The sequence below is a fragment of the Salmo salar genome, chromosome ssa09, assembly GCF_905237065.1.
Source record: "Salmo salar chromosome ssa09, Ssal_v3.1, whole genome shotgun sequence".
NCBI lineage: Eukaryota > Metazoa > Chordata > Actinopteri > Salmoniformes > Salmonidae > Salmo > Salmo salar.
In genome coordinates, this window is record NC_059450.1 from 74,788,399 (window position 1) to 74,932,577 (window position 144,179).

Here is a 144,179-nt window from a genome sequence, read left to right on the forward strand (position 1 = left end):
TGAGTGCTAAACTTGCTGGGTGTCTAAATAGCTAGCCCTGTGATGCCGGGCTATCTACTGAGAATATTGCAAAATGTGCTTTCACCGAAAAGCTATTTTAAAATCGGACATATCGAGTGCATAGAGGAGTTCTGTATCTATAATTCTTAAAATAATTGTTATGCTTTTTGTGAACGTTTATCGTGAGTAATTTAGTAAATTCACCGGCAGTGTTCGGTGGGAATGCTAGTCACATGCTAGTCACATGCTAATGTAAAAAGCTGGCTTTTGATATAAATATGAACTTGATTGAACAAAACATGCATGTATTGTATAATATAATGTCCTAGGGTTGTCATCTGATGAAGATCATCAAAGGTTAGTGCTGCATTTAGCTGTGGTTTGGGTTTATGTGACATTATATGCTAGCTTGAAAAATGGGTGTCTGATTATTTCTGGCTGGGTACTCTGCTGACATAATCTAATGTTTTGCTTTCGTTGTAAAGCCTTTTTGAAATCGGACAGTGTGGTTAGATTAATGAGAGTCTTGTCTTTAAAATGGTGTAAAATAGTCATATGTTTGAAAAATTGAAGTTTTAGCATTTTTGAGGTATTTGAATATCGCGCCACGGGATTACACTGGCTGTTGAGTAGGTGGGACGCTGTGTGTGGACGCAAGCGTACCACCTAGCCCATAGAAGTTAAGTTGTTGGTTTTCCCACTAGGTTTTGTGGGAGATTATTTTGAGTAAGTGTATGTTGCACCTCTTCGTCACAGTTTGTTGTTTTGTTCATTAGTTTATTTGTATGTCTTGCATAGTTTCACAGTTATATTAAAATGTGGAACGATACACACGCTGCGCTTTGGTCCGCTCCTTCATCATATGACAACCATGACAGAATCTCCCACCACCAACAGACCAAGCAGCATGGTCAGGAGGACTGGACCTGGGAGGAAATCCTGGATGTGGCAGGACCCTGGACAAGGCCTGAGGAGTGTCGCCGTCCGAAGGAGGAGATTGAAGCAGCGAGAGCAGAACGGCGATATTATGAGGCGTTATACCATCAAGGCAAGCAGGCGGAGACAGCGAGAGAGGAACGGCGACAATACGAGAAACTAACAGCAACAACGGAAGCCCGAGAGACAGCTCCAAAAAAAATGTTAGGGGGGGGCACACGGGGAGTTTGGTGGAGTCAGGTTTGGGACCTGAGCCAACTCCCCGTGCTTACCGTGGAGAGCTGAGGGGTGAACCAGAGCCAGTCAGGGAAACGAGTGAGGAACTCGACGCAAGATTCCGGAGAGAGGTGTTAGCATTGAGAGCACTGCAGAGCGGGCGTGCTGAGGAGCGTGACACCATTCCGGTGTCATATGCACCAGTTTCACGCATCTGGCCTTCAGTGCGCCTCCCCAGTCTGGTACGTCCTGTGTCTCCTCCACGCACTCGCTTGAGGGAGCGTGTGACCTGTCAGGCACCATGTTTTGCGGTGATACGCACGGTGTCACCAGTGCGCATTCACAGCCCAGTGCGTCCTGTGCCAGCGCCCCGCACTTGCCGGGCTAAAGTGAGCATCCAGCCAGGACGGATTGTGCCAGCCCTACGCTCCAGACCTCCAGTGTGCCTCCACAGCCCAGTACGCCCTGTGCCTGCTCCTTGTACTCGCCCTGAAGTGTGTGTCACCAGTCTTGCGCCACCTGTGCCAGCCCCACACATCAGGACTCCAGTGCGCCTGCCAAGTCCAGGGTGTCCTGTCCCTGCTCCCCGCACTCGCCCTGAGGTGCGTGTTACCAGTCTGGCTTCACCTGTGCCAGCCCCACGCATCAGGCCTCCAGTGCGCCTGCCCAGTCCGGGGTGTCCTGTTCCTGCTCCCCGCACTCGCCCTGAGGTGCGTGTTACCAGTCTGGCGCCACCTGTGCCAGCCCCACGCATCAGGCCTCTAATGCGCATTCCCAGTCCAGAGCTTCCGGCGACAGTTCCCAGTCCGGAGCTTCCGGCGACAGTTCCCAGTCCGGAGCTTCCGGCGATAGTTCCCAGTCCGGAGCTTCCGGCGACAGTTCCCAGTCCGGAGCCTCCTGAGACGGCCCCCAGTCCGGAGCCTCCTGAGACGGCCCCCAGTCCGGAGCCTCCTGAGACGGCCCCCAGTCCCTAGCCTCCTGAGACGGCCCCCAGTCCGGAGCCTCCTGAGACGGCCCCCAGTCCGGAGCCTCCTGAGACGGCCCCCAGTCCGGAGTCTCCGGCGGTGGTCCGCAGTCCAGAGTCTCCGGCGGCTGTCTGCAATCCAGAGCCTCCGGCGATGATCCGCGGTCCGGTGACACGAAAGCGGAGGGATCAGCTGGAGGAGCGGGGGCTACACCCCGAACCGGAGCCACCTCCTATGCTGGGGGATAAGCACAATGAGAGGGTTCTTCGTCGCACACCAGAACCGCCTCCGATGCAGGAGGATCCATGGGATGAGAAGGTTCTTCGTTCTGCACCAGAGCCGCCACCGACATTAGACACCCACCCTAACCCTCACGTTTTTTTGTTGTTGTTGTTTAGGGTTTTGCGTTTGGAGTCCGCACCTTTGGGGGGGGGGGGGGTACTGTCACGTTCTGACCATAGAAAGCTTTTATTTTCTATGGTAGAGTAGGTCAGGGCGTGACAGGGGGTTTTGTCTAGTTTATTTATTTCTATGTTGGTACTAGTTTCTGTATTTCTATGTTGTTGTTTTTTGGGATGATCTCCAATTAGAGGCAGCTGGTCATCGTTGTCTCTAATTGGGGATCATATTTAAGTTGTTGGTTTTCCACTAGGTTTTGTGGGAGATTATTTTGAGTAAGTATATGTTGCACCTCTTCGTCACGGTTTGATTTTTCAATAAGTTTATTTGTATGTCTTGCATAGTTTCACAGTTATAATAAAATGTGGAATGATACACACACTGCGCTTTGGTCCCATTCTTCAGACAGCCATGACACATGGATAGTGTTGAGTCATCCACATACATAGACACATTGGCTATTTGAGCCAGTAAAGGGGGGTTTTACTATTCTTGGGTAGCGGAATAACTTTTGCTTCCCTCCAGGCCTGAGGGCATACACTTTCTAGTAGGCTTAGATTGACAATATGGCAAATAGGAGTGGCAATATCGTCCGCTATTATCCTCAGTATTTTTCCATCCAAGTTGTCAGACCCCGGTGGCTTGTCATTGTTGATGGTAAAAAATAATTTTTTCACCTCTTCCACACTCACTTTACGGAATTCAAAATTACAATGCTTGTCTTTCATAATTTGGTCAGTTATGCTTGGATGTGTAGTGTTGGCATTTGTTGCTGGCATGTCATGCCTAAATTTGCTAATCTTGCTAATGAAGAAATCATTAAAGTATTTGGCAATGTCGGTGGGTTTTGTGATGAATGAGCCAACTGATTCAATGAATGATGGAGCTGAGTTTGCCTTTTTTGGCCAAAATTTCATTTAAGGTGTTCCAAAGGTTATTACTATCATTGTTTATGTCATATATCTTTGTTTCATGGTATAGATTCTTCTTCTTTTCAGTTTAGTCACATGATTTCTCAATTTGCAGTACGTTTGCCAGTCGTTTGTGCTGCCAGACTTATTTGCCATTCCTTTTGCCATATCCGTCTCAACCATACCATTTTTCAATTTCTCGCCAATCCAAGGGGATTTAACATTTTTTACAGTCATTTTCTTAATGTGTGCATGCTTATTCATAACTGGAATAAGCAATTTCATAAATGTGTCAAGTGCAGCGTCTGGTTGCTCCTCATTGCACCACAGAACAGCAAATATTTTTTACATCATCAACATTAGAATCATTACAAAACGTATCGTATGAACTCCTATACCCTATAATAGGCCCAGCATTTGGAACTTTGGTTTTCCCATATGTGGCTACTATATTGTGGTCACTACAGCCAATGGACTTGGATACTGCTTTAAAACAGTTACATTAGTAAAGGTGTGATACATGTTGATGATTTAATTCCTGTGCTGTTTGTAACTACCCTGGTAGGTTGACTGACAACCTGAAACAGGTTGCAGGCACTAGTTACAGTTTGAAGCTGTTTCTTGAGGTGGCAACTTGATGAAAGACAGTCAATATTGAAATCACCCAGAAAATATACCTCTCTGTTGATATCACATATATTATCAAGCAAGATGGTGCCGACAGACATGGCAGCTCTGCTTCTAGCTCTTAAGCAACTTTCCAGTACCGTAAATTCCGGACTATAAGCTGCAACTTTTTTCCCAGGCTTTGAACCTCGCGGCTTAAACAATGACGCGGCTAATATATGGATTTTTCCCGTTTTCAATGTTTTTTTCTCCAAAAAAACACATTCTGTGACGTGCTCAGTTTTTTTGGCGGCATGAAGCTTTCATTAGACCAATGAAATTGCCGAACGGGTTAAGGTCAAACAACTTTTTAGTTTACTGTTTAGATTAAATGGAGCGCTCTCAAACTTCCCATCATTCTGATTACGGTAGTCATTTTGTCACCCTCATCATGGCAAAGACACGGAGAAATGCATATGATGCAGCTTTCAAATTGAAGGTCTGGGCAGTCCACATTGTCCCAGAATAAAGCAAAATTAACACAGCCCCTGCACCATTGAAAACGTTCAATAATGACCTCTATCTGAGAAATACGGCCAGCTAGACTAGCTAGGCTTCTGTGTCTCTCTCCTTACAGGATGAAGAAATGAACAAAAATAGCTCACAAAAATGGCTATATCTGAAAAGCAGAAATATGTTTCCTCCTTTTAAATCCACACGAAAGCAGTGTCTTTGCACATACTGTTGTTCACAGCATCGGCTAACGTTGGCAGCCATACAACGCAGTTCCAGCCAGGTCAGGTAGCAGGGAAAAGGTAACAGGCAGCAGGGAATCCAGACACAATGTCACGGTTGTCGTAGTGAAGAGACCAAAACGCAGCAGGTATGTGTATGCTCATCTTGACGTTTTAATAAATTCAAAATGAACACCAAAATAACAAAAGAACGAACGATCAACAAAAACAGTCTGGTAAGGCACAAGGCTAAACACAGAACAATCTCCCACAAATGACAAACACAAACACACCCTAATATGTGGGACTCTCAATCAAAGGCAAATAGACAACACCTGCCTTCAACTGAGAGTCCCAACCCCAATTAACCAAACATAGAAACAGACACACTAGACTAAACATAGAATACATGAAAATCAAACAGTGCCCAAAAACCCCAGAATACTTCAATCAAATGCCCTTCTAGAAAAACACCACCCCGAACCACATAAAACAAATACCCTCTGCCAGGTCCTGACCAAACTACAATGACAATTAACCCTTATACTGGCCAGGACGTGACACACAATTAGTGTGGGAAACCTCTGAGGTCCCAGACACAAGGGTTGGGACACCTTGCTAGCTTGATACTGATAGCTACCAGCTAGGCTAATAGCTAGCTACGGTAAACAACTTCAGGCTTTTTGGTCTGGCAGGATCCAGGGACAGATAGTAGCTGTCACAGCAACTGAGCTGATTAGTTAATTTAGGGGTTATACCTTCTCCCTTCTCTCCCTCAGGACCAGGAGTCAGTGTGTTTGTTTATTTCCAACTTGCTGAAGTATTCATTCTTCTGGCAGTCTGTCTGGGATCATACTGTTTATACAAGACGAAAACTTGTCCTCAAGAAAAAGGTCAGTAATGCATCATTGTACCTTTGTTTAACGTATTTTGTTTGATAAGTAAAATTGTAATATTATTCTTAATTCACTTTCTCCCCCTCTCTCTCTCTCACTCACTCTCTCTCGCTCACTCTCTTTTTCTCTCTCTCCAGATGATGGTGAGTAAGCAGAGTGTTTGCAGTCTCTCAGGTGGATAACGGTGGGACTCAAAAGGGGTGTTGATATCATGAAAGTTGCCATGGGGACCATAACTAATGACTAATGATGATGTTATACTGCTTATTGTTGTTTTAATTTTACTCAAGCTCTAACTCAAAGCACAGTAATGTATTTAGTTCTTTTGACATACATTTTCATAGTTTCATAATGTTCCTTCAGACCTGCCCTTAACAGAGCAATAATGAATGATCTATGTGATCGTGCAAATTTTGTGGATTTTAACACTTGAATTGTAGTGTTCTAGTGGTTTTTCATTTGTACATACAGTTACATAAACTAATGAAAATGCTATTGTGTTTTTGAAAATACATTTTCTTGCGGATTCGAATGTGACCTAAGACCTTCATAAACAAATTTATTTTTTTGCGATAGCAAAAATTTAAAGTTCAAAAGGTACTTGCACTCAAAACCATGAAAGGGAATAACCCATGAACGACGACATGAATAACATACAGCTGGCGGGTTTTAAGCTTTTTCGACAGGATAGAACAGCGGCCTCTGGTAAGACAAGGGGTGGCAGTCTATGTAAATTTGTAAACAACAGCTGGTCCATGAAATCTAAGGAAGTCTGGAGGTCTAGCTCGCATGAGGTAGAGTATCTCAGCATAAGCTGTAGACCACACTATTTACCAAGAGATTTTTCATCGTATATTTCGTAGCTGTCAAAATACCACCGCAAACCGATGCTGGCACTAAAACCGCACTCAATGAGCTGTATACGACCATAAGCAAACAGGAAAACTGTCATCCAGAGGGTCGGCTTTCCTAGTGGCCGGGGGCTTTAATGCAGGGAAACTCAAATTTGTTTTACCTCATTTCTACCAGTATGTTAAAGGTGCAACCAGAGGAAAAAAACTCTAGACCACCATTACTCCACACACAGAGACGCGTACAAAGCTCTCCCTCCATTTGGCAAATCTGACCATAGTTCTAACCTCCTAATTCCTGCTTACAAGCAAAAACTATAGCAGGAAGCATCAGTGACTCGGTCAATAAGAAAGTGGTCAGATGAAGCAGATTCTAAGCTACAGGACTGTTTTGCTAGCACAGACTGGAATATGTTCCTGGATTCTTCCGATGGCATTGAGGAGTACACCACATCAGTCACTGGCTTCATCAATAAGTGCATCGATGACCTTGTCCCACAGTGACCGTACGTACATACCCCAACCAAAAACCATGGAACACAGGCAACATCCGCACTGATCTACAGGGTAGAGCTGCCGCTTTCAAGGAGCGGGACTCCAACCCGGAAGCTTATAAAAAATCCTGCTATGCCCTCCAACGAACCATTAAACAGGCAAAGTGTCAATACAGGACTAAGATTGGATCGTACTGCACTGGCTCTGATGCTCGCCGGATGTGGTAGGGCTTGCAAACTAACAGACTACAAAGGGAAGCACAGCCGTGAGCTGCCCAGTGACACGAGCGTACCAGACGAGCTAAAATACTTATATGCTTGCTTCGAGGAAAGTAACACTGAAGAATGCATGAGAGTATCAGCTGTTCCGGACGACTGGCTCAAACGCATTAAGAAAGAAAGAAATATATGTTACATTGTTTCTCTGAAACCAACTCAGTCAGTTCTCAAGTACTAGTTTAACTTAATGCACTCCTCCACGGAGGAACAACCATCCCTGGTGCAATAAAGGTTGAGAAACACTGTTACACCACACAGGTCATGTGTTCACTCCATGGTGGAAAAAGTACCAAATTGTCACACTTGAATAAATGTAAAATATCTTAAAGAACATGACTAAATAAAAGTGAAAGTCACCCAGTAAAATGCTACTCGAGTAAAAGTCAAAGTATTTGGCTTTAAATATGCTTACGTGTCAAAGTAAATGTAATTGCAAAAATATACTGAAGTATCAAAAGTATAAATCATTTCCTCTTCCTTATATTAAGCAAACCAGACAGCACCATTTTCTTTTCTTTCATTTTTTTAAGATTGCCAGGGGCACACTCCAACACTCAGATATAATTTCCAAATGAAGCATGTGAGTTTAGTGAGTCTGCCAGATCAGAGGCAGTAGGGATGACCAGGGATGTTATCTTGTTAAATGTGTGAATTGGACCATTTTCCTGTCCAGCTAAGCATTCAAAATGTGATGAGTACATTTGGGGAAAAGTATGGAGTAAAAAGTGTATTATTTTCTTGTTGTCAAAAATATAAGTAGTAAAGTAAAGTACAGATACTCCAAAACATTTCACCACTGTGATGACTGTGAGCATTCTAATTTTATATAACTAGGCAAGTCAGTTTAGAACAAATTCTTATTTACAATGACGGCCTAGGAACTGCCTTGTTCAGGGGCGGAACGATTTGGGGAATCAATCTAGCAACCTTTCGGTTACTGACCCAATGCTCTAACCACTAGGCCACCTGCAGCCCTGATGTGGAAATACATTTATTCCATTAAAAATCAAGTTGTGTTTTAATAGACCTTTAGTTTGTGAAATGAATTAACAATGAGGGCCACAGAAAATGTTGTGGCAGGTCAGATATGTTCCCCTGGTTGCTATTGTTAAAGATGGGATGAGGCCTCTATATGCTAGCCTGGTTCCATTCTTTATATGCTCTGTAGCCACCTCTTCTGTCATTGTACTGCTATCATTGTGGGGCCAGCGACCTTTCAGTTACTGGGCCAACGCTTTGACCTCAAGGCTACCTGGTGTCAGAGAAGGCTACTTTGTTTAATTCATACATATGACCTTTCTATCAGCCCACTGAAGAAATGTTATAACACTGTATTTTATTTATTTTACCAGATAAGTTGACTGAGAACACATTCTCATTTACAGCAACAACCTGGGGAATAGTTTCAGGGAAGAGGACGGGGATGAATGAGCCAATTGTAAGCTGGGGATGACTAGATGGCCATGATGGTAATTTAGCCAGGGCACCAAGGTTAACACCCCTACTCTTACAATAAGTGCAATGGGATCTTTAATGACCTCAGAGAGTCAGGACACCCGTTTAACATACCATCCAAAAGACAGCACCCTACCCTGGGGCATTTTTTAGACCAGAGGAAAGAGTGCCTCGTCCTGGCCCTGCAACACCACTTCCAGCAGCATCTGGTCTCCCATCCAGGGACTGACCAGGATCAACCCTGCTTAGTTTCAGAAGTAAGCCAGCAGTGGGATGCAGGGTGGCATGTTTTAATTAGATGTATTTGTGTGATTTTGAATGCATAGAAATAAAAGCAAGCTGCTTTTAGAATTTTTTTTAAACCTCTTTTCTCATTATCTACTACTTTTGAAACACTTTGGACATCCTTTCTCATTAACTACTACTATTGAAACATGTTTTACCTTATTTCCCATTGACTACTACTTTTGAAACATGTTTTACCTTATTTGTCATTATCTACTACTTTTGAAACATTCTGGACCTCATTTCTCATGATCTTTGTTTGTTTAAAGCAAGGTTCAAGCTGTTTTCTAAAGCACATCTTATTTTTCATCCAATAAGAAAATCAATTCAAAAAAGGTTTGAGCCCCCACAAAGTGCTATATGAACCCAGTCCATTATAAAGTCATGTTATTGTGTCTAGCCAACAGCTGTAACCCAAAAGGAATCAGTTTCAGCCGGTCAAAAACACCAGAGTCACAAACCACGTTTAGGGAAACACTGCTGTTCCTCTCTTTTTCACTTCCTATTTCTCTCACATCTCCTCCTCTCAAATTCCTGTCTTTCTATCTGTCTCTCTTACCTGTTCATTTCTTTTTCAAATGATCACAATCTAAAATGGAGTGAAAGAGCCTACTAATTGTGAAGAAGAAGGTAGTGTCTTCATGTCAGTGTTGGACAGCAGTGTGTGAGAGCTGACCACTGCCCTGACACAACGAATGAGGTGTTATTTTCTCAGGCGCCAACACAAAAGTAGCCTCACTTAACACTTTTTACTTGTTCTCTGATATCATCACACAGGAGACATGTAGCCAGCCTGACTGTTTAAATTAAGAAGTGAAACTCTGAGTCAGAACCTATGAATACAGTTAGGTCAAAATTACAGTGGTAGAAAAAAGAGGACTGATAAAAAATGGAGGATTTTGTTTAGGTACAGTAGGTTCATTTTCTAAGTTGCGCGCTGCGTTGTGAAGAGACATGAGGCTGTGTTTGGACTTTTTGTGACGTTAGCAGGAGTGTCACATGGCCATTTTATTCTTTGTTTGGGTTCCTATGTAGTTGTCCTTTTATTGCATTAAAAAAAGCTAGGCTAAGTCATTGTTTAATGTTTAGTGTCCCCCAATCAGAGCAGATATATTATTGGTGTATGGAAGAAATATTTATGACAAAAGCGATTCATACTAATGCCATACCAGGGAAGATCATGTTAATGTCCATTTCTCGTTTCTACTTTATTTCTCTCTTTATACATTTAGAGAATTGTAATGTTATATGTTTATATTATTAGCATGTTCACTCATTATTAGCCACAGAATCACGTAATTACATAGATACTCAAAATGAAAATCCACGTAGTGATAATCTAGGATTCCATTAAAGCCAGAGCATCCTTCCTAATCAACTATGGGACCCTTATGATTACTAACACACCAAGGAATGATTCCCCTGAATACCTCTTAGAAATATTTGTTTAATTGGATATGTGTAACGGCTGTCTTCTGTAGAAATGGACCAAGGCGCAGCAGGTATGTGAATACTCATCTTTAATTAAAATAAAGGAGTAGAGCATCCACTTAACAATTCAAACAAAGTGACAACAGCTACAGTTCTGCAGGCTAGAAACGCAGTGCAAAAACAACCACCCACAACCCCAAAGAAAAACACACACACCTATATAGGACTTCCAATCAAAGGCAACTATACACACCTGCCTTCAATTGGAAGTCCCAATCATCCACCCAACATTTAACCAATACAAACATGCCACGTCCTGACCCCAAAACTAAAACACTAGCTCCATCTGCTGGTCAGGACGTGACAATATGGGGCCAAAACTGTATCTCTCTCTCTCTCTCTCTCTCTCTCTCTCTCTCTCTCTCTCTCTCTCTCTCTCTCTCTCTCTCTCTCTCTCTCGTCCTAACCAGTAAAAGGGGTTATTTGTCATTGTAGTTTGGTCAGGGGGTGTTTGTTTTGTGTGTTTATGGTTTAGGATTTCTATGTTTAAATGTAGTTTTCTATGTTTGGGGTTTTGGTAGGACCTCCAATTAGAGGCCGCTGGTTGTCGTTGCCTCTAATTGGAGGCCATATTTAGTTGGGGTTTGTTTCACTTGTGTTTTGTGGGTGGTTGTTTTCCTGTATAGCCTATGTTGCCTTACGGAACTGTTTTGTCGTTTTGTTTATTTGTTTAAGTGTTTTCTTTAAATAAATTAAGAAGATGAGCACTTTACCCGCTGCGCCTTCGTCCAATCCTTACGATGCCCGTGACAGAACCACCCACCAAAAAAAGGACCAAGCAGCGGAAGAAGGAGCAGCAGGAGAAATATTTGGAGTCGTGGACATGGGAGGAGATCTTAGACGGAAAGGGACCCTGGAGGCAGGCTGGGGAGTACCGGCGACCGAGGGAGGAACTGGAGGCAGCAAAGGCAGAACGACGTTTCTGGGAGAGGGAATTAAGGGAGCTACATGAGGCCGAGAGGCATCCCCCCCAATTTTTTTTTTGGGGGGGGCACTCGGGGAGTTGCGCAGATTCAGGATGGAGACCTGAGCCAACTCCCCGTGCTTATTATGGGGAGCGACGGATCAAGCAAGCACCTTGTTATGCGGAGATACGCACTGTGTCGCCCATACGCGTGCACAGTCTGGTGCGGTCAATAAGGGCTCCGCAGCGTTGCCAGGCGAGAATTGGCCGGCAGCCAGGGAGAAGTGCGCCGGCGCAGCGCATCTGGCCACCAGTGCATCTCCTCGGTCCAGTTTACCCTGTTCCTGCTCCTTGCACTAGCCCTGAGGTGCGTGTTACTAGGCTGGCGCCTCCAAAGCCAGCCCCACGCATCAGGCCTCTAGTGCGCCTGCCCAGTCCAGTACGTCCTGTTCCTGCTCCCCGCACTCGCCCTGAGGTGCGTGTTACTAGTCTGGCGCCTCCCAAGCCAGCCCCACGCACCAGGCTTCCAGTGCGCCTGCCCAGTCCAGTACGTCCTGTTCCTGCTCCGCGCACTCACCCTCCAGTGTGCTTCCATAACCCGGTACAGCCAGTGCCTGCTGTGAGCACTCTGCCATTAGTACGTCCTGTTCCTGTTCCCCGCACTCATCCTCCAGTGCGCCTCCATAACCTGGTACAGCCAGTGCCTGCTGTGAGCACTCGGCCTCCAGCGACGCTCCTCAGCCCTGAGCCTCCAGCGACGCTCCCCAGCCCTGAGCCTCCAGCGACGCTCCCCAGCCCGGAGCCTCCAGCGACGCTCCCCAGCCCGGAGCCTCCAGCGACGCTCCCCAGCCCGGAGCCTCCAGCGACGCTCCTCAGCCAGGAGGCTCTAGTGACGCTCCCCAGCCTAGAGTCTTCTGAACGGGAGCTACGCCCAGAGCCAGAGCCACCTCCGTAGTGGGAGGATTGGGAAGGGGGGTTGTAGCACAGGGACCGTTGTTGAAGGTGGCCACCCTCCCTTCCCTCCCTTTAAGTTTGGGGTTGTTTTTGTGGGGTTTTTGTTTTGAGGTGCATTCGGGGTCTGCACCTTTGGGGGGGGGGGGGAAGGGGGTGGGGTACTGTCACATCCTGACCAGTAAAAGGGGTTATTTGTCATTGTAGTTTGGTCAGGGCGTGGCAGGAGGTGTTTGTTTTGTGTGTTTCGGTGTTTTTGGTTTAGGTTCTATGTTTTCTATTTCTATGTTTAAATCTAGATTTCTATTTCTATGTTGGGGTTTTGGTAAGACCTCCAATTAGAGGCAGCTGGTTGTCGTTGCCTCTAATTGGAGGCCATATTTAGTTGGGGTTTGTTTCACTTGTGTTTTGTGGGTGGTTGTTTTCCTGTATAGCCTATGTTGCCTTACGGAACTGTTTCGTCATTTTGTTTAAGTGTTTTTTTTCTTTAAATAAATTAAGAAGATGAGCACTTACCTGCTGCGCCTTGGTCCAATCCTTACGATGCCCGTGACACTCTCTATAATATTGGCAGTTGAAGATATAAATACCACTTTTCTATATAGTTGAAGTATGTACTACAACAGGCATACTCTGTTTTATATTGCTAAAAAATTGAGATTTCTGAAAGGGAAACACTTTAGCTAATTGTAATTATATATTGTCTAAATTTACAAAATATTTGTTTTTGTTGTGTTTTTTTAAAATATTTTCTGTGTGAATTTTTTAGAACCAGAATAGGCTACTTTATTGAAAATATGTTGAAAACAAACAAGCAATTTATTTTGGATTGCTTTTTATAATAATAATAGCTTTTTCACCCAAATTAATACATGTTCAGATCCCAAATACAGCTGACAGCACTATCTTGTTTCTGGCGGTATACATTCTCTTTATATGACACAGTATTTATGATAGTCATTATGGTATTTCCCTGTAGTGGCATACAGATGGTCCAGTATCTTTGTGCTGTGTAGCAAACTCCACTCTGTGTTTGTCGATTGCCATTCCAAATATCTAATGTAAAGTTAGAGTTAGACAAATGTATTAACCTCTCTAGGGTAGGTGGCACCAAATCGTCCCACCTACGTAACAGCCAGTGGCGCGTTATTCAAAACCTCAAAAATGCAAAAACTTCAATTTTTCAAACATATGACTATTTTACACCATTTTAAAGACAACACTCTCGTTAATCTAACCACACTGTCCAATTTCAAAAAGGCTTTACAACGAAAGCAAAACATTAGATTATGTCAGCAGAGTACCCAGCCAGAAATAATCAGACACCCATTTTTCAAGCTAGCATATAATGTCACATAAACCCAAACCACAGCTAAATGCAGCACTAACCTTTGATGATCTTCATCAGATGACAACCCTAGGACATTATGTTATACAATACATGCATGTTTTGTTCAATCAAGTTCATATTTATATCAAAAACCAGCTTTTTACATTAGCATGTGACTAGCATGTGACTAGCATTCCCACCGAACACTGCCGGTGAATTTACTAAATTACTCACGATAAACGTTCACAAAAAGCATAACAATTATTTTAAGAATTATAGATACAGAACTCCTCTATGCACTCGATATGTCCGATTTTAAAATAGCTTTTCGGTGAAAGCACATTTTGCAATATTCTCAGTAGATAGCCCGGCATCACAGGGCTAGCTATTTAGACACCCAGCAAGTTTAGCACTCACCAAAGTCAGATTTACTATAAGAAAAATGTTATTACCTTTGCTGTCTTCGTCAGAATGCACTCCCAGGACTTCTACTTCAATAACAAATGTTGGTTTGGTTCAAAATAATCCATAGTTATATCCAAACAGCGGCGTTTTGTTTGTGCGTTCAAGACACTATCCGACAGGGTAAATAAGGGTGACGAGCATGGCGCAATTCGTGCCAAAAAAATCAAAATATTCCATTACCGTACTTCGAAGCATGTCAACCGCTGTTTAAAATCAATTTTTATGCAATTTTTCTCATAAAAAAGCGATAATATTCCAACCGGGAATCTGCGTTTAGGTAAACAGACGAAAGAAAATAAAGCATTCGGTCGACTCGGGCACGCGCCTAAGCCCATAGTACTCTGATCGGCCACTTGCCAAAAGCGATAATGTGTTTCAGCCAGAGGCTGCCTCAATATCGTTCAGCTTTTTCCCGGGCTCTGAGAGCCTATGGGAGCCGTAGGAAGTGTCACGTTAGAGCAAAGATCCTCAGTCTTCAATAAAAAGAGCCAAGATGAAACACAACTTGTCAGACAGGCCACTTCCTGCATGGAATCTTCTCAGGTTTTGGCCTGCCATTTGAGTTCTGTTATACTCACAGATACCATTCAAACAGTTTTAGAAACTTTAGGGTGTTTTCTATCCAAAGCCAATAATTATATGCATATTCTAGTTACTGGGCAGTAGTAGTAACCAGATTAAATCGGGTACGTTTTTTATCCGGCCGTGTCAATACTGCCCCCTAGCCCTAACAGGTTAAAGTGTCAATCCACAATGATACGATAATTTGCAAAACAAAATACTGATTTAAAAAAACACATTGTGGACTAAATATAGTTTTTAGATACTGCAAAACAATCCCAATCAAACATGGTACAGTATTTTCTATTGGCGTCGTCTATAATTCATGACATCATCTACATGATTGGAATATGTTATTATACATTACGTCATATGTATGCATTAAAACAAAGTAGTCTTCTCTGACACCAGGTAGCCTTGAGGTCAGAGCATTGGGCCAGTAACTGAAAGGTCGATGGCACCACAATGATAGCAGTACAATGATAGAGGTGGCTACAGAGCATATAAAGAATGGAACCAGGCTAGCATATAGAGGCATCATCCCATCTTTAACAATAGCATCCAGGGGAACATATCTGACCTACCACAACATTTTCTGTGGCCCTCATTGTTAATTCAGTTCACAAACTAAAGGTCTATTAAAACACACTCTCACCTTCATTTTCAATGGAAAAACATTTCCCCACACGAGGTTTCTCAACCTTCCTTGCACCAGTGAAACTAGCACTTGAGACCAAGTTAGTAGAAGAGAAACACTAACATAAGGGCATAGAATTGACTAAATAACTTACAGTGTAGATTGACATGGACCTACCACAGGGCTCGGTCTGTGGTAGAGAAATACAAAGTTGTCACAGACCAAATGTAGTGTGACAATTTCTTCTGTATCACATTTCCTCTTTCAGCCCTCATGCAAATCTATTCTCAAGATCTCTTGTTCACTTGTGTGTGTGGTGTATCTTACTTCTTGTTGTATCTTATTTAATGCCTTATCGTATATAACATTTTCATGCATTGGTCTTTGAAAGGAAGAAGTGAGATCAAGACTGTGTTCAAACACTTCCTTTTTCATCCCTGAAGTGACATAATTTATCGCGTGTTTTGCTCAAACATCCTAGTCACACGGTGTGGCAGGTTTGGAATCTGAATTTGAGATTTGTATAGTGAATCTACAGTTTCCAACACTGTGGTTGGCCATTGTGAAGACAACATGCTTGTGGTGTTTGGACTCCTGGTGATGTTAACTGGACTCTCTAATGGTAAGAGGCTACAGTTGGTTGTCTATGGAGGTCATGCACGTTCTAACAATAAGGCAGTGTTATAAAGGGTAACTGAATAATTACAGCAGAGTTCAATCCTGTGTTATTATGAGGAGAAAAGATACAGACACAATTCAATGTAATAGGCCTATCGCAGAGCATATCATGTTTGATAGCTTTAATACTTCACAAGCAATCTTAAATTATTTACTTGTCAAATTAGATGTTTTTTTACCCCTTATTTTTCCATGTAAGTTGACTGAGAACACATTCTCATTTACAGCAACGACCTGGGTGTCACGATTGTAGCCGTGTTGAATAGACCAAAACGCAGCCGGGATATGTATGCTCATCTTTAATTATATTTGAATAAAGTGAACACGGGAAAACAATAAACAAGAACGACTAGTAACAGTTTTACAGGCTATACCGATACTTTAGCAGTGTAAAATAAACAACCCACAACCCCAGGAGAAAAACACACACCTAATATATGACTCCCAATCAGGAACAACGATATCCAGCTGTTCCTGATCGGGAGTCACACAGACTAACACGGAAACAGAACAACTAGAAACTACATACAACACACAACTTCTGCAACGTCCTGACCAAATACTAAACAACTACTCCCTCTGCTGGTCAGGACGTGACACTGGGGAATAGTTACAGGGGAGAGTAGGGGGGATGATTAGGTGGCCAGATTAGGAATTTAGCCAGGACACTGGGATTAGCACCCCTACTCTTACGATAAGGGCCATGGGATCTTTAGTGAACACAAAGAATCAGGACACTCGTTTAGTGTCCCATCCGAAAGACTGCTCCCTACACAGGGCAATGTCCCCAATCACTGCCCTGCTGCACTGGGATATGAATATAAAAAATTAGACTAGAGGACAAGGTACATCCTACAGACACTAACACCATTTCCAGCAGCATCTGGTGTCTCATCCAGGCACCAACCCTGCTTAGCTTCAGAGGCAAGCCAGCAGAGAGATGCAGGGTGATTTGCTGCTTGGCAATTCATAATGTCACAAAATGACATTTTATTAGAGTTTCAGATGAAGAATAACAGTAATCACTGTCAACAAAAGTGTCCTTTTCCTCTCCTTTCCTCAGGCATGGAGGAGAAATGCTGTGATGCTAGACAGAACATGTCACGTCACGGAGCTCTGGGAGAAACTGTCTATCTTCAGCTGATGAATAATGCCACAGGGTCTGAACTCATATTTAAAAAAGACCCCACTGGTGCTAGTATAAAGATATTCAGCATGAAAAACAACACAGTGAGCTTCCATGACTCCATTAAAGCAAGATCAGAGTTCTTTATCAACAACGGGACATTTAGGATATCTAACACAGAAAAGAGTGATTCTGGTGAATATCTCTTAGAAATCTATAATTCACATGGAACACGTTTGTGCACCGGAGGAGTACAACTGATAATTGGAGGTGAGGAGCTAAAAAGCTCATATCTCTTTGCCAAATAAGAATCTTCCAAAGAAGCTAAAAGCTTCTTGAGTGTTGACATGCATTTGTGAAGGACTGTGTCAAACATGGACTAATGATAAATATATGATCAAATGTTTTTTGGGGTGTAAAATGCTCCTTTGACGGCTTACATACATTAACCCTCATGCTTCTCCCCCATTTCTCTCCACCTTATCATGCAGGAGGATCTTATGGGACTGTCATAGGGTCACTAGTAGCTGTGGTCCTGGTCCTAACCGTGGTAGTGGGAGCTTACTGTATTCACAAGAGGAGGACACCTCCACAGGCTCCAGGTCAGTGGTGCGACAGATCTAACAAACAAAGAATACTATGTACAGTACACTGATTGTTACCACATTCAGTCAGCTCATGTGACTGTTGTTTCAGTGTTATTGCTCACTTTAGAACTTTTTATGTGGGCTTTTCTACTTCACATAGTGTCGGCATAGATACATTTCAATAGGGCTATTTCCAGATCTACAGATAGGCCAAGTGCATGTGAAGTAGGTGAATCTATGTGAATCAACATTAGTGCTTAATGCCCCAATGCAGCTGTTTTTATATCAATATCAAATCATTTCTGGGTAAGAATTAAGTACCTTACTCTAATAGATTGCCATTCAAATGGGCAAAAATAGCGTTTTAGCAAATCATTATTTCAAAAGCAAGAATTTTGCTAGGACTGCCTGGGACTGGTCTGAGTGGGAAGTGGACAACTGAAAACTAGCTGTTATTGGCAGAGTGTCATGACTTCGGCAGAAGTCTGCTCCTCTCCTTGTTTGGGCGTCGTTCGGTGGTCGACGTCACCGGTCTTCTAGCCATTGCCGCTCCACTTTTCATTGTTCCATTTGTTTTGTCTTGTTTCCCCGCACACCTGGTTTTCATTCCCTAATCACACTACATATATATTCCCTCTGTTCCCCCCATGTCTTTGTATGGAATTGTTTTGTTACGTGTTTTGTGTGACGCGCCAGGCTGGTTTTTCCCCCAGGTACCTTGTTTAACCCGAAGTATGTTTATTGTTAAACATTTGAATTATTGTGAATGTGGTCTCGCTTTTCACTTTTGCTATTTGGCTGGAGGTTTTGACGCAGTTGTGTCCGTCTGTTGTTGCTTCTGCCAAATAAAGTGTACGCCTGATCAACTCTGTGCTCTCCTGCTCATGACTTCTCTACCTGTAGCGCACAACCTGACAGAGAGGTTTGGAACTCTTTTGTTATTGGTCTATTAACCAATTTACCACATGGTGAGGTCACCATGGAAAGCCGAAACTCCTGCCCATGCAAACATGCTGAATCGAATGTCCTGTGTAGATTGTATTTTCAACCAGGAAATTACATTGATCAAATGTTTTCACAATTTTACAGTGTTATTTTCATCAGCTGTTGTAAAATATGATATAAAACACAGAAAAAACATGATTTGGACTGCACTGGGCCATTAAGTAGGCTTTTGACCCTCAAAGCGTAATTGTCTACAAATGATCTGTGCAGTAGTCAACCCCCCCTCCAAACACTCATGTCACATCTCCCCAGTCCCCACAGATGCTGATGAGAGTCCAGAACTGGAACATGCTGACATCAATATTCTAAAGAAGATGGAGAAACACAGGGAGGTTCCAGAGGATGTGGAGTATGGACAGGTAGTAGTATTGAAGGGTTCCAGACCAACCACAGAGAGAGACAGACCTGAGGGGCGGGAGGAGACTGTGTATGCTGGAATACAGCTTGGCCAATGAGAGAGGTTCTTCAATGTAGGCCGGGATATGAATGGTTGATGTTTAGACATAGTATTGATGCTCTGTTGCTTCTTTTTTTACTTTAAATAATTTTATCTAACTTTTCCATATTTCTGTACATATTTTCATGAAATGTATATAAACATCAAACAACTAAACTGTATACACTTGCCGTAGTGAGTCCTTCTGTTATTTCATTGAACGTGTTTAAAGTCTCAACATACACCCATACTGACCATTTCCATCTACAACATATTATTACACAGTAGTAACAACAGTAACAGTGGTACAAGTAGTAACAGTAGTAACAGTAGTATCAGTGGCAACAGTGGTAACAGTTTTAACAGTGGTACAAGAAGTAACAGTGGTAACAGTATTAACAGTAGTAACTGTAGAAAGAGTGGAAACAGTAGTATCAGTAGTAACAGTGATAACAGTTTTAACAGTGGTAACAGTAGTAACAGTGGTAACAGTAGTTTCAGTAGTAACAGTGGTAACAGTGGTAACAGTTGTAACAGTAGTAACAGTGGTAACAGTAGTAACAGTTGCAACAGTGGTAACAGTAGTGACAGTGGTAACAGTGGTAACAGTTGTAACAATAGTAACCATAGTAACAGTGGTAACATTGGTAACAGTAGTAACAGTGGTAACAGTGGTAACAGTGGTAACAGTAGTAACAGTGGTAACAGTAGTATTAGTAGTAACAGTGGTAACAGTTTTAACAGTGGTAACAGTAGTAACAGTTGCAACAGTGGTAACAGTAGTAACGGTGGTAACAGTGGTAACAGTGGTGACAGTGGTATCGGTGGTACCGGTGGTAGAAGTAGCAGCGGTGGTGACAGTGGTAACAGTAGTAACAATTATAACAGTGGTAAAAATGGTAACAGTAGTATTGGTGGTAACAGTGGTCACAGTGGTAACAGTAGTAATGGTGGTAGCAATGGTAGCGGTGGTAACAGTAGTAACATAGGTAACAGTGGTAACGGTAGTAACTGTAGTAACGGTGGTAACAGCTGTAATAGTGGTAACAGTAGTAACAGTTGTCATTCACTGCAGAAGTTTGTAATTAAGATGTCCCTGTGGTGTACAATTCTGTTAAACACAATCCTCACTATTATCGTCAATGGCAGAATGTGTCAAACAGTTTTCTAAAGGACATCTTATTTTGCATCCAATAAGAAACCCAATTCAACAAGGTTTGAGCCCCCACGAAGAGTTATATAAATCCAGTCCATTATTATTCTTGATTAAACTACACATATGTTTGTTTCATCACAAAACCGGAGAGCAATGTCTGTCCAGTCAAGTCCACAAAGCAAATATTACATGTAACAAACAGTTATATGACCTGCAGCATGGTGAAGCAAGGACATTTTTTAAATATTTTACTAAACAACTACATATTTAGAACCACAGAGGTACCGCACATCAGCATAAAGATAACAGGAGCTCTGCCTCCGCTATTCCAGCACCATTTCAATTTAAACATTTAAACATTTTCACAACGTGCCCTTTTGGGGTGAGGATCATAGCCCTCTCTCTCTTTCCCACCACAGGTTTATGACGGTCATAAATACCTAAAACTCTTTACCCCACTCAGCCAAAATGAAGGTTGAGAATCTCTTTGTTACCACAGAGAAATACTTTGCAGTACGGTGACGTCAAAAGGTTGAATAATGTAACAATATTTCTCTATTCCAACCAGTTGGAGTGGTCCGTGGACACTTAAAGAACAGTCATGTCGAGTTTAAGAAGTTAAGAAAAAAAATATGTGTTAAGTAAAAAGTAGCTCAGTAAAAAATGTAAAATAAAAGTAACAAATAATTAAACAGCAGCAGTAAAATAACAAGCGAGGCTATATACAGGGGGTACCGCTACAGAGTCAATGTGCGGTGACTCCGGTTAGTCAAGGTAATTGAGGTAATATGTACATGTAGGTAGAGTTACAGTGACTATGCACAGATTATAAACAGAGAGTAGCAGCAGTGTAAAAGAGGGGTCTGGGTATCCCTTTCATTAGCTGTTCAGGAGTCTTATGGCTTGGGGGTAGAAGCTGTTAAGAAGCCTTTTGGACCTCGACTTGGCGCTCTGGTACCGTGCGGTAGCAGAGAGAACAGTCTATGACTAGGATGGCTGGTGTCTTTGACAGTTTTTAGGGCCTTCCTTTGACACCGCCTGATATAGAGGTCCTGGATGGCAGGAAGCTTGGCCCCAGTGATGTACTGGGCCATACGCACTACCCTCTGTAGGGCCTTGCGGTCGGAGGCCGAGCAGTTGCCATACCAGGCAGTGATGCAAAGTCAGGATGCTCTCGATGGTGCAGCTGTAGAATCTTTTGAGGATCTGAGGACCCATGCCAGTCTCCTGAGGGGAAATAGGTTTTGTCGTGCCCTCTTCACAACTGTCTTGGTGTGTTTGGACCACGATAGTTTGTTGATGATGTGGACACCAAGGAACTCGAAGCTCTCAACCTGTTCCACTACAGCCCCGTCGATGAGAATGGGGGTGTGCGGCCTTCCGAGTGGCGCAGTGGTCAAAGGCACTGCATCGCAGTGCTAGCTGTGCCACTAGAGATTTTGGATTTGTGTCCAGGCTCTGTCGCAGCCAGCCGTGACCGGGAGACCAATGGGGAGGCGTGCAATTGGCCCAGCGTCTTCTGGGTTAGGGGAGGGTTTAGCTGGTAGGGATGTCCTTGTCCCATCACTCACTAGAGACCTCTGTGGCGGGCCGGCGCAGTGCATGCTGACACGGTCGCCAGGTGTACGGTGTTTCCTCCGACACATTGGTGCAGCTGGCTTCCAGGTGAAGTGGGCCTCGTGTCAAGAAGCAGGGCGGCTTGGTTGGGTTGTGTCTCGACCTTCGCCTCTCCCGAGTCCGTACGGGAGTTGCAGCTATGAGACAAGACTGTAACAATCAATTGGATACCACGAAATTGGGGAGAAAAAGGGCCAAAAAAACATATTATAATAATAAAAAGAATGGGGGCATGCTCGGTCCTCCTTTTCCTGTCATCCACAATCATCTCCTTTTTCTTGATCACGTTGAGGGAGAGGTTGTAGTCCTGGCACCACACAATCAGGTCTGTGACCTCCTCCCTATAGGCTGTCTCATCGTTGTCGGTGATCAGGCCTACCACTGTTGTGTCATCGGCAAACATGATGATGGTGTTGGAGTCGTGCCTGGCCATGCCGTCATGAGTGAACAGGGAGTACAGGACGGGGTGGCTGTCTATGGACCTGATTTCTGTGTGTGTGTGTGTGTGTGTGTGTGTGTGTGTGTGTGTGTGTGTGTGTGTGTGTGTGTGTGTGTGTGTGTGTGTGTGTGTGTGTGCGTGCGTGCGTGCGTGCACAAGTAAAACCATATTTTTTTTACTCACCACCTTTAGACTAGTTGAATTCCAATACCATCCTCCTCTTTTTCATGTTGGCAAAACAGTTTATGGCTCTATCATACAGTACACCTTTAGTTTTTGTTGTCATAGGCTACATAGCTAAAATGACTGCTAGCCTAACTTCCTCGTATGGGCAACAACGAACCAGCTAGGTTAGCTAGCCAGTTAACGTGAGCCTACTAAGCTACATCTAGGCTACATATTAATCTTAAATCATCACAGGCCAGTGGCATAACATATTAATTCATGGTTAGATCAGAATCACCTTCCAAATCATTGGCCTGTAGAGAGAATTTAGTAAAAACTGTAAGTCCAAATCCCCCTTTCCATCCATGGCTTAGGAAAGGGCTGATTTAGCAAGCTAGCTACTGCAGGACAGAAGCAGACCAGCAACAGACACCTTTTTCGGAAAATTATGTTTTGCTTAGGAAGTGATTTGATTGGTCTGAAGCCAAATCCAAACTGGACTCCGTGGGGGGGGGGGATTGGCAATGATTGGCTAATTATTTTATAATTGTTTTTATCAAGGGAGGCCAAATGCTTGCTGGCATCAATCAAATGCTATGGAGGCAACACCTCATACTCTTTTGTTCCAGACAGCATCAGATACATGGGCTAGACATAATGAGATAGAGGGGTGCTATTTCCCTCAGTCTGATGATTTCTCCAGTGAGGTTCAGCCACTTGCGAGTTGACGAAAAATTATGAAATCACAGAGAGAGACCAAAGAGAAATTATTTTATAATAAAAAAAATTGTATTGGTAAAATATTACCTTGGCATCCATGAACCCTAATGACCTCCAAACCCAGCAATCACACCCAGGGCTTGACTAACAGCACTACTAGTAACGCCCCTCAGATAATGATCATTATTATTAATAGTAATGAAGGATTTTATGGCCCTTTATGTAGTCTCTATGCTGACTCTGAGAAAGAAAGGGAGACAGATGTCAAATCATTTATTAGGATGTGTAATCATGTTTAGCTGGTTACTTTATTTAAGTGTTATATCTCTCTTCTGTCCCCCAGGACCAGGGTAAAATGTGTTTGTTTTATTCCCAACTTGCTGAAGTCCTCATTCTGCTGACAGTCTGTCTGTGATCATACATGAAGAAAACCTGTCATCTGAAGGTATTTTGTTTTATAAGTTTATAATTGTTGTCTGTCTGTAAACCTTTTGTTTACTATATCCTCTTAGTGATTTTTTTTTTAAACCACAGTTAAATAAACTCCGTATTTAGTCCCCATGAAATGACTGTCTCTACCCATTGTCTATTAACTTTTCAAATCAAACAAAATCTATTAACTTTTTACATCTCAGTTACTATTTGATTTCTGTTTGTCCTCAAATGTGTGCCATGCACCTTACCCAATGTTACATCAACATCAGATTGGGTGATCACCACGGAAGACCAAAACAGCAAGGCAACCATGCCAACAGCACAGCAATTTTCTTATGTATCTGTAAGTTTTAGATAGCTCACAATAGTTCATAAGAACAATTATTAAAATGTAGTGTTGACATCCGGCCATGTCACTACAAGATAAATATACTTGTAGGTTCATATTGATCACCTAACTACGGTGACCTACTGTATACGGTATATAAACTGTGCATACAAAAGTATGTGGACACCCCTTCAAATTAGTGGATTCGGCTATTTCAGCCACACCCGTTGCTGACAGGTGTATAAAATCAAGCACACAGCCATGCAATCTCCATAGACAAACATTGGCAGTAGAATGGCCAAACTGAAGAGCTCAGTGACTTTCAACATGGCACCGTTATAGGACGCCACCTTTCCAACAAGTAAGTTCGTAAAATTTCTGCCTTGCTAGAGCTGCCCAGGTCAACTTTTAATGCTGTTATTGTGAAGTGGAAATGTCAAGGAGCAACAATGGCTCAGCTGTGAAGTGGTAGGCCACACAAGCCCACAGAACAGCACCGCCGAGTGCAAGAATTGTTCGTCGGGAGCTTCATGAAATGGGTTTCCATGGCCGAGCAGCCTAAGATCACCATGCGCAATGCCAAGCGTCGACTGGGGTGCTGTAAAGCTCGCCGCCATTGGACTCTGGAGCAATGGAAACGCGTTCTTTGGAGTGATGAATCACGCTTCACCATCTGGCAGTCCAACGAATGAATCTGGGTTTGGCGGATGCCAGGAGCCCCAATACATGCCCCAATACATAGGTCCAACTGTAAAGTTTGGTGGAAGAGGAATAATGGTCTGGGGCTGTTTTTCATGGTTTGGGCTAGGCCCCTTAGTTCCAGTAAAGGGAATTCTTAACGCTACAGCATACAAGACAATTTTGTGCTTCCAACATTATGGCAACAGTTTGGGGATGACCCTTTCATGTTTCAGCATGACAATGACCCCGTGCACAAAGCGAGGTCCATACAGAAATGGTTTGTCAAGATTGGTGTGGAAGACTGGCCAGCACAGAGCCCTGACCTCAACTCCATCGAACACCTTTGGGATGAATTGGAACACTGACTGCGGGTCAGGCCTAATCTCCCGACATCAGTGCCCAACCTCACTAATGCTCTTGGGGCTGAATGGAAGCAAGTCCCCGCAGAAATGTTCCAACATCTAGTGGAAAGCCTTTCCAGATGAGTGGAGGTTGTTATAGCAGCAAAGGGGGGACCATCTCCATATTAATGCCCATGATTTTGGAATGAGATGTTGGACGAGCAGGTGTCCACATACTTTTGATCATGCAGTGTAGATGTAATCATTTAGTGGGGTGATTTGGTACGTCCTGCTCTTACTCAGCTAAATTTTACTTCAAAACAATGAAATGTTAAAAGTAGCTTTTTGTGAACTTAGCATCTCTCTCTTTCTATCTCTCTCATTTTGAGGCATCAAGTTCTCACAGACTAAATTTAGTGACAATTTCTTCTGTATCACATTTCCTCTTTCAGCCCTCATGTGAATCTAGTCTCAAGATCTCTTGTTCACTTGTGTGAGTGGTGTATCTTACTCCTGTGTTGTATCTTATTTAATGCCTTATCGTATACATTACAACATTTTCATGCATTGGTCTGTGAAATGAAGAAGTGAGATCAAGAAATGTGTTCAAACACTTCCTTTCCCCTCCCTGAAGTGACACAATCTATTGCGTGTTGTGGAAGGACCACCAGAGGGCAGGCTGGGCTCTCGGATAGTAGCCCAACAAGGCATGTGAGACAAGGTAACCAGAGGCAATTAAGCACAGCTGATGGTACTAATGACTTATTATCTTTTCCCTACAAGAGAGAGGAGGGAACCAGCAAGAATGGGGGAAAAAAAAAAAACCTATCTCTGGAAGATGACTACCAAGAGAGAGACGCTAACCACGAAGAACCATTAAGATGGTGACAAACCTGTGACATTTGTTATAGTGTAAAGATAATTGTATTGTGTTCTTGTTTGATCTGTAGAAGAAGATGTATGGTTTTCCTTGGGAGATTTTCATTGATTATGTTGGAGTGTTTGTATTGACCAAAATCCCTCAATAGAGAACTGTGTTCAATCAAGAAGCCAACTCCTGACTCGTTTATTCCACCTTTCCGCTTTAGAGTGACGCCAATTTACTTGGTCCGATCACAGTGTTTTGCTCAAACATTCTAGTCACACAATGTGGCAGGTTGATTTAGTTTTTAATCCGAGTTTGGAACTTCAATAGTGAATCCACTGATTGTGGTGTTTGGACTTTTAATGACGTCAGAAGAACTGTCTAATGGTAATATCCAATGTGTGCACTTGCTTGCACAATTTTTTTTAAATACTATAAACACAGGGCCTCGAGGGACCCCCTTCAAGCTAAGGAGCAGTCACTTTGACTGCAACGTTCTCAGTGTAATTAATACATTTCATATGCAGTTCATTCGGAAGTATTCAGAACCCTTTTTTTTTCTCCATTTTGTTACGTTACAGCCTTATTCTAAAATGGATAAAATTATTTTTTATTCTCATCAATTTACACACAATACCCATATTGACAAAGCGATAACAGTTTTTTTTGCTAATTTTATTTAAAAAAAACATACCTTATTTACATAAATATTCACACTCTTTGCTATGAGACTCGAAATTGAGCTCAGGTGCATCCTGTTTCCATTGATCATACCTGAGATGTTTCTACAACTTGATTATAGTCCACCTGTGGTAAATTAATTTGATTGGACATGATTTGGAAAGGCACACACCTGTCTATATAAGGTCCACACAGTTGACAGTGCATGTCAGAGAAAAAACCAAGCCGTGTGGTCGAAATAATTGTCCGTAGAGCTCTGAGACAGGATTATGTCGAGACACAGATCTGGGGAAGGGTACCAAAAAATGTCTGCAGCATTGAAGGTCCCCAAGAACACAGTGGCCTCCATTATTCTTCTATAGAATAAGTTTTGAACCACCAAGACTCTTCCTATAGCTGGCCATCCGGCCAAACTGAGCAATTGGGGGAGAAGGGCCTTGGTCAGGTAGGTGACCAAGAAACCGATGATCACTCTCACAGAGTTCCTCTGTAGAGATGGGAGAACCTTCCAGAAGGACAAACATCTCTGCAGCACTCCACCAATCAGGCCTTTATGGTAGAGAGGCCAGATGGAAGCCACTCAGTAAAAGGCACATGACAGCCAGCTTGGAGTTTACCAAAAGGCACCTAAAAGACTCTCAGACCATGAGACACAATATTCTCTTGTCTGGTGAAATCAACATTGAACTCTTATGCCTAAATGCCAAGCGCCACGTCTGGAGGAAACCAGGCACCACTCATCACCTGGCCAATACCATCCCTACGGTGCAGTACATGAACAACACAACATCTCAACTGTATACACTGGCCGTAGTGAGTCTTTCTGTTATTGATTGAACATGTTTTTTACCCTTTAAAGTTTCATCATACAGCCATAGTAACCATTTCCAGCTACAACATGTTATTGTGTCTAGCCAACAGCTTCAACCCAAAAGGAATCAGTTGTAGCTAGCCGAAGACACCACAGGGTCACAAACCACTATTGGGGAAACATTGGACTTTGATCTGCTGGTCCTCTGTTTCATTTCTTATTTCTCTCACCTCTCCTCCTCTCAAATCCCTGTCTTTCTATCTTTCTCTAACTTGTTCATTTATGGAGTGAAAGAGCCTACTAATTGTGAAGAAGGTAGTGTCTTCATGTCAGTGTTGGACAGCAGTGTGTGAGAGCTGACCACTGCCCTGACACAACCAATGAGGTGTTATTTTCTCAGGCGCCAACATATCTTCATCACACTCAAAAGTAGCATCACTTATCACATACTATATTTGACATCCTGTCTAAATCCATCACACAGCAGCCTGGCTGTTTTATATAATGAGGAAGTGAGACTTTGATGACGTGGCCCTTCCTCTTTCCTCTCAGTCAGAAGCTATGGTTAGGGTCAAAATTACACTTCTTCTTCTGCTTGTCACAAACTGGGTGAATTATTCTGAGTGGCAGGAACAACTCTCTCTCATACTGTCCTTGCATTGGTTTTGTTTGTACCGTAAAACATTGCCAGGTTATGGAAATTCAGCTCTGACTAGAAAATAGAGGACTTTGTTGAAGTACCGAAGTTATTTTGATAAACTGAGGCCCTGCGTTGTAAAGAGACATGGAGGCTGTTTTAGGACTGTTGGTGATCTCAGCAGGAGTGTCTCATGGTAAGAAACATCTTTATATGTGTTGGTTTCCCTCTTCTTTTATGCAGAACATAATATCAGGAGTCTTGTATATCACGAAGCAGAAATGACAGATGATGATAGACAATATTCAGAACACTGTGGAAGACAGTTGTCTCTTTACTCATTGTCCCATGATAATGATCACTGACTTAATGATCCCTATCAAGTTGATGCTGTTGGTTTGGTTATACTGTTAGTTACTTATATCCTCATCTGTAAAATGATACATGACTTGACATGGGTTAGAACAGTGATAGTCACTACAGTGTCTTTTCTTCTTGATCTTCAGGCTTGGAGACTTCCTGTGATGCTAGACAGAATGGATCTCAGTGTTATGGAGCTCTGGGAGGAACTGTCTATCTCCAGCTGGTGACTGATGCCACGGGATCTGATGTACTCTCATTTTATAAAGGCCCAACTGGTGTTAATACAGAGATACTCAAAATGAAGAAGGACATACTGGTAATAAGAGACACCCCCACTAAAGACAGAGTACACTTCTTTATAAACAATGGGACATTTAGGTTAAATAACACAAGAAGTACAGATTCTGGTGAATATCTGCTAGAAACATTTAATTCAGAAGGGAAATCATCAGGGATCAGAGGACTAAAACTGTTCATCGAAGGTAAATAACTAACTATCCAAATAATTATTACAAGTGGTAACTTTGACAAGCTCTACATATTGCTCTGGCTAAACTACACTTGTGACTGCTTAATAATCAAAAATAATGAGAAATGCATTTTATGTGTAACCATGGAGTCATTTTTATTTTCATAGTCTACTGTAGTTGGTACATAGAGTCATAACCACATCCATCAACATTAAATCATCTGTTGGTTATTTGAAATGCAGTCATTGTGTGTCATGAATCTGCTGCTCCTGTTGACTACAGTAGTTTCTGTGGCTTTCAAGAAGAATGGCTGGTGTTGTGTTCTAATGTGTTATGCCCTCTTACTACAGTTACATATCCTTCTTCCCCCACAGCTCCAGTGTCCAGTCCTCAGCTGTCCTCTGAGTGTCTGTCCCATGGAGAGATGAGGGTGTCCTGTTCCTCTGAGGGTGATGGTCCCCAGTACAGCTGGACTCTGGATGGACAGACACTGAGAGACACTGAGACCTCTCCTGGTGATGAGACAAACACCATCACTCTGAAGAAAGGCCTGTCAGGAGATCTCACCTGTACCGTCAGAAACCACATCAGCAGTGATACTGTCAGCAAGAGAATCTCACCTTGTCCAGGTAATCTACTGTTTAATTTACTTTGTTAAAAATACATTATGATCAACAATATCAATGATTAATGATAATAATGATGATGATTATAATGATGAATGATCAATTCTTATCAATAAAAATTGACCTGTTTCGAAACAGCACTATCCATTTGCCAGTATTTACATGTAATTCAGATATGCATGTGATTAATGTTGTTTGGATTGCCTACAGGGCTGATATATGTTACCTTCACCTTATCCAATGGAACAAAGATATCAGAGTGGGTGAATGCCATTGGTAATACCCTGTGTATTGAGTCTTCAACAGTGGTGACCTTGACTGAGGCTCCCATCAGTAAAACCTCCACTGGTAAGTGCCCGGGGCATGACATTTTCTGTGTCATTATGTTTAGTTTATATCATGCAAAATAATACCAAATTATGTTGATAATGATGATGATTATTATGAGGATGATTATGATTGACGTCATCGTCATCATCATCATCGTCATAATCATGACCTCTAGGGTCGTTCCACAAAATTACTAGCTATGTGATATTTTATTTAATATAGACCACATGGAGAATTCAATATCTCAGACTTTTAATATGAATAAAGAGTTGCTAACGTGCCAAAATGCAGCATTTTGACATGTCCCTTTGTCACCCTCTATGTAACGAATGTCGTACGGAGTAGACCAAGGCGCAGCGGGTTGAGTGCTCATCTTAACTTTCATTGAACACTTAACAAAAGAAAACGAATGACCGCACAGTATTGCAGGCTACACACACAGCTATGCAAAAACAACTTCCCACAAACGACAGGTGAAAAAGGGCTACCTAAGTATGACTCCCAATCAGCAACAACAATGTACCATAGAAATACAAAACATAGAACAAAACCCCAAAACCCCGACAACACAAAACAAACACACCCCTGCCACGCTCTGACCAAACTACAATGACAAATAACCCCTTATACTGGTCAGGACGTGACACTCTGTGATTTCTAGGATGATTTTAACCCACTTAATCCCAAAATGTGTCCAATTGTAAAGCCTTATTTTGTTGCTTTGCCAAAGTAATTTCTGAAGATTTCTCTTTATAATATGTGATTGTGTTTAAAATGATTTTATTTAACTTTTGTTTAACTAGGCAAGTCCATTAAGAACAAATTCTTATTTACAATGATGGCCTACTAAAAGGCAAAAGGCCTTCTGCGGGGACGGGGGCCTGGGATTAAACATTTAAAAAAATTACAATATAAATATAGGACAAAACACACATCACAAGAGAGACAACACTACATGAAGAGAGACCTAAGACAACAATATAGCAAGGCAGCAACCCATGACAACACAGCATGGTAACAACAACATGGTAGCAACACAACATGGTAGCAGCACAAAACATGGTACAAACATTATTGGGCACAGACAACAGCACAAAGGGCAAAAAGGTAGAGACAATAATACATCACACAAAGCAGCAACAACTGTCAGTAAGATTGTCCATGATTAAGTCTTTGAATGAAGAGATTGAGATATAACTGTTCAGTTTGAGTGTTTGTTGCAGCTCGTTCCAGTCGCTAGCTGCAGCGAACTGAAAAGAGGAGCGACCCAGGGATGTGTGTGCTTTGGGGACCGTTAACAGAATGTGACTGGCAGAACGGGTGTTGGATGTGGGCTGCAGTAGATATCTCAGATAAGGGGGAGTGAGGCCTAAGAGGGTTTTATAAATAAGCATCAACCATTAGGTCTTGAGAGATGATCAGTTTACAGAGGTGACCAGTTTACAGAGGAGTATAGAGTGCAGTGATGTGTCCTATAAGGAGCATTCATGGAAAATCTGATGGCCGAATGGTAAAGAACATCTAGCCGCGGGAGAGATTAGTGATTCATTTTCAGGTTACACTACCTAAAAGGGACTAATTTCACAGAACGACCCTCTCGAAGTAGCAGCATCATAGCATTTGTCACATCTCAACTCTATGTGATAGGATATGTGATTCCTTTAAATGTTTTATTGCCACCAGGGTTTCTATATGTTAACTATATGCATTTGTATATATTAGGGATCCCCATTAGCTGTTGCCAAGGCAGCAGCTAGTTTTCCTGGAGTCCAAACACATTAAGGAACAAAAGATAAACAGCACATCATATAACATTATTACACCACTACATATCTGCAATACAAAATGTAGAATACGACCATACAACAATATTACAATGTACGTGTGTGTAGAGTGCACGTGCTAGCGTTTGTGTGCGTATGTGTTTGTCTGTACCTGTGTGTGTGTCTCTTACAGTAGCCACTGTTCCATAAGGTGTATTTTCATTTAAAAAAAAAAATCTTATTCTACCACTTGCATCAGTTCCCTGATGATGTGGAATAGAGTTCCATGTAGTCATGGCTGTACGTAGTACTGTGCGCCTACCATAATCTGTTCTGGACTTGGGCTTTGTGAAGAGAGCTCTGCTGGCATGTCTTGTGGGGTATGTATGGGTGTCTGAGCTGTGTGCTATTAGTTTAAACAGCTTATCAACACTTCTTACAAAAACAGGTAGTGATGAAGTCAATCTCTCCTCCACTTTGAGCCATGAGAGATTGACATGCATATTATTAATGTTAGCTCTCCATTGACATTTAACTTCTTATGGGCAGGTGGTAGCGTCCCACCTGGCCAACATCCGGTGAAATTGCAGAGCGCGAAAATCAAACTACAGAATGATAAATATTTAACTTTCATAAAATCACAAGTGTAATACAGCCATTGAAAACAGTGGTAGGCTGAAATATTTTTTGGGGGGGATGGTTTGTCATCTGGGTTTCGCCTGCCATGTCAGTTCTGTTATACTCACAGACATAATTTTAACAGTTGTAGAAGCTTTAGAGTGAAACATCCAATGGATTTGGATACTGCTTTAAAGCAAATTTCTGCTGCATTAGTAAAGACGTGATACATGTTGATGACTTAATTCCTGTGCTGTTTGTAACTACCCTGGCAGGTTGACTGACAACCTGAAAATGGTTGCAGGCACTAGTTACAGTTTGAAGCTTTTTCTTGAGTGGGCAACTTGATGAAAGACAGTCAATATTGAAATCACCCAGAAAATATACCTCTCTGTTGATATCACATACATTATCAAGCCAGATGGCAAGATGGTGCTGACAGACATGGCAGCTCTGTTTCTAGCTCCTAAGCAACTCTGCAGTATTTTGTTTTTTTGTGTGCTATTTCTTACATTATTAGCCCAGAATGTTTTTTGTGTCATTTCATACAGCCGGAAAAAACTTTTGCATATCAGAGATGTGGTAAATCACCAGCATTATGATCAGGAATTTCCCAAATTGGATCCTTTATTCGTACCGCCAGGGCAATTGAACTTATCCCAGAGGCTGCTCCAAGATGACGCCGGCAGAAAAGAGGTATTCGGAGTGGACTTCTAGTCCAACTCAGGAGGCTTGCAAACCATCCCCTGCTTCTGAGTATTTTACCTGCTAATGTTATTTCTCTGGACAATAATGTAGACGAGCTCAGGGTGAGGATCTCTTTCCAGAGAGACATCAGGGAGCATAACATACTCTGTTTCACGGAATCATTGCTCTCTCTGAATAAGATATACTGTCCCCGTCCATACAGCCTGCTGGGTTCAGTACATTGCGCATACAGGAAAATAGAACTCTAGAAGAAGAAATGCGGTGGTGTATGTTTCATGATTTACTACTCATGGTGTGATTCTGATAACGTACAAAAAGTTGTTTTGTTCACCCGACCTAGTATACCTCACAATAAAATGCAGACCGTATTACCTTCCAAGAAAATTATCTTCGGTTATAGTCACAGCCGTGTATATTCCCCTTCAAGCCGATACTATGACGGCCCTCAAGGAACTATACTGGACTTTGTGCAAACTGGAAACCACATGTTCTGAGGCCGCATTTATTGTAGCTGGGGATTTTAATTATGCAAATTTGAGGAAAATGCAACCGAAGTTCTATCAACACATTGACTGTAGTACTGTCGCTGCGGCTGGCTCTGTTGGTAGAGCATGGTGTTTGCAACGCCAGGGTTGTGGGTTCGATTCCCACAGGGGACCAGTACGGGGGGAAAAAATTATGAAATGTATGCATTCACTACTGTAAGTCGCTCTGGATAAGAGCGTCTGCTAAATGACTAAAATGTAAATGTAAAATGCTCAACCACGATTATCCCCCCTTATGGGATGCCTACAAGGCCCTACCCACCCTCCCTTAAACAAATCAGATCACAACTCCGTTTTGCTCCTCCCTTCCTATAGGCAGAAAATCTAACAGGAAGTACCCGTGCTATAGTCTACTCAAGCTGGTCTGACCAATCGGAATCCATGCTTGTTTTGATCACGCGGACTGGAATATGTTCCGGATAGGCTCAGAATAATATTGACAAACTATTTAAGTCGGCAGTTTACATACACTTAGGTCGAAGTCATTAAAACTCGTTTTTCAACCAGTCCACAAATTTCTTGTTAACAAACTATAGTTTTGGCAAGTCGGTTAGGACATCTACTTTGTGCATGACACAAGTAATTTTTCCAACAATTGTTTACAGACAGATTATTTTACTTATAATTCACTGTATCACAATTCCAGTGAGTCAGAAGTTTACATACACTAAGTTGACTGTGCCTGTAAACAGCTTGGAAAATTCTGGAGTGGTACTGGAGTGGTTGTATATACAGGTCAGTGCCAGTACCTTATTCAATGTGCAGGGGTACTGGAGTGGTTGAGGTGGATTTATACATAAAAGGGACTGGTAGTAGGATATACATGTAAAAAGGGCTGAAAAGTGACTGTTAGTAGCAATTGCTTGCCCGGTCCACCCGAGGATCTGTCTTTTTCAGCCAACTATGTGTTTTAGGGTGCAAAATCACTTAAATATCACTGCATTGATTGCTTTCATTTTATTCCTCCAGAAAATGATGGCATGGCTTTAGAAGCTTCTGATAGGCTAATTGACATCATTTGAGTCAATTTGAGGTGTACCTGTGCATGTATTTCAAGGCCTACCTTCAAACTAAGTGCTTCTTTGCTTGACATCATGGGAAAATCAAAATAAATCAGCCAAGACCTCAGAAAAAAAATTGTAGACCTCCACAAGTCTGGTTCATCCTTGGGGGCAATTTCCAAAAGCCTGAAGGTACCACGTTCATCTGTACAAACAATAGTACGCAAGTATAAACACCATGGGACCAGGCAGCCGTCATACCGCTCAGGAAGGAGACATAACCTGAAAGGCCGCTCAGCAAGGAAGAAGCCACTGCTCCAAAACCGCCATAAATAAGCAAGACTATGGTTTGCAACTGCACATAGGGACAAAGATTGTACTTTTTGGAGAAATATCCTCTGGTCTGATGAAACAAAAATAGAACTGTTTGGCCATAATGACCATCGTTATGTTTGGAGAAAAAAGGGGGAGGCTTGCAAGCCAAAGAACACCATCCCAACCGTGAAGCACGGGGTTGGCAGCATCATGTTGTGGGGGTGCTTTGCTGCAGGAGGGACTGGTGCACTTCAGAAAACAGATGGCATCATGAGGGAGGAAAATTATGTAGATATATTGAAGGAACATCTCAAGATATCAGTCAGGAAGTTAAAGCTTGGTCGCAAATGGGTCTTCCAAATGGACAATGACCCCAAGCATACTTCCAAAGTTGTGGCAAAATTGCTTAAGAGCAAAATTGCTTAAGAACAAAAAAGTCAAGGTATTGGAGTGACCATCACAAAGCCCTGACCTCAATTCTATAGAAAATGTGTGGGCAGAACAGAAAAATAATGTGCAAGCAAGGAGGCCTACAAACCTGACTCAGTTACACCAGCTCTGTCAGGAGGATTGGGCCAAAATTCACCCAACAGTTTGTGGGAAGCTTTTGGAAGGCTACCCGAAACATTTGACCCATTAAAAAAACAAACAATTAAGGCAATGCTACCAATTACTAATTGAGAGTATGTCAACTTCTGACCACTGGGAATGTGATAAAAGAAATAAAAGCTGAAATAAATAATTCTCTCTACTATTATTCTGACATTTCACATTCTTAAAATAAAGTGGTGATCCTAACTGACCTAAGACAGGGAATTTTTACTAGGATTAAATGTTGGTAATTGTGAAAAACTGAGTTTAAATGTATTTGGCTAAGGTGTATGTAAACTTCCAATTTCAACTGTATACACGGACACGGTGACTGACTTCATCAGGAAGTTGTCACGATCCTCTTCGTCAGAAGATATGTTGAAATTGCTGTCGGGAAAAGTGGAGCGGATTGCGTGCTCTTCATAATTTATTATAATGTGAACACCACGAACAAAAACAAGAAAACAATGACCGACAGGACCAGTATAGCAGGCTACACACGTATAGCAGTGCTAAAACAACTACCCACAAACAACAAGACCAAACACACCCTAATATATAGGACTCCCAATCAAAGGCAACTAGAAAACACCTGCCTTCAATTGAGAGTCCATACCCCAAGTAACTAACATAGAAACAGAACCGATAGAAAACCCATAGAAACACAAACATAGAAAAGAAACCCAAAACTCCGGAATACATAAACTAACTACCCTCTGCCACGTCCTGACCAAACTACAATAACAAATAATCCTCTATACTGGTCAGGACGTGACAGAAGTGTATAGGTGATTTTGTTACAACAATGACTATTTAAACCTACCCAAACCAGAAACCTTGGATAGGTGGCAGCATCGGTTCAAAACTGAAAGCCCGAACCACTGCATTAACATTTCAAGGTGATTGGGAATATGGTTGAATGCCAGCAGTGTAGTTATTCCCTCCGTAAAGTAATCACACAGTACAGTAACATCAGTACAGGGGATGCCGGCTCCTCCTTGGAGCATGCGCAGACCAGCTGGCTGGAGTATTTACAGACATATTCATGCCCCTATTCACATCGACGGGACCACAGTGGGGAAGGTGAAAGGCTTCAAGTTCCTCGGCGTACACATCACTGACAATCTGAAATGGTCCACCCACACAGACAGTGTGGTTAAGAAGGGGCAACAGTAAAAAACAGCTGCATCAAGAGATTGAAAATCAGCTTCTATCTCAAGGCCATCAGACTGTTAAATAGCCATCACTAGCCGACTACCACCCCGTTGCTCAACTGAATATATATGTATATACTCTATTCTACTGTATTTTAGTCAATGCCACTCCGACATTGCTCATCCTAATATTTATATATTTCTTCATTCTTTTACTTTTAGATGTGTGTATTGTTAGATACTACAGCACTGTTGGCACTAGGAACACAAGCATTTCACTAAACCCGCAATAACATCTGCTAAATATGTGTATGTGACTAATAAAATTTGATTTGATTTGACACATTATCTAGATAGTGACTGTTAGGACTTGGTGGTCAATAGCCGCTTCCCATAAGAATGGAATTTAGGTTAGGCAGATGAACCTGTAGCCATATTACTTCCACAGTATTTAATATGAGATAGTCTCAATGCTTTAAAGGAATGTGGTTCTGAATATAGACTGTAACACCACCCCCATTGGTATTTCTGTCTATTCTGTAGAGTTTCTCCCATTCATTTCTGCAGATCCTCTCAAGCTCTGTCAGGTTGGATGGGGAGCATCGCTGCAGAACTATTTTGAGGTCTCTTTAGAGATGTTCGATCGGTTTCAAGTCTGGGCTCTGCCTGGGCCACTCCAAAGATTTTCGGAGACTTGTCCTGAAGCCACTCCTGCGTTGTCTTGGCTGTGTGCTTAGGGTTGTTGTCCTGTTAGAAGGTGAACCTTCGCCCCAGTCTGAGGACCTGAGCGCTCTGGAGCAGGTTTTCACCAAGGATCTCTCTGTACTTTCCTTCGATCCCAACTAGCCTCCCAGTCCCTGCCGCTGAAAAACATCCCCACAGCATGATGCTACCACCACCATGCTTCACCATAGGGATAGTGGCAGGTTTCTTCCAGACATGACACTTGGCATTCAGGCCAAAGAGTAGAATCTTTGTTTCATCAGACCAGAAAATCTTGTTTCTCGTGGTCTGAAAGTCTTTAAGTGCCTTTTGGCAAACTGCAAGCAGGCTGTCATGTGCCTTTTACTGAGGAGTGGCTTCCGTCTGGCCACTCTACCATAAAGGCCTTATTGGTGAAGTGCTGCAGAGATGGTTGTCCTTCTGTAAAGTTCTCCCATCTCCACAGAGAAACACTGGAGCTATTTCAGTGACAATTGGGTTCTTGGTCACCTCCCTGACCAAGGCTCTACTTCCCCCGATTGATCAGTTTGGCCGGGTTGCCAGGTCTAGGAAGACCTTCAATGCTGCAGAAATATTTTGGTACCCTTCCCCAGATCTGAGCCTCAACACAATACTGTCTCAGAGCTCTATGGACAATTCCTTGGACCTCATGGTTTGGTTTTTGCTCTGACATGCACTGTCAACTGTGGGACCTTACAGTGGGGGAAAAAAGTATTTGATCCCCTGCTGATTTTGTACGTTTGCCCACTGATAAAGAAAGGATCAGTCTATAATTTTAATGGTAGGTTTATTTGAACAGTGAGAGACAGAATATCATCAAAAATATCCAGAAAAACGCATGTCAGAAATGTTATAAATTGATTTGCATTTTAATAAGGGAAATACGTATTTGACCCCCTCTCAATCAGAAAGATTTCTGGCTCCCAGGTGTCTTTTATACAGGTAACAAGCTGAGATTAGGAGCACACTCTTAAAGGGAGTGTTCCTAACCGCAACTTGTTACCTGTAAAAAAGACACCTGTCCACAGAAGCAATCAATCAATCAGATTCCAAACTCTCCACCATAGCCAAGACCAAAGAGCTCTCCAAAGATGTCAGGGACAAGATTGTAGACCTACACAAGGCTGGAATGGGCTACAAGACCATCGCCAAGCAGCCTGGTGAGAAGGTGAAAACATTTGGTGTGATTATTCGCAAATGGAAGAAACTCAAAAGAACTGTCAATATCCCTCAGCCTGGGGCTCCATGCAAGATCTCACCTCGTGGAGTTGCAATGATCATGAGAACAGTGAGGAATCAGCCCAGAACTACACGGGAGGATCTTGTCAATGATCTCAAGGCAGCTGGGACCATAGTCACCAAGAAAACAATTGGTAACACACTACGCCATGAAGGACTGAAATCCTGCAGCGCCCGCAAGGTCCCACTACTCAAGAATACATATACATGCCCATCTGAAGTTTGCCAATGAACATCTGAATGACTCAGAGGACAACTGGTGAAAGTGTTGTGGTCAGATGAGACCAAAACGGAGCTCTTTGACATCAACTCAACTCGCCGTGATTGGAGGAGGAGGAATGCTGCCTATGACCCCCAAGAACACCATCTCCACCGTCAAACATGGAGGTGGAAACATTATGCTTTGGGGGTCTTTTTCTGCTAAGGGGACAGGACAACTTCACCGCATCAAAGGGACGATGGACGGGGCCATGTACCGTCAAATCTTGGGTGAGAACCTCCTTCCCTCAGCCAGGGCATTGAAAATGGGTCGTGGATGGGTATTCCAGCATGACAATGACCCAAAACACACGGCTAAGGCAAAAAAGGAGTGGCTCAAGAAGAAGCACATTAAGGTCCTGGAGTGGCCTAGCCAGTCTAGAGACCTTAATCCCATAGAAAATCTGTAGAGGGAGCTGATGGTTCGAGTTGCCAAACGTCAGCCTCGAAACCTTAATAACGTGGAGAAGATCTGCAAAGAGGAGTGGGACAAAATCCCTCCTGAGATGTGTGCAAACCTGGTGGACAACTACAAGAATCGTCTGACCTCTGTGATTGCCAACAAGGGTTTTGCCACCAAGTACTAAGTCATGTTTTGCAGAGGGTTCAAATACTTATTTCCCTCATTAAAATGCAAATCATTTTATAAAATTTTTGACATGTGTTTTTCTGGATTTTTTTGTTATTCTGTCTCTCACTGTTCAAATAAGCCTACAATTAAAATGATAGACTGATCATTTCTTTGTAAGTGTGCAAACGTACAAAATCAGCAGGGGATCAAATACTTTTCCCCCCCACTGTATATAGACTAGTGTGTGAATTTCCAAATCATGTCCAATCAATATAATTTACCATAGATGGACTCTAATCAAGTTGTGGAAACATCTCAAGGACGATCAATGGAAACAGGATACACCTGAGCCCAATTTCAAGTCTCATAGGGGTCTGAAAACTTATGTATTTTTGGTCTGCAGTCCTCTGCATGCAAACAGTTGCTACATTGAAAGTCTGGGCGGTCAACATTGTCCCAGAATAAAGCAAAATAAACACAGCTCCAGCACCATTGAAAATGTTCAATAATGACCTCCATCTGAGAAATACGGCCAGCTAGGCTAGCTTGGCTTCTGTGTCTCTCTCCTTACGGGATGAACAAATGAAAAAAGAGCTCACAAAAATGGCTAAATCTGAAAAGCAGAAATATGTTTCCTCCTTTAAATCCACACGAAATCAGTGTCTTTGCACATACTGTTGGTCACAGTATCGGCTAATGTTGGTCGCCATACAACGCAGTTTCAGCCAGGTCAGGTTGCAGGGAAAAGGCAACAGGCAGCAGGGAATCCAGCCACAATTAGCATGGGAAATCTCTGAGGTCCCAGACACAAGGGTTGGTAAACGTTGCTAGTTTGATACTGATAGCTACCAGCTAGGCTATTAGCTAGCTACGGTAAACAACTTCAGGCTTATTGGTCTGGCAGGATCCCGGGACAGATAGTAGCTGTCACAGCAACTGAGGCTAACCGCAATGCAGGATCCAAATTAAAAAGTATGTAAATAAAACTTTGCAAGGAAACACTGTCGCAACTTTCAAAGACAATAAATTGAGACAAAGATTTCAGGGTGGGTGATTGAGGCTAATAATACCCTACAACAGTGGCCCCCACAACTGTGATAGAGGCAACCACTGGTAAGAGGCATGAAACCTTAGTTTCATCAACACGTCCCAGCCACAATTAATTATTTTACTGCGGTCTCCCTTTATCAGAACATTCAGCAGAAATCTCCTCATGGGCTGGTAGGTTTTATGTTGAAAGCAGATCTTACTGCAGTTCATTTTTATGGATTTGATTAATTAGCTGATTAGTTAATGTAGGTGTTCTACCTCTCCCTTCTGTCCCCCAGGACCATGGTTCAATGTGTTTGTTTATTTCCAACTTGCTGAAGTCTTCATTCTGCTGACAATCTGTCTGGGATCATACTGGTTTTACAAGAAGAAAACAAGGTCAGTAACGCATCATTGTACCTTTTGTTTAAGGTATTTTGTTTGATAAGTAAAATTGTATTATTATTCTTAATTCTCTCTCTCGCTCACTCTCGCTCACTCTCTTTTTCTCTCTCTCCAGATGATGGTGAGTAAGCAGAGTGTTTGCAGTCTCTCAGGTGGATCACGGTGGGACTCCAAGAGGGGTGTTGATGTCATGAAAGTTGCCATGGGGACCACGACTAATGATGATGTTATACTGCTTATTGCTGTTTTAATTTTAATCAAGCTCAAACTCAAAGCACAGTCATGTATTTAGTTCTTTTGACATACATTTTCATAGTTTCATAATGTTTCTTAAGACCTGCCCTTAACAAAGTAATAATGAATGATCTCTGTGATGGTGTTTAGTTAATGGATTTTAACATTTGAATTGTAGTGTTTTGATGGTTTTTCATTTGTACATACAGTTATATAAACTAATGAAAATGCTATTGTGTTTTTGAAAATACATTTTCTTTCGTATTCGAATGTGACCTAAGACCTTCACAAACACATTTTTATTTTGCGATAGCGAATATGTAGAGTTCAAAAGGTACTTGCACTCAAAACCATGAAAAGGAATAACCAAAGGAGATACAGAAATAATGCACTTAATTTAATCAATGCTCAAAAGAATAGAAAAGGGTGCTAGAAAAGAAAAACAGAGGATATGTTTTGACCTCATGCTTTCATTAGTTAAAATAGACAAACTACGATCACGTATATCCACCAACCTGACTGTCATGTTGTTTAATGATAGGAGACAGGCGCAGGAATACGAAACCAACGGACATGGAACAATAATCAGCAAGGACAATGGGGAACAGAGGGCACATATATACACATACTAATCAGGGAGAAGGGGAACCTGGTGTGCGTAATGAGACAAGACAGTCCAGGGTTGTGGGTAATCGTCCAGTTCAGTGATGACCTAGACCTCCGGAGCTGGTGAACGGAATGAGCAGCAGTACCGGGGGAATCCGTGACAGGGACATTAAAAACTATAAAATCATATGTTTCATCAGGTCGTGGCTGAACGACGACATGAATAACATACAGCTGCCGGGTTTTAAGCTTTTTCGACAGGATAGAACAGCGGCCTCTGGTAAGACAAGGGGTGTCGGTCTATGTATATTTGTAAACAACAGCTGGTGCACGAAATCTAAGGAAGTCTGGAGGTCTAGCTCGCATGAGGTAGAGTATCTCAGCATAAGCTGTAGACCACACTATTTACCAAGAGATTTTTCATCGTATATTTCGTAGCTGTCAAAATACCACCACAAACCGATGCTGGCACTAAAACCGCACTCAATGAGCTGTATACGACCATAAGTAAACAGGAAAATGCTCATCCAGAGGCAGCGCTCCTATTGGCCGGTGACTTTAATGCTTGGAAACTCAAATCCGTTTTTTCTCATTTCTACCAGTATGTTAAATGTGCAACTAGAGGGAAAAAAACTCTGGACAACATTTACTCCACACACAGAGACGCGTACAAAGCTCGTCCTCCATTTGGCAAATATGACCTTAATTCTATCCTCCTGATTCCTGCTTACAAGCAAAAACTAAAGTAGGAAGCACCAGTGACTCGGTCAATAAGAAAGTGGTCAGATGAAGCAGAATCTAAGCTACAGGTCTGTTTTGCTAGCAAAGACTGGAATATGTTCCGGGATTCTTCCGATGGCATCAGTCACTGGCTTCATCAATAAGTGCATCGATGACGTTGTCCCATTGTGACCGTACGTACATACCCCAACCAGAAGCCATGGATTACAGGCAACATCTGCAAACTGAGCTAAAGGGTAGAGCTGCCACTTTCAAGGAGAGGGACTCCCGCTATGCCCTCCGACGAACCATCAAACAGGCAAAGCATCAATACAGGACTAAGATTGGATCATACTGCACTGGCTCTGATGCTCTCCGGATGTGGCAGGGCTTGCAAACTAATACAGACTACAAAGGGAAGCACAGCCGTGAGCTGCCCAGTGACATGAGCCTACCAGACGAGCTAAAATACTTATATGCTTGTTTCGAGGAAAGTAACATTGAAGAATGCATGAGAGCAGCAGCTGTACCGGACGACTGGCTCAAATGCATTAAGAAAGAAAGAAATTCCACAAATTAACTTTTAACAAGGCACAAGGCACACGGCTCGATGCTGGTTGATGAATTTAACAATGAACGTACAAGGAAAATAAGTTTCTCCACCAGAAGTTACTGAATTAGTGTTAAGGATGATTGATAATCGTTATTGAAATAGTAATCATGTGTAATTTTAAAATCTGATAATAAAAACAGGTTGTGTAAACATGAATCATCATTATATTTTCAGTCCTTCCTCTTGCATTAGCAGTGTGGAAAGGGACAGAAAATTGCATGCGCGGGAGTTTTCCTGTGAGGGGGATTGGTGGTGTATGCAGGGAGAAAACGAATGTTCTGACATTTAACTTGTGGTCTGATTGTCACGTCCTGACCAGTAAAGGGGTTATTTGTTCTTGTGGTTTGGTCAGTACGTGGCAGGGGGTATTTGTTTTATGTGGTTCAGGGTGTGTTTGTGTATGTGTTCATGTAGAGGGGGTATTTGGTTTATATGGTTTGGGCTATGTATTTAGGTAGAGGGGTATTTGATTTATTAGTCCAGGGTTTTGGTTATTGTTCTATGTTAGTTTTTCTATGTTCTGTCTAGGTGTTTGTATTTCTATGTTTTGGTAATGGTGATTGGGGCCTTCAATTGGAGGCAGCTGTCTATCGTTGCCTCTGATTGAAGGTCCTATATTTAGGAGTGTTTTTGTCATGGGATTTTGTGGGAGATTGTTGCTGTGTATAGCTTTGTGCCTTACCGGCCTGTTCTTTGTTGTCGTGTTTGTTCCTATACGTGTTTGTTTTGGTTATTCCTTCTTTGTCCTTAAATAAAAGAAGATGAGTATACATTTTCCCGCTGCGTCTTGGTCTAAACGCTATGACACCCGTGACACTGATGCTGCTATCTATTGGAATTATTTAGCAACTGCAGTAGTACTGAATAAAGTGTATATCCTTGCTAAAGTAGTCATTACTCAGAATTGCCATATTTTCAAGTTAATTTTATCACTTTAACAATTTATAACATAATAATAAACAATGAAACTGACAAAAACAAAAACAAAATACATTTAGTTGGTCAAGCGTCCCACCTACTCAACAGCCAGTTGAATCCTGTGGCGCGCGTTATACAAATCCTTAGATATGCTATTACTTCAATTTTTCAAAAATATGACTATTTTACACCATTTTAAAGATAAGACTCTCGTTAATCTAACCACACTGTCCGATTTCAAAAAGGCTTTACAACGAAAGCAAAACATTAGATTATGTCAGCAGAGTACCGAGCAAGAAATAATCAGACACCCATTTTTCAAGCTAGCATATAATGTCACATAAACCCAAACCACAGCTAAATGTAGCACTAACCTTTGATGATCTTCATCAGATGACAACCCTAGGACATTATGTTATACAATACATGCATGTTTTGTTCAATCAAGTTCATATTTATATCAAAAACCAGCTTTTTACATTAGCATGTGACTAGCATTCCCACCGAACACTGCCGGTGAATTTACTAAATTACTCACGATAAACGTTCACAAAAAGCATAACAATTATTTTAAGAATTATAGATACAGAACTTCTCTATGCACTCGATATGTCCGATTTTAAAATAGCTTTTCGGTGAAAGCACATTTTGCAATATTCTCAGTAGATAGCCCGGCATCACAGGGCTAGCTATTTAGACACCCAGCAGGTTTAGCACTCATCAAAGTCAGATTTACTATAAGAAAAATGTTCTTACCTTTGTTGTCTTCGTCAGAATGCACTCCCAGGACTTCTACTTCAATAACAAATGTTGGTTTGGTCCAAAATAATCCATCGTTATATCCAAACAGCGGCGTTTTGTTCGTGCGTTCTAGACACTATCCTAAAGGCTAAATAAGGGTGACGAGCATGGCGCAATTCGTGACAAAATAATTCTAAATATTCCATTACCGTACTTCGAAGCATGTCAACCGCTGTTTAAAATCAATTTTTATGCCATTTTTCTCATAAAAAAGCGATAATATTCCGACCGGGAATGTGCGTTTAGATAAACAGACAAAGGAAAACAAAGCATTCGGTCGAAGCGGGCACGCGCCTAAGCCCATAGTACTCTGAGTGGCCACTTGCCAAAAGCGATAAAGTGTTTCAGCCAGAGCCTGTCTCGATATCGTTCAATGTTTTCCCGGGCTCTGAGACCCTATGGAAGTGTCACGTTATTGCACAGATCCTGAGTCTTCAATAAAAAGAGCCAAGATGAAACACTACTTCTCAGACAGGCCACTTCCTGCTTGAAATCTTCTCAGGTTTTGGCCTGCCATAGGAGTTCTGTTATACTCACAGACACCATTCAAACAGTTTTAGAAACTTTAGGGTGTTTTCTATCCAAAGAAAATAATTATATGCATATTCTAGTTACTGGGCAGGAGTAGTAACCAGATTAAATCGGGTACGTTTTTTATCCAGCCGTGTCAATACTGCCCCCTATCCCCAACAGGTTATTTTTGGAATAATGATTTATTTAGATGGGTGATATTATCTGCTAAAGTAACACCCCTTAACATATAAACACAGACACTGGACACAAACACTGAAAATTGGCTTTTTTAAATAAATCTGGTAGCTCTCAAAAGAGTCTTTCCTTTACTGAGCAGTTCATTTTCAGTGTGCTGCCTGCCTGCGATCAGAGGAGTCTGCTTGTCTACCATCAGAGGAGTCTGCCTGTCTGCCATCAGAGGACTCTGTCTGCCTGCCTGCCTGCCTGCCTGCCATCTGTCTCCCTGCCTGCCTGCCTGCGCCTGCCATGTCACCAGAGGAGTAGATCTGTGAAAAATGAAGAGTTAAGTTATTGCCACGCTTTCACAGAGAGGCCTAGTTCTAAACACAAAAAGGCAAATGGTAGTATATAAATGGTACGATGGTTGACAGACTGCTCTTAGAACTTTCAGACTGCCATTGTTTTAGGAAATAGGGACTTGTCTGTCTATTTTGGCAAATATCACAAAATGTATTTTGATAGTTTGAAGTTCACACCATTTTAATCAGAATAATCTATTCTTTCTAATGATGTAAGTTTGGGCAGCGTACAATTCTGTTACCAATCGTTGGTAGTTAAAATGTTTAGAGAAAAATACTAATGGAACTCTGATGTAGCTGTTTCCTATTGGTGAAATAGTGTGGCAAAATGTGTAATGGACACAGGCTCCTGGGTGACAGTGGATATCTCTTCTGTCCCCAGGACCAGGGTTCAATGTGTTTGTTTATTTCCAACTTGCTAAAGTCTTCATTCTGCTGACAGTCTGTATGGGATCATACTGTTGCTACATGAAGAAAACCTGTCATCAAGAACAGGGTTGGTAATGCACCAATGTTCCTATATAGTCCATACATACCACTGATGCTGATGAATGTTTTCCTTAATCTATCCGATACAATTATTTATTCCACTCTCTTGGTCTGGTTCTTTCCCTTTCCCTGTGTATTCTATCTTTCTCTGTCTGCAAATCTCTCTCTCTCTCTCTCTTTCTCACTCTTCAAGTTTGTGTGAAAGAGATGGAAAAATGGTTGTTGTCCATCAATAATGATAAGCCACCAGGTATAGACAACCTAGATGGGAAACTATTGAGCATGGTAGCAGACTGCATTGCCACCCCTATTTTCCATGTCTTTAACCTCAGCCTAAATAAGTGTGTATGTCCACAGGCATGGAAAGAAGCTAAAGTAATACCACTAACTAAAAATAGTAAAGCACCCTTTGCTGGCTTGCGTACTATTGTTTGTCCAGATGAACGTGGTACCTTCAGGCATTTGGAAATTGCTCCCAAGGATAAACCAGACTTGTGGAGGTCTCCATTTTTTTCTGAGGTCTTGGCTGATTTCTTTTAATTTTCCCATGACGTCAGGCAAAGAGGCACTGAGTTTGAAGGTAGGCCTTGAAATACATCCACAGGTACCCCTCCAATTGACTCAAATTATGTCCATTAGCCTGTCAGAAGCTTCTAAAGCCATGACATCATTTTCTGGAATTTCCCAAGCTGTTTAAAGGCACAGTCAACTTAGTGTATGTACCAAAGTGCAGCGTGTGTGTCGTTCCACATTTTATTTTCAGCGTGAAACTATGTGATACATAAACAATAAACTGAACAAACAAAAACAACAAACCGTGACGTTTGAAACATACACTACTCAAAGACAATCTCCCACAAACCCAGGTGGGACAAACACCAACTTAAATATGACCTCCAATTAGAGACAACGTTGACCAGCTGCCTCTAATAGGAGATCATCCCAAACAAAGCCCAACATAGAAATACAATACTAGAACAACCCAACATAGAAATACAAAACTAGAACATGTAAACTTGGCTAAAGGGCATAAGGACAACAAAGTCAAGGTATTGGAGTGGCCATCACAAAGCCCTGACCCCAATCCTATAGAAAATGTGTGGGCAGAACTGAAAAAGTGTGTGCGAGCAAGGAGGCCTACAAACCTGACTCAGTTACACCAGCTCTGTCAGGAGGAATGGGCCAAAATTCACCCAACTTATTGTGGGAAGCTTGTGGAAGGCTACCCGAAATGTTTGACCCAAGTTAAACAATTTAAAGGCAATGCTACCAAATACTAATTGAGTGTATGTAAACTCCTGACCAACTGGGAATTTGATGAAAGAAATAAAAGCTGAAATAAATCATTCTCTCTACTATTATTCTGACATTTCACATTCTTAAAATAAAGTGGTGATCATAACTGACCTACGACAGAATTTTTACTAGGATTAAATGTCAGGAATTGTGAAAAACTGAGTTCAAATGTATTTGGCTAAGGTGTATGTAAACTGGATATCTACAAGGCCATGGATAGGCAGAGCTGTGGATTGGCATTTCCCTGATAACTGTATTGAAGACACATTTTAAATGAAGAAGTTAGACATTACATTTGTGTCATTGCTAATTATTTTCTCACAGGGAGTAGTTATTTTAGATTAGCTGAATGTTTACTGAGGTTTGTACTTAAATAGGACAACCCATATGTATGAGAGCTGTTTTGGTATCTTCCCTGTATAAAGACTGGCTCAACTCTTAGTTTCTCATGCATTGCTGGATCAATAGGTAAGAACAGTCTTCATCTGCATCAGGGTTCATTTGACACATTGTAGAGTGAAGAGACCTGGGGGATGTTTTTGGAAAGTGTTGGTGATGTTTAACAGGACTGTCTCATGGTAAGATGATACTTTATTTGTGTTCTGATTCAGCTTTATACTTTTTGCATTGCTTTCTATTTTGCTCAGAAAAAGTCTGAATTGTGATGGATAGATATTTTTCACTCTATCCTCAGGCATGGAGACCTACTGTACTGTAATGCTACACTGGATGGAGCCCAGTGTTACGGATTTGTGTGAGGAACTGTCCTTCCCTTAAAGACACGGTAAGATAAGAGGGAATTAATAAAAATATGAATTTTAAAAGACCCCACTTGTGATTCACGTACAGTATTTTGACTGAAATAATTTCTGAAAGACAGCCTGAATCACGTTTTTATGAATCTTTATGATCTCTTTGATCAGGATACTCTATAATAAATGGGACATTTGTTGAGTTTACAACCGCAGGGAGGGTGACCGCTTTATGATTGTTTCAATTAAGGATTCCAAATTGAAATACTGCATACAATGAAAGGTACCCTAGTGGTTAGAGCATTGGGCCCATAACCGAAAGGTTGCTAGATCGAATCCCCCAACTGACAAGGTAAAAATCTGTTGTTCTTCCCCTAAACAAGGCAGTTAACCCACTGTTCCTAGGCTGTCATTGTAAATACGAATTTGTTCTTAACTGACTTGCCTAGCTAAATAAAAAGAGCAAAGGAAATTGTTTGGGCTGTTTTGAAAAAGGAATGAGTATTTTGTCTCCATTCTAGTTGCTTATCAATAACTATTCTCTGGAAGCTTACTAATGAGTCCTAAACCTCTATCTCCCCTCTGTTAGCAAGTATCACAGGCTTGATCGCCTCATTCTGAAGGCTGTGGTCCTTTTAGTTCTGCATCTGAAATGTGAGATGGGGTAAATCAGTGGTGTGATGACACAGTAAGTAAGATCCTAAGTAGTGGTGACACACATCTGTGCTGTACTGTAGCCTCATTGATAGTAACGATGGTAACATTATGGTTGAGGTGCTTGCTGTGTTCTAACCTGTGGTGCTGGACTTCTCATTCTCTGAATACAGCAGGCAACCAGCATCACTGCTAGGAGGAGACCACCAGCTGACACTGACCCCAAGATGAGCGCAATGGTCCTAGTTGACATGGTGGAGACGGTAAATAGATGAGCATTAATAATGGCAATACACACATCATCAACATAATCATCATATTAATCAGCATCAAATATTACTGTGTGAAATAACATGATAGGAGGCTTAGATCTTTATAACTGTGAAATACAATGCTCTTTCAGTTATATATATATATATATATATATATATATATACACTGCTGAAAAAAATAAAGGGAACACTTAAACAACACAATGTAACTCCAAGTCAATCACACTTCTGTGAAATCAAACTGCCCACTTAGGAAGCAACACTGATTGACAATAAATTTCACATGCTGTTGTGCAAATGGAATAGACAACAGGTGGAAATTATAGGCAATTAGCAAGACACCCCCAATAAAGGAGTGGTTCTGCAGGTGGGGACCACAGACCACTTCTCAGTTCCTATGCTTCCTGGCTGATGTTTTGGTCACTTTTGAATGCTGGCGGTGCTTTCACTCTAGTGGTAGCATGAGACAGAGTCTACAACCCACACAAGTGGCTCAGGTAGTGCAGCTCATCCAGGATGGCACATCAATGCGAGCTGTGGCAAGAAGGTTTGCTGTGTCTGTCAGCGTAGTGTCCAGAGCATGGAGTCGCTACCAGGAGACAGGCCAGTACATCAGGAGACGTGGAGGAGGCCGTAGGAGGGCAACAACCCAGCAGCAGGACCGCTACCTCCACCTTTGTACAAGGAGGAGCAGGAGAAGCACTGCCAGAGCCCTGCAAAATGACCTCCAGCAGGCCGCAAATGTGCATGTGTCTGCTCAAACGGTCAGAAACAGACTCCATGAGGGTGGTATGAGGGCCTGAGGTCCACAGGTGGGGGTTGTGCTTACAGCCCAACACCGTGCAGGATGTTTGGCATTTGCCAGAGAACACCAAGATTGGCAAATTCGCCACTGGCGCCCTGTGCTATTCACAGATGAAAGCAGGTTCACACTGAGCACGTGACAGACGTGACAGAGTCTGGAGACGCCGTGGAGAACGTTCTGCTGCCTGCAACATCCTCCTGCATGAACGGTTTGGCGGTGGGTCAGTCATGGTGTGGGGTGGCATTTCTTTGGGGGGCCGCACAGCCCTCCAAGTGCTCGCCAGAGGTAGCCTGACTGCCATTAGGTACCGAGATGAGATCCTCAGACCCCTTGTGAGACCATATGCTGGTGCGGTTGGCCCTGGGTTCCTCCTAATGCAAGACAATGCTAGACCTCATGTGGCTGGAGCGTGTCAGCAGTTCCTGCAAGAGGAAGGCATTGATGCTATGGACTGGCCCGCCCGTTCCCCAGACCTGAATCCAATTGAGCACATCTGGGACATCATGTCTTGCTCCATCCACCAACGCCACGTTGCACCACAGACTGTCCAGGACTTGGCAGATTCTTTAGTCCAGGTCTGGGAGGAGATCCCTCAGGAGACCATCCGCCACCTCATCAGGACCATGCCCAGGCGTTGTAGGGAGGTCATACAGGCACGTGGAGGCCACACACACTACTGAGCCTCATTTTGACTTGTTTTAAGGACATTACATCAAAGTTGGATCAGCCTGTAGTGTGTTTTTCCACTTTAACTTTGAGTGTGACTCCAAATCCAGACCTCCATGGGTTGATAAATTGGATTTCCATTGATTATTTTTGTGTGATTTTGTTGTCAGCACATTCAACTATGTAAAGAAAAAAGTATTTAATAAGATTATTTCTTTCATTCAGATCTAGGATGTGTTGTTTAAGTGTTCCCTTTATTTTTTGAGCAGTTATATATATATATATATATATATATATATATATATATATATATATATATATATATATATATATATATATATATGAATATGTATGTTACGGTGTTTCCCTGACACCAACTCAGTCAGTTCTCAAGTACTAGTTTAACTTAATGCACTCCTCAAAGGAGGAACAACCATCTCTGGTGCAAGAAAGGTTGAGAAACACTGTTACACCACACAGGTCATGTGTTCACTCTATGGTGGAAAAAGTAACAAATTGTCACACTTGAGTAAATGTAAAATACCTTAATAGAAAATTACTCAATAAAAGTGAAAGTCACCCAGTAAAATACAACTTGAGTAAAAGTCCAAGTATTTGCCTTTAAATATACTTACGTGTCAAAGTAAATGTAATTGCAAAAATATACTGAAGTATAAAAAGTATGAATAATTTCCTATTCCTTATATTAAGCAAACCAGACAGCACCATTTTCTTTTCTTTCGTTTTTAAAAGATAGACTCCAACACTCAGACAGAATATCCAAATGAAGCATGTGTGTTTAGTGAGTCTGCCAGATCAGAGGCAGTAGGGATGACCAGGGATGTTATCTTGTTAAATGTGTGAATTGGACCATTTTCCTGTCCAGCTAAGCATTCAAAATATAATGAGTACATTTGGGGGAAAGTATGGAGTAAAAAGTATATTATTTTCTTGTTGTGAAAAATATAAATAGTAAAATAAAGTTGACTGTGAGCATTCAAATTTTAAATAACTAGGCAAGTCAGTTAAGAACAAATTCTTATTTACAACGACGGCCTAGGAACAGTGGGTTAACTGACTTGTTCAGAGGCAAAACGATTTGAGGAATCAATCTAGCAACCTTTCGGTTACTGACCCAATGCTCTAACCACTAGGCCACCTGCAGCCCTGATGTGGAAATACATTTATTCCATTAAAAATCAAGTTGTGTTTTAATAGACCTTTAGTTTTTGAACTGAATTAACAATGAGGACCACAGAAAATGTTGTGGCAGGTCAGATATGTTCCCCTGGATGCTATTGTTAAAGATGGGATGATGCTTCTATATGCTAGCCTGGTTCCATTCTTTATATGCTCTGTAGCCACCTCTTCTGTCACTACACTGCTATCATTGTGGGGCCAACGACCTTTCAGTTACTGGCCCAATGCTCTGACCTCAAGGCTACCTGGTGTCAGAGAAGGCTACTTTGTTTAATGCATATATATGCATACGTTTATTTGTTTATGCAACATATGATGTCATGTATAATAACTGATTCCAATAATGTCTAGATGATGTCATGAATTATAGATGACACTAATATAAAATGTTTGACTATGATTTTTTGGGGGGATTGGTTCACTGTGGAGTGACACTTTAATAACTGTTTCTAACTCTAACTTTAACTCTGAATGAGATATTTGGAATGGCAAAGGACAAACACAGAGAGGAGTTGGATACACAGCACAAACAGACTGGACCATCTGTATGCCACTATAGGGCAATACCATAATGACAATCATAAATACTGCGTCATATAAAGAGAATGTATACCGCCAGAAACACAATAGTACTGTCAGCTGCATTTGTGATCTGAACATGTATTAACCTGTTGGGGGTAGGGGGCAGTATTTACACGGCCGGATAAAAAACGTACCCGATTTAATCTGGTTATTACTACTGCCCAGAAACTAGAATATGCATATAATTATTGGCTTTGGATAGAAAACACCCTAAAGTTTCTAAAACGGTTTCAATGGTGTCTGTGAGTATAACAGAACTCATATGGCAGGCAAAAACCTGAGAAGATTCCTTACAGGAAGTGCCCTCTCTGACTATTCCTTGAGCTTCTTGACTCTGTTTATTGAAGACTGAGGATCTTTGCTGTAACGTGACACTTCCTACGGCTCCCATAGGCTCTCAGAAGGCGGGAAAAAGCTGAATGATGTAATTCCAGCCCCAGGCTGAAACACATTAGCGCTTTTGGTAAGTGCTCTATCAGAGGACAATGGGCTGAGGCGCGTGCACGAGTCGACCCCATGTTTTTATTTTCTATCGTCTTTGAAACTAAACACAGATTCCCGGTCGGAATATTATCGCTTTTTTACGAGAAAAATGGCATAAAAATGTATTTTAAACAGCGGTTGACATGCTTCGAAGTACGGTAATGGAATATTTAGATTTTTTTTGTCACGAAATGCGTCGTGCGCGTCACCCTTCTTTACCATTCGGATAGTGTCTTGAACGCACGAACAAAACGCCGCTATTTGGATATAACTATGGATTATTTTGAACCAAACCAACATTTGTTATTGAAGTAGACGTCCTGGGAGTGCATTCTGACGAAGACAGCAAAGGTAATAACATTTTTCTTATAGTAAATCTGATTTTGGTGAGTGCTAAACTTGGTGGGTGTCTAAATAGCTAGCCCTGTGATGCCGGGCTATCTACTGAGAATATTGCAAAATGTGCTTTCACCGAAAAGCTATTTTAAAATCGGACATAGCGAGTGCATAGAGGAGTTCTGTATCTATAATTCTTAAAATAATTGTTATGTTTTTTTGTGAACGTTTATCGTGAGTAATTTAGTAAATTCACCTGAAGTTTGCGGGGGGTATGCTAGTTCTGAACGTCACATGCTAATGTAAAAAGCTGGTTTTTGATATAAATATGAACTTGATTGAGCAAAACATGCATGTATTGTATAACATAATGTCCTACGGTTGTCATCTGATGAAGATCATCAAAGGTTAGTGCTGCATTTAGCTGTGGTTTGGGTTTATGTGACATTATATGCTAGCTTGAAAAATGGGTGTCTGATTATTTCTGGCTGGGTACTCTGCTGACATAATCTAATGTTTTGCTTTCGTTGTAAAGCCTTTTTGAAATCGGACAGTGTGGTTAGATTAACGAGAGTCTTGTCTTTAAAATGCTGTAAAATAGTCATATGTTTGAGAAATTGAAGTAATAGCATTTCTAAGGTATTTGAATATCGCGCCACGGGATATTCAAAAAAGGCTTTACAACGAAAGCAAAACATTAGATTATGTCAGCAGAGTACCCAGCCAGAAATAATCAGACACCCATTTTTCTCGTAAAAAAGCGATAATATTCCGACCGGGAGTCGTTGTTTTCGTTCAAAGTGAGAGAAAGTAAACATGGTGTTGGCTCGTGCACGCGCCTCCAGTCTCATTGTCCTCTGATCGACCATTATCCAAATGCGCTAATGTTTTTCAGCCATGGCCTGCAAAGCCACCATTCATCGTTCTGGCGCCTTCTGAGAGCCTATGGGAGCGTTAGAAAATGTCACGTTATGCCAGAGATCCCCTGTTTTGGTTAGAGATGATCAAGAAGGCCAAGATATAATATAGTCAGAGAGAGCGCTTCCTGTTTGGAATCTTCTCAGGTTTTTGCCTGCCAAATGAGTTCTGTTATACTCACAGACACCATTCAAACAGTTTTAGAAACTTTAGGGTGTTTTCTATCCAAATCAAACAATTATATGCATATTCTAGTTACTGGGCAGGAGTAGTAACCAGATTAAATCGGGTACGTTTTTTATCCAGCCGTGCAAATACTGCCCCCTATCCCCAACAGGTTAAAGCACAATAAACTAAGTGAATATGTGCAGGGTTTCTGACTTTTCTATCGGCCACTGAAATAAATGTTATCACACAGACTGTAGCACTTCCCTTCATGAAGAACCAATGTTGAGGTGTATGTAGTCAGTCAAACATCACAACATCACAGACCACATCTCAACATCATAGACCACATCTCATGTCACCAGTTCTGAGGTCTCCTACTTCCTAGAATGATGGCCTAAGTGATCTTGAGACGTGTAGACAACCCTGGTTTAATATGTTATATATAACATCTTTCAGTACACCCTGTCTCTATTGTATCTTTCTAAATGGACACATTACAGATGCTCAATGAAATATAAGCAGAACAGTTTGACTAATATTCTGACTCCATTATTTTTGTCATTCAAAGTGGGGACCCCCATTGTGAGTCAATGGTTGCAGGAAATACTAAGACATAGGCCCTTGTTGTGACAGATTAATCAATTGTCACGTCCTGACCAGTAGAGGGTGTATTTGGGTCAGGACGTGGCAGAAGAGAAGTGTGTAGGTTGATTTGTTTCGTTTATTTTTGTCGTGTGGCTTCCAATCAGGCACAGCTGTAGAGGGTTGTTGCTGATTCGGAGTCACACATAAGTAGCCTACTTTTCCTTTGGGGTTTGTGGGTAATTGTTCTTGTTACTGTGTTAAACGTGACAGGACTGTTTTGGTTGTCTGTTTATTGTTTTGTATTGTATTGTATAGTGTCCGTTTGATCATTAAATATATGATGAACACTAACTCCGCTGCATTTTGGTCCATTCTCTCTAAAGACAGCCATTACAGAATTACCCACCAAACCAGGACCAAGCAGCGGAGGAGGAAGGAGCAACAGGAGAACAGCTTGATGGACTCATGGACATGGGAACAGATACTGGACGGAGGGGACCATGGACTCAGGCTGGGGAGTATCGCCTCCCGCAGTGGGAGATTGAAGCGGCGAGAGCGGAGAGGCGATATTATGAGGAGAGAGAGCGCAACAAGCACGAGAGGCAGCCCCAATCATTTTTTTGGGGGGGGGGCACACAGGACAGTCGGCGGAGCCGAGGTCGGAACCAGAGCCAGTCGGGTTGACATTGGAGGTGAGCGAGGGGAACGAGGCAGAGACTGTGAAGGAGTTAATGGGGAGATTAAAGGAGAGAGAGATGAGAGAGCTGCTAGTTTGGTGCATAAGGCACGGTATCCGCCCTACGGAGCGTGTCGTTGAAATGATGTCACCTGAGGCAGCTCTCCATACTCGTCCTGAGGTGCGTGCTGGTTGTCTGGTGAGGACTGTGCCTGCGCCCAGAAACAGGCCTCCTGCATGTCTTCCCAGCCCTGCACGTCCTGTGCCTACGCCCAGAACCAGGCCTCCTGCATGTCTTCCCATCCTGGTCAAGCCCGTGCCTCCTCCACGGACCAGTCCTCCAGTGGGTCTCCCTATCCTGGTCAAGCCCGTGCCTCCTCCACGGACCAGTCCTCCAGTGGGTGTCCCCATCCTGGTCAAGTCCGTGCCTCCTCCTCGGACCAGTCCTCCAGTGGGTCTCCCCATCCTGGTTCGTCCTGTGCCTCCTCCAAGGACCAGTCCTCCGGTGGATCCCTCCACCCTGGTCTCTCCTGTGCCGCCTCCTCAGACCGGGCCTCCAGCTGGTCTCCCCAGCCTGATGAGTCCAGGGCCTGCGCACAGAGCCAGGCCTCCATGTCTCCCCAGCCTGGCCGGAGTGGCCGGCCGTGCCGGATCTGCCGGAGTGGCCCGCCGTGCCGAATCGACGCCAAGGGTGCAGCAAAGGCCACGTCCCGCACCTGATCCACCTCCAGGTTAGGTGGGTTGGGGAGGGGGGGTGTAGCACAGTGCCGTCGTTGACGGCAGCCACCCTCCCTTCCCTCCCTTATTGTTTAAGGGGGGAGACATTTTTTGGGGGGGATTTTTTGTTGTTTCGGTGTAGGTGCATTCGGGGTATGCACCTTTGAGGGGGGGTACTGTCACGTCCTGACCAGTAGAGGGTGTAGTTGGGTCAGGACGTGGCAGAAGAGAAGTGTGTAGGTTGATTTGTTTCGTTTATTTTGGCCGTGTGGCTTCCAATCAGGCACAGCTGTAGAGGGTTGTTGCTGATTGGGAGTCACACATAAGTAGCCTACTTTTCCTTTGGGGTTTGTGGGTAATTGTTCTTGTTACTGTGTTAATCGTGACAGGACTGTTTTGGTTGTCTGTTTATTGTATTGTATAGTGTCCGTTTGATCATTAAATATATGATGAACACTAACTCCGCTGCATTTTGGTCCACTCTCTCTAAAGACAGCCATTACATCAACATGCATGCTGTGTATGGTCTTCTAATGATGGTAGTGGGACTTGGGTAGTGGTTCTTATTGTAAGCAAAATAATTTATACAGTATCTTACAGATATTAGTATTGTATCTCCATCTTATGACTAAAGTGATAAACAATCATTCCTTCCAAAACAAGTTTGTTAATGATTTTACTTGTAAAATGATCATATTGGTCACAAAGTCCATAAGTGAAATTGTGAAAGAGGTTCAGTTGAGAACGTTATCATTTTCACTCTATCCTCAATGGCAGAATGGTTCAAACAGTTTTCTAAAGCACATCTTATTTTTCATCCAATAAGAAACTCAATTCAACAAGGTTTGAGCCCCCACAAAGTGCTATATGAACCCAGTCCATTATAAAGTCATGTTATTGTGTCTAGCCAACAGCTGTAACCCAAAAGGAATCAGTTGCAGCCGGTTGAAGACACCAGAGAGTCACAAACCACTAATAGGGAACATTGGACTTTGATCTGCTGGTCTTCTCTGTTTCACTTCCAATATCTCTCACATCTCCTCCTCTCAAATTCCTGTCTTTCTATCTCTCTCTCTCTTACTGGTTCATTTCTTTTTCAAATGATCACAATCTAAAATGGAGTGAAAGAGCCTACTAATTGTGAAGAAGGTAGTGTCTTCATGTCAGTGTTGGACAGCGGTGTGTGAGAGCTGACCACTGCCCTGACACAACCAATGAGTTGTTATATTCTTAGGTGCCAACATATCTTCTTCACACTCAAAAGTAGCCTCAGCTAACATGTTTTCCTTCTTCTCTGATATAATCAGACAAGAGACATGTCGCCAGCCTGGCTGTTTAAATTAAGAAGTGAAACTCTGATGAGGCTCTTCCTCTTTTCTCTGAGTCATGACCTATGAATAGGTTTAGGTCAAAATTAAACTGGTAGAAAATAGAGGACTGATAAAAAATGTAGGATTTTGTTTAAGTACAGTAGGTTCATTTTCTAAGTTGCGCGCTGCGTTGTGAAGAGACATGAGGCTGTGTTTGGACTTTTTGTGATGTTAGCAGGAGTGTCACATGGCCATTTTATTCTTTGTTTGGGTTCCTATGTAGTTGTCCTTTTATTGCATTAAAAAAATCTAGGCTAAGTCATTGTTTAATGTTTAGTGTCCCCCAATCAGAGCAGATATATTATTGGTGTATGGAAGACATATTTATGACAAAAGCGATTCATACTAATGCAATACCAGGGAAGATCATGTTAATGGAATCATAGATTACCACTATGTGGTTTTTCATTTTGAGTATCTCTGTAGATACACCAGTGGGGTCTTTCTTAATATGAGGTCAGATCCCATGGCATCAGTCATCATCTGGAGAGAGACAGTTCCTTCCAGAGCTTCATAATACTGAGATCCATACTCTCTACCAAGATCACAGTGGGTTTCGATGCCTGAGGATAGAGTGACAATGTTGTCACAATTCTGACACAACTGGTATAATTCTTTATAATCTAATTATCTGATTCTGTGGCTAATAATGAGTGAACAAGCTAATAATATAAAAGTATAACATTACAATTCTCTAAATGTATAAAGAGAGAAATAAAGTAGAAACAAGAAATGGACATTAAAGCCAGAGCATCCTTCCTAATCAACTATGGGACCCTTATGATTACTAACACACCAAGAAATGATTCTCCTGAATACCTCTTAGAAATATTTGTTTAATTGGATATGGGAGCCAAAACAGTACAGCTGTTTATTAAGTGTGACTGTTCATTCATAATGTTTTTTATAACAAAAACATTTACATTTCATCTCAAGTAATTATTAACCTAATCAATTATATTTACAACAATTTAGGTACTTAATTTTGTACTGTAACTACTCTCATTAGTCCACAGCGCCAGTGTCCTCTCCTCAGCTGTCCTCTGAGTGTCTGTCCCACGTAGAGATGAGGGTGTCCTGCTCCTCTGAGGGAGACAGTCCCCAGTACAGCTGGACTCTGGACAGACAGACACTGAATGGAACGATGGCTTTTCTCAGGGAGATGACAGACACCATCATACTGAAGTAGGAAATCGTGGGGACTCTCGACTGTAGCGTGCCAAACCATATCAGCAATGTTACCATCACTCAAGAGATCTCTGCATGTAGTATGTCTATTGGTAAGTAGATGTTAAATAAAAGGTTTACTACCCATTGGGCAAACCACATCATTTTAACGTGGATAATTGGGTAATATTTGGTTGAGACGTTGATCAATAAGATTACAACCTATATACCAGAGAGCAACATCTGTCCGGTGGAGTCCACAAAGCATGTAACAAACAGTTACATGACATACAGGATGGTCAAGCAAGTTAATGTTTCAGACATTTTTGGACTATTGATTTAGAACCATGGAGAGTTACCGCATGTCGAAAAGAAAACAGGAGCAGCCTCCACTATTGCAGTACCATTTCAACATCAACATTTCAACATCATCAAATCACCTATGCTTAGTTAGACAACTAAAATTTACAAAAACATCTTAGTCCAATCAACGTAAGCTAAATATGATGTGGCTGTCCATGGTGATTTGTGTGTGCATGCAAGTAGAAAAATCATGTTGGCTCACCCTACTTGTAGCAAAACGTCAATTATGTTTTTAGTTTTTGTTTTCCTAGGCTTCATGGCTAAAATGCTTGCTCACTAGCCTAACTTCCTTTCATGAGCAATAATGCGCCAGGCCAGCTAGTTAACATTAGCCTTCTACATCTAGCTACATATTGAACTTCCATCCTCTCAGGCCATTGGCAAAATGTATGAATCGTTGGATCAGAATTACATTTATAATCAATGGCTAGAGCGGAGAATTAAGTAAAACCTCAAGTCCAAATCCCTATCTCCACCCATGGCTAATTTATAAATGGGTTGACTTTAGCTAGCTAGCCAGCCAACGGAGGACAACGACAAAACAAGATGCAACAATTCAAATATTTTCTGTAAATTATGTTCTGCTTTTAATGTGATGGTATTGTGTGAAGCCAAATCCGAACTGGCTTCCCTTGATACTTTTTTTTGTGGGCCAGGACCATTTAAAGTTGAGCTCACTTAGTTTAGCTCAATGCTGATTGGCTATTATTTTATAATTTGTTTTATCAAGGGAGGCCAGATGCTTGCTGGCTTCGCTTGCATTCAATGCTACAATGTCATACTATTTATATTCAGCCAGCATCAGATAGATGGGCTACACATACTGAGAAAGAGGGCCGCTGTTTCGCTCGGTCGGATGCTTTCTCCGAAGAGATACATTCAGCCTCTTGTGAATTGAAGGAAAATTATGAAACATAGAGAGACGAAAGATCCATCATTTTATATGTTTTTGTCATTTTTTTCTTGGTCAGTTTTTGGAGAAGCCTGGCTTCCCTTGGCATACATGAATACACGCCACTGGACGTGAATCCAGCATATCAATTATTAATTTGTTGACAAATGATTGTTAAAATCCAGACTAAGTCAGTGGCACAGATGGAACTTTCCAAGCAGAGGATACATATCCTTCAAAAGTTGATATTTGCTTGCGTTGACAACCAAACACAATTATCCTCACGGGATTGGTGTCCCCGCCGCGGGACGATTGAGCTAACATAGGCTAATGTGATTAGCATGAGGTTGTAAGTAACAAGAACATTTCCCAGGCAAAGACATATCTGATGTGGGCAGAAAGCTTAAATTCTTGTTATTCTAACTATACTTTCCAATTTACAGTAACTATCACAGTGAAATAATACCATGCCATTGTTTGAGGAGAGTGCACAGATTTGAACCTGAAAATGTATTAAATATCACTAAATATCATTACATTTGAAATCATCCAGGTCTATTGTTTTGTCTATTTTTTGTTGAATTCTGTGTTGAATTGAAACAATAGCTGTTGATTATTTGCAAATGTTACATAGACCTAAATAGCCTCATTGATGATATATGATTGATAAACTATGGTGATATTTCATTTGCTCTGTTGAACCTACCCTTTGGAATGACTTCGATAGCAACAGTTAATCTATTTCATTTTTAAATGGAGATTGCTCATCAATAGTTCTGATGATAGCACATTGGTGATAGTCAGTGACAAATACCATAGCCAAGCAGGGCCAGGCTTGGATGAATCCCTGGATCGGAGACCAAAGGATAGCTGTAGATAGATCAATTATTTTCTGATAGTGGATTTAACATAAAAAACCTGCCATTATTTGTCCTCTAGAACAGTGGTTCCCAAACTTTTTATAGTTCCGTACCCCTTCAAACATTCAAAACTCCAGCTGCGTACCCCCTCTAGCACCAGGGTCAGCGCACTCTCAAATGTATTTTTTTTGCCATCATTGTAAGCCTGCCACACTAACACTATACAATACATTTATTAAACACAAGAATGAGTGTGAGTTTTTGTCACATCCCGGCTCGTGGGAAGTGACAAAGAGCTCTTATAGAACCAGGGCACAAATAATAATAATCAATAATTTTGCTCTTCATTTCGCTATCTTACATATAAAACCTTATTTGTTCATCGAAAATTGTGAATAACTCCCCACAGTTTAATGAGAAGGGTGTGCTTGAAAGGATGCACATAACTCTGCAATGTTGGGTTGTATTGGAGAGTCTCACTTAAATCATTTTCCAGTGGCTTCTGATTAAATTCAATTTTCACAGAATCGCTTGTTGCAATTTCTATGAGGCTCTCTTGTTCAGATATCGGTAAGTGGACTGGGGGCAGGGCATGAAAGGGATAGCGAATTCAGTTGTTTGTGTCATCCATTTCGAGAAACTACCTGCGTAATTGCGCACCCAACTCACTCCGGTGCTTCGCTATATCACATTTGACATTGTCCGTAATCTTGAGTTCATTTGCACACAAAAAATCATACAATGATGGAAAGACCTGTGTGTTGTCCCTGTTAATGCCTACAGAGAAGAGCTCCAACTTCTTAATCATAGCCTCGATTTTGTCCCGCACATTGAATATAGTTGCGGAGAGTCCCTGTAATCCTAGATTCAGATCATTCAGGTGAGAAAAAACATCACCCAGATAGGCCAGGCGTGTGAGAAACTCGTCATCATGCAAGCGGTCAGACAAGTGAAAAGTATGGACAGTAAAGAAAACTTTAAGAAAGTCTCTCAATTTAAAAAAAATGTGTCAATACTTTGCCCCTTGATAACCAGCGCACTTCTGTATGTTGTGAAAGCGTTACCCATATCATTGCATAGTGCAGAAAATTCAAGAGAGTTCAGGGGCCTTGCTTTAACAAAGTTAACCATTTTCACTGTAGTGTCCAAAACGTCTTTCAAGCTGTCAGGCATTCCCTTGGCAGCAAGAGCCTCTCGGTGGATGCTGCAGTGTACCCAAGTGGCGTCTGGAGCAACTGCTTGCATGTGCGTTACCACTCCACTATGTCTCCCTGTCATGGCTTTTGCGCCATCCGTACAGATACCAACACATCTTGACCACCAAAGTCCATTTGATGTCAAAAGCTGTCCAGTATTTTAAAAATATCCTTTCCTGGTTTCCAGTGGTTTGCAGAAGAGGATGTCTTCCTTAATTGACCCCCCATAAATGTAACAGGCATATACCAGGAGCTGTGCCAGGTCCGCCACATCTGTTGACTCATCCAGCTGTATAATTCACTGGCTTGTATGCGAATCAGTAATTGTTTCAAAACATCTCCTGCTGTGTCACTGATCCGTCGTGAAACAGTGTTGTTTGATGAAGATAATTGTCTGTATAGTTTTTTTGGGCCTTTTCCCCCAGCATTGTCCCAGCCATATCCACAGCAGCAGGAAGACTTAAGTCCTCCACAATAGTATGGGGCTTGCCTGTCCTAGCCACTCGGTAGCTCAACATATAAGACGCTTCTAGACCCTTCTTATTAATGGTATCTGTTGCTTTTAAACATGTCTTACTACTTGAAAGTCGTCTTAATTCTCGCGCAAAAAAACTCCTGTGGCTTATTTTTTAAATTGCCATATTTTGTTTCTAAATATCTGCGCAAGAGTGAAGGTTTCATAGAGTTGTGAGATAGTACTTTTGCATATATAACACACTGTGGCTGAGAAAAGGCACCACTCCCAATATAAGTGAACCCTAAGTTCTCATATTTGCACCTCTTCGATGGTCCAACGTCTCTGTCTGTTGTTCGGTGCCCTCCCGAGTAAGGGGGCAGTATCTCTTCGGCTGCATCAGATTCACAACTGTCAGTGTCCATGCTAGCTGGGCTAACAACAAATGTAGAATTACTGATGCATGAATTACTGTATTTATTAAGGATCCCCATCAGCTGCTGCCTCTTCCTGGGGTCCAGCAAAATTAAGGCAGTTTATACAATTTTTAAATCATTACAATACATTCACAGACTGTGTGCCCTCAGGCCCCATGTATCCATTGGATGTGCTCGTGGAAGCAGAACAACTTGTGTCGTTGACAGGTGCAGGTGTAGTACTGCTGGTAGTAGCAGTACTACCAGTAGAGCTGGTATGTGTCTCTATGGACGCGGGCCTTACTTTTCTTAACCATTTATCAATTTTCGAGCAAACGGAATGAGCAGCAGCTACGTTTGGCTACATGCAGACTGTTAGTGGAATTCCCGCTAGAGAGTAACGGTTAATGTGATTGGATGTTAATTATTTGACTTGGCTACCTGTAATTGACATTGTCTCGTTATTTCGCTGAACACTAAATGGTTTAATTACATTTTTTTGCAGTGAAACGAGGATACTCAGGCGAGAAAAAAACCTCACCCAAATGTATAGCCCCGTTGGAAAATAGAAATGGACTGTTTGAAAACGTAAAACAAAAACATTATATGTTTTATTTAAATGTAAATCACGTTTTTATTTGGCGTACCCCAGACGGCATTACCCCAGTTTGGGAATACCTGCTCTAGAACAAGGTCAGTAATGCACCATTGATCCAATATATATACTCTCTCTCTCTCTCTCTCTCTCTCTCTCTCGTGCAGAAATACAAAGTTCTCACAGACTAAATGTAGTGTGACAATTTCTTCTGTATCACATTTCCTCTTTCAGCCCTCATGCAAATCTAGTCTCAAGATCTCTTGTTCACTTGTGTGTGTGGTGTATCTTACTTCTTGTTGTATCTTATTTAATGCCTTATCGTATATAACATTTTCATGCATTGGTCTTTGAAATAAAGAAGTGAGATCAAGACTGTGTTCAAACACTTCCTTTTTCATCCCTGAAGTGACACAATCTATCGCGTGTTTTTCTCAAACATCCTAGTCACACGGTGTGGCAGGTTTGGAATCTGAATTTGGGATTTGTATAGTGAATCTACAGTTGCCCACACATATCAGTGGTTGACCATTGTGAAGACAACATGCTTTTGGTGTTTGGGCTCCTGGTGATGTTACAGTTTTTCTCGATTGTTTACACACATTTTCTCAGAACTCTACACACAAATCAAAAAACACACACATAATGGGCAAAACCCCTCAATTCTCCAGCAAAATGAAACTTTACATTCAAAACAATGTTATTTCTTATCAAAATGGTATTTTGTTTTCAAATGACACACACAAACCGTCATATGAATTGACATTTATAAGAACCAGTTGAACACTGATGTGCTCAATGTAAGACACTATGATGAATGGAAAACACTTCTTCTCCATTCATCATAATGACTTAGGCCTTTTTTTGGTTCAGTGTTGCCATTACTACAGACAGTACATGCATAAGTGTGTTGTAAAATATTAGAGAATATTATTTTTATACTCAGAACACACAAATACACAGTAACAAATATACACTGCTCAAAAAAATAAAGGGAACACTTAAACAACACAATGTAACTCCAAGTCAATCACACTTCTGAAGCAACACTGATTGACAATAAATGTCACATGCTGTTGTGCAAATGGAATAGACAACAGGTGGAAATTATAGGCAATTAGCAAGACACCCCCAATAAAGGAGTGGTTCTGCAGGTGGGGACCACAGACCACTTCTCAGTTCCTATGCTTCCTGGCTGATGTTTTGGTGACTTTTGAATGCTGGCGGTGCTTTCACTGTAGTGGTAGCATGAGACAGAGTCTACAACCCACACAAGTGGCTCAGGTAGTGCAGCTCATCCAGGATGGCACATCAATGCGAGCTGTGGCAAGAAGGTTTGCTGTGTCTGTCAGCGTAGTGTCCAGAGCATGGAGGCGCTACCAGGAGACAGGCCAGTATATCAGGAGACGTGGAGGAGGCCGTAGGAGGGCAACAACCCAGCAGCAGGACCGCTACCTCCGCCTTTGTGCAAGGAGGAGCAGGAGAAGTACTGCCAGAGCCCTGCAAAATGACCTCCAGCAGGCCACAAATGTGCATGTGTCTGCTCAAATGGTCAGAAACAGACTCCATGAGGGTGGTATGAGGGCCCGACGTCCACAGGTGGGGGTTGTGCTTACAGCCCAACACCGTGCAGGACGTTTGGCATTTGCCAGAGAACACCAAGATTGGCAAATTCGCCACTGGCGCCCTGTGCTCTTCACAGATGAAAGCAGGTTCACACTGAGCATGTGACAGATGTGACAGAGTCTGGAGACGCCGTGGAGAACGTTCTGCTGCCTGTAACATCCTCCAGCATGACCGGTTTGGCGGTGGGTCAGTCATGGTGTGGGGTGGCATTTCTTTGGGGGGCCGCACAGCCCTCCATGTGCTCGCCAGAGGTAGCCTGACTGCCATTAGGTACCGAGATGAGATCCTCAGACCCCTTGTGAGACCATATGCTGGTGCGGTTGGCCCTGGGTTCCTCCTAATGCAAGACAATGCTAGACCTCATGTGGCTGGAGTGTGTCAGCAGTTCCTGCAAGAGGAAGGCATTGATGCTATGGACTGGCCCGCCCGTTCCCCAGACCCGAATCCAATTGAGCACATCTGGGACATCATGTCTCGCTCCATCCACCAACGCCATGTTGCACCACAGACTGTCCAGGAGTTGGCGGATGCTTTAGTCCAGGTCTGGGAGGAGATCCCTCAGGAGACCATCCGCCACCTCATCAGGAGCATGCCCAGGTGTTGTAGGGAGGTCATACAGGCACGTGGAGGCCACACACACTACTGAGCCTCATTTTGACTTGTTTTAAGGACATTACATCAAAGTTGGATCAGCCTGTAGTGTGGTTTTCCACTTTAATTTTGAGTGTGACTCCAAATCCAAACCTCCATGGGTTGATAAATTGGATTTCCATTGATTATTTTTGTGTGATTTTGTTGTCAGCACATTCAACTATGTAAAGAAAAAAGTATTTAATAAGATTATTTCTTTCATTCAGATCTAGGATGTGTTGTTTTTAAGTGTTCCCTTTATTTTTTTGAGCAGTATATTTAATTTTTCCCACAAAAACAATGTACACAGTGTACATCCCATTCCCGACCAACACAAAGTTGCACATACAGTGGTCTACATACAAAACAGAAGAATTTAATGTATACAGTTACAGTAACAAAAAAAATATATGCTGCATCCTCTCTTCTTTTGCGGTCTGGCCACAGCACCTCATCCACATCACAAGCAATGTTCTCCCTGGCCAAGCAGCGGGGGAAATGTCGCCTAGCATGGCGATTCCAGCCATGAAAAGCATCAGCTGCTATATCTCCACATGCGTCTTCCATAGCTTGGAGAAAAGGTATAGGCGTTTGTGGATTTCGGTCATACACTTTCCATCTCCAGGCAGAAGAAAATTCCTCAATAGGATTGAGGACTGGAGAATATGGAGGGAGATCAACAACTAAAAAGCGTGGGTGGGCAGTGAACCAGTTACGAACCAGAGCAGCCCTGTGGAAACTTACCTTGTCCCAAATGACAACGTACCTGAGCTGCTCTGGGCCATCTACCTGATCTGGTGGAATGAGTGTGTTGTGTAGGGTGTCCAGGTATGTGATCAGATGGGCGGTGTTGTAGGGGTCAAGGGTAGCATGGTCATGGATGACGCCGTGGTGGGTAATCGCTGCACACATTGTGATGTTCCCTCCGCGCTGGCCAGGGACTTGAACAATGGCACGCTTCCCCTCTTTCGTCTTTTTGTGAGGTTGAATCCAACCTCATCAATGAAGATGAACTGGTGCTCCACTGCAGCCACCTCTAGCTCAAGGACTCTCTGAAACACACATGACAATATCAGAAATAGACATGGAGTGGTCACTATTGTGAAGCACAATCATTATGATTACAATACTGAAATATGTATAATTTACACAGTGTTGAGAGTATGCATCAATTGTGGGATTGTATAGGACTCACTTGCACATAGTTATATCGCAATTCTTTGACTCTTTCTGAATTGTATTCAAATGGCACCCTGTAGACCTGCTTCATCCTGAGATTATTTCTGCGCAAGACACGGTCCAGTGTTAATAAGCTTACCCTATCAATATTTTGAACTATCTCATTGTTTTCTATTATTTTTCTTTGTATTTGCCATAATGTTATGGCGTTATTTTCTAGGACCATGTTCATGATTTCAATTTCCTGTTCAGGAGACAGAACACGTTCCCGACCACCTTGTGTTGGTAATCTTTCAGTTCTGCCAAACAAATAGTAAAATACTGTAAATACAAAGTAGGAATACATTTCCCAAATACTTGAAACACTTTATTTTTACAGTCCTACAGAACAGTCCACAGGCAATACTGTACTACTGTACTCATTGAGTACTGTATTGATATGCAGTACTGCAATTTTCTAGTGAGAGTAGATTTCTTACCTATTCTCATTTCGGAATGTCCGGACGATGGATGCTACAGTGTACCTGCTCAAATTTGACTGTACTCTTTGCCCAGCCTCCCTCATTGTTAGACCATGGTTGACCACATGATCAACCAAAGTGGCTCGGATCTCATCAGCGATTACGGTCCTTGTCCTCCCCGTCCTCCTCCTCTTACTCTCACTCCTCTGGCTCTGCCTCTGTTTCCAATGTTGGCATCCGTTGCTCCAAAACAGGAGAGCTCAACTGTTGCCCTTTTATGCTAAAGCTCTGATTGCTAATTGTAAAACTGTGTGACGGGTGTTTGCCCATGTGATGAGTCAGTGTGCATATTTGAATGGCAGTGTGTTCATTGTGAAAACAAGAGTTTCTGCATGAAAATTGTGCCAAATGCAAAGAATTGTGTGTAGTGTTTTGAAAAAAGTGTGTTTTAGAACTGCAATTTGAGTGTAAAGCAGGAATTGTGCTTGTAGTTTAGCAGAATTGGTTCAGGGGGTTGGTGCATGAGTTACATGTTGTGGTCATTGTGTCTCAAGTACCAGTATTTGTGTGTAAACAATTGAGAAAAACTGTAACTGGACTCTCTAATGGTAAGAGGTACAGTTGTTTGTCTATGGAGGTCATGCATGTTCTAACAATAAGGCAGTGTTATAAAGGGTAAATTAATAATTACAGCAGAGTACAGTACTGTGCTATAATGAGGAGAAAAGAAACAGACACAAAGCAAGGTTAAATTATTTACTTGTCAAATTAGATATTTTTTTACCCCTTATCTTACCAGGTAAGTTGACTGAGAACACATTCTCATTTACAGCAACAGCCTGGGGAATAGTTACAGGGAAGAGGAGGGGGGGATGAATGAGCCAATTGGAAGCTGTGGATGATTTGGTGGCCATGATGGAATAAGGGCTAGATTGGGAAGTTAGCCAGGACACCGGGGTTAACACCCCTACTCTTACGATAAGGGCCATGGGATCTTTAGTGACCACAAAGAGTCAGGACACTCGTTTAATGTCCCATCCAAAAGACAGCACCCTACACAGGGCAGTGTCCCCAATCACTGCCCTGGTGCACTGGGATATATAAAAACTTAGACCAGAGGAAAAGGTGCCTCCTACTACCCCTCCAACACCATTTCCAGCAGCATCTGGTCTTCCATCCAGGACAAACCCTGCTTAGCTTCAGAGGCAAGCCAGCAGTGGGTTTCAGGGTGATATGCTGCTGGGACATTCATAAAGTGACAAAATGAAAATATATTAGAGTTTCAGATGAAGAATAACAATAATCACTAACAACAAATGTGTCATTTTTCCCTCCTTTCCTCAGGCCTGGAGGAGAAATCCTGTGATGCTAGACAGAACATGTCATGTCACGGAGCTCTGGGAGAAACTGTCTATCTTCAGCTGATGAATAATGCCACAGGGTCTGAACTCAAATAAATAAAAAAACACTGGTGCTAGTATAAAGATATTCACAATGAAAAACAACACAGTGAGATTCCATGACTCCATTAAAGCAAGATCAGAGTTCTTTATCAACAACGGGACATTTAGGATATCTAACACAGAAAATAGTGATTCTGGTGAATATGTCTTAGGAATCTATGATTCACATGGAACACGTTTGAGCACCAGAGGAGTACAACTGATCATTGGAGGTGAGGAGCTAAAAAGCTCATATCTCTTTGCCAATTAAGAATCTTCCAAAGAAGCTAAAAGCATCTTGAATGTTGACATTCACTTGTGAGGGAATGTGTCAAACATGGACAAATAAATACTATATATGATCAAATGTTTTTTTGGGTGTAAATTCCTCCTTTAACTGCTTACATACCTTAATCTTAGGGATAGGCGTCCCGCTAGCGAGACAACTTCCGGTGAAACTGGAGGGCGCGCAATTAAAATAAATAATCATAAATATTATGGATATTAAACATTTAGGTACATATAAGTATCTTATATCGGCTGAAAGCTTTAATTGTTGTTAATCTAACTGCACTGTCCGATTTACAGTAGCTATTACAGCGAAAAACATGCCATGCGATTGTTTGAGGACTGCGGCCCACATCAAAATGTTTTTCTACTGGCACAGGTTTCATACATTCACAAATAAAGATTACATTTTCACTTACTTTTTGAAAATCTTCCTCTGATTTGTCATCCAAAGGGTCCCAGCTATAACATGTAGTGGTGTTTTAATAGATAAAATCCTTCTTTATATCCCAAAAAGTCAGTTTAGTTGTCGCCCTTGATTTGAGTAATCCACTCGTTCAACATGCAGAGAAAGGAATCTGAAAATCTACCCCTAAACTTTGTTTCAACAAGTCAAAATACGTTTCTATTTACTCCTCAGATACCCTAAAATGTAATCAAACTAATATTTCTTATGGAAAGAAGTATGTTCAATAGGAAACCGATTTTAGCAGGTGCGTCCTGTCTTCATGGCGTGCGCAAACATGAATTTCCAAGACTGTGTCCCTGTACTAAAACGGATATTTCTTATTCGCTTTTGAAGTTACAAGCCTGAAACCTTGTACATAGACTGCTGCCACCATATTGAAACCATAGGATTTGCATCCAGGGAGTATTTCTAAGAGGATGGTTTCTCAACAAAAAAAAATCTGTTTGGTTTTTCTTTGGATTTTTTCATACCGTATCTATTGTGTTATATTCTCCTACATTATTTTAACATTTCTACAAATGTCAATGTGTTTTCTTTCCAATGGTACAAATTATATGCATATCCTGGCTTCAGGGCCTGAGCTACAGGTAGTTTACTTTGGGCATGTCATTCAGGCGGAAATGGAGAAAAAAGGGGCCTAGCCCCCTCATGCTTCTCCCCCATTTCTCTCCACCTTATCATGCAGGAGGATCTTATGGGACTGTCATAGGGTCACTAGTAGCTGTGGTCCTGGTCCTAACCGTGGTGGTGGGAGCTTACTGTATTCACAAGAGGAGGACACCTCCACAGGCTCCAGGTCAGTGGTGCGACAGATCTAACAAACAAAGATTACTATGTACAGTACACCGATGGTTACCACATTCAGTCACATTCAGGAGGTTCCAGAGGATGTGGAGTATGGACAGGTAGTAGTATTGAAGGGTTCCAGACCAACCACAGAGAGAGACAGACCTGAGGGGTGGGAGGAGACTGTGTATGGTGGAATACAGCTTGGCCAATGAGAGAAGGTTCTTCAATGTAGGCCGGGTTGTGAAGGGTTGGTCTTTAGACATTGTATTAAACCTTTGTTGGTTCATTTGTTACTGTAATTAATTGTATCTAACTTTCCCATATTTCTGTACACATTTTCATGAAATGTACATGAACAACCCAACAACTAAACTGTATACACTGGCTGTAGTGAGTCCTTCTGCTTTTGATTGAACGTGTTGTTTACCGTTTAAAGTCTAAACATACAGCCATACTAAACTTTTCCATCTACAACATGTTATTACACAGTAGTAACAACAGTAACAGTAGTAACAACAGTAACAGTAGTAACAGTAGTAACAGTAGTAACAGTAGTAACAGTGGTAACAGTGGTAACAGTATTAACAGTAATAACAGTGGTAACAGTGGTAAAAATGGTAACAGTAGTATTGGTGGTCACAGTGATAACAGTAGTAACGTTTGTAGCGGTGTTAATAGTGGTGACAGTAGTAACAGTGGTAACAGTAGTAACGGTGGTAACAGTGGTAAAAATGGTAACAGTAGTATTGGTGGTAACAGTGGTCACAGTGGTAACAGTAGTAGCGGTGGTAATAGTGGTAACAGTAGTAACAGTTGTCATTCACTGCAGAAGTTTGTAATTAAGATGTCCCTGTGTGTACAGTTCTGTGAAACACAATCCTTACTATTATAGTCAATGGCAGAATGGTTCAAACTGTTTTCTAAAGCACATCTTATTTTGCATCCAGTGCTATATTAATCCAGTCCATTATAAAGTCATGTTATTGTGTCTAGCCAACAGCTGTAACCCAAAAGGAATCAGTTGCAGCTGGTTGAAGACACCAGAGAGTCACAAACCACTATTAGGGAACATTGGACTTTGATCTGCTGGTCTTCTCTGTTTCACTTCTTATTTCTCTCACCTCTGTCTATGCCCACACATATTGTATTTTTTTTTTTTAAATAAACAGCGGAAAGAGGGGATTGAGCTGCAGCCTCTACAAGAAACGGTAAGTCTCTAGCACAAACATGGGGGGCTATTCAAGATTCAAAACGGCACATTTGACTTTGTACAGTAGAGTGTCAATGTAGTTTAGGGGGATTTATTAAAGTCCTTAAAGTCCTTTGAGGTCATTTGGACCCCATCCAAAAACACCTAATTCCACCTACAGTAATTTGATAAATAGCTCCTTTATTTGTATCTAGGTTTCTCTGGAGATATAATAACAAGTTATCCATACCACCAGAGGGTGGAGGGAGACCTGCATCAGTTATCTTGACCAGATTGAGAGATCACTTGCAGAGATATAGCTCCCCATGTACTCTCCTAAGATTGTACTTTTCTGTACCACATATCGTATAACTGTACAATACCAAAACTGCCACCACCATTCTTCATTTTAGGGATGGTGCCATGTGTCCTCCAGATGTGACGCTTGGCCTTCTGGCCAAATAGTTCATTCTTGGTTTCATCAGGTGGCTTTTGGCAAACTCCAAGCGGGCTGTCATGTGCCTTTTACTGAAGAGTGGCTTCCGTCTGGCCACTCTACCATAAAGATCTCCACAGAGGAACTCTAGAGCTGTCAGAGTGACCATCGGCTTTCTTGGTCACCTCTCTGACCAAGGCCCTTCTCCCCCGATTGCTCAGTTTGGCTGGGTGGCCAGCTCTAGGAAGTCTTGGTGGTTACAAACTTCTTCCATTTAAGAATGATGGAGGCCACTGTGTTCTTGGGGACCTTCAATGCTGCAGACATTTTTTGGTACCCTTAACCAGATCTGTGCCTCGACATAATCCTGTCTCGGAGTTCTATGGACAATTCCTTCGACCTCATGGCTTGGTTTTTTCTCTGACATGCACTGTCAACTATGGAACCTTATATAGAGAGGTATGTGTCTTTCCAAATCATGTCCAATCAATTGAATTTACCACAGGAAGATTCCAATCAAGTATACAAACATCTCAAGGATGATCAATGGAAACAGGATGCACCTGAGCTCAGTTTCGAGTCTCATAGCAAATGGTCTGGATACTTATGTAAATAAAGTATTTCAGTTTTTTATGTTTAATAAATCTTTAAACAATTCTAACAATCTGTTTTTGCTTTGTCATTATAGGAATTGTTTGTAGATTAGTGAGACATTTTTGTTATTTAATCCATTTTAGAATAAGGCTGCAACAAAATGTGGAAAAAGTAAAGTGTTCTGAATACTTTCCCAAGGCATTGTATATGTTAGTTGCAGTCAAAACAGCTCATAAAAGTCTGTCAGTTTTTTTGAGGACTGTAGATCTGTAATCCAGAAACCAGCTACCCTCTGATTGTACAGATTGCTGTGTTGGTATATTTTATGATTCTTTGAAATTATACTATGGGAAGTGTTCTATGAGTGCAACTTGTTAAGGTATTTGGGTTGCTATAACATTTGGTTTGAAGTGCCTTTGAGGGTTTGTTCATGCTTTATGAAGAGTTGCCTGTCTCAGGCTCTGCACACTCCTGGATTGCATCCTATGTGGCAGGTCGCTCCTACCAGGTGGTGTGGAGAGGATCTGTGTCTGCACTACGTGCTCTCACTGCTGGTGGCCCCCGTGGCTCGGTTCTAGGCCCTCTCCTCTTTTCTATATACACCAAGTCACTCAGCTCTGTCATATCCTCACATGGTCTCTCTCATCACTGCTGTGCGGATGACACTCAACTACTCTTCTCCACCTCCCCTTCTGACATCTAGGTGGCGACACTTATCTCTGCGTGCCTGGAAGACATCTTAGCTTGGATGTCAGCCCACCAATTTAAGCTCAACCTCGTCAAAACAGAGCTGCTCTTCCCACTCCAAGGCCTCTCCATCACGGTTGACAACTCCACGGTGTCCCCCTCCCAGAGTGCAAAGAACCTCTCAGGATCAATGGATGAAGTCAAGGGGTGTGCTTACTTTCTGAAGGCACTGTATGTTAACTGCACCTCATCCAACAGGACAAAGATATCAGAGTGGGTGAATGAGGCTAATAACACCCTGTGTGTTCAGTAGCGGTGAGTGGGTAAAATCACTGAGGAAGCCAAGCCAGTGAAAAAGCCGTATTACAACCTACAGTATGTTGTGACCATTGTGTTGTTTGCTCTATAACCCATTCGCTCATACTCCACTGTGATACATAAAAAGGCTGTGACAACAAAAAGACAACAGTCACACAGTTGCTGAAGAAATTCAACTACACATACGTTTGCTTCATCACAAAACCGGAGAGCAACATCTGTCCAGGGAAGTCCACAAAGCAAATATTGCATTTCACAAACAGTTATACAGTGAGGGAAAAAAGTATTTCTTCCCCTGCTGATTTTTTACATTTGCCCACTGACAAAGAAATGATCAGTCTATAATTTTAAAGGTAGGTTTATTTGAACAGTGAGAGACAGAATAACAAACAAAAAAATCCAGAAAAACGCATGTAAAAAATGTTATAAATTGATTTGCATTTTAATGAGGGAAATAAGTATTTGACCCCCTCTCAATCAGAAAGATTTCTTGCTCCCAGGTGTCTTTTATACAGGTAACGAGCTGAGATTAGGAGCAGACTCTTAAAGGGTGTGCTCCTAATCTCAGCTTGTTACCTGTATAAAGACACCTGTTCACAGAAGCAATCAATCAATCAGATTCCAAACTCTCCACCATGGCCAAGACCAAAGAGCTCTCCAAGGATGTCAGGGACAAGATTGTAGACCTACACAAGGCTGGAATGGGCTACAAGACCATCGCCAAGCAGCTTGGTGAGAAGGTGACAACAGTTGGTGCGATTATTAGCAAATGGAAGAAACACAAAAGAACTGTCAATCTCCCTCGGCCTGGGGCTCCATGCAAGATCTCACCTCGTGGAGTTGCAATGATCATGAGAACGGTGAGGAATCAGCCCAGAACTACACGGGAGGATCTTGTCAATGATCTCAAGGCAGCTGGGATCATAGTCACCAAGAAAACAATTGGTAACACACTACGCCATGAAGGACTGAAATCCTGCAGCGCCTGCAAGGTCCCCCTGCTCAAGAAAGCACATATACATGCACGTCTGAAGTTTGCCAATGAACATCTGAATGATTCAGAGGACAACTGGGTGAAAGTGTTGTGGTCAGATGAGACCAAAATGGAGCTCTTTGGCATCAACTCAACTCGCCGTGTTTGGAGGAGGAGGAATGCTGCCTATGACCCCAAGAACACCATCTCCACCGTCAAACATGGAGGTGGAAACATTTTGCTTTGGGGGTGTTTTTCTGCTAAGGGGACAGGACAACTTCACCGCATCAAAGGGACGATGGATGGGGCCATGTACCGTCAGTGAGGGAACAAAATATTTGATCCCCAGCTGACAAAGAAATAATCAGTCTATAATTTTAATGGTAGGTTTATTTGAACAGTGAGAGACAGAATAACAACAAAAAAATCCAGAAAAACAGATGTCAAGAATGTTATATGACCTGCAGCATGGTGAAGCAAGGACATTTTTTTAACAGTTTACTAAACAACTACAGATTTAGAACCACAGAGGTACATCAGCATAAAGATAACAGGAGCACTGCCTCCGCTATTCCAGCACCATTTCAATTTAAACATTTAAACATTTTCACAACGTGCCATTTTTGGGTGAGGATCATAGCCCTCTCTCTCTTTCCCACCACAGGTTTATGACGGTCATAAATACCTAAAACTCTTTACCCCACTCGGCCAAAATGAAGGTTGAGAATCCCTTTATTACCACAGAGAAAGACTTTGCAGTACGGTAATGTCAAAAGGTTGAATAATGTAGCAATATTTCTCTATTCCAACCAGTTGGAGTGGTCCGTGGACACATAAGGAACAGTCATGTCAAGATTACTTCATTTGGTCATCTCATGAAGGACAGGAAACACACATTACTGTGTCTTTGGTTGTATACACTTCTCAATTATGGGGTTTGCATCTGAATGTTGCATAAAATATATGATTAAATATGAAGCTATTTGTGAGAAGATGTGATGTTAGCCTTCTAAACGAGATAATTGTTTTCATATGAAGTCTGAACCAAGTCAGTGGCCACGCCCCCATGAGCACAGAAATGACACGGCGTCATGGAACGCCCCCTTTTCTACTTCAGTATAAAACCCACTTCCGACAAACTACAACTCTACCAAAGGACAAGACCAGAGAACGTAGAGATCATTCCCATGTTTAAATGGCTAAGAAATCTACAAACTAAAGAACAATTATTCAGGCTGCAGCTGTTTAAGTACTTTCGTCTAGTAAACGCATCCGATCTAAGAACATTTCTGAATGGTACTCTGACGTATCCATTATAACAACCAACAACTACAGAAGACTTTGCTCTCTGGTGGACACAACCAGAGACTTTCTGTCGACAATCTATCCAGCAGATGGAACGGCGATCGCAGACTGGGACAACAAAGGCATACACTCGTGAATTTGTAAATTGCAATTTATTTTCGAATGAGCGGTTGTTCATGATCAAAGTATAAGCATTTCCATGAGTGTAGTGTATGTACCTGGGATCCACTCTGAGTTTCCTACTGGCCCCACCCTTTTCCTTTGTCGTCATATCGGCTTAGCCCACTAGAGACTTTTCAGTGTATCCTGTCAGTAACCAACTATTGTGTGTTTGTTTATGGAATTCTGTGATTGATTAGTTAGTTAGTAAATAAATAATGAAGACAATTTGTATATCACTGATTCATGATTTATGATGCTAGGGTTTGTGCAGATATCCAAGGGTTTGCGACATTCAGGACTGAGATTGATGAGGTAATAATACATTAATAGAAGACTGTAATCAATAGACTATGAAAATATCTGAAGAGTTAATTCGGTAAATAGAGACTCTATAAACATTTTCCCGTGGTGCCCCGACTTCCTAGTTAATTAAAGTTACATGATTAGTTGAATCCCAGACCTGCTGTTTTCAACTCTCTAGCGACAGCAGGAGCGGTAGAGATACTCTCAATGATCGGCTATGAAAAGCCAACTGACATTTACTCCTGAGGTGCTGACCTGTTGCACCCTCGACAACCACTGTGATTATTATTATTTGACCATGCTGGTCATTTATGAACATTTGAACATCTTGGCCATGTTCTGTTATAATCTCCACCCGGCACAGCCAGAAGAGGACTGGCCACCCCTCATAGCCTGGATCCTCTCTAGGTTTCTTCCTAGGTTTTGGCCTTTCTAGGGAGTTTTTCCTAGCCACCGTGCTTCTACACCTGCATTGCTTGCTGTTTGGGGGTTTAGGCTGGGTTTCTGTACAGCACTTTGAGATATCAGCTGATGTAAGAAGGGCTATATAAATAAATTTGATTTGATTTGAATCAACTAAGGAATAATTACACATAGAGAATTGATTTGATAATATAACAGTCTTCACATTAAATGATAGCCAACGCTACATCAAATCAACAAGGCTATATATGCTTAGTTTAATACACTGAAAACAAACTTGAAGATACCAAAAACAATTTAATCCAATCAATGTTGCAAAATATCAAATCAAATTGTATTTGTCACATGTGCCGAATACAGCAGGTGTAGACCTTACAGTGAAATGCTTACTTAGAAGTCCTTAACCAACAATAACTTAAGAAGTTAAGAAAAAAAATTAAGTGTAAAGTAAAAAATAAATAAGTAAAAAATTGAAAATAGAAAATAAAAGTAACAAATAATTAAACAGCAGCAGTAAAATAATATACAGGGGGTAGCGGTAGAGTCAATGTGCGGGGACACCGGTTTGTTGAGGTAATTGAAGTAATATGTACATGTAGGTACAGTTAAAGTGACTATGCATAGATAATTAACAGAGAGTAGCGGCAGCGTAAAAGAGGGGTCTGGGTAGTCTTATGATTAGATGTTCAGGAGTCTTATGGTTTTGGGGTAGAAGCTGTTAAGAAGCCTTTTGGACCTCGACTTGACGCTCCGGTACCGCTTGCCCTACGGTAGCAGAGAGAAATGTCCATGACTAGGGTGGCTGGAGTCTTTGACAATTTTTAGGGCCTTCCTCTGACACCGCCTGGTATAAAGGTCCTGGATGGCAGGAAGCTTGGCCCCAGTGATGTACTGGGCCGTACATACTACCATCTGTAGTGCCTTGCGGTCGGAGGCCGAGCAGTTGCCAAACCAGGCAGTGATGCAACCAGTCAGGATGCTCTTGGTGGTGCAAATGTAGCACCTTTTGAGGATCTGAGAACCATGCCAAATCTTTTTAGTCTCCTGAGGGGGAATAGGTTTTGTCGTGCCCTCTTCACAACTGTCTTGGTGTGTTTGGACCATGATAATTTGTTGGTGATGTGGACAGCAAGGAACTTGAAGCTCTCAACCTGTTCCACTACAGCCCCGTCGATGAGAATGGGGGCGTGCTCGGTCCTCATTCTCCTGTAGTCCACAATCATCTCCTTCGTCTTGTTCACGTTGAGGGAGAGATTGTTGTCATGGCACCACCCGATCAGGTCTCTGACCTCCTCCCTATAGGTTGTCTCGTCGTTGTCGGTGATCAGGCCTACCACTGTTCTGTCAAACTTAATGATGGTGTTAGAGTCGTGCCTGGCCGTGCAGTCATGAGTGAACACGGAGTACAGGAGGGGGTGGCTGTCCATGGGACTGATTTCTGTGTCTGTGTGTGTGTGTGTGTGTGTGTGTGTGTGTGTGTGTGTGTGTGTGTGTGTGTGTGTGTGTGTGTGTGCGCGCACATTTGTGGAGTGTGTGTGGTGCATGGGGGTGTGTGCATGTGTGCTTGTGAGTGTCTTTGTGAGTGTGTGTGTGCATGCTTTCCAGTAAGTGTGCCTGTATGTGTGTGCGCGCAAGTAAAACATTTTTTTTTACCTCACTACTTGTAGACTAGTTGATTGCCAATGCCATCCTCCTCTCGTTCATGTTGGCAAAACAGTTTATGGCTCTGTCATACAGTACACCTTTAGTTTTTGTTGTCATAAGCTACCTAGCTAAAATGCTTGCTAGCCTACCTTCCTCGCATGGGCAACAATGAACCAGTTAAGTTAGCTAGCTAGTTAACGTGTGCCTACTAGACTAAAAGTAGAGTCGCAATTCAACGGCTCAGACACGAGACGTATGTGGCAGTGTCTACAGTCAATCACGGATTACAAAAAGAAAACCAGCGCCATCATGGACACCGACGTCTTGCTCCCAGACAAACTAAACAACTTATTTTCTCACTTTGAGGACAATACAGTGCCACTGACATGGCCCGCTACCAAAACCTGCGGGCTCTCCTTCACCGCAGCCAACGTGAGTAAAACATTTAAACATGTTAACCCTTCTCAAGGCTGCTGGCCCAGACGGCATCCCTAGCCGCGTCCTCAGAGCATGCACAGACCAGCTGGCTGGTGTGTTTAGACATATTCAATCAATCCCTATCCCAGTCTGCTGTTCCCACATGCTTCAAGAGACCCACCATTGTTCCTGTTCCCAAGAAAGGAAAGGTAACTGAGCTAAATGACTATCGCCCCGTAGCACTCACTTCCGTCCTCATGAAGTGCTTTGAGAGACTAGTCAAGGATCATATCACCTCCACCCAACCTGACACCCTAGACCCACTCCAATTTGTTTACCACCCCAATAGGTCCACAGACGACGCAATCGCAGTCACACTGCAAACTGCCCAAACCCATCTGGACAAGAGGAATACCTATGTAAGAATGCTGTTCATCGATTTCAGCTCAGCATTTAACACCATTGTACCCTCCAAACTCATCACTAAGCTTGAGACCCTGGGTTTCGACCCCGCCCTGTGCAACTGGGTCCTGGACTTTTTGACGGGGCACCCCCAGGTGGTGAGTGTAGGAAACAACTTCTCCACCCCGCTGATCCTCAACTCTGGGGCCCCACATGGATGCGTTCTCAGCCCTCTCCTGTACTCCCTGTTCATCCATGACTGCGTGGCCATGCACGCCTCCAACTCAATCATCAAGGTTGAAGACGACACTACAGTGGTAGGCTTGATTACCAACAACAACAAGATGGTCTACAGGGAGGAGGTGAGGGCCCTCGGAGTGTGGTGTCAGGAAAATAACCTCACACTCAACGTCAGCAAAACAAAGGAGATGATCGTGGACTTGAGGAAACAGCAGAGGGAGCACCCCCCTATCCACATCGACTGGACAGTAGTGGAGAAGATGGAAAGTTTTAAGTTCCTCTGCGTACACATCAACGACAAACTGAAATGGTCCACCCATACAGACAGCGTGGTGAAGAAGGCGCAACAGCGCCTCTTCAACCTCAGGAGGCTGAAGAAATTTGGCTTGTCACCAAAAACACTCACAAACTTTTACAGATGCACAATCGATAGCATCCTGTCGGGCTGTATCACTGCCTGGTACGGCAACTGCTCCGCCCACAACCGTAAGGCTTTCCAGAGGGTAGTGAGGTCTGCACAACGCATCACCGGGGGAAAACTACCTGGCCTCCAGGATACCTACGCCACCCGATGTCACAGGAAGGCCAAAAAGATCATCAAGGACAACAACCACCCGAGCCACTGCCTGTTCACCCCGCTATCATCCAGAAAGCGAGGTCAGTACAGTTGCATCAAAGCTGGGACCGAGAGACTGAAAAACAGCTTCTATCTCAAGGCCATCAGACTGTTAAACAGCCATCACTAACATTGAATGGCTGCTGCCAACATACTGACTCAAATCTCTAGCCATTTTAATACAAAAAAATTGGATGTAATAAATGTATCACTAGTCACTTTAAACAATGGCACTTTATATAATGTTTACATACCCTACGTTACTCATCTCATATGTATATACTGTACTCTATACCATCTACAGCATCTTGCCTATGCCGTTCGGCCATCGATCATCCATATATTTATATGTACATATTCTTGTTCATTCCTTTACACTTGTGTGTATAAGGTAGTTGTTGTGAAATTGTTAGATTACATGTTAGATATTACTGCACGGTTGGAACTAGAAGCACAAGCATTTCGCTACACTCGCATTAACATCTGCTAACCATGTGCATGTGACCAATTAGATTTTATTTTATTTGATCTAGGCTACATATTAAACTTCAATCATCTCAGGCCAGTGGCATAACATATTAATTCATGCTTAGATCAGAATCGCCGTCAAAATCATTGGTCTGTACAGAGAATTAAGTCAAAACCACAAGTCCTCTCTGTCCATGTCTTAGGAAAGGGCTGATTTAGCAAGCTAGCTACTGCAGGACAGAAGCAGACCAGAAACAGACACATTTTTCTAAGATAGAGGGGTGCTATTTCCCTCTCTCGGGGGATTTCTGCTGTGAGGTTCAGCCACTTGTGAGTTGACGAAAAATATGAAAACACAGAGAGAGACCAAAGAGAAATTATTTTATCATTTTAAAAATGTATTGGTCAAATATTCCTTTGGCATCCATGAATGCACGCCACTGTGTATGTTGAGTCTACTACAGTCGTGGCCAAAAGTTTTGAGAATGACACAAATATTAATTTTCACAAAGTCTGCTGCCTCAGTTTGTATGATGGCAATTTGCATATACTCCAGAATGTTATGAAGAGTGATCAGATGAATTGCAATGACTTGCAAAGTCCCTATTTGCCATGCAAATGAACTGAATCCCCCAAAAACATTTCCTCTGCATTTCAACCCTGCCACAAAAGGACCAGCTGACATCATGTCAGTGATTCTCTCGTTAACACAGGTATGAGTGTTGACGAGGACAAGGCTGGAGATCACTCTGTTATGCTGATTGAGTTCGAATAACAGACTGGAAGCTTCAAAAGGAGGGTGGTGCTTGGAATCATTGTTCTTCCTCTGTCAACCGTGGTTAATTGCAAGGAAACAAGTGCCGTCATCATTGCTTTGCACAAAAAGGGCTTTACAGGCAAGGATATTGCTGCCAGTAAGAAATCAACCATTTATCGGGTCATCAAGAACTTCAAGGAGAGCGGTTCAATTGTTGTGAAGAATGCTTCAGGGCACCCAAGAAAGTCCAGCAAGCGCCAGCACCATCTCCTAAAGTTGATTCAGCTGCGGGATCTGGGCACCACCAGTACAGAGCTTGCTCAGGAATGGCAGCAGGCAGGTGTGAGTGCATCTGCACGCACAGTGAGGCAAAGACTTTTAGAGGATGGCCTGGTGTCAAGAAGGGCAGTAAAGAAGCCACTTCTCTCCAGGAAAAACATCAGGGACAGACTGATATTCTGCAAAAGGTACAGGGATTAGACTGCTGAGGACTGGGGTAAAGTCATTTTCTCTGATTTATCCCCTTTCTGATTGTTTGGGGCATCCGGAAAAAAGCTTGTGAGACCATTCATGTGTGGGGTTGCTTCTCAACCAAGGGAGTGGGCTCACTCACAATTTTGCCTACCTAAGACCACAGCCATGAATAAAGAATGGTACCAACACATCCTCCGAGAGCAACTTCTCCCAACCATCCAGGAACAGTTTGGTGACGAACAATGCCTTTTTCCAGCATGATGGAGCACCTTGCCATAAGTCAAAAGTGATCACTAAGTGGCTCGGGGAACAAAACATCTATATTTTGGGTCCATGGCCAGGAAACTCCCCACACCTTAATCCCATTGAGAACTTGTGGTCAATCCTCAAGAGGCGGGTGGACAAACAAAACCCCACAAATTCTGACAAACTCCAAGCATTGATTATGCAAGAATGGGCTGCCATCAGTCAGGATGTGGCCCAGAAGTTAATTGACAGCATGCCAGGGCAGATTGCAGAGGACTTGAAAAAGAAGGGTCAACACTGCAAATATTGACTCTTTGCATCAACTTCATGTTATTGTCAATAAAAGCCTTTGACACTTATTAAATGCTTGTAATTATACTTCAGTATTCCATAGTAACATCTGACAAAAATATCTAAAGACACTGAAGCAGCAAACTTTGTGGAAATTAATATTTGTGTCATTCTCAAAACTTTTGGCCATGACTGTACAGTGGCCCCCACGACTGTGACAGAGGCCCCCATCAGTAAGAACTTGACTGGCCTGCACAGAGCCCTGACCTTAACTCCATCGAACACCTTTGGAATGAATTGGAACGCTGACTGCGAGTCAGGTCTAATCGCCGAACATCCGTGCTCAACCTCACTAATGGTCTTGTGGCTGAATACAAGCAAGTCCCTGCTGAAATTTTCCAACATCTAGTGGAAAGCCTTCCCAGAAGAGTGGAGGCTGTTATAGTAGCAAAGGGGGACCAACTCCATTTTAATGCCCATGGTTTTGGAATGAGATGTTGGACGAGCAGGTGTCCACATACTTTTAATCATGTAGTGTAGATTTAATCTTTAAGTGGGGTGATTTGGAACGTCCTGCTCTTATTAAGCATAATTTTTAATCAAACAATGAAATGAGAACGTTGCAGTATGTTTTTGGGAACTTAGCATCTCTCTCTCTCTTTCTGTTTCTCTCTTTTTTAGGCATCAAGTTCTCGCAAAATAAATTTAGTGCGACTTTCTTCTGTATCACAGTTGATCAAACAGCCCTGAAGCAAATCTATTCTCAAGATCTCTTGTTCACTTGTGTGTGTGTGGTGTATCTTATTTAATTATGCCTTACCGTATACATTACAACATTTTAATGTATTGGTCTGTGAAATGAAGAAGTGAGATCAAGAGAGTGTTCATACACTTCCTTTCCCCTCCCGGAAGTGACACAATCTATTGCGTGTTTTGCTCAAACATTCTAGTCACACAATGTGGCAGGTTGATTTAGTTTGTAATCCGAGTTTGGAACTTCAATAGTGAATCCACTGATTGTGGTGTTTGGACTTCTGATGATGTCAGAAGAACTGTCTAATGGTAATCTCCTATGTGTGCACTTGTTTGCACAATTTTTTTAAATACTATAACCACTGGGCCTCGAGGGACCTCCTTCAAGCTAATGAGCAGTCACTTTGACTGCAACGTTCTCAGTGTAATTAATACATTTCATATACAGTTCATTCGGAAGTATTCAGAACCCTTTCTTTTCTCTACATTTTGTTACGTTACAGCCTTATCCTTAAATGGATGAAATCATTTTAAATCCTCATCAATCTACACACAATAGCCCATAATGACAAAGCGAAAACAACAGGTTTTTAGAAATGTTAGCAAATTTTATTTAAAAAAAGCAATACCTTATTTACATAAGTATTCAGACCCTTTCCTATGAGACTCGAAATTGAGCTCAGGTGCATCCTGTTTCCATTGATCATCCTTGAGATGTTTCTACAACTTGATTGTAGTCCACCTGTGGTAAATTAATTTGATTGGACAGGATTTGGAAAAACACACACCTCTCTATGTAAGGTCCCACAGTTGACAGTGCATTTCAGAGAAAAAAAACAAGCCATGCGGTCAAAATAATTGTTTGTAGAGCTCTAACAAAGGATTGTGTCAAGGCACAGATCTGGGGAAGGGTACCAAAAAATGTCTGCAGCATTGAAGGTCCCCAAGAACACAGTGGCCTCCATCATTCTTAAATAGAAGAAGTGTTGAACCACCAAGAAATCTTCCTGGAGCTGGCCGCCTGGCCAAACTGAGCAATTGGGGGAGAAGAGCCTTGGTCAGGGAGGTGACCAAGAACCCGATGGTCACTCTGACAGAGCTCTGGAGTTCCTCTGTGGATGGGAGAACCTTCCAGAAGGACAAACATCTCTGCAGCACTCCACCAATCGGGCCTTTATGGTAGAGTGGCCAGAAGTAAGTCACTTCTCAGAAAAACATGATAGACAGCTTGGAGTTTGCCAAAAAGCAACTAAATGACTCTCAGGCCATGAGAAATAAGATTGATCTCTTCAACAAGTCTGAAGGAAACCTGGCACCATCCCTACGGTGAAGCATGGTGGTGGCAGCATCACGCTGTGGGGATGTTTTTCAGCAGCATGGACTGGGAGACTAGTCAGGATCGAGGGAAAGATGAACGGAGCAAAGTCTCTGAATGTCCTTGAGTGGCCCAGCCAGAGCCCAGACTTCAACCCGATCAAACATCTCTGGAGAGACCTGAAAATAGCTGTGCAGCAATGCTCCCCATCCAACCTGACAGAGCTTGAGAGGATCTGCAGAGAAGAATGGGAGAAACTCCCCAAATTCAGGTGTGCAAAGCTTGTAGCATCATACCCAAGAAGACTCGAGGCTGTAATCACTGCCAAAGGTTCTTCAACAAAATACTGAGTAAAGGGTCTGAATACCTATGTAAATGGGATATTTCAGTTTCTTATTTTAAATACATTTGCTAAAATTTCCCCAAAACTGTTTTTGCTTTGTCATTATGGAATATTGTGTGTAGATTGATGAGTATTTTAAAACATATATATTTTAGATTAAAGCTGTAACAAAATGTGGAAAAAGTCAAGGGGTCTGAATACTTTCCGAATGCACTGTATAAATTAACTGTAAAAATGTATTACCTTTTAATATGGCATGAACACAACCAGTCTTGATGTATTCATCTGATTGCCAAATAAATCAATTCAAAAAGTAAGTTACCTTTGTGTAATACCCTTGTTTGAACTAGGTATTGAGTTTATTCTTGTTAAAACCAAGTATTGAGTATATTTGTTATAATTAATTGGTATTATATTTAAAAGATGATTGAATTTCTCCTAAACTGTAATGTTGTTAATGCATTATGCTTTTTGAAGAAATATTTATTTAATGTATAAGTGAATAGTTTGGTTTACTTTGAAGTTTAAGTTTTGACCAATAAGGTTGTTTGTTAAGCTGTGGCCAATGGGAGTTGACCTGCTTAACGGGAGGCCTGGGAAAAAAGGGAGGGAAAGAGACGTTGATAAAAGGAAAGAGACGTTGATAAAAGGAAAGAAACGTTGATAAAAGGAAAGAGAAGTTGATAAAAGGATGGACGTTTTACATTAGGACTGTTGGTGAAGAAAGAATATAAAAGAAGACGACAAAACTAGAACAAAACCCATACCTACTAAGACATGAAGGGAAATACCAATTTTATTTTATAAAAGAGTTGTTATAATTTTAATAAGACTTAGTAAAGACTGAAGCTACCGTCTCATCGTGGAGGTATTTGCCAGCCTTGAGGTTAGCCTAGCATCGTGTGACACCGGGAGATAATTCCTTGGGAAGCTTAACAATTTCATGTTCCCATGGGTTATCGGTTACGGCTAAGGAGTACTGTCTGCATGGGTAGCTGTGCTTGCCTTGGACTTTGTGAGGAAACCTGCATGGAACTGCCATACTTCGCGGAGGGAATATCTACCAAGCAGTGAGTAACCACAACTTGAGGTGCTTCTGGATATTTTTGGATGTCATCATTTTTTTTGAGCTCCAACGCGCGCCAACGGTTTATTTAAGCAAACTTCAAATAATTTGGACACGGGTTGTGCACTACTCACTGGGGTTTATTATTTTTATTTCCTTTGATGTTGTGTCAGAAAATGTATTTGTCTTTGAAAATGTATTAACACATATTGAACCTTATGTATGTTGCCTTGGTGGAGCCATTGATCGTTTCAATTTAATTTAATGCATGTGATAGTTTATCCTGATTCTATAACAGAAACCTGTAATCATTTCATCTGAAGTTAATATCCTATTGTCATAACCCTAGATAGTTTACAATAGGAATTCTTATTGTAGATGTCCTTCTCACCTAACATCCCATGCTGTTGAGATACTCTACATAAGTTAATATTGTGAGAGTCATATTCGAGCCTGGTGAGAGAGTTACATTTGCATGTTCGTCCAAAATAATTCCAGCATCTTAACAGTGCGCTCTGCACCCGCCAACTTTCCTTCAATTTGCAAGTGGCTGAAACTACTATCACCCCTGAGATTGCTCTGAGATTGATGTGTCTTTCTGTCAGCAGCCGTCTCAGTCAAATATTTTCTTTGGACGGTCAAGGAGATGCTGTAGTCAGGGCCAGGCCCTGAGTAAGAGGCTACAGTTTTTTTCCATTCTGTGAAACATATATGTTTGTCTGTGTCACACATTGATCTGTTTCACCTGTCTTTGTGTTTGTTTCCACCACCTCCAGGTGTCACCCATCTTCCCCATTATCCCCAGTGGATGTTCCTGTTGTGTTCTCTGTCTGTTGCCAGTTCGTCTTGTCTTGTCAAGCCTACCAGCGTGTTTCTTCATGCTACTGTTTTTCCTAGTCTCTGTTTTCTAGCATTCACGGTTCCGACATTTTCTGCCTGCTATGACACTGAGCCCGCCTGCCTGACCATTCAGTCTGCCCTGACCTCGAGCTTGCCTGCTGCTGAATGCCAAGCGTCACGTCTGGAGGAAACCAGGCACCGCTCATCACCTGGCCAATACCATCCCTACGGTGCAGTACATGAACAACACAACATCTCAACTGTATACACTTGCCGTAGTGAGTCTTTCTGTTATTGATTGAACATGTTTTTTACCCTTTAAAGTTTCATCATACAGCCATAGTAACCATTTCCAGCTACAACATGTTATTGTGTCTAGCCAACAGCTTCAACCCAAAAGGAATCAGTTGTAGCCGGCCGAAGACACCACAGGGTCACAAACCACTATTACGGAAACATTGGACTTTGACTTTGACTTTGGTCCTCTCTGTTTCACTTCTTATTTATCTCACCTCTCCTCCTCTCAAATCCCTGTATTTATATCTCTCCCTCTCACTTCTTAATTTCTTTTTTAAATGATCACAATCTAAAATGTAGTGAAAGAGCCTACTAATTGTGAAGAAGAAGGTAGTGTCTTCATGTCAGTGTTGGACAGCAGTGTGTGAGAGCTGACCACTGCCCTGACACAGCGAATGAGTTGTTATATTCTTAGGCGCCAACATATCTTCTTCACACTCAGAAGTAGCATCACTTATCACATACTATATTTGACATCCTGTCTAAATCCATCACACAGCAGCCTGGCTGTTTATATAATGAGGAAGTGAGACTTTGATGACGTGGCCCTTCCTCTTTCCTCTCAGTCAGAAGCTATGGTTAGGGTCAAAATTACACTTCTTCTGCTTGTCACAAACTGGGTGAATTATTCTGAGTGGCAGGAACAGCTATCTCTCATACTGTCCTTGCATTGGTTTTGTTTGTGCCGTAAAACATTGCCAGGTTATGGAAATTCAGCTCTGAATCGAAAATAGAGGACTTTGCTGAAGTACCAAAGTTAATTTGATAAACTGAGACCCTGCGTTGTAAAGAGACATGGAGGCTGTTTTAGGACTGTTGGTGATCTCAGCAGGAGTGTCTCATGGTAAGAAACATCTTTATATGTGTTGGTTTTCCTCTTCTTTTATGGAGAACATAATATCAGAGTCTTGTATATCACGAAGCAGAAATGACAGATGATGATAGACAATATTCAGAACACTGTAGAAGACAGTTGTCTCTTTACTCATTGTCCCATGATAATGATCACTGACTTAATGATCCCTATCACGTTGATGCTGTTGGTTTGGTTATACTGTTAGTTACTTATATCCTCATCTGAAAAACGATACATGACTTGACATGGGTTAGAACAGTGATAGTCACTACAGTGTCTTTTCTTCTTGATCTTCAGGCTTGGAGACTTCCTGTGATGCTAGACAGAATGGATCTCAGTGTTATGGAGCTCTGGGAGGAACTGTCTATCTCCAGCTGATGACTGATGCCACAATATATGATGAACTCTCATTTTATAAAGGCTCAACTGGTGCTGAAACAGAGATACTCAAAATGAAGAAGGACATATGGGTAATAAGAGACAACCCCATTAAAGACAGAGTACACTTCTTTATAAACAATGGGACATTTAGGTTAAATAACACAAGAAGTACAGATTCTGGTGAATACCGGCTAGAAACATTTAATTCAGAAGGGAAATCATCAGGGATCAGAGGACTAAAACTGTTCATCGAAGGTAATTAACTAACTATCAAAATAATTATTACAAGTGGTAACTTTGACAAGCTCTAAATATTGCTCTGGCTAAACTACACATGTGACTGCTTAATAATCAAAATAATGAGAAATGCATTTTATGTGTAACCATGCAGTCATTTTTATTTTCAGTCTACTGTAGTTGGTACATAGAGTCATAACCACATCCATCAACATTAAATCATCTGTTGGTTATTTGAAATGCAGTCATTGTGTGTCATGATTCTGCTGCTCCTGTTGACTACAGTAGTTTCTGTGGCTTTCAAGAAGAATGGCTGGTGTTGTGTTCTAATGTGTTATGCCCTCTTACTACAGTTACATATCCTTCTTCCCCCACAGCTCCAGTGTCCAGTCCTGAGCTGTCCTCTGAGTGTCTGTCCCATGGAGAGATGAGGGTGTCCTGTTCCTCTGAGGGGGATGGTCCCCAGTACAGCTGGACTCTGGATGGACAGACACTGAGAGACACTGAGGCCTCTCCTGGTGATGAGACAAACACCATCACTCTGAAGAAAGGCCTGTCAGGAGATCTCACCTGTACCGTCAGAAACCACATCAGCAGTGATACTGTCAGCAAGAGAATCTCACACTGTCCAGGTAATCTACTGTTTAATTTACTTTTTTTTTAAAACATAATGATCAACAATATTAATGATAATGATTATAATGATCAATGAGAAATAATATCAATAAGAATTGACCTGTTTCTAAACAGCACTATCCATTTGCCAGTATTTACGTGTAATTTAGATACACATGTGATTAATGTTGTTTGGATTGCCTACAGGGCTGATATATGTTAACTGCACCTTATCCAACGAGACAAAAGTATCAGAGTGGGTGAATGCCACTGGTAATACCCTGTGTGTTGAGCCTACAACAGTGAAGACTGTGACTGAGGCCCACACCAGTAAAACCTCCACTGGTAAGGGCCCGGGGCATGACACCCTAATGACCTCCAGACCCAGCAATCACACCCATGGCTTGACTAACAGCACTACTACTAACACCACTCAGACCCTTTGGATTTTTAGTAAGTGATCATGCTTATTCTGATGTATTATTGCTATCATTATCACCATTAAGATGTTTTTACAATGGAGCAGTCTTCATTCTTATATGTTGTTGTGTCTGCTTCCTCTCTTAGCCACAAAGTACATAGGGATGGCAGCAGGGTCTCTGGCAGGAGTGGTCCTTGTCTTAGTGATGGTGTTGGCAGTTTACTGTGTCCAGAAGAAAAAGAAACCTCCTTCAAAGACTCCAGGTTAGAGGACATTTAGCTGTAGATCTTCAATTTACTCAATTACTACAATTTACCATGTCAGTCTGTGAGGGAGATATTTAGAAGTAAGCTCTCTCTCTGTCTCGCGCTCTCTCTCTGTCTCGCGCTCTCTCTCTGTCTCGCGCTCTCTCTCTGTCTCTCTCTTTCTGTGTCTGTGTCGCTCTATGTCTCAGACTCTGTATGTCTTTCTCTCTGTGTCTCTCTCTCTGTGTCTCTCTCTCTGTGTCTCTCTCTCTGTGTCTGTGTCGCTCTATGTCTCAGACTCTGTATGTGTTTCTCTCTGTGTCTCTCTCTCTGTGTCTCTCTCTCTGTATCTCTCTCTCTGTGTCTCTCTCTCTGTGTCTCTCTCTCTGTGTCTCTCTCTCTGTCTCTCTCTCTGTGTCTCTCTGTGTGTCTGTGTCTCTCTCTGTGTGTCTGTGTCTCTCTCTCTGTGTCTGTGTCACTCTCTCTGTGTCTCTGTCACTGTCTGTCTCTCTGTCTGTCTCCCCCTCTCCTCATCTCTCTCTCTTTGTATCTCTCACTTTGTGTCTCTGTCTCTCGCTTTGTGTCTCTGTCTCTCGCTTTGTGTCTCTGTCTCTCGCTCTGTGTCTCTGTCTCTCTCGCTCTGTGTCTCTGTCTCTCTCGCTCTGTGTGTGTCTCTCTCTGTGTCTCACTCTCTCTCTGTGTGTCTCTCTCTCTCTGTGTGTCTCTCTCTTTCTCTCTCTGTGTCTGTCTCTCTTTCTCTCTCTGTGTCTGTCTCTCTCTTTCTCTCTCTGTGTCTGTCACTGTCTGTCTCTGTCACTCTCTCACTGTCTGTCTCTCTCTGTCTGTCTCTGTGTGTGTCTCTCTCGCTCTGTGTCTCTGTCTCTCTCCCTGTGTCTCTCTCTCTCTCTCTGTGTGTCTTTCTCTCTCTGTCTGTCTCTCTCTTTCTCCCTCTGTGTCTGTCTCTCTCTTTCTCTCTCTGTGTCTGTCTCTCTCTTTCTCTCTCTGTGTCTGTCTCTCTCTTTCTCTCTCTGTGTCTGTCTCTCTCTTTCTCTCTCTGTGTCTGTCTCTCTCTTTCTCTCTCTGTGTCTGTGTCTCTCTCTCTGTGTCTGGGTGTCTCTCTCTCTGTGCCTGTGTCTCTCGCTCTGTGTGTCTCTCTCTCTGTGTTTCTCTCTCTCTGTGTTTCTCTCTCACTCTCTCTCTGTGTGTCTCTCTCTGTCTCTCTCTTTCTCTCTCTGTGTCTGTCTCTCTCTCTCTCTGTGTCTCTCTCTCTCTGTGTCTGTCTGTGTCTCTCTCTCTCTCTCTCTCTCTGTGTCTGTGTGTCTCTCTCTCTCTCTCTCTCTGTGTCTGTGTGTCTCTCTCTCTCTCTGTGTCTGTGTGTGTCTCTCTCTCTCTGTGTCTGTGTGTGTCTCTCTCTCTCTGTGTCTCTCTCTCTCTCTCTGTGTGTCTGTGTGTCTCTCTCTGTGTGTCTGTGTGTCTCTCTCTCTGTGTCTGTGTGTCTCTCTCTGTGTCTGTGTGTCTCTGTCTCTCTCTCTGTCTGTCTGTGTCTCTCTCTCTGTCTGTCTCTGTCTCTCTGTTACTCTCTCGCTGTCTGTCTCTTTCTGTCTGTGTCTCTCTCTCTGTCAGTATCTCTCTTGTGTTTGTGTGTCTCTCTCTCTCTCTCTCTCTGTGTCTGTCTCTCTCTCTCTCTCTGTATCTGTGTGTCTCTCTCTCTCTCTCTCTCTCTGTCTGTGTCTCTCTCTCTCTCTCTCTCTCTCTCTCTCTCTCTCTCTCTCTCTCTCTCTCTCTCTCTCTCTCTCTCTCTGTTTGTGTGTCTCTCTCTCTCTGTGTCTGTCTCTCTCTCTCTCTCTCTCTCTGTCTGTGTGTCTCTCTCTCTCTCTCTCTGTGTCTGTGTCTCTCTCTCTCTCTCTCTCTCTCTGTGTGTCTCTCTCTCTCTGTGTCTCTCTCTCTCTGTTTGTGTTTGTCTCTCTTGGTGTCTCTCTATGTCTCTGTCACTGTCTGTGTCTCTCTCTCTCTCTCTGTGTCTCTCTTTCTCAAATTCAAATTCAAGCTGCTTTATTGGCATGAAAAACATTGTGTCAATATTGCCAAAGCAACAATTTATACAATATACATTGTAATAAAATGATAAACAATAATAAATAATAATATAAAATGGCAGTAAATAATAATACAAAATTAAATACAAAAATAATAACAGTAAAATGGTAACAGTCAATAGTAGAATGTAATGTAATAAATAGAAATATGGAAAATGAAACTAACTTATGACTAAATAACGGTCATCTTCACCGTTACATCAGTACTACAACTACTATCATCATTACCACTACTACTACCACCACCATCACTAAACTGCTATCATTACCATTACCACCCATACCACTACTATTTGGAATGATAAACAACAATAATAATAGTAATAACAATAATAGTAATAATAAGTAAGTTACTGCTTACTATGCAGATGTTATTATTCAGTGTCCCTCAGGCTATGGCAGGCAAATACATATCTGGCTGCAAGAGGAGCCATTGCTCCTTCGCCCATGAGTATTTTTAGTTTTTCCTTTGGGTTTAATAAGTTAAAATTTGGAATAAATGTAGTCATTTCTGTGAATAATGAATCTCTTTGTGAGGAATATTTATCACAGTAAAGGAGAAAGTGCATCTCTGTCTCTACCTCCCCTGTCATGCAGTGACCACATACACGCTCCTCTTTGGGTAGCCATGTCTTTTTATGTCTGCCGGTTTCTATTGCCAATCGGTGGTCACTCAGCCTGTACTTGGAAAGGATCTGTCTCTGCTTCGTATCTCTGACAGAGTAGAGATAATCAGCCAATTCATATTCTATGTTTAGGGTCAGATAGCAATTTAGTCGGCTTTGGGATTTTGTTTCGTTTTTCCAATGTTGTAAATATGAGTCCTTTGATTGGTTCATGATTTTGTTTATTTGAAATCTTTCTTTTGAAGCAGTGCTGGTGTCAGCTTGGTTGGTGAGGTCCAACACCAGCTGACTGAGAGGGCTCGTTTCTGGGCTCAGCTCTTGGGTTTGAAGTGCTTTAAATTGCAGACTTGAATTTGGACTTGAATTTAGATGTAGCCAAAATTTTAATGATCTTTTCTGTATTTTCATTATTACTGGAAAGCGGCCCAATTCTGCGCGACATGCATTAGTTGGTGTATTTCTCTGGACTTGTAGAATTCCGACAAAATTCTGCATGTAGGGCTTCAATTGGATGTTTGTCCCACATTTTAAAGTCCAGTTTATTGAGTGGCCCCCAAACCTCACTTCCGTAAAGAGCTATTGGTAGGATTACACTGTCAAATATTTTGGTCCAAATTCTAATTGGGATGTTGATTTTGAATAATTTCATTTTTATTGCATACAATGCTCTGCAGGCTTTTTCTTTGAGTGCATTCACTGCCATATTAAAGTTTCCCGATGCAGATATGGTCAGACCAAGGTAGGTGTAATTTTTAGTGTGTTCAATGATGGTGTTGTTCAGGGTGAATTTATATTTGTGTTTCTGACATCTGTTTTTTTGGGGGGAAAATGTATCTCTGTCTCTGTCTGTCTCTCTCTGTCTCTCTCTCTCTCTATGTCTCTCTCTCTCTATGTCTCTCTCTCTCTATGTCTCTCTCTCACTCTATGTCTCTCTAGTTATCCCTCTTTCCACAGTGAACGGTGACAGCCAGGATGTGGAATATGCTGATGTCAGGATACTGAGGAAGGAAATGAGACAGAAGGAGAGGGAGGCGCCGGTGGAGGTGGAATATGGGCAAGTGAAAGTAGCGGGTGGTCCCCAGCAGCTGGTGGAGGTGGAGTATGGACAGATTACAATATTAGAGGGTACCAGGAGGAAGGTAGACACGCCTGAGGAGGAGTCTTGTATGTACGCCAGTGTACGGAAAGGACAGTGAGCAAGGTACTGTCTAGATAGAATATGATAGAATAGAAGGAGGCTGAGAGTTGAATCCCTGGTGCGTCCCCCAAATCTCTGCGTTCTCTTGAGGTGTGCACTTGTTCACTTGTAGTCATGGATTTGAAAGGGATGCCGAAACCAATCCTACACCAATCCAATGCTTTGAAATATATGTGGAGAGTAGTGAACAAGTGCACGCTTCAGGAGAAAGGAGAGATTATTGAGAATCAACCCCTGAGAGGCCCAGAGTTGACACAGACCGCAGACATGTTGAATCATGTTGTCTTAGTTCCAGTTACAGTGCTTTGCATGTTGATGCGTGTTAGTACATAGTGTCTCTTTCCAAGAAGTGGAGACATTACTTCTGTTTTTCTTGCCCACATTTCTTTCTTTCCAAAACTGTTTTTACACTTGGTTGTGTTGCGGTCACTTGTTCCTTTCAGATGTGTGATATGTCACAAAATATTTACTGTTTTTGCTGCGTGATTACATCCTTTTTGAATTATTCTCTAACATTCAATACTGCTTAAAGAATTACTGAGGGATTTGTAATAATTGCATAACTGGAATTCATCAGCTATCATAGGCTACTTACTCATTTCCAATGCCTTAAGTCAGTTCTTTAAAGCATGCAGTCCATCTCCCTAAATGGATACATCTATATATATGATGTGCAGGTACTGTGTCCTGAATAAAGGTATAATTAACTATCTTAGATATGATCAGAAATGTATGTACATACAGTACATATGTGGATGCCATGGTGCTTGTCCTCATAGACAAACAACAAATAAGAGTATATTTTATTATTTAACAAATGTTATTTATTTTTGAGCTATTGCAATCACATGTTAATGTTGTACAATTTTTCTCTTAAAAAATACAGTACATGGCAATATCTTTTCACACCATCAACATATTTGTTTCCACATCTTTGGTGTCGCCATTTATAAAGTTGCTAATGCATTTCCTGTTTGAATCACATGATTTCCAGTCGAAAATCCCCTCAGCCAGAGGTAATCAACAGACTGAGTGGCTGAAAATATATTGCTGTGGCTTTTTTGGAGACATCACCATACTTGGTTATGTACTCTAACTAAAGAATTATACTGCATATCAAAATAAGAATAGAACACATTGGGAAGAGGACGTTGAGAAATAAGGATACTGATGTTTCTAACAGTGTTGACAACATAATAATTTCTCATGCTTCATTGTTGATGCCGTTGTGTGATGAAAGAATTACAATTTGATAACAAAAGTTTGTTTTTAAAAAGCAAGCAACTGTTGGTGCCTGTATTCTTTGATTCTAACATATAGAGGTCAGAGGTCATCCCATCTGAGGAGTAATAAACAGTCTTTATGGCTCATCATAGGTGAACTCTCCATAACCCCAGGCTCATGAATGTACCTCTATGTGGTTACCGATCTATAGGACAGGTAGCCCAGATATGCTGCTCTAACCATCTATCTAACTAACATCTTCCTCTGATGTCTTCTAATGTCTCCTATTGGACGATAATCAGGAAGTAAGTGTCTATATCCCCATATACGTTTTACAGCAATGCAATGAGCACAGTCCCCATCAACATGTGATGCAAACAGCTTAGATAAGACTTGGATAAGTCTTTGATCCTGTTTAAACCCTGCACCATTTATAAGTTTGAGCAATCATTAAACTTTTCTGCTTGTCTTTTTCCTCTGGCATTGCAATCACAAACTAATCCTTTGTGGAGAGACTGTCAACGGCTAAAACGAGTGGTTTCTCTCCTTGGTGATCACGAATGTCTTCGTTGGCACCTACAGCGCATACATCAGTGGTTTTCAAACTTGTTTTCAGGTTTCCATTTGGCAAAATTAGGCAAAATCTGACGTAAACAACATCTATCTGTAGCTTATTTGCTTGTAAGGTCGTTCGCAACACAGTTTTCAGCCGATCAGCAAAGTAAAACTGTATTAATTTCAGTTTGATCTGGGTGGTTATTTATTTTGCTCACCCTGCAGTTTTTTTGTGTGAGCTTAGTGCGGTTTTGAAGTGCTACTTCCCCCTTTTTTATTGGTTAAAAAGTGGCCATAATTATAGCACAAGGGGAAAAATAACAATCTACAGCTTTGTATCGTATCTACAGAAGACCAACCATAATCCTCTGTTTTATTAAGTCATGTTGAAATCAGTTATATACCAACATTACAAAGGTCAATGTCTGGGACTGTGAGATGGGAAGCTCAGCGACTGGAACTTTGCCCTCCATACCCTTAGATCTGCCTGTTAACACTAGAGAGCAATAGTAATGGCGTCTTTATGAAGGCACTAACTCTGCCATGGCTCGCTGGACAAAGCTTACGGGGAAATGAATGGAGTTTTTGAATGGTTTTAGTATAAACGCTGAAAATAAGGTCTGTGGTAAACACAGGCTTAGGATATCTTCTACGTTTTGTTCTAGGAGATAATCTTCTTCAGCTAACGTCAGCACATAAAGCACATGAAGGCTTCATAAATCATAAAGGTCATGTTACCTGGCTGATATTATCTCAGAGAACTCAACGCTTAAGATCTCAGACCTTATTTTCAGCGTTTATCCCCAAAATCCAATTCTTTCCCCATTCCTTTCCCCCATAGGAATGGCTGAACGAACCAGAGGTAACTCATTTCTGTTTTTTAGGACTACAAGCTGGCGAGCTCTATTGACAAACACGCACATACAAGCAATAAAAGGCCTGACATACTTTCACTGCCCAAACAAAAGGACTAGTGGAATCATGCTCCACTATCCTTATTGATTTCCTATTCATAATATTTCAGTAAATACACATTCTCTCAACATCTCTTCAATTTAACATCTTCACAGTTCCTCAAAACCAATCATACTTTTCATACAAAATATAGAAAAAAAACATAGAAAACATGTGCTTCATAACAGTCATGTTATTTTGCAGTTACAAATTAATTGGATTAAGAAAATACAGTATCAACACAAAAGCAGTTACAGTGTTTTTATACATTTGCATAGTGTAACATGTGCTTCTCTCAGATTTGTAAATGTTTTATATTTAAGCAGGCAAGTCAGTTGGTAACAAATTCTTATTTACATTGACAGCCTACCCCAGACAACACTGGGCCAATTGTGCACCACCCTATGGGACTCCCAATCACAGCCAGATGTTTTGTAGCTTGGATTTGAACCAGGTATTGCAATAGCACCTCTTGTGCTGAGATGCAGTGTCTTAGACCACTGCGCCACTCGGGAGCCCAGATAACTTTGGGCTATATCAAAACACAAAACGTAGTATTATACTAGAGGTGTGTAGTGACAGATGCATGTAATAGTATTTTCATCACATCATTGAGGTCAATTACATCTTATGTAGTGATTGTCATGGGAATACCAGTTTGATATGGTTATTCCAGTGTTGTACAGTATGTCTACGGTAAAGGAACTCCTCAGAACTCCTCTTTGATAGTTGTTGATATCGTCTCTGACAACAAGCTGCTGCAGCTGGTTGCTATGGAACCGTTGCTGGGGTAAGCCAGGCTGGGCGGGGTCAGGGTGGGAGTGGTCGTGGAAGCCTGCTGGGACAGCAGGATCTTCTTCTTGGTTATCTTCCTCTCCTTGGCTCTCCTGTTCTGGAACCAGATCTTCACCTGTGATGATGTCAGTGAATGATAAGAATGTACCTACAGTGTGAGGTAAGGTTTCTATGCACAGATAATCCACCTGTAGTTCTGAAACTCACCTGCGATCCAAACAAGAAATTCTGAAACTGATTGGATTCTAAATAATTGATCCTCAGTGACCCACATGGCTCTCAGAGACTTGCCTGTTTTTCTCATTTGTCTCGCTGACATACTTGTCTCTGTCACTCGCCTGTCTGTCTCTCTGCCATCTACCTGTCTCTCTGAGAGGCTGTCCCATGGCCAGCTGTGTACTTGAACTTCTTCTACAGCTCTCAAATTGTCTCTCTGACCCACCTGTCTTCTCTGAGAGGCTGAGGCCCAGGGCCAGTTCTGTCTCTCTGACCCACCTGTCTCTCTGAGAGGCTGAGGCCCAGGGCCAGTTCTGTCTCTCTGACCCACCTGTCTCTCTGAGAGGCTGAGGCCCAGGGCCAGTTCTGTCTCTCTGACACACCTGTCTCTCTGAGAGGCTGAGGCCCAGGGCCAGTTCTGTCTCTCTGACCCACCTGTCTCTCTGAGAGGCTGAGGCCCAGGGCCAGTTCTGTCTCTCTGACCCATCTGTCTCTCTGAGAGGATGAGGCCCAGGGCCAGTTCTGTCTCTCTGACGCACCTGTCTCTCTGAGAGGCTGAGGCCCAGGGCCAGTTCTGTCTCTCTGACCCACCTGTCTCTCTGAGAGGCTGAGGCCCAGGGCCAGTTCTGTCTCTCTGACCCACCTGTCTCTCTGAGAGGCAGAGGCCTAGGGCCAGTTCCGTCTCTCTGACCCACCTGTCTCTGAGAGACTGAGGCCCAGGGCAAGTTCCCATCCCTCTGACCCACCTGTCTCTCTGAGAGGTTGAGACCCAGGTCCAGTTCTGTCTCTCTGACCCACCTGTCTCTCTGAGAGGCTGAGGCCCAGGGAAAGTTCTGTCTTCCTCCTGATGGTGATGTATCTACTGGACTGGAACTCCTTCTCTAGCTCCAGGCGCTGCTGGTCTGTGTACACCACCCTGTACTTGTCCTTGGTGCGTGTCTTCCCTCCTGGACACAAGAATGACAATGTTACAACAACACAACAATACATTATAATAACTGATGATAACATGCATGTTCCAGCATTGATTCATCTTTTTTTTTAATCACAGACAATATGTTGACATTTTAACCCTGTTGAACTTTAATGTTAAGTGGATGGCTGTATAAAACATATTCATGAGAGGGCCATGAACAGTACATTTACATTTTACATTTAAGTCATTTAGCAGACGCTCTTATCCAGAGCGACTTACAAATTGGTGCATTCACCTTATAATATCCAGTGGAACAACCACTTTACAATAGTGCATCTAAATCTTTTAAGGGGGGGTTAGAAGGATTACTTTATCCTATCCCAGGTATTCCTTGAAGAGGTGGGGTTTCAGGTGTCTCCGGAAGGTGGTGATTGACTCCGCTGTCCTGGCGTCGTGAGGGAGCTTGTTCCACCATTGGGGTGCCAGAGCAGCGAACAGTTTTGACTGGGCTGAGCGGGAACTGTGTTTCCTCAGAGGTAGGGAGGCGAGCAGGCCAGAGGTGGATGAACGCAGTGCCCTTGTTTTGGTGTAGGGCCTGATCAGAGCCTGAAGGTACGGAGGTGCCGTTCCCCTCACAGCTCCGTAGGCAAGCACCATGGTCTTGTAGCGGATGCGAGCTTCGACTGGAAGCCAGTGGAGAGAGCGGAGGAGCGGGGTGACGTGAGAGAACTTGGGAAGGTTGAACACCAGACGGGCTGCGGCGTTCTGGACCAAGTCATGCCCTATACTGTTAGAAAGCCCTGATATCTTGCTTTTTGTTTAATATTTATTATTTATCTATGATTTGTATGCACTTTTTACTGCCACAGTAGTAAGAAAAATAGTACACCGTAGTTGTTTTATTTCCTATGCTATGAACAACGTATCGTGGGGAATAGGGCTTGATTTTCTTCTAATGATCTACTTATACTCAAAATCAACTTTACAATTGAGATGATATAAGATTTCAGCTGCCTTATTACTGTAATCATTTTTTATTTAACTACTGTAGTGGTCAGGGAAAATCCAACTCATTTCCCTGTACACTGCTTTCATTCATTGTTCTCCCTCCCCTGTGAATGTACCACAGCGTTGGCCAACAACTCTACAGATTCGTCAAGCTCTCAGCTTACATCTAATATAAAGTTTGTGATGAACACAAAGTGGTTTTGTTTCACATCAACTTGTTTTTATTTGAATATAAATCAATTTCTGTTTGTTGTACAGCGACGGGACTATGTCGTATCGCTACAGTACACTCAGTTTTGCAGTGCTGTGCGACTTATATGCCTGTGATATACCGTTTTGTCACAAACTGAAGGTCAGTCCGATCAGCAATGAGCATTAAGGCGGGACTCCCGACCCTCCCATGGCTTTTGATAACCCCATACCCAAGAGCCATCCGAGGCCAACTGAATTGAAACAGGGTTGTCAGCCAGAAGTTGATTTGTAAACGAATTGCCTTGATATGCCTTGATAAAACAATGAAATTATAACAAAAGTCACCTAAGTAACTTAACGTTTAAGAGGTTGGGTTACATTTATATAGTATGAGGTGATGAGAAATACAAAAACTGTATGACATCTCTGGAAGGAATTGGCTAAAACATCCATAACATGTCTAGCTAAGCATAAAGCCTCCAATGACAGTGTGAATATGTTTCCATGACTAAGGCTGTACAATGTGTGAACAGTGTCACCATAGACTGCTGAAATTGCTGATGGTGACATGGAGTCACACCGGGATGGTTGAAAACTCCCTGGATCCCGTGAAAGCCTCAACTACCCTATTAACCATGTTAATCATAACCACCGTGTAAGAGACCACAAAACATTACTGTGGTGGTTCTTATCACTGTGAGAGCTGTTTACATAGGTGTTTACATAGTTAGCCATTCATTCACACTTGCGTGCGTACACACACACACACACACACACATCCCTCCCAAACACACACAGCGCCAGGGATGGATGAGTCAGGGAGATGGTATTGATCCACAGGGGAAGTCTTGACGGCACGGTGTGAAGTACATTGATTGCAGCAGGGCGAGGAGGGTTGAGATAAGACCAGGGAAGTTTCCTGGAGAGGAGGGTTGGTCCTGAGACAACCAGACAAACCCCTGGCTGTCAGCCTTATCTGCCCAGCCTGTCACTCCCATAGTGGACAGAGAGGGTGGGGAACCACGTCACAGACTCCCTGTCCTCGGCTGTTAGCTTTTCACTCAAATCTTTCACCAACCAAGGGAATAGGTGAAAAGGTTCTGTTAGATGGATATGTGTGATGTTTTGTATTGGTTCTGGGCCGTGTGTGAATATGTATTCCGTCGTCAGTGTGTCACCAATGCTTGTCCTGTGTCCTGTACACCTAGTCAAAACTCAAAACCTGACGTCTGCCATTGAGTACTGTCATCGGATCAACACAATGGCTATTTGTCTAATAGGTGTTCTACTCTACGCGATGTTGGTAAATCAACGAACTGTTACAGTTCTGTTCAACGATAGATAGACAACTGTATCAGAGGATTTCCTTTGTAAATGAAATGCTGTTACAAAATAAACACATTCTATTGGGGAAATAATAGGCCTAGTCAAGTTGACTGTGTCTATTGGCAACATGCAGATTATTCTATTATTACATAGTAATAGGACGTTTGCATTGTGTTTACATTGCTCTATGAGTTCAGTGGAACAATTTCTTATCAACTGTGTAAACCTTTGCATGCAACGTGGTCTCAGAGCATTTCATATTATTCTGTACGCAAATCTGTGGCACTCCATTTAGTACGGTTTTACATTACGTTAGGTTACGTTATGAATGGAATCGCGGTCAGAAAAATGTAAAATATATGACGTATTGCTCTGAGGCCAGGCTATTGCATGAGATAAACCCATGCAAGTTTGTGTGGGTCAATAATGAAGGAATAGGCTACAGTACATACTCTGGTATTCAACCGGCACTAATCTCTGCAGGCAATATTGGATATTCAGTGGATATTCGGTTTTGTCTCATCAATAGTTATTGAACCAAGCATGCCATGACTATGAATATGGTATGTTCTGATCCAGGGGTGGATGGAGAAAAATCCACACTTATACATTTTTTATTTGATATAAATAATAATATTTCGGATTTCAATCTTCAATAGCTCTTAGACAAACTGTGCCATGATTATGAAAAGATATATTCTGAATGGGGGGAGGATGGACAAAAATACAAAGATTTGTATTTTATAAAAATGTCTTCATATTTTTTGCTTTTTTTGCTTTCAATCTCCAATAGCTCTTACACAAAGCATGCCATGACTATGAAAAGGATTTATCAAAAAACAAAAACGAATAACATTTTTAGATCCTCCCCTTATTCAGAATATATCATTTTCATACTCATGGACCTCTTTGTCTAAGAGCTATTGAATATTGAAATCAGAAATCTTATTATTCATTAAAAACATATATATTTAAAAAAGGGTCGATTTTTCTCCATCCTCCCCTGGTTCCTGAGTGGCTCAGCGGTCTAAGGCATTGCATCTCAGTGCAAGAGGCGACACTGCAGTCCGTGGTTCAAATCCAAGCTGCATCACATCCGGCTGTGATTAGGAGTCCTGTAGGGCGGTGCACAACTGGCCCAGCGTTGTCTGAGTTTGGCTGGGGTAGGCTGTCATTGTAAACAAGAACTTGTTCTTAACTGACTTGCCTAGTTAAATAAAGGTTATCTTTCAAAAAAATCTTCATAGTCATGGCATTCTTGGTTCAATATCTATTGACGAGAGTAAACCGAATATCCTGTAGAAAACAAATTTAACCTAGGGCTGGTACCAGAAGCAACTGTTAGCCCCAAGACTTTCATATTAAGATTATGAAATGTATGTTATCAGAGAAATGGTAAATGAAAATGCTGAATTTGTTTTAAAACTACACCTACTCTATATTATTATTAAAAGGGAAATTCAAATCAAGCCGTATGTGATATGCTCAAAGCAAATGGGATTTGGGAATGTTACCAGTACTGGATGAATGTATATTTCGTCTGATCCCAGTGTACGAGTTTCTTCTCTGTGAGTCTGGAGAATACTGCCTGGTACGTGAGTCGAGTGACGGGAGAATTCCGGGACCGGCAGGCGAGATGGAAGTCAGTTCGGGTGAACTAACACGTATCTGTTCCATAACAGGGTTCGAACCGGGGAAGCCCGCACTGTGGCCATAAAGTGACCACTGCTCCAGCGGGGCTTCGTAAACGGGGTTCCACAGACTTGTCGTCTGGGCATGCGGGTCACTGATGCCCGTGACGTGATGATAACTGGTGAACTCCCCATATTGCATGAAGTTCTGAGTCTGGCGTCTTATGGAATTTGAGTACATTCCGGTTTCTTTATCGAGCAGGTAGCTCATGTACATCTCAATTAATTAACTCATCTGCACGCATGGTAATCCAAAAATTACAACCACAAATTCTGGTGAAATTCTCGGCTTGCCACCTTGTAAACTACACTGTACACACCTGTCGAGTAGTGTCAAGCTACACCTTTATACTGTTGTCTGTCGGACAGGTTGACAGTTCGAAGGTATCCCCATGACGTCAAATGTACAACCAGGCGGTACTACCTTGTGTTAGCTTAGCTCCTTACATCAAGATTATTACTGTGGAGACATGTTGAGTCCTTTTTCAAAAGCGGTGTGTGTAGTGAATAATTTATTTCAGGAGCAGTTGAAGCCTTTGAGGCGGGAAATCACCATGGTTATTAAATGTAAAAATCGATTCCTCAAATCAAAGCCAATCACTGTGCTTTTGTTTATCTATGAGGTGCGGGGATATTATATTTCCTTTTACAAATCTGAAACACTGCACGTTACTTTTACAGTGGCCATATGGGGGCATCAGATTGCTGCAACCTAGTCTCAGAGCATTTCGTATTCATATTATTCTGTATGTAAATCCGAGACACTCCATTTATTATGATATGCTACGTTTTGTATGGTATGTATTCATTTGTGGATGTCTATCACCAATATCATATGATATTTTACAAATTACAATTCATATTATAGGTTTTGAATTCGCAAAACTTACAATATGTTACGAATTTGCAAAACGTTTGATATGTTACGGATTCTAGCTAGCTGGCTAACGTTAGCTAGATTAGGGTTAAGGTTCATTTTGGAGTTTGGTTAAAGGGTTTAGGACAGGGGAAGGGTTAGCTAAAATGGATAAGGTTAGGGGACAGGTTAGCTAAGATGCTAAGTAGTTGAAAAGCAGCTAAAATGTAGCAAGTAGTTGTTCAGTTTATTAATTAGCTAAAATTGTTTGTGATGCAATACGAACTTGCAACCTTTGGGTTGCTAGACGTTTGCATTATACGCCTACCCATCCACCCAAACCAACCACCCTACTTTAGTTTTTGCCTTAAACCACCTAGCAAAATGTAGTTGGTTTTGGTTGAAAGTGAATGTTGAAAATACTTATTTTTCAGGTACTTGCACATACGTAGACACAGTATAAAAAATTGGTCTATGAACAATTTTTTTAAACAATCATACACATACACAGTATTTATTTACAACATTCAAGTGCTAATTGCCTTTATACCACTACTGAAGAAGCATGACTCAAATCACCTTATCATATTTCAAACATCCAGCCTGACAAAAGATACCGTTTTTATTCCATTAAGGGAATTATTGCCAATACATACAAAGGGGTTTCCAATTTTAATGTAACATTTAGTAATCATCATTATTCATGCAACCAACTGAAAATGGATTTGTAATTGTATTGTTACAAACAAATGAGTAAAACAAGCTTATATTTTAGGTTGGACATTGCATCCTATTCTTAGTCTTTTAATCAATGGCATCAACATATTGGAAAACTGTAACGGTTGTCTTCATGAATGGACCAAGGCGCAGCAGGTATGTGAATACTCATGGTTATTTTATTACCAAAAAAAGAGTAAAGCATCCACTTGAAAAAAACAATGACGGTGACAACAGTAGCAGTTTTACAGGCTATACACGCAGTGTAAAAACAACTACCCACAAACCCAAGTGACAAACATACTCCTATATATATATGACTCCCAATCAGGAACAACGATCCCCAGCTGTTCCTGATTAGGAGTCACAAGACCAACACAGAACACAAGACTGCCACGTCCTGACCCCAAAACTACAACAACAGCTCCATCTGCTGGTCAGGACGTGACAAAAACCAATGAATTGACCAATCATCCAACTCTTGCAAAACTAATGAACCGACCAATCAACCAACAAAACCAATGAACAAATATGTGAAAAAGCAATACATACTTTATGTTGGTCCATCTTAGTATGAAAAACAGTATCATTTTGTTATGCATCTTCCACCTTGTCAGAATTGTGCATGGTATGTACACTGAGTTTACAAAACATAAACACCTGCTCTTCTATGAAAGACTGACCAGGTGAATCCAGGTGATATGATCCTTTATTAATGTCACTTGTTAAATCCACTTCAATCAGTGTAGATGAAGGGGAGGAGACAGGTTAAAGAAGGATTTTCAAGCCTTAAGACAATTGAGACATGTATTGTGTGTGTGTGCCATTCAGAGGGTGAATGGGCAAGACAAAAGGTTTAAGTGTCTTTGAACAGGGTGTGGCAGTAGGTGCCAGGCACACTGGTTTGTGTCAAGAACTGCAACGCTGCTGGGTTTTTCCACATAACAGTTTCCCGTGTGTATCAAACCAGTAGAGGACTTTTCAGATCTCAACTGGATTGAAGCATTCTACGGCAACATATAATGACAGAAGAGAAGCTGCATGTATCTAATTATAGACAAGTTGACTAAACAAATAGCCTACAAATGGCAACAGCATATCTAAATCAGGCCAAAAGAAATCCTGCACCCCCTGTGAAAAAATCTGCGCATTTTCTGTGTTGCGGCCTCAGATTTTCACTTTTTCACACATGGTCGAGCGGTTGCAGATTGGGGATTAGCAGTTGAGGGCAGACGTGGGTAAACAAATGGCTGACCCACGCACCACTACCAGACATGACATGCAGGCCTACAAACTGGTGAGGGACACCAACATGCTGCAGGGGTAAAGTACATAAAGGTGTGATCTGCTGTCCTCTACTGTTTTTGAAAAATAACAATGTTTCTTGGGTTTAAATTAGCCTGCCATCTCTTCCTTTCATCTGACCCTTCTACTGAATCAGCATTATTTCATGAATGAATATATGTCACCTTTTTATAATCTACAGCAAAACACTACTTCGCTGGTAAAAAGACACCCTCCATTTGAATTCAGGATACATTTAATAAATATTGAAGTCTATATCTAGGTCGACGTCCATTAGAGCCAATCTACCTTTAGCGTTCCCTTGGCTGGTGCTAAAGGTTGAGATACTATTACAATACTAATAAATCCTCCAGCCAAACCAACCTCTCAGCACTCTATAGCCCTGATGTTCATCAGAATGTGGTGAAACGTGCAGTAGCTGGCACCCATGCAGACAGAATACTGCTCATAGCTCACATTAATGCCATTTCTCTACCATTAGTAATAAGAGCAAGATATGTAGAGCTTTTTTGGAGAGTGTGTTTTCAGTACAGGTGCCTTGTGGGACTGTGTTGGATCACACATATCTTGTTCGCTGCTGGAAACCAGACAGACAGATGGAAAGACAGGAACGCTAAGCACACTCACACATACACAAAGCACAATAGGCACGTCTGTCAATTACACAACCCACTGACACAGATTCCAGCCATGAGCTTTGAGCAAAGCCAACAGTCTGAGTTCTATGTAAGTCTAAAACACTGTTATAGCTTCCTTAAAAATGTCTCTATCCATCATCTGCAGAAAAGTTACAAACCACAAACCTCTTTAAATAGAACACACTTAGACAACTGAGTTAGAGTGACTCTCCCTCCGTGCCAGAAATAAGAATCAGACCCTTTTAACAAACCCATAAATCTCCCGATATTTCTCTTATTAAAGGGTAAATGTAATTATCCCTGTGATTAACTGTAGTAGTCCTACATAAACAGTGTATATAATCTCAGTGCTGTACATCTTGTAGACACAAAATCTAATCCTAATCAAATCCAAGTTTATTTGTTGCGTATACAGTTTAGTAGATTTTATAGTGGGTGCAGAAAATGTTACTAGCTCCTAACAGTACAGTAAAATGCCAAACAAATACACAAATATTCAGAAGATAGAAACAGGGGATCAAGAATGTCAGAACAAATCCAAATAACACTGAATCAGTAATCCAAATGCAATCTATGCCTATATATACCAAAACTTTATACTAGTATGTTAAGAATCCAGGATATAAATATGCAGTGTGTGTAAACTGTAACAAAAATGCAATGTACAAAGTGTAGCAACAGGAAGTTTGTTTTGTAGCCTAGTACAAAAGTGTAGCTTTTTTTCTTTTTTTTTTACAAAGTATAGACTAGCCTCTGTGGGCCACTTGTGAGAGTGTTACACGTGTCAGGAGCACTGCCTCTGGGCGGTAATGAGTTGTAATGGGTCCCCAGGCAGATCCAAAGCTTTGATGTTCCCTAGTCTCTGTCTGGAATGAAGGATACAGTGTGGATTCAAGTCACAGCTGCAGACAACCTGTGTCCTACAGGGCCTTGCTATATATAGTATGTTGTGTTACTAGGCCTATAGGACCTTGTTATATACAGTCCCAGTCAAAAGTTTGGACAAACTCATTCAAGGGGTTTTCTTCATTTTAATTTTTTTTTACATTGTAGAATAATAGTGAATACATCTAAACTATGAAATAAAACACATGGAATGATACAGTAACCAAAATAACTGAAAATATTTTGATTCAAAGTAGCCACCCTTTGCCTTGATGACAGATTTGCACACTCTTGGCATTCCCTCAACCAGCTTCACCTGGAAGGCTTTTCCAGTCTTGAAGGAGTTCCCACATATGCTGAACACTTGTTGGCTGCTTTCCCTTCACTCTGTGGTCCAACTCATCCCAAACCATCTCAATTGTGTTGAGGTGGGGTGATTGTGGAGGCCAGGTCATCTAATGCAGCACTCCATCACTCTCCTTCTTGGTCAAATAGCCCTTACACAGCCTGGAGGTGTGTTGGGTCATTGTCCTGTTGAAAAACAACTGATAGTCCCACTAAGCTCAAACCAGATGCGATGGCATATCGCTGCAGAATTCTGTGGAAGCCGGGGTGGTTAAGTGTACCTTGAATTCTAAATAAATCACAGACAGTGTCACCAACAAAGCACCCCCATACCATCACACCTCCTCCTCCATGCTTCACGGTGGGAACCACACATGTGGAGATAATCTGTTCACCTACTCTGCATCTCACAAAGACACGCTGTCTAATTTGGACTCATCAGACCAAAAGACAGATTTTCACCACTCGAATGAAATTATCCTCTGCAGCAGAGGTAACTTTGGGTCTTCTTTTCCTCTGGCGGTCCTCATGACAGTCAGTTTCATCAAATCAAATTTATTTATAAAGCCCTTCTTACATCAGCTGATATCTCAAAGTGCTGTACAGAAACCCAGCCTAAAACCCCAAACAGCAAGCAATGCATGTGTAGAAGCACAGTGGCTAGGAAAAACTCCCTAGAAAGGCCAGAACCTAGGAAGAAACCTAGAGAGGAACCAGGCTATGAGGGGTGGCCAGTCATCTTCTGGCTGTGCCAGGTGGAGATTATAACAGAACATGGCCAAGTGTCACGAGCGTTTGGACAAACGGACCAAGGCGCAGCGTGAGTATTGTTCTACATCTTTATTATTATGTGAAAGTTAGCAAGACAAACAATAAACTATAAACAAACAACAAACCGTGACGACAGAGGTGCAACATGCACTAACTCAAAATAATACCCCATAACCCACATGTGGAAAAAATACTACTTAAGTATGATCCTCAATTAGAGACAACAATTACCAGCTGCCTCTAATAGGGAATCATACAAATCACCAAAATAGAATTTAAAACCTAGAACCCCACATAGAAATAAATAAACTAGATCACCCCCCAGTCACGCCCTGAACCACTTCACCATAGAGAAACAATGGCTCTCTATGGTCAGGGCATGACACCAAGATATTCAAATGTTCATAGATGATCAGCAGGGTCAAATAATAATAATCACAGTGGTTGTCGAAGGTGCAACAGGTCAGCACCTCAGGAGTAAATGTCAGTTGGCTTTTCATAGCCGATCATTCAGAGTATCTCTACCGCTCCTGCTGTCTCTAGAGAGTTGAAAACAGCAGGTCTGGGACAGGTAGCACGTCCGGTGAACAGGTCAGGGTTCCATAGCTGCAGGCAGAACAGTTGAAACTGGAGCAGCAGCACGGCCAGGTGGATTGGGGACAGCAAGGAGTCATCAGGCCAGGTAGTCCTGAGGCATGGTCCTAGGGCTCAGGTCCTCCGGGAGAGAGAAAGAAAGAAAGAGAGAATTAGAGAGAGCATACTTAAATTCACACAGGACACCGGATAAGACAGGAGAAATACTCCAGATATAACAGACTGACTCTAGCCCCCCGACACATAAACTACTGCAGCATAAATGCTGGAGGCTGAGACAGGAGGGGTCGGGAGACACTGTGGCCCCATCCGACGATACCCCTGGGCAGGGCCAAACAGACAGGATATAACTACCACCCCCTTTGCCAAAACACAGCCCCCACACCACTAGAGGGATATCTTCAACCACCAACTTACCATCCTGAGACAAGGCCGAGTATAGCCCACAAAGATCTCCGCCACGAGACAACCAGAGGGGGGCGCCAACCCAGACAGGAAGATCATGTCAGTGACTCAACCCACTCAAGTGACGCAACCCTCCTAGGGACGGCATGGAAGAGCACCAGTAAGCCAGTGACTCAGCCCCTGTAATAGGGTTAGAGGCACAGAATCCCAGTGGATAGAGGGGAACCGGCCAGGCAGAGACAGCAGAGGTGGTTCGTTGCTCCAGTACCTTTCTGTTCACCTTCACACTCCTGGGCCAGACTACACTCAGTCATAGGACCTACTGAAGAGATGAGTCTTCAATAAAGACTTAAAGGTTGAGACTGAGTCTGCGTCTCTCACATTGGTAGGCAGACCATTCCATAAAAATGGAGCTCTATAGGAGAAAGCCCTACCTCCAGCCGTTTGCTTAGAAATTCTAGGGACAATTAGGAGGCCTGCGTCTTGTGACCGTAGCGTACGTGTAGGTATGTACGGCAGGACCAAATCGGAAAGATAGGTAGGAGCAAGCCCATGTAATGCTTTGTAGGTTAGCAGTAAAACCTTGAAATCAGCCCTTTCCTTAACAGGAAGCCAGTGTAGGGAGGCTAGCACTGGAGTAATATGATCAATTTTTTTGGTTCTAGTCAGGATTCTAGCAGCCGTATTTAGCACTAACTGAAGTTTATTTAGTGCTTTATCCGGGTAGCCGGAAAGTAGAGCATTGCAGTAGTCCAGCCTAGAAGTAACAAAAGCATGGATTAATTTTTCTGCGTCATTTTTGGACAGAAAATTTCTGATTTTTGCAATGTTACGTAGATGGAAAAAAGCTGTCCTTGAAACAGTCTTGATATGTTCTTCAAAAGAGAGATCAGGGTCCAGAGTAACGCCGAGGTCCTTCACAGTTTTATTTGAGACGACTGTACAACCATTAAGATTAATTGTCAGATTCAACAGAAGATCTCTTTGTTTCTTGGGACCTAGAACAAGCATCTCTGTTTTGTCTGAGTTTAAAAGTAGAACATTTGCAGCCATCCACTTCCTTATGGCTGAAACACAGGCTTCCAGCGAGGGCAATTTTGGGGCTTCACCATGTTTCATCGAAATGTACAGCTGTGTGTCATCCGTATATCAGTGAAAGTTAACATTATGTTTCCGAATGACATCACCAAGAGGTAAAATATATAGTGAAAACAGTAGTCGTCCTAAAACGGAACCTTGAGGAACACCGAAATGTACAATTGATTTGTCAGAGGACAAACCATCCACAGAGACAAACTGATTTCTTTCTGACAGATAAGATCTAAACCAGGCCAGAACTTGTCTGTGTAGACCAATTTGGGTTTCCAATCTCTCCAAAAGGATGTGGTGATCGATGGTATCAAAAGCAGCACTAAGGTCTAGGAGCACAAGGACAGATGCTGAGCCTCGATCTGACGCCATTAAAAGGTTATCACAGCGCTTGATGGTTTTTGCAACTGCACTTGAAGAAACTTTCAAAGTTTTAGAAAATTCCCAGATTGACTGAACTTCATGTCTTAAAACCTCTCTAGGACGTATGGGACGGTAGCATCCCACCTCGCCAACAGCCAGTGAAATAGCAGAGCGCCAAATTCAATACAACAAAAATCTCATAATTCAAATTTCTCACACATACAAGTATTATACACCATTTTAAAGATAATCTTCTCGTTAATCCAACCATATTGTCCGATTTCAAAAAGGCTTTACGGCGAAAGCATAGCATTAGATTATGTTAGGACAGCACCTAGACAAGAAAAACCACACTGCCATTTTCCAAGCAAGGAGAGGCGTCACAAAAAACAGAAATACAGCTAAAATGAATCACCAAACTTTGATGATCTTCATCAGATGGCACTCGTAGGACTTCATGTTACACAATACATGTATGTTTTGCTCGATAAAGTTCATATTTATATAAAAAAAAACATTTTACATTGGCGTGTAATGTTCAGAATATTTTGCCTCCAAAACTTTCAGTGAATGAGCACATCAATTTACAGAAATGCTCATCATAAACTTTGATAAAAGATACAAGTGTTATGCACAAAATTATAGATAAACTTCTCCTTAATGCAACCGCTGTGTCAGATTTCAAAAAAGCTTTACGGCGAAAGCAAATTTTGCAATAATCTGAGTACAGCGCTCAGACACCAAAAGAAGCCATACAGATACCCGCCATTTTGGAGTCAATAGAAGTCACAAATAACATTATAAATATTCACTTACCTTTGATGATCTTCATCAGAATGCACTCCGAGGAATCCCAGTTCCACAATAAATGTTTGTTTTGTTCGATAAAGTTCATATTTATGTCCAAATACCTCCATTTTGTTTGCGCGTTTAGTCCAGCACTCCAAATTCACTAAGCGCGTGAGTTCAGTCCAGATGAAAAGTTTAAAAAAAGTTCCATTACAGTTCGTAGAAAATGTCAAACGATGTGTAGAATCAATCTTTAGGATGTTTTTATCATAAATCTGCAATAATATTCCATTGTCTTTAGAATTGAAAGGAAAGGCAGCTCGCTCTCACGGCCGTGCGCATGTTTGAGCTCATGCCAATTTTCCAGACACACGACTGAATCAGCTCTTATTCTCTTCCCATTCACAGTAGAAGCCTGAAACAAGGTTCTAAAGACTGTTGACAATATGTACTAAATGACCCCACAGACACTGTATACTGGAGAGGCAATCACTTGGAAAACTACAAACCTCAGATTTCCCACTTCCTGGTTGGATTTTTCTCAGGTTTTTGCCTGCCATACGAGTTCTGTTATACTCACAGACATCATTCAAACAGTTTTAGAAACTTCTGAGTTTTCTATCCAAATCTACTAATTATATGCATATTCTAGCTTTTGTGCCTGAGTAGCAGGCATTTTACTTGGGGCATGTTTTTCATCCAAGCTACAGTGGGGGAGGGGGGGAGTATTTGATCCCCTGCTGATTTTGTATGTTTGCCCACTGATAAAGAAAGGATCAGTCTATAATATTAATGGTAGGTTTATTTGAACAGTGAGAGACAGAATAACAACAAAAATATCCAGAAAAACGCATGTCAAAAATGTTATAAATTGATTTGCATTTTAATGAGGGAAATAAGTATTACTAGCTTATTACTACTACTACTAGCACTGACTTTGACACTTGACTCTGTTCCCCCCTACTAGCACTGACTTCGACACTTGACTCTGTTCCCCCTACTAGCACTGACTTTGACACTTGACTCTGTTCCCCCCCTACTAGCACTGACTTTGACACTTGACTCTGTTCCCCCCCTACTAGCACTGACTTCGACACTTGACTCTGTTCCCCCCTACTAGCACTGACTTTGACACTTGACTCTGTTCCCCCCCTACTAGCACTGACTTCGACACCTGACTCTGTTCCCCCCTACTAGCACTGACTTTGACACCTGACTCTGTTCCCCCCTACTAGCACTGACTTTGACACTTGACTCTGTTCCCCCCACTAGCACTGACTTTGACATTTGACTCTGTTCCCCCCTACTAGCACTAACTTTGACACTTGACTCTGTTCCCCCTACTGGCACTGACTTCAAATCAAATCAAATCAAATTGTATTTGTCACATACACATGGTTAGCAGATGTTAATGCGAGTGTTGTGAAATGCTTGTGCTTCTAGCTCCGACAGTGCAGTAATATCTAACAAGTAATCTAACAATTCCCCAACAACTACCTAATACACACACATATATCTCCCTCACTAACTTTAAGCATCAGCTGTCAGAGCAGCTTACTGATCATTGCACCTGTACACAGCCCATCTGTAAATAGACCACCCAACTACCTCATCCCCATATTGTTATTTTTTGTTGTTGTTGCTCTTTTTCACCCCAGTATCTCTACTTGCACATCATCTTCTGCACATCATCTTCTGCATATATATCACTCCAGTGTTAATGCTAAATTGTAATTATTTCGCCACTATGGATTTTTTATTGCCTTACCTCCCTAATCTTACTGCATTTGCACACACTGTATATAGATTTTTCTATTGTGTTACTGACTGTGCTTTTGTTTATCCCATGTGTTATCCCATGTGTTGTTTGTGTCGCACTGCTTTGCTTTATCTTGGCCAGGTTGCAGTTGTAAATGAGAACTTGTTCTCAACTGGCCTACCTGGTTAAATAAAGGTGAAATAAAAATAAATTAAAAAATCTAAAGCGGCGAATGAGAATATGTACATATAAGTATATGGATGAGCGATGGCCGAGCGGTATAGGCAAGGTGCAATAGATGATATAAAATACAGTATATACATGTGATATGAGTAATGTAAGATATGTAAACATTATTAAAGTGGCATTATTTAGAGTGGCATTGTATAAAGTGACACGTGATCCATTTATTAAAGTGGCCAGTGATTGGGTCTCAATGTAGGCAGCAGCCTCTCTGAGTTAGTGATTGCTGTTTAGCAGTCTGATGGCCTTGAGACACTGATGACTTTGACACTTGACTCTGTTCCCCCCTACTAGCACTGACTTTTCTGATAAGTTCTTTATTGATGAAAATGTACTTACTATGACTGAAATATGTGGTTGTCCCACTTAGCTATTTTAAGATGAAGTTTCAAGTTTTATTAATCACATATATGAAATTCTTACTTGAAGGCTCCTTCTCGGCAATGCAACAACAATAATAATTAAAAAAGGAAAAAATAGGAATATGAACATAAAGTAAATAGAATACATATTTTAGCATAAGTATAGTACAGGAAGGTACAATTTATAGTACAGGAAGGCACAATTTATAGTACAGGAAGGCACAATTTCGGAAGGGGGGCATTGGGGGCAAGTGTATTAATTGAGCAGTATAATAAGAGTCTGGTAGGAGCAGTTGTGATGTGTGTGTAGCATGAATATATACTGTATGTATGTGTATGCCTGTGTGGGTGTGTGCATGAGTCAGTGCATGTGTGCTAAGTTACGGAGAATCAGAGTAGGTGATCAGTCCTGGGGTGTGTGGGTTCCTTGATGATGCTGCGTGCCTTCCTCAGGCATCGTTTTGAGAAGATGTCATGGATGGTTGGAAGCACGGTTCCAGTGATGTACTGGGCTGTCTTCACCACCCGCCGAGGGCCTTGCGGTCGTGGACGGAGCAATTCCCATACCAGGCCATGATGCAACCAGTCAGGATGCTTTCGATGGTGCAGCGGTAGTATTTGGAGAGAACCCGGGGCGGCATGCCGAATTTCTTCAGCCGCCTAAGGAAGTAGAGACGCTGTTGCGCCCTGTTGACAAGAGTGGTGGTGTTGTTGGACCATGACAAGTTCTCAGTGATGTGGACACAGAGGAACTTAAAAACGTGTGACTCTCTACTACAGTCCTATTGATGTGGATTGGGGCATGTTCCCTCCTCTGCTTCCAGAAGTCAACAATCAACCCCTTTGTTTTGCTGACGTTGAGGGAGAGGTTGTTGTCGTGAAGCCACAATGCCAGTTCACTTACCTCCTCCCTATAGGCTGACTTGTCATTGTTGGTTATCAGGCCTACAATCATGGTGTCATCATCAAACTTGATGATGGAGTCGGTGTCATAAAAGCCACGCACTAGTGTGTGAACTGGGAGTAAAGCTGAGGACTGAGGACACACCCTGGGGGGCCCCTATGTTAAGAATCAGTGTGGAGGAGGTGTTGTTGCTAATCCTCACAGCCTGTGGTCTGCCCGTCAGGAAGTCCAGGGTCCAGTTGCAGAGGGTGGTGTCCAGACCCATTTTTCTGAGCTTGGTGTCGAGCTTGAATCAAATCAAATCAAATCAAATTTATTTTTATATAGCCCTTTGTACATCAACTGATATTCTCAAAGTGCTGTACAGAAACCCAGCCTAAAACCCCAAACAGCAAGCAAAGCATGTGAAAGAAGCACGGTGGCTAGGAAAAACTCCCTAGGAAAAACTCCCTAGAAAGGCCAAAAACCTAGGAAGAAACCTAGAGAGGAACCAGGCTATGAGGGGTGGCCAGTCCTCTTCTGGCTGTGCAGGGTGGATATTATAACAGAACATGGTCAAAATTTTAAAATGTTAAAATGTTCATAAATGACCAGCATGGTCAAATAATAATAATCATAGTAGTTGTCGAGGGTGCAACAAGCACGTCCGGTGAACAGGTCAGGGTTCCATAGCCGCAGGCAGAACAGTTGAAACTGGAGCAGCAGCACGGCCAGGTGGACTGGGGACAGCAAGGAGTCATCATACCAGGTAGTCCTGAGGCATGGTCCTAGGGCTCAGGTCCTCCGAGAGAAAGACAGAAAGAGAGAAAGAGAGAATTAGAGAGAGCATATTTAAATACACACAGGACACCGGATAAGACAAGAGAAATACTCCAGATGTAACAGACTGACCCTAGCCCCCGACACATAAACTACTGCAGCATAAATACTGGAGGCTGAGACAGGAGGGATCAGAAGACACTGTGGCCCCATCCGATGATACCCCCGGACAGGGCCAAACAGGCAGGATATAACCCCACCCACTTTGCCAAAGCACAGCCCCCACACCACTAGAGGGATGTCTCCAACCACCAACTTACCGTCCTAAGACAAGGCCGAGTATAGCCCACAACGATCTCCGCCATGGCACAACCCAAGGGGGGGGCGCCAACCCAGACAGGAAGACCACGTCAGTGACTCAACCCACTCAAGTGACGCACCCCTCCCATGGACGGCATGGAAGAACACCAGTAGGCCAGTGACTCAGCTCCTGTAAAAGGGTTAGAGGCAGAGAATCCCAGTGGAAAGAGGGAACTGGCAAGGCAGAGACAGCAAGGGCGGTTCGTTGCTCCAGCCTTTCCGTTCCTCTTCACACTCCTGGGCCGGACTATACTTAATCATAGGACCTACTGAAGAGATAAGTCTTCAGTAAAGACTTAAAGGTTGAGACTGAGTCTGCGTCTCTCACATTGGTAGGCAGACCATTCCATAAAAATGGAGCTCTATAGGAGAAAGCCCTACCTCCAGCCGTTTGCTTAGAAATTCTAGGGACAATTAGGAGGCCTGCGTCTTGTGAGGGAACAATAGTGTTGCATGCTGAACTGTAGTCAATGAACAGCATTCTCACATAGGTGTTCCTCTTGTTCAGATGTGTTACAGCCATGTGAATAGCAATGGAAATGGAATCTTATGTGGATCTGTTGGAGCGGTAGACAAATTGTGACCGACCGTCTCGATTTGGTCTTATAAGGCAAAATTTGAAAATGGTGTTTTTTACATTGGATAAAATTTGAGACTCAGAGCTAGAAAATTGTATATCATCCACTACAGTTGAGGAACAATGGGAAAGTATTTGAAAGTTGATAAACTTGTAACCTCACTTTTGAGAAAATGGCCCTTGAATGTTTTGGTAAACCTACTGGAGAGCTCTTTTTTGTCCACACCCATTCAGCATCGTTATCGTCCTCTTAAGCCTTAGCCTCACCCATCTCTTTAAGGATTCACATATGAGGCCATGTACTAAACAAACAAAGGTTTTCAAGACTAAAGGCTGGTTTATACTATGTCTATTGACAGTTGTCACTGTGACATCATCAACATTCTATTGTCACTGTGGCTCAGTTGGTAGAGCATGGTGTTTGCAATGGTGTTTGCAATGCCAGGGTTGTGGGTTCAATTCCCACGGGAGGCCAGTATGAGAAAAAAAAAGGAAAGAAATGTATGCATTCACTACTATAAGTCGCTCTGGATAAGAGTGTCTGCTAAATGACTAAAATGTAATGTAAAATGTCCGACATCAAACTTTCCATTGTCATTATGAAAAAGTATAAACACAAAAATTACAGGCTGCATGGCATCAGCAGCCTGGTGGTCCAAAATAGCATATCTAGTGTATTTTAACCAAAATAAACCCACCCGTTTAAAAATGAATTTAGTATATGTCAATCTAGAAAACCAGGCAACTAAAATAAACTTTCTAAACAATGTTTTGGTTCGTTTCTAGCTTGTTATCTAGCTAGCTAATGTTAAGTTAGCTGGCTAGCCAGTTCAAATAATGACCATATCATGTAGCTGACAACGTCTTCACTTTAGCTCATTTGTCTTGATTATTACAGGAAAATAAACTCACAACAAGATCATCATTTAGAAGATAATGGCGAGCCAATTACAGAAAATAGCTTATGGTCGTGGTGCAGGTCATGTTCTTCACATTACCGTCTCTGATAAACACATACAGTTGAAGTCGGAAGTTTACATACACTTAGGTTGAAGTCATTAAAACTCGTTTTGAACCACTCCACAAATTTCTTGTTAACAAACTATAGTTGTGGCAAGTCGGTTAGGGCATCTACTTTGTGCAGAAGTTTACATACACTAAGCTGACTGTGCCTTTAAACAGCTTGGAAAATTCCTGAAAATTATGTCATGGCTTTAGAAGCTTCTGATAGGCTAATTGACATAATTTGAGTCAATTGGAGGTGTACCTGTGGATGTATTTCAAGGCCTACCTTCAAACTCAGTGCCTCTTTGGTTGACATCATGGGAAAATGTAAATAAATCAGCCAAGACCTCAGAAAAGTAATGGTAGACCTCCACAAGTCTGGTTCATCCTTGGGAGCAATTTCCCAATGCCTGAAGGTACCACGTTCATCTTTACAAACAATAGTACGCAAGTATAAACACCATGGGACCACACAGCCATCATACCGCTCAGATAGGAGACACGTTCTGTCTCCTAGAGAAGAACGTACTTTGGTGAGAAAAGTGCACATCAATCCCAGAACAACAGCAAAGGACCATGTGAAGATGCTGGAGGAAACAGGTACAAAAGTATCTATATCCACAGTAAAACGAGAACGATACCAGCAAGGAAGAAGCCACTGCTCCAAATCCGGCATAAAAAAGCCAGACTACAATTTGCAACTGCATATGGGGACAAAGATTGTACTTTTTGGAGAAATGTCCTCTGGTCTGATGAAACAAAAATAGAACTGTTTGGCCATAATGACTATTGTTTTGTTTGGAGGAAAAAGGGGGAGGCTTGCAGGCCGAAGAACACCATCCCAACCGTGAAGCACGGGGGTGGCAGCATCATGTTGTGGGGGTGCTTTGCTGCAGGGGGGGCTGGTGCACTTCACAAAATAGATGGCATCATGAGGTTGGAAAATTATGTGGATATATGGAAGCAACATCTCAAGACATTAGTCAGGAAGTTAAAGCTTGGTCGCAAATGGGTCTTCCAAATGGACAATGACCCCAAGCATACTTTCAAAGTTGTGGCAAAATGGCTTAAGGACAACAAAGTCAAGGTATTGGAGTGGCCATCACAAAGCCCGGACCTCAATCCTATAGAACATTTGTGGGCAGAACTGAAAAAGCGTGTGCGAGCAAGGAGGCCTACAAACCTGACTCAGTTACACCAGCTCTGTCAGGAGAAATGGGCCAAAATTCACCCAACTTATTGTGGGAAGCTTGTGGAAGGCTACCTGAAACGTTTTACCCAAGTTAAACAATTTAAAGGCAATGCTGCCAAATACTAATTGAGTGTATGTAAACTTCTGTCCCACTGGGAATGTGATGAAAGAAATAAAAGCTGAAATAAATCATTCTCTCTACTATTATTCTGACATTTCACATTCTTAAAATAAAGTGGTGATCCTAACTGACCTAAGACAGGGAATTTTCACTATGATTAAATGTCAGGAATTGTGAAAAACTGAGTTTAAATGTATTTGGCTACGATGTATGTAAACTTCCGACTTCAACTGTACTATATCAAATAAAATCTAAGTTTATTTGTCACCTGCACAGGATATGGGAATGTTCCTGCCTTTTTACGTGGCTGAACAAACTAGGCTCGTAATTTAACAATTGTATTTGTATTTGCAGATGGCATACAAGTTTGTTATTAAGGCACATGAAAGTTCATATGTTCCAGAAGGCATTTCTGCCCCAAAAAAAACATTTTAATTAAAAAAAGTTATTGACTTTCAAATGCTTCTCCTGAGAAGTAGTGATGCACAACATACGCCCAATTTCTTGAAACAAGACACAATTGGAGTGGCTCCAGTGTGCCTGGCATGCTGGCCTTTATGTGGCCCATGACCAGGCTCTTGAAGCACTTCATTAAGACCGAGGTGAGCTTCGACGTAGTGATAGTCATTTTGGTGTGTCTCCTTGTTTTTCTTGGGCACTGGAACAATGTTCTCCTTAAAGTAGGTGGGGACTACAGCCTGGGACAGGGACAGGTTGAAGATGTCAGAGAAGACGCCCACGAGCTGATCAGCACACACTCTGTGGACGTGGCCAGGGATGTCATCTGGGCCGGTGGCTTCGTGAGTATTCACTCTTGTGAGAGTTCTCTTCACGTCAGCCTCGGAGAGCGTAAGCACCTAGTCGTCTGGAGCAGCGAGAGTCTTCCTGGATAGTTTGGCCTTGTCTGCCTTGAAGAGAGCACAGAATGTATTAAGCTTGTCTAGGAGAGTGGCTTCGGTGGGCACTGCACAGCTGGAATTTTATTTGTAGTCTGTAATAGTCTGTAGTCCTTGCCACATGCGAAGCGAGTCTGAGTTGTCGAACATCAATTCAAGTTTGAGTCTCTATTGTGTTTGTGGAGCTCGTACCTGCTTGCCACCGAGTCATCAGGGTTTGTTCTGCTGACATTGATGCTACAGTTCAGGTTCTCAGCATTGAACAGATATCTCTGTTCATCCAGGGTTTTTGTTTGGGATATGTCGGGATTGTTATTGTGGGTACAAATTCATCAATACATTTCCTAAAGAAGCCTGTGACTGACAATGTATATTCCTCAATGTTGATGGATGAGTCCTGGTTGGATAATTCTTTGAACAAATAATCCAATCAGTATTCTCAAAACAATCCTGCAGCAGTGAGTCTGCCTCCTCTGTCCAGCGTCTCACTATTCTCTGTGTCGGTGGCTCCCAGTGCTACTACTACTACTGGTGTTTCAGTAGATGTGTATTTAGTATTATAGTAGATGTGTCTTTAGTGTTATAGTAGATGTGTCTTTATTGTTACAGTATATGTTGTCTTTAGTGTTACAGTATATGTTGTCTTTAGTGTTACAGTATATGTTGTCTTTAGTGTTACAGTATATGTTGTCTTTAGTGTTACATTAGATGTGTCTTTATTGTTACAGTAGATGTGCCTTTAGTGTTACAGTAGATGTGTCTTTAGTGTTACAGTATGTGTCTCTAGTGTTACAGTAGATGTGTCTTTAGTGTTACAGTACATGTATCTTCAGTGTTACAGTAGATGTTGTATTTTGTGTTAAAGTAGATGTGTATTTTTTGTTACACTAGATGTGTCTTTAGTGTTACAGTAGATGTTGTATTTAGTGTTACAGTAGATGTATCTTTAGTGTTACTGTAGATGTTGTCTTTAGTGGTACAATAGATGTGTATTTAGTGTTGTAGTAGATGTGTCTTTAGTGTTACAGTAGATGTGTCTTTGGTGTTGTAGTAGATGTATCTTTAGTGTTACAGTATATGTGCCTTTGGTGTTGTAGTAGATGTTGTCTTTAGTGTTACAGTAGATGTGTATTTAGTGTTACAATAGATGTGTCTTTGGTGTTGTAGTAGATTTATCTTTAGTGTTACAGTAGATGTGTCTTTGGTGTTGTAGTAGATGTTTTCTTTAGTGTTACAGTATATGTGTCTTTAGTGTTACAGTAGATGTGTCTTTAGTGTTGTAGTAGATGTTGTCTTTAGTGTTACAGTAGATGTGTATTTAGTGTTACAGTAGATGTGTCTTTAGTGTTACAGTACATGTGTCTTCAGTGTTACAGTAGATGTTGTATTTTGTGTTAAAGTAGATGTGTATTTTTTGTTACAGTAGATGTGTCTTTAGTGTTACAGTAGATGTTGTATTTAGTGTTACAGTAGATGTATCTTTAGTGTTACTGTAGATGTTGTCTTTAGTGGTACAATAGATGTGTATTTAGTGTTGTAGTAGATGTGTCTTTAGTGTTACAGTAGATGTGTCTTTGGTGTTGTAGTAGATGTATCTTTAGTGTTACAGTATATGTGTCTTTAGTGTTACAGTAGATGTGTCTTTAGTGTTGTAGTAGATGTTGTCTTTAGTGTTACAGTAGATGTGTATTTAGTGTTACAGTAGATGTGTCTTTAGTGTTACAGTACATGTGTCTTCAGTGTTACAGTAGATGTTGTATTTTGTGTTAAAGTAGATGTGTATTTTTTGTTACAGTAGATGTGTCTTTAGTGTTACAGTAGATGTTGTATTTAGTGTTACAGTAGATGTATCTTTAGTGTTACTGTAGATGTTGTCTTTAGTGGTACAATAGATGTGTATTTAGTGTTGTAGTAGATGTGTCTTTAGTGTTACAGTAGATGTGTCTTTGGTGTTGTAGTAGATGTATCTTTAGTGTTACAGTATATGTGCCTTTGGTGTTGTAGTAGATGTTGTCTTTAGTGTTACAGTATATGTGTCTTTAGTGTTACAGTAGATGTGTCTTTAGTGTTGTAGTAGATGTTGTCTTTAGTGTTACAGTAGATGTGTATTTAGTGTTACAGTAGATGTGTCTTTAGTGTTGTAGTAGATGTTGTCTTTAGTGTTACAGTAGATGTGTATTTAGTGTTACAGTGGATCCGTCTTTAGTGTTGTAGTAGATGTTGTCTTTAGTGTTACAGTATGTGTCTCTAGTGTTACAGTATATGTTGTCTTTAGTGTTACAGTAGATGTGAATTTAGTGTTACAGTAGATGTGTCTTTAGTGTTGTAGTAGATGTTGTCTTTAGTGTTACAGTATGTGTCTCTAGTGTTACAGTAGATGTGTCTTTAGTGTTGTAGTAGATGTTGTCTTTAGTGTTACAGTAGATGTGTATTTAGTGTTACAGTGGATCCATCTTTAGTGTTGTAGTAGATGTTGTCTTTAGTGTTACAGTATGTGTTTCTAGTGTTACAGTAGATGTGTCTTTAGTGTTACAGTAGATGTTGTCTTTAGTGTCACAGTAGATGTGTATTTAGTGTTACAGTAGATGTTGTCTTTAGTGTTGTAGTAGATGTTGTCTTTAGTGTTACAGTATGTGTCTCTAGTGTTACAGTAGATGTGTCTTTAGTGTTGTAGTAGATGTTGTCTTTAGTGTTACAGTAGATGTGTATTTAGTGTTACAGTGGATCCGTCTTTAGTGTTGTAGTAGATGTTGTCTTTAGTGTTACAGTATGTGTTTCTAGTGTTACAGTAGATGTGTCTTTAGTGTTACAGTAGATGTTGTCTTTAGTGTCACAGTAGATGTAGGAGTTGCAGTAGCAATGGGCAATATCATCATTGATGATTTGGTAGTGTCAGTTGTGCCGTGATCTGTGCAAAGTTTATACTGCACGATGTACTCACTTCTGGCTGTAGAGAACGAGACAATATCTTGTCTAAAGTATTACACTAGTTTACTGTTGCAGTGGTATTAGACTGTGAGGTGGGTCCCACTCTGCTCTGAGCCGGTCCTGTTCTGAAGACTGTGTTGTTGTTCCTTCTTAACTCCCTGGGTTGTGTTGTAACTGCCCTCCTATCTAATAACTACTGGGCCCTCTACATCCCTCTAATTAGTGCTGCTGGGCCTTCACATTGACTCACACAATTAAAGGAGAGTTTGTGCACGGTCCAATTTACCCCCTGCCCCCTCATCTCTCCCTCTCTGTCCCCCCCCCCGTTCTCTCTCATGGGGCACTCTCTCGCTAACAAAAAAAAGTCCTTAGTCAGCTGCTGGCTGGCGGTATGAATCTTCAGGCCATCCGCTCATATCCTGGGAAAGGAGAAATTAGGAAGACGGCCAAGATTGAAAACAGACATGGGCAATCTGGTGTGGAGGGGTTAGAGAGAGAGAGAGAAGAGCAGGGCTGTGACGGTCATAACATTTTGGATGATGGTAATTGGTCAGCTAAATGACTGCGGTCACTGTCATAACCGTGCAAATTGCAACAACAAAATAGTTATTTAAAAACCTCTCTAGGGTATTTGGGACGAAATCGTCCCACCTACTCAACAGCCAGTGGAATCCCGTGGCGCGATATTCAAATACCTTAGAAATGCTATTACTTCAATTTCTCAAACATATGACTATTTTACACCATTTTAACCTGTTAGGGCTAGGGGGCAGTATTTACATACTATATATATACTCACAGACACCATTCAAACTGTTTTAGAAACTTTAGGGTGTTTTCTATCCAAAGCCAATAATGATATGCATATTCTAGTTACTGGGCAGGAGTAGTAACCAGATTAAATCGGGTACGTTTTTTATCCGGCCGTGCATATACTGCCCCCTACCCTAGAGAGGTTAAAAACAAATTAAGATGCACATTTTCTCCTCTCTTCCGCTCCTGACTGCATGCGCAGCCATAGAAATAGAATGAATAGAATGGGCGGGCCCAATCAAGTCAATGATGTCATAATGGGGGGACTGGCGGCCATTGAGATGAGCAAAGCAGGATGTAAAAGCAGGAAGTGTACTCATCAATATGGTTCCACGGTAGATTGTCAAGTCAGATTGTAACCAGGTTAGCTGTTGCTTTAAGCTAACCTGAGTCGTTGTACATGTAAGCCTATAACTGCACAGGATAATTTTCAGCGTCAAACCAATCAGAGCGCAGAATGTTTTCCCAGCCTCTCGAGCGGCTAGCACATAAGTTAGCAGCATGCCAGGCTGACGGCACGATGCAGACAAGGCAGATTTCATTCTCGTTCACTGATTCGTAACGACAGAAGAAATATGATTTAGCTACCTGTGTAGCTTCTGTGAACTTGCTACTGAAACTGAATGTGTTTTGTGTATAATCCGCTTTTTACTCAAGCCTCTGATCCATCCTGTTGCCAATTTAACATGAATAGCCCATAGCCTATAGATGATTGTCTTATCCACTGTTTTCATAAAAGAAAACCAATACAAATGTTTGTCAGTGTTTGATTACTCGTTTGATAGTTCAACTTGATAGAAATAAGTAGATCTTCAGAACTTCCCAGTTTAATGCCATTTAGCAGCCTGGGGTCCCTCTTCATGGGCCCCTGTGGCACAGAACACATCTTCTGATCTGAGGGGTGGAGAAACGCCTACAGAGAGTACCTCAGGAAGAGACAAAACATTCCTATCAGGTAAGTTGTTATCTCCTTATACCACTACACTGTTATAACAAAACAAAAATCTATTCTGAAGTAATGGAAAGATAAAAGGGTGTATGGGTTAGTATCCACATCAATGACAACATAGAGCTCAAGTCAAGTTTTTCAGTTGTCTATACTTGTGAAGTTCAGGTAAATTCCATAGACGAGTTGTTAAACAGGTTCTGTATTCCCCAGATTGTTAATATCAATGACACAAATAAACATGAATTTACCCTCTGTGCCAGGTCCATCCCTTTCTGTTCCAATTCGCTCTCTCAGACAAGGCACACACCTTGTGAAGGCCTCCCTTAACAGGGAGTAGGGAGGTGCAGGTTGTCAGGGATAGTTTCGGTCCAGGGAAATGCAGGTAGCTGGTTTCTGTATGGGGTTGCTGCAGTGGAACATCCATTGTAATGTTATTTTGTTTTGCAGGCAGACGCCAATACCAGTATTGCAGAATTCATCAAGCAGATGGTGTTGGACAAAACCCCAAGGGGATACAAAGGTTGTGGTTCATGTGATAAAAAAAGAAACTACCATAACACAATTCCCCCCTCAAAAACACCTGGAGGACATAAACCAAATGCTTTCTGGTAGTTTCCGAATCACGCCACATACATAAGAAACGAAAAGGAGAGGCTGAGTGTGGTAAAATACAAGTTTGTTGCAATTATCTCAATGGTTTGGCAAATCGTGGGGAAATCCCATGCACTCCAAACAGTTAACAAAACTACCAAAACAGTTATTGTCAAATGGCTTTTCATATAGTAAAGAAATCAAAGTATGCTAGAATAGGGTTTGCTGACAGAATAAGGGCCACCCATATGTGGTGTTATTGTAGTTTACCATCTTGATGGTGGTGGGGAAAGAGGAAGGCATATCCAAAAGGAGGCAGTAACAGCCCTCAGCCAGAGAAAGGAGGGGGTTAGTGTGAGCGTACCTATAACCACACAGTACACCAGATAAAACTAACTGACCCCCCCACAACATATCAGCTGTCGCAGCATACATTATCCCACCACTCTGACAAAATACAACTCTCATCGCTTAGGGGATGTCACTACACCCCCAGCCTACTACCCTAAGACAAGACTAAGTGTAGCATGAGACATCAGGGGTGCGACCTGAGTTGATCTCCCCCACCGCATGTTCCTCACATTATGCCAAACTAATCATGTAAAACTGTAATTCTGCACATCATATCCCTGTCCAGAAACAACCCCTAACCCCTAGTCACTTTATATTTAGCAAAAGAATTAGACAGGACATGTAGGGCTTTGTAATCGTTGGTATCAGTGGCGGATTTAGGCATAGGCGACATGCGCAGACACCCAGGGCGACATCTTGCCAGGGACAGCATGGTTCACCCGCACAATTTTTTTTTATATATATGTATATAATTAGATATATATATATATATATATATATTCGTATATGGTTACATTTGCGCGATCGGTTTTCTATCGCTCATTTGCACATCACGTCAATGATATCATGTCACCGTGTGGGACTATGGGTCAGTTAACCTTGTCGGAGTGTTGTGAGCTAGGTGGGCTACTGCCTGGGAAGGTCTCCCACTCAGAAGTACGAGATGGGGAGGGGGTGGGGGTAGGTTGACCTCAGATCTCCCCACTGGAAGCCCGAGGTAGGGGGAGCGAGGGAATCTATCAAACAGCGCACCTCTAACTTTGTACAGTACTAATGCAATTAGTAATGCAATTAGTTGTGCAATTTAGTTTGTGTGTTACTTGTTTGAAGTGCAATAGTGTAATAATCTGGTTCTCTTTATAAGTGTGTTATTCTATTTGTGTATTTGTGTGATATAGGATTTGTGCAATTTAGTTTTATTTGTGTGGTTTTTGTATTTATTTGTATTTATATACTACAAATTGTTTCTATTTGTCTTTGTTTCTTCTGTTTGATAATTATGAGTCTTATTTTTGTATATATTTTTATATTTACATTGTTTTAAATGTTATGATTATTTATTTGTGTTGATCCAAATGTCTGAATAAAAATGACAGTTTTTGGCTGAAGGGGGAGTTCGCCCAGGGAGCCATACCAACTAGAACCTCCACTGGTTGGTATCAGTTATGTGAAAGTAAATGCAATTAGGTGCTAATCTGGTCATGTATTCAAAAGCATTGCAGAGTAGGTATGATGATCCAGGATCATGGCTCCCTGTCCATGTATTCATTATGATACAAAAGGCATAACTGACAGCAGGCTGTTGTTTTGTTGTGTTGTTTCCTGTGAAGCGTACTATTGAGCTATTTTGGTTGCCATTTCTTCTTTCCTATTCAAGTGTAGAAGAGGGCCTACTGAAACTACCAAAAGTTTCAGAAGAGTGGGATGCAATGCCTATATCTCCTTTACTCTAGCAGTCCATGCCAGACTTCATGGTTGTTATAGAGAGGCTGTATGACATCCACAACGGCCATGATCCCAAGATCAACACTGTGGCCAGATCCACCCTATCTTGAGGGCGGAAATTCAGAGCTGGCTGCGTATTAGGGTAACACTGTCAGTGATTCGGGTACTTTCACAGAATTTGCCAAGGCACAAAGGCTCATAAACTTATAATTGCACAATGTTGTCACACCACGATGAAATCTGGGAGAGGACTGTGGATCTGTCTCTGTCCGTTCATACGTAAGTCACACTCGATCATTCGCGTGGGCCGTTTACTGTTGCTTTGTTTAAGTGTACTTTTAAATGGAGTCAGCTATGTTTATGTATAATATTAGAAATAATTAAGTTCTATACGAGCACCCTCTCCGAAAATCACTTTTCCCAGTGCATTAATTGGTGAAAAAATATATATAAAGTACCAGTCAAAGGTTTGGACACACATACTCATTCAAGGGTTTGTCTTTATTTTTACTATTTTCTACATTGTAGAATAATAGAAAAGACATCAACACCATGAAATAACGCATATGGAATCACATAGTAACCAAAAAAGTATTAAACAAATCAAAATATATTTTTATTTTGAGATTCTTCAAAATAGCCACCTTTTGCCTTGATGACAGCTTTGCACACTCTTGGCATTCTCTCAAACAACTTCATGAGTTAGTCACCTGGAATGCATTTCAATTAACAGGTGTGCCTTGTTGAAAGTTAATTTGTGGAATTTATTTCCTTCTTAATGCATTTGAGCCAATAAGTTGTGTTGTGACCAAGTCCATATTATGGCAAGAACAGCTCAAATAAGCAAAGCAAAACGACAGTCCATCATTACTTTAAGACATGAAGGTCAGTCAACATTTCAAAACTTTCTTCAAGTGCAGTCGCAAAACCCATCAAGCACTATGATGAAACTGGCTTTCATGAGAACAGGAAAGGATGATTCAGAGATACCTCTGCTGCAGAGGATAAGTTCATTAGAGTTACCAGCCTCAGAAATTGCAGCCCAAATAAATGCTTCACAGAGTTCAAGTAACAGACACATCTCAACATCAATTGTTCAGAGAAAACTGCATGAATCAGGCCTTCATGGTCGAATTGCTGCAAAGAAAACACTACTAAAGGATACCAATAATAAGAAGAGACTTGCTTGGGCCAAGAAACACAGCAATGGACATTAGACCGGTGGAAATCTGTCCTTTGGTCTGATGAGTTCAAATTTTAGATTTTTGGTTCCAACCGCTGTTTCTTTGTGAGACGCAGAGTAGGTGAACAGATGATCTCTGCATGTGTGGTTCCCACGGTGAAGCATGGAGGAGGAGGTGTGATGGTGTGGGAGTGCTTTGTTGGTGACACTCTCTGTGATTTATTTGGAATTCAAAGGCACACTTAACCTCTATGGGCTAGGTGGGACGCTTGCGTCCCACCTACTCAACAGCCAGTGTAATCCCGTGGCGCGATATTCAAATACCTCAAAAATGCAAAAACTTCAATTTTTCAAACATATGACTATTTTACACCATTTTAAAGACAAGACTCTCGTTAATCTAACCACACTGTCCGATTTCAAAAAGGCTTTACAACGAAAGCAAAACATTAGATTATGTCAGCAGAGTACCCAGCCAGAAATAATCAGACACTCATTTTTCAAGCTAGCATATAATGTCACATAAACCCAAACCACAGCTAAATGCAGCACTAACCTTTGATGATCTTCATCGGATGACAACCCTAGGACATTATGTTATACAATACATGCATGTTTTGTTCAATCAAGTTCATATTTATATCAAAAACCAGCTTTTTACATTAGCATGTGACTAGCATGTGACTAGCATTCCCACCGAACACTGCCGGTGAATTTACTAAATTACTCACGATAAACGTTCACAAAAAACATAACAATTATTTTAAGAATTATAGATACAGAACTCCTCTATGCACTCGCTATGTCCGATTTTAAAATAGCTTTTCGGTGAAAGCACATTTTGCAATATTCTCAGTAGATAGCCCGGCATCACAGGGCTAGCTATTTAGACACCCAGCAAGTTTAGCACTCACCAAAGTCAGATTTACTATAAGAAAAATGTTATTACCTTTGCTGTTCTTCGTCAGAATGCACTCCCAGGACTTCTACTTCAATAACAAATGTTGGTTTGGTCCCAAATAATCCATTGTTATATCCAAACAGCAGCGTTTTGTTCGTGCGTTCAAGACACTATCCGAAAGGGTAAATAAGGGTGACGAGCATGGCCCATTTCGTGACAAAAAAATTCTAAATATTCCATTACCGTACTTCGAAGCATGTCAACCGCTGTTTAAAATCCATTTTTATGGCATTTTTCTCGTAAAAAAGCGATAATATTCCGACCGGGAAATCGTTTTTTATTACAAAGAGAGTGAAAGTAAGTATGCTATCCCCTCATGCACGAGCCTCAGTCTAATGGCCCTCTGATAGAGCACTTGCCAAACGCGCTAATGTGTTTCAGCCTGGGGATGGAATTACATCGTTCAGCTTTTTCCCGCCTTCTGAGAGCCCATGGGAGCCGTAGGAAGTGTCACGTCATGCCAGAGATCCCCTGTATTTGTTAGAGATGATCAAGGAGGGCAAGAAATGGTCAGACAGGCCACTTCCTGTAAGGAATCTTCTCAGGTTTTGGCCTGCCAAATGAGTTCTGTTATACTCACAGACACCATTCAAACTGTTTTAGAAACTTTAGGGTGTTTTCTATCCAAAGCCAATAATGATATGCATATTCTAGTTACTGGGCAGGAGTAGTAACCAGATTAAATCGGGTACGTTTTTTATCCGGCCGTGCAAATACTGCCCCCTAGCCCCAACAGATTAAACAGCATTCTGCAGAGATACGCCATCCCATCTGGTTTGCGCTTAGTTGTTTTTCAACAGGACAATGACCCAACACAGCTCCAGGCTGTGTAGGGCTATTTGACCAAGAAGGAGAGTGATGGAGTGCTGCATCAGATGACCTGGCCTCCACAATCACCCCACCTCAACCCAATTGAGATGGTTTGGGATGAGTTGGACCGCAGAGTGAAGGAAAAGCAGCCAACAAGTGCTCAGCATATGTGGGAACTCCTTCAAGACTGTTGTAAAAGCATTCCAAGTGAAGCTGGTTGAGAGAATGCCAAGTGTGCAAAGCTTTCATCAAGGCAAAGGGTGGCTACTTTGACGAATCTCAAATATAATAGATTTTTATTTGTTTAACACGTTTTTGGTTACTACATGATTCCACATGAGTAAACATAAAGACAAAGCCTTGAATGAGTGGGTGTGTCCAAACTTTTGACTGGTTCTGTTTATATTCCATTAATTTTGTCTTCAGTTATCTCACAGGCAATGACATTTGCTTTTGTCTAGAAACCAGGCAAATATAACAAGAAAATGTCAGTGTTATAATGTATTGTACAGGTAGACAATGACATTAAATGTACAGTTCATTCGGAATGTATTCAGACCCCTTGACTTTTTCCCAAAAATGTTATGTTACAGCCTTATACTTTGTTGAAGCACCTTTGGTAGCGATTACAGCCTGAAGTCTTCTTGGGTATGACGCTACATGCTTGGCACACCTGTATTTGGGGAGTTTCTCCCATTCATTTTTTTTTTGGAAAGGAAAATATCGGATATCGGTATTGGCCAAAAATGTCCTATCGGTGCATTACTAGATTTTATTATTTTGTTTGTTATGTCATTCTATAGATGATAATATTAGTTTATTTTAATTGAAGAGGTTAATGTATATGTATATGAGATGCAGTGCCCTCGGGAGCCCATGCTTCATCATAGGGAGTTTGCCAGGTTTCTCCAGACGTGATGCTTGGCATTCAGGCCAAAGAGTTCTATGTTGGTTTCATCAGACCAGAGAATCTTGTTTCTCATGGTTTGAGAGTCCTTTAGGTGCCTTTTGGCAAACTTCAAGTGTGCTGTCATGTGCCTTTTACTGAGGAGTGGCTTCAGTCAGGCCCCTCTACCATAAACATTTATATTTAAGTCATTTAGCAGACGCTCTTATCCAGAGCGACTTACAAATTGTTGCATTCACCTTATAATATCCAGTGGAACAACCACTTTACAATAGTGCATCTAAATCTTTAAGGGGGGGTTAGAAGGATTACTTTATCCTATCCCAGGTATTCCTTAAAGAGGTGGGGTTTCAGGTGACTCCGGAAGGTGGTGATTGACTCCGCTGTCCTGGCGTCGTGAGGGAGCTTGTTCCACCATTGGGCTGCCAGAGCAGCGAACAGTTTTGACTGGGCTGAGCGGGAACTGTGCTTCCTCAGAGGTAGGGAGGCGAGCAGGCCAGAGGTGGATGGTGGAACAATTGGTGGAGGTCTGATTGGTGGAGTGCTGCGGAGATGGTTGTCCTTCTGGGAGGTTCTCCCATCTCCACAGAAGAACTGGCCACCCAGTTTGGCTGGGTGGCCAGCTCTAGGAAGAGTCTTGGTGGTTGCAAACTTTTTCCATTTAATAATTATGGGGGCCACTGTTCTTGGGGACCTTCAATGCTGCAGATATTTTTTGGAACCCTTCCGCAGATCTGTGCCTTGACACAATCCTGTCTCGGAGCTCTACGGACAATTCCTTTCACGCCATGGCTTGGCTTGGTTTTTGCTCTGACATGCACTGTCAACTGTGGGACCTTATATTGATAGGGGTGTACCTTTTCCAAATAATGTCCAATCAATTGAATTTACCACAGGTGAACTCCAATCAGGTTGTAGAAACATCTCAAGGATTATCAATGGAAACAGGATGCACCTAAGCTCATTTTAGAGTCTCATAGCAAAGGATCTGAATACTTCTGGAAATAATTTATTTATGTTTAATAATTTTTTATATATTTGAAAACATTTCTGAAAACCTGTTTTAGCATTTGTCATTATGGGGTATTTTGTGCAGATTGATGAGGGGGAAAAAATGTAATACATTTTAGAATAAGGCTGCAACATAACAACATGTGGAAAAGGTCAAGGGGTCTGAATACTTTCCGAATGAAATGTATATATTACAAAATAAAGTGCTAAAGGGCTTGCCACTTGATGTACCCTGTGCCCATAGGCAGTACATGAAGGGAGACCTATGTCAAAAACAACATGGCACAAACATTGGTAAGGGCAGACAACTTCCAAGGGAATAAATAGGCTGAGACAAAGCACATCACGGCAGGTACCCTAGTTGTTAGAGGGTTGGGCCAGTAACTGAAAGGTTGCTGGTTTGAATCCTCGAGCTGACAAGGTAAAAATCTGTCGTTCTGCTCCTGAACAAGGCAGTTAACCCACTGTTTCTAGGCAGTCATTGTAAATAAGAATTTGTTCATAACTGACTTGCCTTGTTAAATAAAGGTTAAATAAACAAAACAAAAAAAATCACAACAAGAGGGATATCACAATGCCACATAATGTGAAACCTGTTGGCCAAGGCACATCGCGACAAGAGGGATATCACAACACCACCTATTGAAAACAACAATGAAAAACATTAGAAAAGCAGGCACAAGGGACAAAGTACCCACTGGGCAAAAAGTATTTGAATCAATGTTGTTTCCACCTAATTTAAACCGCAAAAATCTATGTGATGTTGAATCAACGTGGAAAACGAATTGGATTTGCAAAAAGCAATCAACGTCAGGTCATTATGTATTTTCACCAATGACATGGTGAAATGTTCTGTTGGTTTCACGTTGAATTCACATTGACAACTCAACCAAATGTAAATCAAAACTAGACGTTGAACTGACATCTGTGGGTAGTGGGTAGGCAGCAAGATAAAAACTGAAAAGACGACAGAGAGGTATAACAGACCAAGAACCATGTTACATCCAGAAGAACTCTGATGCACCTGCTATCAATCCACAAAGAGAGACACTTTTGTTTTTACTTCTGATATATACAGTTATTCCTTTCTCCTCTGGGGCCATGTCACCAATTATTGCGTTTACTGATACAGACTTGCCCATCAGCCCAATGAATCTCCTTAGCCATGTCCCTACACTCATCTTCACACAATGTACTAAACATTGTGGCGTTAGTCTTCTGCCTCTTCGCCTCTTTCTCTTGTCCTCCCCCTGTCCTTTTTTTCTATGACAGAGATCTTTTGAAATACCAGTTGAAAAAAAAGGTGGCACAGCAAAAAGTAAAATAAATAAATAAATATCAATTAGAAAATGTGCAAAACTGTCAGTGAAAATAGCCATTGATCTGAGCACCATGTGATGACTAAGGCACTACTACTACCATACTCTCAGGTAGTTGCAGAGGGCTGTGTCTGACATCTTCTCTGGCCCATCAGTACGCTTCTTAATCTCCTCCAACTGATGCGGTATGTCCTTTTTTACCCATAATCCCCAGAACCCTTATCACGTGAATGCCTTCAAAAGATAAGTCAAATCATTTAAATCCACAGTAGCTGTGCTGCTTTTCTGACAACTAGTAGGGTACAGTATTAACCTACTATTCGTAAGGGATAAACGCAGACCCACTGTACATCATCTGGAAATAATGGACAACATAGTAGGGACGACACGCCATATGTTTTAGGTATTCAAAGCCCTGCAACAGACTAACGTCCTTTCCAGGGGGTGTACTTGTACGCCAAGCTGCCTCACACTACAGAAACAGGAGATAGGCTGTCTTTAGATAATGTATTGGGTAGAGCCATCTACATACATGCACTCCTCTCTGCATCCTCTGTCAGCTGATTCATCTCCTGATCCGTATGTTATCTGCAATTAAAACACGTCCTTGGTCACCAGTAAATCAGGGTTTGTTATTATTCCTGGTTTTGGAGATGTTTGAACATGTTGTTCCAGCCCAGCAGTAACACATTGATAAGCCAATCATGGGCTTGATAATTAGTTGATTCTAAGCTTGTCAGGCGTATTAGTGGCAGTGATTAGCTAGAATTAAAATGCACACATACACACATTACGAACTCTCTCTCCAACGCTCCCCTGTACCTCTCTCTGTGACAGTCCCAGCATATCATACCTAGCTAGCTAGTTAGTTAGCTGTATGTTCTAGTTAGCTAGACAGTTAAAACATTCATGGTTATCAAAACGTCAAGCCAGGATATGCCTACACAAAACACAGCCTGAATGGTGGAAAAATGATTGGAAACATTTCCCTGTTTGACCAGTAGGTTTTATGGGTATTATGACACCTCCAGTGTGGGGATCTATTGCGAGTGTACCCATGCGTTTACCAGTCAAATTGTCAGGGTTAGCGCTTCCAATTCTATTCATTCTATTTTGATGTGTGCTGCTCCTGCAAGAGCAACAACGTTTCATAATGTTGTTGAGTCCATGCTACTGCAGAAACAGACTCAATCGCACACATGCTCGGCCACCCCGTCTTCTTTCCATTTTAAAACGGTTATTTCATGACGATGAGAGAGAGAGAGACACAGAAGAAACAGGGGGGGTGAGATGAAGAGAGGGAAGGTGTGTGTGTAAGAGAGAGACATTCTTTCAAGCTGATAACAGAGCTCCTATGCACCATACAAACCTCCTGTGGTCTCAAACCTGCTGTTCTCTCTCTTTCATGCTTTATGTAGATGGGGTGATTATTACAGAAAGTGAAGCTGAGTTATTCCACTAAGAGAGAGACTTGTTTTTTATTTTATTTCTATAGCCTGGCACTGAGGTGTTTCCTCCTGGACCTCTCTCTCTCATTCTCTCTCTTTCTCCCTCTCTTTCTCTTTCTCCCCTTTCTCTTTCTCTCCTTTCTCTATCTCTCTCTTTCTCCCTCTCTTTCTCTCTCTCCCTCTTTCTCTCTCTCTCTCTAACTCTTGTGCTTGTTTTGACTCCTAGGTGCAGTCCAGTCCTGTTGCTAGTGGAGACAGTCAGAACTGCTTCAGTTACTCCTCAAACAAATCACTTCAGTGTGTTTTTCTCTTACTCTTTTTCTCAGTTATCCCCTTCTCTCTACATCTCCCCCCTCTGTCTTCCTCCCTCGACCTCCCTCCCCCCTCTCACTCGCTCTCCCTCCCTCCCCTTTCTCTCTCTCTCTCCCTCCATCTCTCTCTCCCTCTCCGTGTGTTAGAGGCTCAGCAGTTGTGGACCACTGACACTATCCTCTGAGACAGAGACAGAGTGTATGTCTCTGTTCACTGTTCGGCAGAGCAGTAGGCTGGCTTTATCAGTGTGTGACAAGAGAGCAGAGGAGAGCAGAGCAGAGGAGAGGAGAGGAGAGGAGAGGAGAGGAGAGGAGAGGAGAGGAGAGGAGAGGAGAGGAGAGGAGAGGAGAGGAGAGGAGAGGAGAGGAGAGGAGAGGAGAGGAGAGGAGAGGAGAGGAGATCCCCTGTGATGTGACTATGTAACCAGAGAGCACAGAGTGGTCCCTCCTCCGGTGGAACTCCCAGGACACTGGAGAGTAACTCTAACCCACAACACTACAGCCCTGCACTTCAGAGGGATATTGTCCAACCCCTAAAAACACAACTGGCTGGAGACTCCGTCCTCAGAAGGCGACTGACCGCCTGCTAGAGCACTTCTCTGATAGAGAGAGCGAAGGAGAGAAAGAGAAAAAGAGGGAGAGAAAAAAAGAGGGAGAGAGAAAAAAGAGACACTAACAGAGACTCGATCATGTTTTAGGAGCCAAGACACAGCAGAGAACTGATACACTGAAGGTAAGAGGATGTCCCGTCTTGTTGGCTCTTTACAGTTTTCTCACCTTGACTAACACATGTTTGACAGCTATAATAGAGACTGATTTACTGGACATGAAGGAAGTGTAAATTAAATCAGTCGAGACAGAGATCCCATTAGAACTAATCCAACTAATGTGTGTCACCTCAGTCACCTCAGTCACCTCAGTCATGCTCTACTGTACTGTAGCTGTCCACAACTGGATAATGACATCTCTTCTTAAAACATATTTGTTGTACAATGATTGTCAAAGGATATTTATTTATTTTTGCTGAATTGTGCATACCGTACTGTCTGTTTAATGTCTTGCCAGACTTACACCCTTGTGAATGTGTGTGTGTTGGGGGGGGGCTATGTTTGTGATGCTTACTTACACTTGTATGCACATTCTACACATTTGAATGTCTATGGAGTGACAAACCTGAGTCAACAACACCTTGGTTGTAGAGGTATTTTACAACATGGTGGAGCATCTCTGTACACATGTCTGTTTGTCTGTCACCGCTACGGAACTTTAACAATGTTTACATTCTCACTATAGACAATACGCTTGACAAGGAGTCCCGGGGTGTCCCACACACACACACACGAACGCACACACTGTGTACCTTGGCCACTTTGTGCGTTAGTGCTAAAGGGGCTGTTTGTACAGCTCTCTCAACTCACCCTTGGTGAAGCGCCGGTCCCCACCAGTGAACCATTGGTGCCCCGCATCCCTGTGTGAATGACCTTAACAGAATCACCTTGTATGCATAGCTACGCAGGGGAGCCACTGACAGCCATGGAGCATTATCATAGCATCATTCACTTCATTGGAGTCCTCAGTCTTCAGTTGAGAAGACAACTCTGTGTTGTTAATCCACATAGTGTTCCCCGGGTGCCCAGTGTGGCAGGGGAGGCTGGTGGGAGGAACTATAGGAGGATGTGCTCATTGTAATGCCTGGAATGGAATGGACTCAAACGTGTGGTTTCCATATGTTTGATGTGTTTAATACGGTTCCACTTATTCTATTCCAGCCGTTCCAATGAGCACGTCCTCCTATAGCTCCTCCCACCAGCCTCCTCTGTTGTGTGTATTTGTGTGTATCTTTCGGAGGGGTTGGGTTAAAAGCAGAAGTCACATTTTGTCTGGACCTTGTGTGCATTTGACCAATAAAGTGGTCTTCATGTTAATAAGTGTAATACATAGTTTACACGTTGTTCGTGGTGAGAGTGTGGCTCTGGCAAACCAGTGAGTTGCACTTGTGTCATCCGACCATAGAAGAGACATTCATAGGAACATACTGCTCTCTGACTCATCCCCACAGACCCCATCACTGTGGAGGTTTCAGTTGTTGAGCTGGCATACATATGACATCCTGCAGGGTTATAGTAGTCATCTCTTCTCATAACACAAACATGTGTGGCGTGTTACTCTGTCATCCAACAGATGTTGTCCTGAGACCGCTGTTCTATGACTATGTGCTCTAAGCGTTTGGTATGCCGGTGCTCTGGCATGGGCCAGTTTACGTAGTAGTGCCACAAACAGACAACACTCAAGCGCTGTAATGCAAATGGTTCCTTTTGATAGAACCTATGTTAGCATGCTTTATGTTGTCTCCCTTCCTCTTTGATGTACAGGTCTTCATCTTGGGTAACCATCTTGTCATGAGACATTTGGATATTTATTGCATGCATCTTAAAGAATTGTGTTCATATTATTTTAGAATGAATGTTTTAATGTATTGTTTTATAATTCTCCTCTATCTTAGAGCAGTTGATCACTAACATGCTATGTTAAACCTACGCTAAATCTATTCTCTCTCACATTCTAAAATGTCCAGAAGTTTAAATTAAGACAAGTTTTGAGCGTTGTGGGGATTCTTTCTTACAGTGTGTTAGGGGGTTGGTATGTTGGGGAGAGAGAGAGTTCTCCCTGCTCTGATGTAGTACTACACTCTTTGAAAAAAAAGGTGCTATCTAAAACCTAAAAGGGTTCTTCGGCTGTCCTCATAGGATAACCCTTTGAAGAACCCTTTCTACCTGCAACACAGAGGGTTCTACATGGAACCCAAAAGGGGTTCTACCTGGAACTAAAAGGGGTTCTACCTGGAACCAAAAAGGGTTATCCGATGGGGACAGCCAAAGAACCCTTTTGCTACCCTTTTTTCTAAGAGTGTACAGACCTCCCCTCTCCCCTTTCCTCTTTCCCTCCCTTCTTCCCTCACCTCTCTCCCTGTCCTCTCCCCTCCTCTAAACCCCTTCCCTCTCCTCCCATACCCTCTTCTCCACTCCTTTCCTGTCCCCTCCCCTCCCCTCCTCCTCTCCCCTCCCCCATTGGTCATCAGCTGTGTCCTGGCTCTCAGAGCAGTGCTCCCTGCGTGCCAGCCAAACTGAGAAATGTGCTTTACATTATGGCCATGCAGAAGACATGCAGTGTATCTAATTCAACAGGCGGCTCACAGACACTAACCCATATGGTCTGAAGTACCAGTGTGGTAACTTATAGCTACAAGTTTTGCAGCAAATTGAATAAGCCCCATGCTGTCTATACAGTGATTGATATTTTTCAGTCAAAGCCATACTTGTTTAGAATCAAGCACAGACACTAATGCTGTTTAGATATTGGTACTAATAAAGGCTTTACCACCTGGCATTTAGCTCTCTCTCTCTAAGTGTTGCCGTTTAAACTTTTACTCCAACAAGAGCCTTGTAGTAGAGATCAACACTGCAAGCCTCATCTTCCTGTTATCCTCAGAACAAATAATTTATCAATCATCTCCCAGCGGTCAATCATCCATTGATTCATTATGTATCACCTTCATACTTCGGGACTAAGAGATACCACTCTGACTCCAGTAAGCACAGAGCCCGCTACTCAAAGCATATGCCTTCTTCACCTTCCACCTCCTCATTCTCCTCCTCCTTATTCTACTTCTCCCTCCTCGTCCTCATCCTCCCTCCTCGTCCTCCCTCCTCCTCCCCTCATTCTCCTCCTCCTCCTCCTCCACCACCTCCCTCCTCCTCCCTCCTTCTCAGTACTAACCATTCCACTGACAAGAGTCATTAGAACACAGGCCACTAATGACCACTCCTTTCTGTCCCACCTCCCACACAGCAACACTAAGAGAAGCAGCTGCATCATATCTGAGAGAGGGTGTGCCAGCTATCCAGCTGTGGAGGAGGACATTAGAAATAGAAGGGTTCATAAAAGCTTCGTAACAGAGTAATAAGGCTTCGTAACAGAGTAATAAGGCTTTGTAACAGAGTAATAACACAGAGTACTCCCAAGTGGCGCAGCTGTCTAAGACACTGCCTCTCAGTGCAAGAGGCGTCACTACAGTCCCTGGTTTGGATCCAGGCTGTATCACATCCGGCCGAGTCCCATAGGGTGGCTTACAATTGGCCCAGCGTCGTCCGGGTTTGGCCGGGGTAGGCCGTCATTGTAAACAAGAATTTAGGTTGAATTTAAATAAAACATATATTTTTTAAATAAGGCTTTGTTACAGAGTAATAAGGTTTCGTAACAGAGTAATAAGGCTTTGTCTTAGGGATGGAAAGAGAAAATAACCACTATATCAGTATCTCATTAAAACACAAAAAATTATTGTTTCATTTGAATATGTCTAATCTGAAAGGTCAGTTGACCCCCAGAGACTAAAGCTGCTGTGATGCACAAACTAACAAACTGGGCTAACTTTTTTGTCTGTGTCTCTGTCTGTGTCTCTCTCTCTCTCTCTCTCTCTCTCTCTCTCTCTCTCTCTCTCTCTCTCATATTGTTGGAAGCTGCCATGGAAAAGCCAGTCAGAGCTGTAATTGTATTCATCTGTTTCTTTTTCTTTCCTTTATTTGAGGGGTGTGTGTAGGTGTCCTCTATTTCTCACGGGGCAGGGGAAGGTTATAGGGTGGGGGGGGGGTGGGGATCTGCTATTCCTTTAAGTGTTTGGGCTGGGGGTGAGGGGTGTTTGACTTGCCAGATGGGGAGGGCTTAGTGAAGTGGGGTGAGGTGAGGGTGTAGAGGGGAGAGGGCTGGGGTTAGTTTTCAGTGTCTACATCTGGTATTGTCCCTCTGAGTGGGAAGACTTCACTAAGGGTTTTCAGTTGTCATTTTACTGGAACTCTGCCCTTAGTCTTTTTATAACATTATATTGTTGGCTTGCCTCACAGACACAAATGATGATGTCCCATTGGAAGTGATAGATAGATAGATAGATAGATAGATAGATAGATAGATAGATAGATAGATAGATAGATAGATAGATAGATAGATAGATAGATAGATAGATAGATAGATAGATAGATAGATAGATAGATAGATAGATAGATAGATAGATAGATAGATAGATAGATAGATAGATAGATAGATAGATAGATAGATAGATAGATAGATAGATAGATAGATAGATAGATAGATAGATAGATAGATAGATAGATAGATAGATAGATAGATAGATAGATAGATAGATGATAGTATGTTTTTTCCTTGTCAATGCTTTTCAAGCCCTTTCCTTCATTTTGCTTTTCAAATGAGTCGCAAACAAGATCATTAATCAGATATCAAACATCAGCCACATCTGAAGACTAGCACCCCTTTAAACACTGCTTTTACCATAACCCCCTCATCTCCCCTCCTCTCCTACCTTCTCTCCCCCTCTCCTACGTCCCCTCTCCTCTCCTACCCTCCTCTCCCCTCCTCTCCTCTCCTACCCTCCTCTCCTCTCAGTTCCCCTCCCCTCCTCTCCACTCCTACCCTCTCCTCTCCCCTCCCCTCCTCTCCTCTCCTCTCCTCTCCTCTACCCTCCCCTCCCCAGCCTTCTCGACAGCATTTACAGCTTCATTTATATAGGAGCTAGCCTGAACCCACAGCTTCCCAAACAACAAGTCTGACACACTTCTGTTGCGGTAGGGCCCTTCAGTTCAGACACCAGATATGTTTACCCATGATAATCCAACACCACTGCGGTGAATTTTGAGAAGGGGAAAAATTAGAGCAAGGGACTTTTTGTTAACATATCCGTTTCTTTGCATTCCTCTAATGTCTCATTCAATTTGCATCTTGGACTTTGATAGTAATGTTGTGATTTTAGGGGGAACAGCTGGAGTGGTGCATGAATCAACATCCCTAGCGTACACCACCACACTACCACCTGTGCCATGAAGGTCCAGACTTCCTGGCAGAAGCTGTAGTACACGTACTGTACAGAGAGGGAAGTTACAGTGCGTTCGGAAAGTATTAAGACCCCTTGACTTTTTCCACATTTTATTACGTTACAGCCTTATTATAAAATGGATTAAATAAATAACAATCCTTAGCAATCTACACACAATACCCTATAATGACAATGCGAAAACAGGTTTTTATAAAACAGAAATACCTTATTTACATAGGTATTCAGACCCTTTTCTACGAGACTCGAAATGGAGCTCAGGTACATCCTGTTTCCATTGATCATCCTTGAGATGTTTCTACAACTTGATTGGAGTTCACCTGTGGTAAATTCAATTGATTGGACATGCACTGTCAACTGTGAGACCATATATAGACAGGTCCCACAGTTGACAGTGCATGTCAGAGCAAAAACCAAGCCATGAGGTCAAAGCAATTGTCTGTAGAGCTCAGAGACAGGATTTTGTCGAGGCACAGATCTGGGGAAGGGTACCAAAAAATGTCTACAGCATTGAAGGAACCCAAGAACACAGTGGCCTACATCATTTTGAAATGGAAGAAGTTTGGAACCACCAAGACTCTTCCTAGAGCAGGTCGCCTGGCCAAACTGAGCAATTGGGGGATGGAGGTGACTAAGAACCCCATGGTCACTCTGACAGAGCTCCAGAGTTCCTCTGTGGAGATTGGAGAACCTTCCAGAAGGACAACCATCTCTGCAGCACTCCACTAATCAGGCCTTTATGGTAGAGAGGCCAGATGGAAGCCACTCCTCAATAAAAGGCACATGACAGCTCGCTTAGAGTTTGCCAAAAGGCACCTAAAGACTCTCAGACCATGAGAAACAAGATTCTCTGGTCTGATGAAACCAAGATTGAACTCTTTGGCCTGAATGCCAAGCCTCACGTCTGGAAGAAACCTGGGACCATCCCTAAGGTGAAACATGGTGGCAGCATCATGCTGCAGGGATGTTTTTCCGTGGCAGGAAGACTAGTCAGGATCGAGGCGAAGATGAACAAAGCAAAGTACAGAGAGATCCTTGATAAAAACCTGCTCCAGAGCGCTCAGGACCTCAGAATGGGGCAAAGGTTTACCTTTCAACAGGACAATGACCCTAAGCACACAGCCAAGACAACGCAGGAGTGGCTTCGGTCATTTCGCTGAATGTCCTTGAGTGGTCCAGCCAGAGCCCAGACTTGAACCCGATTGAAAATCTCTGGAGAGACCTGAAAATAGCTGTGCAGCAACGCTCCCCATCCAACCTGACGGAGCTTGAGAGGATCTGCAGAGAGGAATGGGAGAAACTCCCCAAATACAGGTGTGCAAAGCTTGTAGCGTCATACCCAAGACTCTAGGCTGTAATCGCTGCCAAAGGTGCTTCAACAAAGTACCTGCGTAAAGTGTCTGAATAATTATGTAAATGTGATATTTCAGTTGTTGTTGTATATATTTGCTGAAAAATTTTTTTTAAACGGTTTTTGCTTTGTCATTATGGGGTATTGTGTGTCGATTGATGAGGGGAAAAAACAATTTAACCAATTTTAGAATAAGGCTGTAATGTAACAAATGTGAAAAAAGTCAAGGGGTCAGAATACTGCACTGTTAGTTAGTGTGACCCTTACCAAAGGGTCAGTAGTATAATTGCTAGAAAGCTAAGATCCATTAGGCTTGTAGAGCTGAGTTAACCAGGTGTTGTTGGTCCTATAAACACAAGTTACAGTTCATTTGCCAAAGACACTGCGACACAGTGTCAGACAAGTTTCAGTAGTGGGAAAAATGTATGGTATTTCCGCGATGGTGAAGTCTTTCTGATTTAGTCTATGTTGTCTGGCACTTCTTAAGCGGTTCTTACAGCCATGATCAAACCCAAAGTGCAAACCTAATAATAAATGCGTCACTTGTAGAAATAGGTCAATTGAAGAATGTTAAACAACTGTCATGTAGATGTATCTGCAATAGAATACATCTGTGTTCCAGTGACATACTGTTTACACACTACAGTTATGGATGGAAAATGGTCCTACACCAGAAGTGTTACTTATATCCCCTCTCACAGACTGACAGAGTGGTTATGGTACAGGTGTCATATGTTCATTTGACTCGTTTCTTACAGCTTGAAAACAATCCTGCATCAACAGGAAATGTGAATTATTATGTGGATTATAATCAACTGCCATTTTTGTAGGGGTTGATCCATTTTTCATCAGGGCAAATCAAGTCTGACATTTTTAAGTGGAAATAAAAATATATTTTTTAACCTTGAATATACTACAAGTTTGGATGTCCTACTGCACAGGGAAATTCTCTGTGAGAATAGTGAGGTACTGTACTGTATAGACCACGCACCCAGTGCCACAGTAGATGAAATGTACTGCCGTGTACAGTATGTAAAGCATGCTGAAGATACTATATGTCTGGACTGAAATCTCACACAAAAATCGCCCTATTTTGGGTGTGGGTTTGGTCATGTCAGACCTTAGTTTTACTGCCTCTCCTTACCCACTGGGCAAAAACTGGCTGAATCAACTTGGTTTGCATGTCATTTAACAACAAAAAGTTCATGTGATGACAATGAATCAACGTGGAAAACTGATTGGATATGCAAAATGTCATCAACATCAGGGAATTTACTATTTTTTCCCCCCAGCTTTTAACCTAAATCCAATGACAGGGTGGATTTCACGTTGAATTCACGTTAATTGAAAACTCAACCAAATTTAAATCCAAACTATATGTTGAAGTGACGTCTGTGCCCAGTGGGTAAGTCAAAGAGGATAAGACTTAGGTTGAGGCAGCGTTAGGTGAGAGAGGGGGGCTGGAAGCAGTTCATTGTGGTTCAGATGCTCAGAGACCAGGAGTCTTGTCTCAGGGGGATTGAGTTTCTCTGTGAGGAACGATAAAAAAAGAGGTTTATTTTAACAAGGACACTCTGGATAAAGAAAATTCCCACAGACCATGCCAAGGGCCTGCTTTAGGGTCAATGTCAGAGACTGTTATCTCAAGAGGGCTCCAGAAAGAGCTGGGGGATGACAATGATGTGTACACGTATGCTACTATTAGTTCTGTGATTCGGATGTTGTCCCTTCAATGTACTGTATAGTTTTTGCTGTTAGTCATACTGTTGACCACTACACTAGTTATATCACTGTACAGTTCTGTAATGGAAAAAGGTGACCACAAAGTTAGAGAGGTTTGCTTTGTTCTTGTCCTGTACACGTGTTGAGGATAGACAGTAAGCTTTGTGTTTGTTCTCTGTTCTGTACTGTTCTCCTGTCTTTGTGGTATTGTATCATAAACTGTGTTCGGCATGTAAGCGTGTCACTTCTCTGTTTTGTTTGTAAAGTCTGAGGTTGTGTTCTATCCATTGTTGAGGTATCTCTTGTTCTTCTGTTCCACAATGTGTTTGATCTGATTCATATTCTGTCCCTTGTGTTGTCCTGTGTCGAGTTTTCACGTTGGCATGTGTTCATTTGTCTGTTTCAACCTGTGTTGTCCTTTGTGTTGTGCTTCTCTCTAACTCTAGTTTTCTTGTGCCGTGTTCAGTCTGTGCTGTGTTCAGTCTCTGGCCTGTGCTCTGTTCAGTCACTGGCCTGTGCTGTGTTCAGTCTCTGGCCTGTGCTGTGTTCAGTCTCTGGCCTGTGCTCTGTTCAGTCTCTGGCCTGTGCTCTGTTCAGTCACTGGCCTGTG

The 144,179-nt window shown here is 42.0% G+C and overlaps 5 protein-coding genes and 1 long non-coding RNA gene across 13 annotated transcripts in view; 5 read left to right on the forward strand and 1 right to left on the reverse strand.

Moving 5' to 3' along the window:
- LOC106611881 (uncharacterized) overlaps nucleotides 1-6,158 on the forward strand; it is an 11,180-nt gene extending 5,022 nt beyond the window's left edge. Inside the window, exons 4-5 of the mRNA XM_045724020.1 lie at nucleotides 5,547-5,660; nucleotides 5,801-6,158. Coding sequence (XP_045579976.1) covers nucleotides 5,547-5,660; nucleotides 5,801-5,814 — 128 coding nt within the window. The 3' untranslated portion in view covers nucleotides 5,815-6,158. The remainder of the gene's footprint in view (nucleotides 1-5,546; nucleotides 5,661-5,800) is intronic.
- Nucleotides 6,159-15,654: 9,496 nt separating this feature from the next.
- LOC106611880 (uncharacterized) lies at nucleotides 15,655-19,380 on the forward strand. Its single transcript, XM_014212514.2, has 4 exons — nucleotides 15,655-15,988; nucleotides 17,108-17,440; nucleotides 17,662-17,772; nucleotides 19,015-19,380. The coding sequence occupies exons 1-4, from the start codon at nucleotides 15,940-15,942 to the stop codon at nucleotides 19,215-19,217; spliced, it is 696 nt and encodes a 231-aa protein (XP_014067989.1). The 5' UTR covers nucleotides 15,655-15,939; the 3' UTR covers nucleotides 19,218-19,380.
- Nucleotides 19,381-27,981: 8,601 nt separating this feature from the next.
- LOC106611879 (uncharacterized) lies at nucleotides 27,982-95,450 on the forward strand. Of its 5 annotated transcripts, none has more exons than XM_014212513.2 (6): nucleotides 27,982-28,270; nucleotides 28,581-28,919; nucleotides 29,282-29,536; nucleotides 29,744-29,881; nucleotides 40,678-40,777; nucleotides 40,899-41,248. In XM_014212513.2, exons 1-6 carry the CDS (start codon nucleotides 28,222-28,224, stop codon nucleotides 40,900-40,902), a joined length of 885 nt encoding a protein of 294 aa, XP_014067988.1. In that variant the 5' UTR covers nucleotides 27,982-28,221; the 3' UTR covers nucleotides 40,903-41,248. The 5 variants fall into 5 exon arrangements, with proteins under 5 accessions (XP_014067988.1, XP_045579975.1, XP_014067979.1 ...); XM_045724019.1 differs by lacking the exons at nucleotides 28,581-28,919; nucleotides 29,282-29,536; nucleotides 29,744-29,881; nucleotides 40,678-40,777; nucleotides 40,899-41,248 and adding exons at nucleotides 88,236-88,574; nucleotides 88,934-89,188; nucleotides 89,379-89,624; nucleotides 89,739-89,855; nucleotides 93,496-95,450 and having other exon boundaries at nucleotides 27,989-28,270; XM_014212504.2 differs by lacking the exons at nucleotides 27,982-28,270; nucleotides 28,581-28,919; nucleotides 29,282-29,536; ... (1 more) ...; nucleotides 40,678-40,777; nucleotides 40,899-41,248 and adding exons at nucleotides 86,593-87,063; nucleotides 88,236-88,574; nucleotides 88,934-89,188; ... (1 more) ...; nucleotides 89,739-89,855; nucleotides 93,496-95,450.
- On the forward strand, nucleotides 47,614-49,275 carry LOC106611882 (uncharacterized). The gene is made up of 3 exons (XR_001330172.2): nucleotides 47,614-48,296; nucleotides 48,854-48,952; nucleotides 49,092-49,275. It is a non-coding gene; the product is annotated as an uncharacterized lncRNA (long non-coding RNA).
- A 445-nt stretch (nucleotides 95,451-95,895) lies between the features above and the next one.
- On the reverse strand, nucleotides 95,896-103,027 carry LOC106611877 (homeobox protein CDX-1). 2 transcript variants are annotated; one of them, XM_014212503.2, is made up of 3 exons: nucleotides 102,458-103,021; nucleotides 98,300-98,448; nucleotides 95,896-97,400 (listed from the first exon to the last, which is right to left on the reverse strand). In XM_014212503.2, the coding sequence occupies exons 1-3, from the start codon at nucleotides 102,849-102,851 to the stop codon at nucleotides 97,200-97,202; spliced, it is 744 nt and encodes a 247-aa protein (XP_014067978.1). In that variant the 5' UTR covers nucleotides 102,852-103,021; the 3' UTR covers nucleotides 95,896-97,199. The 2 variants fall into 2 exon arrangements, 1 of the variants encoding a protein (XP_014067978.1); XR_001330170.2 differs by having other exon boundaries at nucleotides 97,219-97,400; nucleotides 97,781-98,448; nucleotides 102,458-103,027.
- A 31,917-nt stretch (nucleotides 103,028-134,944) lies between these two features.
- LOC106611876 (platelet-derived growth factor receptor beta) overlaps nucleotides 134,945-144,179 on the forward strand; it is a 34,767-nt gene continuing 25,532 nt past the window's right edge. For all 3 annotated transcript variants that reach the window (XM_014212500.2, XM_045724021.1, XM_014212501.2), the window contains exon 1: nucleotides 134,945-135,330. The gene's annotated coding sequence lies outside the window, so the exon portion shown is untranslated. The remainder of the gene's footprint in view (nucleotides 135,331-144,179) is intronic.

Bases quoted from the DNA above. Each gene is read 5' to 3' on its own strand.
- LOC106611880 (XM_014212514.2), top strand. From the start codon at position 15,940: ATGCTTGTGGTGTTTGGACTCCTGGTGATGTTAACTGGACTCTCTAAT. The intron at 17,441-17,661 runs GTGAGGAGCTAA...CTTATCATGCAG, and splicing joins AGTACAACTGATAATTGGAG to GAGGATCTTATGGGACTGTC. The intron at 17,773-19,014 runs GTCAGTGGTGCG...ACATCTCCCCAG, and splicing joins GACACCTCCACAGGCTCCAG to TCCCCACAGATGCTGATGAG.
- LOC106611879 (XM_014212504.2), top strand. From the start codon at position 86,754: ATGTTCCTGTTGTGTTCTCTGTCTGTTGCCAGTTCGTCTTGTCTTGTC. The intron at 88,575-88,933 runs GTAATTAACTAA...CTTCCCCCACAG, and splicing joins ACTAAAACTGTTCATCGAAG to CTCCAGTGTCCAGTCCTGAG. The intron at 89,189-89,378 runs GTAATCTACTGT...GATTGCCTACAG, and splicing joins GAGAATCTCACACTGTCCAG to GGCTGATATATGTTAACTGC.
- LOC106611877 (XM_014212503.2), bottom strand. From the start codon at position 102,851: ATGTACATGAGCTACCTGCTCGATAAAGAAACCGGAATGTACTCAAAT. The intron at 98,449-102,457 runs GTAACATTCCCA...TCTTGTGTCCAG, and splicing joins TATACATTCATCCAGTACTG to GAGGGAAGACACGCACCAAG. The intron at 97,401-98,299 runs GTGGGTCAGAGA...ACATCATCACAG, and splicing joins TCAGCCTCTCAGAGAGACAG to GTGAAGATCTGGTTCCAGAA.